This window comes from Caretta caretta, chromosome 2 (assembly GCF_965140235.1).
Source record: "Caretta caretta isolate rCarCar2 chromosome 2, rCarCar1.hap1, whole genome shotgun sequence".
NCBI classification, from domain to species: Eukaryota; Metazoa; Chordata; order Testudines; family Cheloniidae; genus Caretta; species Caretta caretta.
In genome coordinates this window covers 85,021,996-85,149,762 of record NC_134207.1, presented here as the reverse complement: position 1 = coordinate 85,149,762, position 127,767 = coordinate 85,021,996, and the positions used below count along the sequence as shown (strand labels likewise).

The following is a 127,767-nucleotide window of genomic DNA, read 5'->3' as shown; positions in this document are numbered from 1 at the left end:
GCTATATTACAAGAAAAAAACTTCAAATCCAGACTCCAGCAAGAAACTGTTGAATTGGAATTCATTTGCAAATTGGATACAATTAACTTAGGCTTGAATAGAGACTGGGAATGGCTAAGTCATTATGCAAGGTAACCTATTTCCCCTTGTTTTTTCCTTCCCCCCCTCCCCCCCGGACGTTCTTGTTAAACCCTGGATTTGTGCTGGAAATGGCCCACCTTGATTATCATAGACATTGTAAGGAGAGTGGTCACTTTAGATAAGCTATTACCAGCAGGAGAGTGGGGTGGGAGGAGGTATTTTTTCATGCTTTGTGTGTATATAAAAAGATCTTCTACACTTTCCGTAGTATGCATCCGATGAAGTGAGCTGTAGCTCACGAAAGCTTATGCTCAAATAAATTGGTTAGTCTCTAAGGTGCCACAAGTACTCCTTTTCTTTTTGCGAATACAGACTAACATGGCTGTTACTCTGAATACAGATAAATGTACACTTATACCCATTTTACTTTTCCAAGTAATTGCTGTAAATGACCAAAAGATGTTACATGATTTTGAATGGGAAAGAAGTTGGATCACAAAACCCTTTCATTTTTAAATGTTTGGGAAACACTCATCTACCTAGAACCACTATATTCCAGCAGTTTGGATTTGGCTCTTCTTCCCTCCAAGGGAGACAAAGGGAGAACCATGAAATTTACTAGATATGAATCCTTCAGATAGGGCCTTAAAACATGGCTGTCTGGATGTTAGATATCCCAGTGATGCTTTTTAAAAAAGTTTCTGCTTATTCACCTGCCCTTATATTGCCCCTACTAATTTTTGTGGTTTTACAACCACATTTTTAAAAAAATATTTTTAATTTGTGAGATACATTATGCATATGGAAAGTAAAAATCTATGTTTAATGTCAGTTCTTAAAAAGGAAGTGATAGTTCACCTGCAGAAAGAATGCACATATGAAATAATGGCTATACATACATAATTGGCGTAATTTTAAATTTTGGCCCATAAAAGGGGACAGTCAACTTGAAACTTACTCTACTCATAAAAAGTAGACCAGATTTCAGTCTAGTCCCAAAGACTCCCTGCTGGGTTTTTGGCCACACAAACAGGGGGAAATGACTGACAACATAGGGGAAAGAATAAAATTGTAAAGTGCTGTCAAACGCACAAAGTACATTGGGAAAAAATATTGTAATTTTTCAGTTCAGTAACCTGAGGTGTTACTTGTAACTATATTAGGTTACAAACTTTTAGACTGAAGTGTGATTTAAGTTAGGTGGACCTCTAATGCTTCAACTATAACAAGAGGTCAGGAAACCTAGTGAGAGAGATTTTCAAAAGCACCTAAAAGATTTAGGCACACAAGTCCTATTTAAGGTCAATTGGATGTGTGCATCTACACCCTTGTAGTGCTTTTAAACCTCCCCCCCAAAGTTTAAGGAAGGTCAGTTTATACTTTCCTGGATTATTATTATTTTTTCTGTCTTAAACAGCTTAAGAAATCTATCCATTTTTTGAAAATATTTTCACATTCAAAACGTGCATTTCCTAGAGACAAATACAGCTCCAAAACATAAGTCAGGGAATTCATTTAGTTTTTGTTGAAAGAGGCACTCCTTATCTACCAGAAAGTTTCTCCAGCCACACTCCAGTGTTATGTGCATTCTTTATGTGGTTTATCCCACCCTTCTCATAATAGAATCATTTAGGAAAATGAGGTATTTAACATTTTATTCAATATAAAATACCCCCAAAATCTATAAGGAACTTCTAAGCAATCACATTCTGTACAATAGCTATATCTGTGATAAACTAGTAGACCAGTATACTGTATCCAAACAAAAGCCAAAGAACCAATTACAAATTGCTACATACCGATAACCAGTAGCAGATACATTTGTTTCCAACTAAGACAATGTACTTTAGTAGCAAAATAGATTCAAAGTAGTAATGTTCTGTTGTCTTTGGTGCAGCAGTTTAAGAGCAACATTCCATTTCAAGAAGGCCTATTTCTCCTCTGGAATAACAGAAAGATTACCTATTAGATTACAAACTCATGTTGGGGAAGAAGCCTCATTCCGTGAGCAAGATTTTCAGAAATGACTAATTATGAGTGCTTCAATTTTTGAGTGCCCAACTCCAGACACCTTAAAGAAGCCGGGTTTTCAGAAAAAGACGAGGAGCACCCACACTCCAAAAAGTCTGGAAGTTTGAAGAAACTAGAAGGATTAGCTAAATTGCAACCTGTTTTACTAACTTCAGCTGGTAATCATTGTGGCATGGGTGTAGATAGCACATTACAGAGGGCCAAATCTTCTACTGGTGTAGAAGTCAGTGCAGCTCCATTAACTTAAAATATGTATATATATATAATTTACATGCTGTGATCTAGCCCAAAAATCATAGCCGATTAAATAATTTATTGCAAATAATATTTTCAAATGTAGAAATTTTTCCATTATTCAAGCAGCTTTAATATTTGAGCAGGAAATTTACAGAATACTCAAGAGCAAGACATTCTGGCCTGGATTCTCCAACTCCTCACCCATTACCCCTGTGAGTAGTCCCACTGAAATGAGATTTACTCGTGTAATCTTATTCCGATTTTATTCACTATAATCAGTAGACAACTCCTAAGAGTAAGACTGCAAGTTGTGCCCGAAATTAGACAAACACCTAGTGACAAGTTGGTTAGGGAAGCAGGGGAGGACAGAGACTTAAGCAATGAAAGAGAACATGGCCCTTGGGAGAGCTTTTTCAAAATCTAATAATAGCAGGTCATATGAGGAGCTTTGTTGTGTATATTTGTTTGTTACTTCCTTATAATTAGAGTAGGAGTATATGGCTCTGGCAAGCATATAAGTAGTAGAAAATGAACCAAAATAAATGCATTCTGAAAAGAAGAAAATTTGTCTGGCTCGCAGGAAGAGGGAGGCTGTTCAAGCAGAAGAGGACAGCTTAAAAATGGCAAGCGAGAGAGCGGAGAACAGAGAGCCTTGAGTAAGAGGAGAAATGGGAGTATTAGCTACTTGTAAACCTTTGTAACAGTCTGTATGGTCGGGATAACTTATTGGAGTGTAAAGTGGGAGAATGGATAATTAGGAACCTAATATTTAAAGCTACCATCCCAATGACAATGTTTGAAGCAGAATACCCATTTGTGAGCCAGAAGATCTCATACATACCACATTAATTCCAGGCTATTTTCTATAATCTGAAAGCACAATATAAGCCATATATAAGATATTAAAGAGACATCCAGCTCAGAGCTGTGCATAATCTTTGTTGAGAGATGATTTGAGCTCAGGTTTTGTTTTATTGTGTGGGTCTGTGTTTCAAACACTACCTAGCTGCAGGTAGATTTACACATTGGACTGTGTTTTGTCATCTGCCTTCTAGAGACTTGATGAAAGCATAAGCAGCAACTCTAAAACACAATGGGGTAATTAGTTTTTATTATAGATACTTATTCATTAGCATCAATGATTTATTATTTATTACTATACACAGTTGATACATCAAAAAATCCAAATATTGACTGAAGTATTTTCTGTTAGCTAGCTGGGAGATACTGTGGTACATTTAATTACTAAGGGCAATAAATGTTGATTTTAAAAAAAGTCCATGTCTGCTGTACAAAGTAGGAAACAAAAAAGAGAAACAAGACTGATTTAAAAGATAGCTACCCACGTTCTCCTGTTTATTAGGCTTGAGCCTCTCTTATAGACACTAATTTTAACCCCTCTAAGGAAGACAGGATGAAGAGGTGCTAAAGTAAGCTATAAAAAGAGCCTTTGCTTAACAACCCAATAGCTTTCTGTAAAAATAATAGTATATCTAACAGTAGCTTCCATGTTGCCAGAGAGATAACATGCCTTGCCTACATCTGTCTCTGGTTCAGACATATCTGGGTAGCAAGATAAGGTTGTTTTATGGGAATGTGGACCACTTAAAGGGATACAACGTGACTTTTTAATAGACTAAGCTCACTTTTTCTATACTACTTAACAAGGTTCAATATTGTCCTTAATTCCCCCCCCAAAAACCTTCTTTAAAAATTGTTAAGGATTTTTCTACTCTGCTTTATGTTGAGAAGGGTCTTTGGGCAGGTGTGACAGTTCTTGGGGTACCCAGATTGGAGTTATTTCGCTATCCCGAGGTAGCTGGGTGTTAGCTCTGTAACACCACCGACCAGCCAGCGACTCCAGCACTCTACTCTGGGCTATTTCATCCCTGTCTTTACCTTGCAGATTAACAAGTGCCCAAGTCCTCTTGAATCGTTCCCCTGTGATATCCAGCCCCTTATCTTGGCTACTCACAGAAATCCCAGATTCTCTGCTCTTAAGCGTATCCAAGTTTACCAGTTTTACTTTGAATCATCGCACCTATAATAACTAAGACCCTACCAAGTTCACAGACTGTGAAACAAGTCCTTCCCCGTGAAATCCAATCCTCCAGTAGGAGGCTCCTCACTGCTAGTCCCAGCCAGGCTGGGGAAGCACAGGACTTGTTCTTCCCCAGCAGTCGCTTTCAGTGGGGAGATCAGAGCAACTTTCAGAGGCAAAGCAGAAGTGAGGGCAGTACACCCTCACTTCTGCACTACAGGAGCCCCGGAACTTCCTGCAGCCAAGGAAGGTACTTGGACATAGGTCTGATCTCCCCACGAGACTAGCCGTGCAGGGGAAGAGCAAGTTCTGTCACTCCCTAGCCCAGCCAGGAGTCAGGCTTGGAGCTTCCTCCCCTGCGGCATCTTCCAGGGCTCAGGCACCAATTTCTCCAGGGTGCCCCCAAATTGGCTGGGAGTCCTGGGCACGAGCCCTGTGGGCCCACGCAATAATTTGCCACTGGCTGGGACTAGCAGTTAGAAGACCCCAGCTGGGGTGCTCCCAGCAGCACCGGGGAGATCAGACTCACCTCTACCTCCGGAAGCTTCCTTCAGCTACAGGAAGCTCTGTGGTTGCTGCCTTCAGAGCCTAGCTCTGTGGGCAGCATGGAAGTGAGGGTGGCAACAGCCCACAACAGCTCTGCAACCCCCCCACGACCCGCTTTTGGGTTGGGACGCCCACTGTGAAATTTCTGCTGTAAATGTGCAATTGGCTAATTTTTCATATCCTATGGTCATGAAATTGACCAGAATGGAACTTGAATTTGGTAGGGCCCAATATGTAACAGACAGCACTTATAATAAAACAAAAAGGTTTTCTTTAAGCAAGAATGGATAGTTAATGAGAAACAAGAGTCATAGAAACAAATGGTTACACTATAAAACAAAATAATAAAACACGAACTAGGACCTACACTTAATAGATATCCTTCCTATTTAATGAAGTAGTCCCCCTAAAAAGGTCAGTCTGATAGGGAGCTGGCTGGTTTTCCAGGAATCAGTCTTTTATGAAATACCTCCACTCAACAAGATGTCTCCTCAGTGAATGGATGCAGAGTGTCTTTCTCCACCCTGTGACATACTGAATCAGTCTTTTGTCTTTATAACAGACCGGAGATCGCCATTTCTGTGAATAACGTTCCCTTTTTATCTCCATATGGTTTTGAATGTTTGCAATGGACTTTGATGGTTTTGACTGTTAAGAGATGGGGCCACGGTAGATTATTGAGCCTGGCATTATATCACCAGCTAACCAGGGTGCGATGACAACTCTTTCCTGATTGAACAGGCCATCACTGAGACAGATGATTCCCTAGTGACTAATTTCCAATTCAAGACCATCAGGCATAATTTTCAATATAATTACATTATTCCTTAATTATTACCTGTGCACACATTTCACAATGATTATGAGTATTGATAAATTACAGGCTTTCAGTAGAGACCTTATATGCTACCCTTTATGAATAAATACCATGAAAGAGGGGTACTGGTGTAATCAGTTTGTCAGGTCTGAGACAGGAGTTGCTTGTAAAGTACAGTGAAGCCTTTGCCAGGTGGTTTCCTCTGAGTGTCAGCAGGTCTATGAGCAATACCAAACATGCTCAAGCACAGTCCTCCTCCCCTGTCTACTGCCTGTTCTCTTTTGGTGCTGCTGCTGCCACTGGTTAAAAAACCAAAACACTGTCTCTTGCAGGGCATGGGGAAGGATGTGCACCATCAATAGAAACAGTTAAATTTGCTATATACTGTCAAATGCACAGTAAACACAAAAATGGGAAAAAAAACCCTTTCATCTCAGTTATTAGTAATCTTATAGGTTTATTGCAACATTAGTCAATACAAAGTTTTCAGATGGCAGATTTTCAAGTTGGCAATGTCCCTTTTAGCAGTGGGACTTGATGTCCCATCTATAAATCCATTCCAGGTCATTTTTCAGAATGGTAGCGCTGTATCTTAAACCCATTAAATATTTCTAGGAGGAGCACAAGTAACGTGAACACCTCCTACTAGTTACAGAGGGATTAAAATTAAATTTGTTCTCTGGGTTGTGTCTTGCCATAGTTGCATAAATGGATAACAAAGAAAGTAAAAACAAATCCATTACTTTATTTGCAAATAATTTGATTAACCTCTTAATTTGTTTTATAGAATGATGCACATACTAAAAACTAAAAGGAAGCTATGTACATTTGTAAAAGAGTCTATGAAACATAACAGCAATTCAGCTAACAAGGAAATCTCTGACAGGTGATGCCTACATTGAAGGACGGATGCCTCTAGAGCTCTGCAAATTCAAAATTTTTATCTTCTTCATCCTTTTTGAGAATTACACTGCATCAGCCTTCTTTTTATAGTTGTCTAGGATCTCTCTTAAGTTTGCCAATAAATCTTCTGACATGAATTCTTCAAAGTCTCTATCAACCTTTACATTCTGCTCACCCAGGTATTTCTGAAAGAGAGTTACAGCAAACTAGTTAAACTATTGCTTTCTCTAATAATGTTGAACGATGGTTTCTTCTTAAGTATTTGGGATTTGCGAGCTGCATGTGTTTTGAGTAATCTCAACTTCTAAATGTGAAATATTTTAAATCATTCTATTCTGAGGGAGACACAGGAGGAGGAGGGAGGAAGATTAAAATGGACAAGGAAGGACTACTAAATTTCAGCTGCCATTCCTGACTTCTACTGAACAAAGGATTAAACTCATCAACTTTATTATCAGAAGCTCCAAGCTCTTTTTAACAGGACTATAGATGCTATGATTGGTATTTTATTCAAAGGAGCAAACTCTTTAATACAAATGCAGTTATCCTTCGGAAAGTCCCACGTTCAGAAGGATTTCATTTTAGACAGCAACAAGTTTGACTTACCTCTACTGATACTACATGAGTAGCAATCACTTCCAACAGTCGGTTCAAATTATCACCCACTTTCCTACTCTCTTCTGTTGTCATCTGCATAACAACCTGGTATCTAAAGAATAAAAAACCCTTTCCTTAATTATACAAGTTGAACAACAGTGGAAACAGAATCACTTTACTCTGGCTGATGGTTCATCAGAGTAATACAACTTTTTATGGGATAATTTATTTGAATTAGATCAGACTTGTTTTCTTAAACGTAACTTTGAAAAACAAGGATAATTTTTATGCTGGTCAATAAAAAGTAAAGGATCACAAGGAAAAGAAGAACAACAGAGAAAATCCTGTCTATCAAAATACAGCTTTCCTGGATTTTTCTGGATGAATTACTGCACTCAAGTATGTCTTTACTGAACTCTGATGGATTTACACTCTCACTATAACCAAATACATCATATGAAGGTACACTGGAAGACAACTGAACACAACTATGGGGCAAACTGGTTAAATATCCTGGCAAAGCACATTTACTGTGGAGGGAAAATATTTTATAGCTCTAAGCTTGCAGAAGGAGGGTAATGATATTGAGTCTCATGAAAAATAACTGAAATGGGTACTTACTCACTTAAGGAACTATAAAAATATCATCATATAATGCTAGACAGGTTAAAACTTAACACTCAGTGACCTGTGCAATATATGTCAAAAACCAATCCCTAGCTGTTGTTGGACTTACTGCCGCTGAACATCATGCAACTCGTTCATAGCTTCACTGAAGCCTTCATTGATTCCACTCTCAAGTAAGTGTTTATGCTTCTCCAATAATTCCAGCTCAGTTGCACATTTTCTCTCTTTCTCTTCTGCTTCCTGTAATGGTAACACGTAAGTTAGTATTTCTATTTTTTATTTTTAAGAGACAAATTGTTCTCTCTCAATTTCCTACCAATACTCATATTAGAATTAGTAAATCAACACACTTGTAATGCTATGCTGCAGCTTATTTGGAAACCAAATGAGAGAGTTCAAGGGGGTCCCTTTGTACTACTCTGGAGTACAACTCCCACTCCACCCTTCAACGCTTGGGTTGCTCCAGCCTTCCCTTCCAAGTCTAACAGCCAGCCAGCCAGCCCGCCCCCCCCCCCAAGTTATTTGAAGAATTAAGATAGGCAATAGTATTCACCTCTCTCACAGTGGGAGTACTCTGGGATCCTGATTACTCCTGCACATTTTTGTGATTTTACAAGAATATCCATTTTTAAGTTTTTCTTTCCCCTGTTCCTCTGTGAAAGGCTCAAACAAAACAGGCGAAAGACTGACTATATGCAGGGAAAGAGTGAAGTTGGCAATACACATAGTGCTATCAAATGCACAAAACCAACAAAAAGAATTCCCGCACTCCAGAGCTTTCAGTTCTAGTAAACTTAAATGTTACTCATAATAGCAGATAAGTCATACTTCTGCTCAAAAATTGTTGATAGTCTTTCTAATGTTTGTATAGTGTTTTGAAAGTTATATAAATAAGTATTATTACCAATATCACAGCTGTTAAATATTTTGTTGCCTGGGGGTATGTCTACACTACCCGCCGGATTGGCGGGCAGCGATCAATCCAGCAGGGGTCGATTTATCTGGCACAATAAATTGACCCCTGAGCGCTCTCCCATCGACTCCTGTATTTCACCGCCGCGAGAGGTGCAGGCAGAGTTGATGGGGGAGCAGCAGCAGTCGACTCAACGTGGTGAAGACACCACGGTAAGTCGATCTAAGTCAGTCGACTTCAGCTACGTTATTCACAAACGTGAATAACGTAGCTGAAGTTGCTTAACTTAGATCGATTCCCCCCCACCCCAGTGTAGACCAGGGCTTACTCTAATAGCATAGTATCAATAGCCGAGTTTAGGTGTGTTGTGAGGCAAGAGTGTGATGGTCAGCTGCCTTCAACTCCTAATTAGTGCATCAGTAGCCAAGTAATGCAGACCCTTTTTGTGGTTTACAGCTCTACTAACTCTTTCAAATCTACACCTCTAACATTAACACTAGCTTATTTTGAAGTAGCATTTTTTCCTGTGCATCACTCTTTCTCAGAAATATAGTTCTCAGGGCAAGAACAAACATAAGAGAAGGGGTTGCTATACAAGGTGACAGGTGCCAAAGCAGTAATGGGGATGTTAAGGGGACCACTCAGTCAACAGGAGGGCTCTTTTTTGTTACCAAACATGTTCTACTGGATGTTAGATCAAGACTTTCTTCAGCGCTGAAGTCTCAATTATGTAGAGTTTGTTTATGACTGTGACAGCACCAATAAGACTCAAATGGCCAGTCAGAACACAACTTTCGATTCTCACTATCCAAATCCCCCATTGAATTTGTCTCAGTTTATAAATAGTGCCTACCTTAAGCTTCTGGTGGTAAAGGTCATCCAGCTTCTGGGCCTCTTCCTTAAGCATTTTAACACTGCTTTTCTTTTCTAATACCATTGTGTTCACCTGAAAGTACACAGTTGGTTAAAAAAGTCCAGCAGTAGTCCTTCAAAAATTCCAACCTGCAATTTTGAGTACTTTCCACCTTCACAGAAAATATATACATAGAAGCCACATCCCCCCATAATTCTTATTTCAACTCCCAAAGATGAATACTTAGATCAACTCCTATTATGTACCAGTGTAAGGAATAATTGTTAGTGACACAAACTATGTATACAGAGAGAATTGTACCCTTTGCCTTCAGTATTACCTCTGATTAAGTGGGGATGGAGGTTGGGGGAAGAGGTGAAAATAAGCTACTTCAAAAACAGGTCTTAATATTCTTAATATGAATAACTATTAGAAAACTAATATAAACTTTGACAAGCCATATTTTCTGTGTACAAAACATTTCCTGAACAAGAGAATTTTGTAATAGGTGTCCTATTAAAAGTGCTTCTTAAAGTGGCAGCAAACTTAGCAGCATGTTATTTCATCAGAAATTTCAAGAACAATTCTTCTATCTGATGCAGTACCAGTTTTGAATGCTCATTTATTGGCTCCTCCTCCAGACAGGTCTACACTTTTTTTTTAAATGCTGCTCCTGTTAGCTAATACATATATATTATGTGTAGTATACACCACATTAATGGATATTATGCCTTCAGTATTCATATACATTATATATATATGTGTTGGGAAGTTATAGTAACTGAATGTATTATACTATTCTTTCCACAATTCTGTTCACGCATGTCAAGTATCCCATAACACTTTGCAAAGCTGAGTTCAGAAACTCATTAGAAAATAGGAAGCCTGTCAAAGTCAAGATACATTTGTTCTAGGTCCCAATAGAGGTACTTTCACAGGCAACTGTCTTGGAATATAGTATCCAAAACAAAGATAAGGAAAGGTATAGGACAAGAAGTTAAGGAACTGGTGAGTTGGATCTTAGGTGATGTATAAAGTAAAGTACTTTTTAACTGGTAAACAGCCATGATATAAATGTAAGTGGTCTTGGGGCTGTATCTTTGAAGCACACCTATTGTGTGATAATCATGCTGAGAGAAAAAAAAGAGTTGTTCTCAGGAGGTGTATGTATGTCTTCCTTTTGTATTGTAGCAAACTGTTTTGTATATAGACAAATTGGCTGAGCTTTGTTATTTGGGTTCTTGAGCATTTTTAATATCCAACTGCAAATATAGTCAAAATCAATTGGCTATCATATTAATCAACAACCTCTAAACATGGAATACCTTCCCCAAACTAATCCATCTTCAGGTACCTGCTAGGCCCAGTTCTACTCTGAAACCTACAAGATATCAGTCAGTTAGTGATGGCTAGGTTGGGCAGAAGTCTGAGAAAGCTCATTTTACTTATTTATTTGTCTAAAAAGAAAAAGCTTTCCAATATTTCTGCAAACTTATGTGACTGCATCTTATTTTTGTTACCCTTGACCACCCAACTTTCTCTTCTGTTAATCACTTTTGCATCTTTGAGGCATGGACCATAGGTACCTTTGTTTCGTACTGTGCCTAGTACAATATGGGGTGGGGGATGGACTGACCCTGGCAAAGGCCTTTGGGCACTACCAGAATAAAAAAAAATAAAAATAAAATGTTTTTATAATATGTAAGTGGTCAAGTGTTGGTAATGGTCTAGCAAAGCTTAATATCGAGACACCATAAGCATGTGTAGCTCACCTGTTCCAATGTATCCTCTAAACCCATTTTCTTGTGGGTAGCTTTTCTAATTTCTTCTTCTGTCCTATTTATGAGCTCCATAAGGGGAGCCTGAAATGCACATACAAAAGAAATAGCCATTTAAGAAGCGGTGCGTGTTGCAATAAGGAAATTGTCCCAGAAACCTCCAGAATTTACAATAATTTAGAATTGAACAAAACCATTATTGCTCAGTGAAAAGCCCCACCACAATTTAAAACTTCAAAGGATGGGCATCTGGAACCTCTTCAGCAAGACTCAAGCTTTCAACCAAGCCACTTTATAAGCAAAAAAGATGACTTGGGGTGGTGTGAGAGACAAAAAGAAAAAAAAAACACCCTGAAAGTGATGTTAGTTTCTCCCCTCCCTCCCAAAATGACTTACCACTCCCACCACCCCTTATACACCTTTTTTTTTTTTTTTTTTTTTTACTTAGACCATCTATACTTTACCATTTATTTCCTTTTGCCATTCCCGTCAGTACATCTCAAAGCACTGTACTGACGTTACATAAAGGGTAGTTTAAAACTTCCTAACAAAGTTGCTTATAAATGAAGTACTAACTCTGTTCCTAGGAGTGAAGCAGCAATAAAATTATCAGTCTTTTAAACACAATGGTGTCCACTTACATGAATATGAGTTCTGTATTTGACTAGACAGTTTGGTCCTGCTTCAGGATTAAATTTAATCTCAAAGTCATGGCCTTTAGAATTCTCTGCACTTATTGGGATTAGTTTCAGTTTTCGAGCCAGCTTGTGATACTCTGCCAGTTGTGTTTCGATCTGTTCGGTTGCGGGGGGAGAGAGGAGAGGGAAAAGCCAAAAATTAACAGAAATTCCAAGCATGCATCCAACTCCAAAGCCTTGCAGCAAGCTCATTGTTCTTACTATGAGTAAAAGAGTGCCCAATTGCTCCATGAGCGCACACACTTCTTGGAAATGCAAGAGTTCTAGGTTTTGTTAACTTACCAATTAGCGTTTTTGGTTTAACCACTGCGAGTCTTGTAGATTGGCTCTCAGAAGTTTCATAATGTATACAAGTGAGATTGAACAGTTTCCTTATTTGACTTATTGTATTTTCTCATCATGAAGTATAACTACTCTCCAGTTTTCACTTGGGTACTGACTCTCAAAGCTAGGAGATGGATACTTATGAGTAGTTTGTAAGGCTCCAAAAAAAGGCAAACATCTGTCATAACTGCAATGCTTCTAACGTAGGGAGCAAGAGTTATGGACACTGCACATACACAATTGTATGGCCTAGCAAGTTATTTTAATGATTACTTACCTAGAGAGTTTCAAAATTGGCCTGTTTCCTGATCCTGAATACTTAGCAACAGTGCAACATCTATTTTGTTTTTATTTCGCATTAGCTCTGAATTTTACAGCTATAAGCAAGTGCCATGTAAAGTTATACAGTGTTTGAGCAGAATTATTTTTTTTTGGTGTGCTTTGCCCAACAAGCAGCAACTTTAAAAAACTGCCATTTTAAATTAGAATACTAAGGGCCAAACTCATACTTTCAGCAGGGCTGAATTCAGTGGAATTGAGGGATGAGTTTGGTCTTAAAAGCTCAGAGAAATATTGATGCAAATTAAAGTGCTAAAATGGCATAAATTACATTAGGGATATTTAATTCCAAGAAAGTGAGTTAGACAGCCAGCAACTTTGAAAACTGCCTTTCTGCATCAACATCAGTGGTTGACAGCGGTGCATACCTGCTATCCCATAGATGATGCACAAATCATTATGCATCACAAAGACATTTCCACTCCACTTGAAAGGAGAGGTGGGCAAGAACAAAAGTGTTTGTTCAAGATAAGAATAAATACAGACACTTTTAACAGATTAAAAATGATAAGACACATTACTGCTATTGTTAAATTAATTTAGGAAACTAATTGGCAGTAGTGTCTTAAATTTCAGTTTTTGACTAATCTTGAATTAAGTTTTAAGGATGCAAACTGACAATTGCCTCTCTCAGATAGTAGTGCTTTCACATACCGCCTCTTTTCCTTTAGCATATTTCATCTCTTCATTCCATAATTGGTGTTCTTCTGCCTCCAGTTCCTTGGTCAGCTTGTTGATGGTTTGCTGCAGTTCATCCCTTTCATGATTTATTCTCTCAATGTCTGCAACTGAGTACTTCTGGTTATCAAAGATGTGCTGGAGGCGTGCATTCTCCTGCTTCATCGCTTCAACTTCCATTTCTGAATTTACAAAATGTTTTTTTAGATCTATTAGAAACTCAGACTAGTTAATGGCTGTGTAAGCATTATAACTACTCCATATTAGTTCATACTTTGCTTTCTTAAAAGTTTCCTAATTTAATACCTGATGTATCTTTCTGAGCCCTGGAGCTAACATCTCTAATGTGACCTAATTCAGCAATACTATAACTTTTAGCAAAAGAAAAGGTGATTGTTTCAGAAGTTTGGGCAATTTCTAGTTAAAACAAGTTAGAATCAGATGTTTTGCCAATTAAATATTAATATGGAAAGGAAATCACTAAATATACACTAAAATTAATAATAGAATCTTACATTTAGAAGGATTATTTTTGTATAAAAAGGATCCCCAAATGCTTTACAAACAACATAGGGATGCTTTCACTCAGTTTTGAAGTAAACCTAACTCTAGACCAGTGTTCTCAAGCTTTTTGTACTGGTGTCTCCTTTCACACAACAAACCTCTGAGTGCAGCTATCCTTACAAATTAAAAGCGTGTAATAACTTCATGACCACCAATTTGAGAACCTGTGTTCTAGATGTTGAAATAAATAAATAAAAAAATCAGGATCAACTAATAGGTTCTTAATTATCAGCCTATGCATTTTTTAAAAGTGATGCATACATTGGTCTGGGAAATAATCACTCACTTGCCATTTCCTCACCACACCCTCTTCAGAGCCTATAGAGTGGCTACAAATCTAATAAAATCTGTTTTGTTAGGAATCTATGTAGGAAAGTTTCTCTGTAGGATCATGATATGCACAATAAATATTTCACACTCTTAAAGCTGAACTAAGTTGTTTTTAGCATGGTCGACCATTTGTGAACAGTGCTTCTTCCTCACCTGCTGTTTCAAGTTCCCCATTAATTCCTTTCACTTTCTGGTCAAGGATGGTTGCATGAGACTCCAGATTAACCATGTAAGCCTGATATTTCTGAACATCTGCTTGCAAAGAAGATTTCAGTTTTTTCAATGACACTAAACGATCCTTTTGTGGCGAGGAGAAGGGAGGGGGAAAAAAAAAACACCAACCTCTCACTTAGAGAATTTGTAGAAATAAAATCATTTTTACTTTCTACGCAGGACTGTGCCGTGACGACAAGAAGCTTTGTTAGGCTGATGAAGTTTTCCTTTATACTCGCTCCCTCTTTTTAGCAGTTGACTTAACTTGCCCAAAGCCTTAGGCATTCCCAACAGCTTTATTAACCTCAAACATTTCAATCCAAAAGCCTCTGATACTTTTGTTTGTATCACAACAACACTTAGAAGCCTGTATCAAGGATAAGGGCCCAGTAGTGCTAGGCACTGAACAACAAGCAATAAGCTAGTTCCACCTCAGAGAACTTGCAATTTAGGGTTATGACAAGACACAACAGATGGTGGAAACAGGGGAGAGGGGACAACAGTAAAACAAGCACATTTTGAACAGGAGAAGTACAGAAACTCCTCACTTAAAGTCCTCCCGGTTAATGTTGTTTCCTTATTACCTTGCTGATCAATTAGGGAACATGCTCATTTAAAGTTGCGCAATGCTCCCTTATAACGTTGTTTGGCAGCCACCTGCTTTGTCCACTGCTTGCAGAAAGAGTAGCCCATTGGAGCTAGCCGCGGGAGGGTGGGGTGGGGGGGGAGGGGGGCAGGGGCTTGGAACCAGGGTGGATCGGCAACCCCCCTAAATTCCCAGTGTAGCAGCCACCCAGCAGGCTATCAGTTGCCAGGCAGTTCAACTGTCCCTCCCCCCACTGCCATGTGCTGCTCCTGCCCTCTGCCTTGGAGCTGCTCCCAGGAGCCTACTGCTTGCTGTGAGGGGAGGTGAGGGGGTGTGCTAATGTCAGGGGGTAAAGGAGCAGGGAGGAGGGGGATACCATTGGGCCATTCACACAGAGCGTGCGGTGGGGGGGGGTGAAGGGATGGGACATGGCAGGACAGGGGTCAGGGAGCTTGCTGGCAGCAGCTGCTGTCTCAACTTGCTGATCTACTTAAAAAGGCAGTGTACTTAGAGTGGAGTCAGCATACTTAAAGGGGCAATACACGTCTCTCTCTCTCTCATACATGGTGTGTGTCTCTGTCTGCCATGCTGTCACCCCTCCCTCCATTTGTGCTGCCTTGTAGCCTCACGCTCTACATTAACAACGTGTTAACCCTTGAGGGCTCAGCTTAGTGCTAGTTCATCATTTAGCAGTAAGGCGTTCCCTGGGAAATATTCCTCTTCTACCCTTTGACTCCACCACCTCAATCAAGCTTCACAATCATCATTGCTGTGTTCTGTATTAAATTGTTTAAAAAAAAAAAACTTATATTGTGTGTGTGTATATATATATAAAAAAATATAAAATATAGTCTTTTGTCTGGCGAAAAAAATTTCCCTGGAACCTATTTACAATAATTCTTATGGGGAAATTGCATTCGCTTAACATTGTTTCGCTTAAAGTAGCATTTTTCAGGAACATAATTACAACGTTAAAGCGGCAAAGAGTCCTCTGGCACCTTATAGACTAACAGACGTATGGGAGCATAAGCTTTCGTGAGTGAATACCCACTTCGTCAGATGTATGTCGTGGAAATTTCCAGAGGCAGGTATAAATATGCAAGCAAGAATCAGGCTAGGGATAATGAGGTTAGCTCAATCAGGGAGGATGAAGCCCTCTTCTAGCAGTTGAAGTGTGAACACCAAGGGAGGAGAAACTGCTTTTGTAGTTGGCTAGCCATTGACAGTCTTTGTTTAATCCTGAGCTGATTGTGTCAAATTTGCAAATGAACTGAAGCTCAGCAGTTTTTTATTGAAGTCTGGTCCTGAAGTTTTTTTGCTGCAGGATGGCTACCTTTAAATCTGCTATTGTGTGTCCAGGGAGATTGAAACGTTCTGCTATAGGTTTTTATACACTGCCATTCCTAATCTCTGATTTGTGTCCATTTATCCTCTTACGTAGGGACTGCCCAGTTTGGCCAATGTACATAGCAGAGGGGCATGGCTGGCACATGATGGCGTAGACTATGTTGGTGGACGTGCAGGTGAATGAACCGGTGATGGTGTGGCTGATCTGGTCCTCATCCTCCCTGATTGAACCAACTTCGTTATCCCTAGCCTGATTCTTGCTTGCATATTTATACCTGCCTCTGAAAATTTCCACTACATGCATCCAACAAAGTGGGTATTCACCCACGAAAGCTTATGCTCCAATATGTCTGTTAGTCTATAAGGTGCCACAGGACTCTTTGCCGCTTTTACAGATCCAGACTAACACGGCTATCCCTCTGATACAACATTAAGTGAGGAGTTACTGTAGTCTCAGTTTCCCAGTTTCCTAGCTACTGAGCCAATTTATATTTCAGTATATTATATATATTTAAAATACTTAAACTGACTTTTCAAATACGCAATGCTTTCTTACAAAACAAACATTTTGATAAGTTGCTGCCACTTGTCCCATACTCTTCTCCCCCCAAAACCCTCTGGATATTAAGTCCTTGGAGAGAAATCCTGTTGGATAAACAGTGCTTAGAATTACATTGGCTAAACTGTGAACATTGCAGAGTCTTCCATTATTTGAAAGTATCTACAATACCCAACTGTGACTCAAGCCTTCCCAATAAAATGTTTTATATTGCATTGATATAGAGCAAATGATATCCAGGGCCAGCGTGAGTCACTTGGAACATCTGAAGGAATATTTACATTTTATTCTAGCATGAAATAGCCACATCAGTTTGCCCGTCTTACTGTTGTGTTATCAATGCTTTGCTATGGAAAATTATTTCCAAGGAATGTGAGCGGGGACCCGGAATATCAATATAAATCAAGTTAAAAAACAGCTCCCCTTCACTTATTTGGGTATATTTACTAACCGGCTCACTTTCCCTTTCTTTTTCTAGTCTTGCAATCTCTTCTTGCAACCTTTTATTTTCTGCTGCTAGAGCCTCCACCTGGAATTCATCTACATTAAACAAATCCTCTGCAAGGAAACAAAAAAAGGTTAGACTGCTCTCGTAAAACATCAACATCCATACTGCATAATACCAATGCAGTTGCTTTTATTATAGCACACCAGACACCCAGGCTTTGAATAGACACACTTATCAAAAGGTTATAATTTTTATTTAATTCTTATCACACAATCTAGAACATAGACAAAAAAAATAAATATAAAATTAATCCAAGTCAGTTCTTGCCTATGTCAGATATATGCAGAAGCTCTACCATGTGGCGAGTTCCAGTAAACAGGGATTCTCAAACTTTTTGAAATGATTACTACACATAATTGTAGTAGAATGTTCACCTAATGAACCAAGTCTCTCAAAACTTCCCAAGTATAGCCCCATTTGTGACTGTGCAATATGTTACTTATGTAAAAACTGTGATAAATGTGGGGGGAAATGGTCACTTACTCACTCTGCTCCTCTAACAATGATTCTCTTCTTTTCCTCCCAGGTGCCTCCCAACAATTTGATTTGTCCCTTCCCTTGCTCCTTGCACATGCTGGACAGCTGCCTGGTTCTCTTTCCTTTTGAACTTTCCCCTCTCACTGATAACTCATGTCTCCTCTCCTACTAATGGCTCCATTAGCAGGCAACTCCAGTCCTATTGGTGGCTCTAGTCTGAGAGTGGCTCCTATGTAAACAGCAGCCACTGAGGGACTGAGTGAGGTTGTCTCCTTGTTTTCAGCGGTTTCGACAGGCTCTCTGTTGGATGCCTGTAGAAGCAGGTGAAAACAGGGAGCTGCACCATACAACTTGCCAACACTCTGCAGACCATCAGCAAGTACTTCACAGGTCAGTTTGAGAAGCTCTGCAATACAGTGTGGAACCATACAGGCCCTGAAAAGAGACTGCAGAAGTGGAACCTTCTTACTCATCTGATCTGCTGTCTATATGTATTCAGTCACATCTGCATCTTTTAGTGAGAAAAGGAACTTTGTATTGCCTTTTATTTGTCAGCCCTGCTGAGCCAGAGGTAAGAATGAGCAGCAAATGCTATTTCATCTGTGCATCAACAGCATTGCATAATGCATTCCAATAACTTACACCCATACAACACCACTGATAACACAGGATTGCACGAGTATTGCTGAGGGCATAGGGTGACCAGCCTGTATTACTGGGGATGATACATAAGATGAAGACAACCTCATCTGACTCTCAGAGCCCAGGCTGAGTTTGCATGGTTGGCAGTTTGGAGGGGGGAAAAAATCCATCCTTTTATTTTCATATCTAATTTGCAAACAAGAGAGAAATATGGAATCAACCTTTTAGTTACAACTAGGCACTTTACAGAGAAGAATTTCACTTTTAATTGAAACAATTTATGGCCAAATATAGACTAACTCCTCCCCCCCCCCGACACACACACACAAAACTTACTTAGCTTTGACTGCACTTCTGCATCAAACGCCTCAAAAGTGTCTCCACCCTTCATGAAGTGCTCATAGCACTTTACAGTGTAGTCCATAAAGAGCTGAAAATACAATTTAAAAAACTTGCATAAAGGAAAGCCAAAAGCTTCTAAGCATCTGGATATCCAGTTCCATCCCGCAAGTGGAATTAAACTGAACATTTTAATCAAAAAGATTTGTTATCAGTTTATTTACTAAGCACTGTCCATGTGCTCAACTCTTTACAATACAGACAGATGGGGTCTGGCCCAAGGGATTTACATTCTAAATTAAAAAACAGAATACAGTTCATACTTACTATACACCAACTGATCAGATGACCATTAACTCTTAGAACTGTTTGTTTTAATCCTGTTAGGATATTTTTAAATAGTTTGAATGAAGATAGCATAACTATATGGTGCATAGGAAAGAAACTATTCTAAGTATAAAAAAGAAGGTACAAAGATGAGAATGCAGAAGAATACAAAAAGCATGGTAAGAGGCAATGGAGTGAAAACAAGAACAGGATGAAAATAAAGTGATGTAAGCCAGAGCAGAGTTCAGAAGTTTGAAGGCAAGGTCCAAAAACTTGACTTTCAGATAGCAAATGAAAGGATTTAAATAGGGACTTATATGGTACATCAGAGGCATGAGGGGAAATTTTTTTGAAGCAGCATTCTGCATGGCCTGGAGGAGAGCAAAGAGAGAAACCAGCAAGGTGTACAGTAAATGAGGCAGAATGGATGAGGATTCAATGGTACATAATGGGGAAGAGGAAAAATTAGAGGCAAAAGGATGAGTTCAGTTTGAGCTGAAGAGGGAGAGGAGCAGGAGTAATAGTCATCAACCAAAATGCTCAAGAAATTTGGGAAAAAACAAGAAGTGAGCATGGAGAGCAAAGCATGAAGAGAAAACCCATATAAGAGTGAATCCAAGTGGGAGGAGTAATCAACCACATTAACAAAAGAGGAGTCTAGGCAAGCAGCTTTTTGGTGTGGCTATGAGGTCTTTGGTGACCTTGATAAGACATTTAAATGGTGCAGCAGAACTGGATTTAAGGGAATTAAAGACAGAAAGAATAGATTGTGTATTCAATTGAATTTAGATGCAAAGGAGAAGGGAGGAAGCTGACGTGGTATTTGCAGAGGTAAGTGCGGACAAAAAAGTCTATTTTTTGGTGGTTTTGTCTGTTTTAAAAATAAGATGTATGAGGGATGATGTAGCCTGTATTGTTGGGGAGGGTGTCCATGTAATCCAGGAATCCCCAAAGATTGTAATCGGTTAGCAATTTTAAACTGCAGTTCTCTCAAGAGCAACTGAAAGTGGTATTGTGTGTCTTTTGTTTGTACGTTAACTCCAGCTCATATTTGTTCAGTTTACAGAGGTTTTATATTTTAAACAGTTTTTTCCATTGCAACTGCCAGCCCTGCAACCTCACCCCAGGATCCAAAATTCATCCAAGGTTCTTTCTTGCTTGTACATCACTGCTAATAACAATTCTATAGGACCAATTATGCCCTCTGTCAAACTGTGCAACCCCACTGAAAAGTACTGCATAGCTTTAACTCAGAGCAGAACTTTTATTACTGATGATAAGAGGAGGAAAGAATGAAGCTTGGTTTTTAGATCTGGGGTTAGGTTGTAGGGCTAGCAGCTAGAAAAAAGTTTTACTCAGTTTTAATGTAAAAATGAAGATCTGAACTGGCAACATTTGTGACTAAAGGACCTCTTGATGCCAACTGGCAGAGGGCCCGGGATAAAGGGATCCCCTGGGTTCACCAAAAGAATTTCATGGAAGGTCTCTAATGAAAGCCAGTCCACTGGTCATCATAATCATTGACAGATGTACATACAGGAAATATGTGAGGAATTATGAATATATGCTGAAAATTATGTTGTATAGGTCTGGTAGTTAAAGGCAGATCACTCAAGGATACAGTGCCTGGAGACAAACTTCTCCAGATAGAAGATGGGAGACACTTATCTCCCTGGTGGACCATTCAGTATCCAGTATCTCACAATAGAAGTCTATTAGCATACTGATTCAAATGCTAATGAAGAACTTATGGAGACTTTAGAAGAGAATTAACAGGAAGAGGTAAATGAGGATTAGGGTTGCCAATTTTGATTGGATGTATTCCGGGAGGTTTCATCACATGACAATCTTTAATTAAAGATTAATCTTTAATTCCTGAAGTCTCTAGGACAACTCTGAAGGGTTGGCAACCCTAATGGGGATGGACAGTTGTGGGGAGTGGAAGGGAATGGAGAAGCAGGGTGGATGAGGAACCCTGTTTTCAGGTGAAAAAAAATCAAAGGTTTGGTCTGGTATATTTGGGGATGCAGAGACACACCCTGTCATCTTTTAATCTGTGAAGTCAAGCTGCCAGTGGGCTTGATTTTATAAAAGGGAGATCTCAGCCATCCTGGCTGAAAATTCTTAAAAAGGACTTAGGGTAAGCTCTCCCACAGCAGAAAGAGACCGTCCTGTGAATTAGGTTTAGGTCTAGAAAGACTGTTATGATTTTGTTTTGTGTGTAACCATATTTCCAATATTCTTACTACCATTTGAATCTTTATGATCAGAGAACAAACTTATTCTGGTTTTTCCTATACATATATCTGAGTGCTGTGGGTTAAGTGGGAAGGCAGGTAATCCTGAATTAAAACTAGTAAAATGGTGTGTACTATTCCCTTGGGAGCAGTGAATCTCAGAGTTCTGTGAGTGTTCAGTGGAATAGGAGCTGGACACTCCAGAGGGATACTTGAAAGACTTGGGGGTTGGCATGTGCCTATTGCTAACCTATGCAAAGAAATTGAGGCCTAGGGAGGCCTGGAAGGCAGTGCTTGTGTTGCCAAAGGATGATGGAGTCAGGGAACCGATCTACATAAGGCACAGACAAGACTACTTCATGCTAAGGGCAGATGGTGGTGAGGTGCCGCACAATCCTGTGAAACGTCACCCCCATAAGAAAGAAACCCTACCTTTTTTAAATGGAGTTACTGTTCATAACAGTATTGCAATTTAATAAGAAAAGAATCAAGTTCCAAATAGAGGAAATCTTTTAGACTTTGCCAAGAGAGGAAAATGAAAAGCAGGATGACAATCCTCTCTTCTCTCCTCCCCACCCCTCCTGAGGAGCAGAAGCACTGTGTGACAGAATCATAAAAACAAAGGATTCCTATTTTAATTTAACAAACAGTTTCCATCCTGAAGTGGAACACTTAGACTATTAATCTGGTGTTAATCCACATTCAGGGAAGTAGTTTTAGCTGTAATTTACCAGTGCCCAGACAAAAGGAGGATGAGTGCCTTTCCTAAGAAATTTATTTTATTTTAAAAATTAATTTGGGTTGAGGTAAACAGTCCAGCCAATAATCGAGAAAATACAATAAAGCTTGTGCTGCAGACATAACGTAGTACAATCTTACAATTTTAAAAAAATAAGGAGACAGTAGTACAAACTGTTACTTTCTTAAGCTAATTTACATTGTATTTATGATTTTGTGAAAAATAGCATTAAAGATGTAAGACTGACCAAGAAAACTGAAAGCCGAATTAAACTAGCTTAAGTTATACACATTGTCTTATGACAGTATACTTCAGAATCTAGGTCAGAGGTCCCCAAACTGTGGGGCGTGCCCCCTTAGGGGTGGAAAAACATTCAAGGGGGGCGTAGTGGGGCCAGGGGGAAGAGAGGGAGCGCCACCCCGTCCAGCTCCACTCTAGCTCTGCTCTGGCCCTGCCCCCAGCCAGGATCCCGGCTTCCAGCCCCATCCCAAGCCTCGGCCCTCAACCGTAGTCCAGCTGCACCTCTGCACCCGGCCCCAGTCCTCACTCCTACCCCCAGCCTCAGTCCTGTTCCTGGCCCCAGACCTGCCTCCAGCCTCAGCCCCTTTTACCCTTGTTGCCCCCCCCCCCCCCCCGAACCACAGCCATGCCAGCCCTGGCTCGAGGGGGTAGTGGGTAGGGGAGACACGACCCTGAAAATTGTGGGGACCACTGCTCTAGATGATCAGTTACTATAGTCACTGGTAAATTATTTTGGTACCTTATGATGTACAATGCCATCTTCTGTTTCTCCTTCCCAGGTCTGTCCTTCATCAAAGGGTGTGTTTTCCCTCATGGCAGAATACAACTAGAAGGGGAATTAATGGCATATGAAGTTAATAGTACTCCAGAGAATGCAGTCTGTGAAGACCTCTACCAGTTGCTGGATTACAGTATCACATTAATTTTAAGAAAAAGTCCATGGATGCAGAATTAGCATCACTGGACCAGTATCTCCTTTTTTGGAGGTGGTTTCTAAATAGCAGCAGTGAAAATACCAAGTTTTGTTAGTTTAATTTTGCTGTTATGTTGCCAAGCTAAGTCTCGCAAGAGAGGCAAAAGAACTGTCTGGAGACTCCATATAACAAAATTGTATCATTTAACCTTCTGAATGTAAGCCAAATGTATCTTTGCAGCCATAAATACTGGAAGTTTTAGGGTTGGCTTTTCAAGAGTGCTCAAGACACAGGCATACACATCCCATTGTGGGACAGGTGTCCTGCATATTGAAAATCCCACCCTTACAGTTTAAATTTAATAAACTGAAGTAGATGGCCAAGGTCAACAGGAGCAAAAGGGAAGTTTCTCAGAAGCAAGTGGATTTTTCAAGCCCTATCTTACATACCCCCTTTGAACTGAGTCTAGACTTTTTTAAGTGTTCATATATTTCATTTTTACTTACATGTAGGTACCTTGTTTTAGTGTAGGTATTAATCAACATCACAAGTTAGCTTAACAAGAAGTGTAAATATAAAATTAAAATCAAGTCATATGATATAGCATTATAAAAATAAGGCTAAAGTCTAGCTCTTATGTTACATCATCACTAACAATGTCATCTGGCAATTTTTTTTTTTTGCTTTCTTATTGTAGTGTTTAGGCTACTTCAAAAGTCACTTAAGATACCTCTAACATTCTACCCTACAACAACACTCCATACATGAAAACAAAGTTATTCTGCTCAGTGAAGTCAGATAGTACCTTGACACAATCGATTAGCCAAACCAAAGCTGCTACAATCTGAGGCCAGGTGTGTGGAGCCCCCACTGTGTATATAGAGCTTTTTGACAATGCAAAGGGATACCTACAATGAAAAAGAATCAGAGCATTTTTCAAATAAAAGTTTTGTTCTGGTAAAAATACCCTGACTACACAAAATGGCATTCTTACATACACCTTGAGGTGAACCTTACCAATAAAAGCAAGGATGTGCTTCTACAGAGCAGCTACAGAAGAGCAAAATAGATTTTTTTTTTAATGCATGATGTAAAATAGAAACAGCTAAGTTCCAAAAGCAGAATATTTCAGCTGGTGATGACAGGAGTTTAATGTCTTCTTGGAGTGAGGAGGTGGCGGTTTGTTGCATAGACCAGGGTAGTGCTGGAGCCAGAAGGGATGTCTTCAGACTATTCCCACAACTCCCATTTGCTCACCAGATTGCAAGACACATCCCTCCCTTTTTCCCTCTTTTTAGTCTGGTGCTGGGGGCAACTCTTGATCTTGACTCTCCTCTGCTGCTCTGCCTCCCACCTGACATCTCCCCACTCGGAATGATTCTCCCCTTTCTCCTTTTTAGGCTATTTTGAGGAGAGAGACATGCACATCAGTGCTAGAAGGCAGGAGAGGGAGCTATTTAAATAGGTGCTAGGAAAGGAGACAGAGAGGCCTGGAAGGGAGGGTGATGAGGTGAGGAAGGAAAAAAGAATTCCAACATGTGAAGTACTGACCTATCTTCTCCCTCACTGTGGGATGTGGTAATGGTGCAGGCAGGTCTGAAGCCCATCCACTCCTAACCAAGTGGCCAAGAGAAACAGAGGAAGAGCACCCAAGTCCCCACTAAATGAAATTCTCACTTCTGGGGCTCTCTAAATGCAAGACTGGCTTTCAAAAGTGGTTGTGAACTTAAGATCATATTATGAGGCAGAAATAGCATAGTTTTCAGCTCCTAGGTTGAACTTACAGTGCTGGGAGCTAAATAAAACAACATCTGTAATCTGACCAAATTTGACATGCAAGTTACTGAGTAAGTTCATAAATATATAACACCTGGATGTTGCATTGCTAACTACAGACACAGTTTGGAAATCTTCTGAAATTCAATGTGTGGAAAAGTGCACAATTTCTTCTGATTTTGGATTGCAGTACGCAAAATTAGTTTAGATTTATAGGGCAATGAGCTAAAAACGTTTTGCTGGTAAAGTGTGCCAAAGTGTTTTAAATGCAAATGTTCTTTAAACACCCAGATTCAGTTTTTAAAAAAAATGAATTATTTAAATCCATCTTCCAGCTCTGGAGACAAGTTTCTCAAACAGTCTTTTCATTACAAGAATCGTTACCATGTTTTGACAGCTACCCAGGATTGTATTCTGGTTACCTGGTCTCTAGTAAAATAGTCAGTTTCTCAGTATCACAAAGAAAGGCCATTAGAGAGCACCCTTCTTTTCAAAATTTCCACTAGATAACAGAAACCAAAAACCTCGCGTATTTGACATGGTGAGCATGCTTGACTCAAAGATATCAATATGAACTGAGGGTAATCATCACCTTGCTACCAGCACAAGGCACCTCACAGGATGAGTTAAATGCAATTCACACTTCCTCATGAAGTTGGAAATTTGGAGACTACCAACATTTAAGATTTTTTGAAAATGTTGGACCTACTACTATTTCCAAGCAACACCTAAGATTACCATTACAACAGCTAATTGTCCAGCTTGAGTGAAACACACCCCAAAAAACCCTCTACATTCAACAAGCTACCTCCTAAACAAAACAAACAGGACCAACAACAATACTGGGGAGGGAGTTTAAACTACACAATTTTAAGTTTTACCATGCCCTTTTACATTAAGAAATTGACAAGAATGAATTCCTGATGCATACCCAAGCTCTTTAAAGATTCTGGGGATTTCCTCTTCAAACTTAGAATCAGGAAGCTCGTAAGGGCACAGGAAGCCATAGATAAAAGTGAAGATCTTTAGGAAGTCCTTAACAGATGGAGATTGGAGTGATTTCATGGAGACATTATGGGCATAACCATTCTCTACAAGAAACTGAGAAAAGACACATGCATATTACTAGTGTATGTAGGTAGATTCTAGACAAAAGCTAGGTTTGAGGCAAAGGAAAAAGGTAGATTTTGATTAACCCCATTTATGATTTAAACCAAACATTTAAAGAAAATAGCAAAATACCTCACAGAGCTGTCGGATACACTGCTGGATGAATGCCTTGTCATGAAGTGGCCTGGGATCCTTGATCTTTTCTGTACCAAACACACCATACTGACTGTTACGTGAACCTCCAGGACCACTAGTTCTAGAAACAAAAAGTTTAGATACCTGTAGACCATAACCGTAGTGTTCTTAAGCTTATTTACTTTTATTCACTTAATCACTTTTATTAAAGAATAATTACTCTGCTGTGTCATTTGTATTCTGGAACAGGTTATCCACACGGAGTTATTCTGAAATAGTTATTGCAGAATAAGTTATTCTGCATTATCTATGCTAGTCAATGTCTCCAGTTAGACAAAGCCTTAGTTTTAATACTAGTTGAATAACAACAGTTAATTGGACTAATAGCCAAAACAAACAGATATAAACCTTATCCTTAGATTTAAAATATAAATTCTCATCTTCCTTACCTTCATCCTATCACGGAAGTTTTTGGTGGTCCCCATCCTCTAGCTCAGGGGTCGGCAACCTATGGCATGCGTGCCAAAGACGGCACACGAGCAATTTTTAATGGCACTCTGCTGTCTGCCACGCACCTACTCTATGTGGACAGTTCCGGGACCCCAGACCGGCAGTGGGCTGAGCGGGGCTGGCAGCCGGGATCTTGGCTGGCAGGAGCTGGCGGACGGTACCCCAGACTGGCTGCGGGCTGAGCCGCTCAGCCTACTGCTGGTCTGGGGTCCTGGCCGCAGGCCCTACTCAGCCTGTTGCCGGCCTAGGTGAACGGAACCCCAGGCCGGCAGGGGGCTGAGCGGGCCAGCGGTGTAAGATCAGCATTTTACATTTAATTTTAAATGAAGCTTCTTAAACATTTTGAAAACCTTGTTTACATACGACAATAGTTTATAGTTATATAATATATAGACTTATAGAGAGAGACCTTCTAAAAAACGTTAAAATGTATTATTGGCATGCGAAACCTTAAATTAAAGTGAATAAATGAAGACTTGGCACACCACTTCTAAAAGGTTGCCAACCCCTGCTCTACCTTATTATCCCCAACTCAGGTCTAACTGAGAAAAAAATTCATGTGGGAGCAGAGCAGTACAGCCCACTAAAGACTTTTCCCATTGCCTCTCCCCTTGCTGTGGCTTCTGAGGGGAGGTCAGTGATCTGCACAGGTGCATGATCTCTGTATTGCTCGACCCTTGTGAGGAGAGATAGAGCTATGAAGCTGCTCCTGCTCCAAAGTGCCCCAAATCCATTCTTCCCCCACAGAAATCTTTCTAGGGAAAACATAAATTGCAGAAATCTTTAAAAAGTAATTGAACAGCTTTTTAAATTTACTGCACAGAGCCCTGTCATCAATACCTTTTACCAAAGAAGCTGACTTTTCTTTCTGAGGTACCAGATGCAGGTTTACTCATACTCAGCTTCCCAAAGGTTGTTCTGTCTTGCCTTAAAAAAAAGGTTTGTGTAAATTACTGATATTACAATAAGTTCACCTTTATGCTCACTTAAGAAAACTACAGCACATATTCATAGCAGAAGGCAAGTTAGACCAGGGTGTATGGATTTGTGTCACCGATTTAATCATGATTTAAAACAGCAAACCTCAGTTTAAATCATTGATTTTAATTGTGTTTTGCATTTGTACTTTTTAATTACTGTCCTAAAGAAAGGCTGATTTTCATTGATTGGTAACCATGAAAACATACTGATTTACAACTAAATATAACCTTTACAATAAATATGCTGCTGCTTTTTGTTACCAGGAGGATACAAAATGCCTATATACATTTATTTATGCAATTATATAGCTTTAGGTACATTTACTCAGATTCTTAAATTTGACATTTTTTATTATGTTAGAAATGGTGAATGATATTTATTAGATGAACTTTGTACTTGCAATATGTGTCAAGGTCTACTTGGGTGTAAATTCAAATTCAGTTTAAAATGCACAAAACCGGCATTCACTTTTTTATTAAATAAAACCACTTTAAATATGCTGGGTATACAAGAAAAAAAACACATCAAAAAATATTAACATGATTTGCGTTTAAAACTGACTTATTAAAAAAGGAAGTATTATCTGTAGTTAATGAATTGAATTGATTGTTTCTGGTCACTGTGTCCTGCAAGATTTTAGAACTAATAGAGATCCTCTCACGCCAAGCTTTTATTTTTAGATTGGGAAAGGAAGACAAGCTTTCTGGGTTCAGTGCCCATCTGGTTTCTTAATGCTGAACTAGTTGAATAAACTGAAATGAAGAAAACATTCTCTCTACAGTGCACCTGCAGAAAAGGCAACTGCTACTTCAACAAGCACTGGTTCCGGGTATTTACCCAGTGACAAACCACAGAACTGGTGGAACATTCTTTAAAAACTGGCAACAAACACATATTGCTTAGAATTATTTTTTGCATTTAATTTAAATGATTGTAATAGAGTATAATAAATTAAGGCATTAGCACAGATTGATAATTTAAAACTGATTTTTAAAAAATAAACCTGTACTTAAATTTTAAAAAATCAGATTTTTTTTTTTTTTAAAAAAGCACCAATTTTTATCCACCCTGAGCTAGACTAAGCATTTTAGAATTACAGCTTCTTGGTGCTGCTGACCAATTAAATATATTGTTTGGAGACTGCCACTTGTATAAAACCACTGCTGCCAGATGTTCTGTACTTGATAATGCAACAACAAAAAAAGTTAAAATATGACATTTTAGTCACATGAAAGCCAGGAAATTAAAGTTTTAGCTCCCAAAGTATCCTACATTGACCATATTTGCATGCACACATAAATTATGGCATTAAAGTTAACACCATCACACAACTTGTTGTTTATGGATCTGACCCTACAGAGACTTAGACATGCTTAACCCAATGGGATTAACAATTAACTTTGTGAAAATCCACTCTGAATGACTTGATCAGTGACACTTACGCCTGTGGTGTCTGAAGACCCATCTTGTTGGTATCCTGCACTCTCAGAGGCATCATGGATTGTCGACCACTGCTACCAGTGGTACTCGAGCTGCGCCGCATTGTGATTAAACTACAAGGCAAATTATGTTGGTATTAGAGGAAAGTCACAGTGTCAAGGAACATCATCCTTCTTGTAACATCACAGCCAATATGTGCAGAGGCTGGATTGAACTAGGGTGGGTTGGTATCTTGGACCAGCAATTATCTGATGGCCCTATCATTCCCGAAGAAATTGAAGTTTTGTATAATAAAAGAAATAGTAAGTAAGCCTCCCAAATGTATACTGTCTGAGAACTGCAGATAGAGACTGAAACAAAAGCTTTATGAAAGGGATGACCTGCCCGATTCACCTTAGTGATGCTCTAACTCTGAAGGCCACTAATAACAGCATTAAACATTTAAAGGAACTATTTCACCAGTGTTATATGCAGTGTTAGTTCCAGGATATTAGAGAGACAAGGTGGGTGAGGTAATATCTTTTATTAGACCAACTTCCGCTGGTGAAAGAGAAAAGTTTTTGATCTACCCAGAGCTCTTCTTCAGGTCAGGGAAAATTAATCTGAGTGTCACAGCAGAATATAAAGAGGAATAGATTGTTTAGCATGAAGAGTTAACACATGTTGCAAGAGACCATTTAAAATGAAGTGGACAGTTAACACTTCTGCAGCCATAAGTCAAAAGAGGTTTATTGGATTACGGAAGGTTGTAATGAAACATAAAACCAGTATCTAATGAATCTATGATTTTTTTGGTATCTAGCAGAGTTATGAATTTAAACTCCCAAGCTCATCTTTTCAAGGTGTTGTGCAGGTTTCCTCTGGGGATGAGGACTGAGAGATCAGATATGGATTGACTGCTTTGTGAAAAGTATTCACCTATGGGTGATAGGGTATTTTTCTCTTATTTTTCTGAGAGAGTTAATTTGAGAGTGTAGTGATTGCCTAGTTTCACCCATATTGTTGTTGTTGGGGCATTTGATGCACTGGATGAAGTACACCACATATTGTGATAGGCATCTGTAGGACATATTTCAGAGTAGCAGCCGTGTTAGTCTGTATTCGCAAAAAGAAAAGGAGGACTTGTGGCACCTTAGAGACTAACACATTTATTTGAGCATAAGCTTTCGTGAGCTACAGCTCACTTCATCGGATGCATTCGAAAAGTACTCCTTTTCTTTTTGTAGGACATATGGATCTTGAAAGATATGTTATGGGTGAGAATGGTGATTGATCATTGTAGTAGGGGAGTTATGTCTGCAAGTTTTTTATCTGTTATTCTGGCAGGGTCTGGGTTGCTTTGACTTGGTAGGTCCTAGTCTGTAGGGAGGTTGCTTCTCATGAGCATGGCAAGGTTGGGGGGAGTGTCTGAAGACCAGAAAAGGGAGTTCCAGAAAGAAATCGTTCAGGATGTGGTCCCCATCAAGTATGGGTTATAGTTGTTTGATGATGTTTCATAGAGGTTCCAGTATGGGGTGCTAGGTGACAACTAGGCATGTGCGGTCAGTGGGGTTATTATTTCTGAATTGAAGCAGGTTCTCTCAGGCTATTTGGGTGGCCCATTCCATGATGTGATCTACTTCTCTGGTGCAGTGTCTTTGTTTGGTGAAGGAGATTTTAAGTGGGTTAAGGTGTGTATCCCAGTTCCCTGCCCCCCCCAGCATATTCTTGCTTAGGTGTAGATACAAGATTTTTGACACGTCTGGGGTAGATACTGGATCTGTGAAGTTAAATCTGGTGATCCATGGATTTCTTATATATAGTTATCTGTAGGGTTCCATTGATGGAGATAACCATGATGTCCAGCAAGTTGATGCTGATATGTGAGTGTTGTAGAGAGAGAGTGATGTATGGAAAGTGGCTGTTGAAGTTGTGGTGGAAATCTATGAGGGAATTTAGGTTGTCTGTCTAGATGATGAAAACATCGATGCATCTCAGGTATACCATTGATTTCATGATGCATTTTTCCAGAAATTCTTCCTTGAGGTGGCCCATGAAGAGGGTGACATATTGGGGAGCCACTGTCTGTTCCCATGGTTTGGACAAAGTGTGTGTCATCGAATGTAATGTTGTTATGGAGAATGAAATGGATGAGTTTTGCGATGGGATGGATGTGTGTGTTTTGCCATCTGTCTTTTAGATATTTGAGGCAGGCAGAAATGCCGTCATGGTGAGGGATGTTGGTGTATAGGGAGGTGACATCCATGGTGGTAAATATAGTGTTCTGAGGGAAACTGTTAAAGTTGCAAAGTTCCCGGAGAAAGTCCATTGAATCTTGGAGGAAACTTGCCCTTTGTATGGTTTAAAGACAGGTTCTAGAAGTCCCGATATTGCTTCAGAAGGAATACCACACCCACATATGATATACAAGCAGGAAACCCAGGCAGATGCATCTTGGGAAGCATGTAGAAGTTCCCTGGGGTGGGTTTGTGAGGGGATGAGATTATAGACAGACATCAGCTCCACTGCAACACCAGCCTTTCAACAACTCAGGCACTCTTCTCAGGACTCTGGTAATCCTATCCTTACTTTAACATTAGGTGCACCCCAACCTTCAAGCCCCCCTCAAAGAGCATTCCCTTGCAATATCCAGACCCTGTCATTGGACACTTCCAGAAATTACCAAGTCCGCTATCGCCGAAGAGACAATGTATACACCAGCCTTTTGGCTCAGTGGAGGACGTGCACCCCACTTTAATATATTGCACTGAGATTAACCCTTTCCCCTGGGCGATCTCTTTGCTGCAGCCCGTGCGCTTTGGACGGAGACAGCTGCAAAATCCAGGCCAACCCAGGCACCTGTTGGTTTTACCCGCAACACCCTCCCCAGCCCCACAAGGCCTGCATAGCTAGTGCAGGGCAGGCCTGCCCTACTGGGGTGTGTGCGTGTGTATGGGGGGAGGTGGGAGGAGTACAGTGGTGCCTTCGGACTAGCTAGTTGGCAGTAAGGCCTGTCCGTGCCCCTGGCAGGCGGGGCAGGGGCTCCACGTGACACACGCCCCCACCTCCTTCTCTCACAGGCAGAGCGGTCCTGAGTAGGGTTGCCAACTCTGACTGAAGCTATTCTGGAGGTCCCCTCAACACGACGCAATGCTGTTTTCTTAAAATACCCACTTAAGTCTCCTGGCTTGCTTTCAATAGTCACCAGCAGTTCGATGCCAATTCCAGGAGACTCCAGGCCAATCCTGGAGGGTTGGCAACCCTAATCCTGAGGAACCGGGCCGCCCCTAGGGACTCTGCCCTGGCCCCGCCAGGGAGCGGGAGCTACCAGCAACGACGCCTGCAGAGCGGGAGAGAACTTGAGCGAGAGGCCCCGGCCAGACCGCCCCGCCATCCCTAAAGGCTCCCTGCCACCCGTTGGCCGGGGCCGCACGCGCCGGGGCCACCCACTCACTGTTGTCGTTACGGCCGCCGCAACTTTTTCTTCCTCCCGTCCCAATTTCAAATCCACCCGCCACCGGCGTCTCTCGGCCTCCTACCCAATGCGCGCAGCCGAGCGTCTTACGTCAGGCGAGGGGGGAGACTCTGCCAGTGGCACGGAGCGCCGTCTCACGGAGGTGACGTCACTTCCGTTCTCCTCCGGACGGTATTTGTTCTAATAGCTACGGCCGTTAAAAAAAAAAATCCCTCATTAGCATCGGGTTTACTAGCAGTCCTAGCTGTGGCGCTTCAGCGGAAGTTAGGGAACGCCCGCCTGACACAGCTGCTGTGTCCGTACAACAAGATGGCTGCGCTCAGTGGGGGCTCTAATCGCTCAGGTGAGCGGAGCTTCTCCTCGCACAACCGGACGTTCGCCTGTCAGTGTCCGCGAATGAGGGGCCAGTAGGAGGGGCTCGCGCAGGCAGGCCCTATGGGGCTTCTCTAGGACCTGAGCAGGGGTCCCGCTAGCTGCCCCGCTCTCACCCCAGAGGCGCTGCCAGCCCTGAGCTGCGCACGCCCTAGTCACGGTGCTGCCGTGAGGTGGCGCCGGGCGGGCTGCGAGCTACGGCCGGAAGCGCTGTCGCGGCGCCTTGCTTCGGTCACGGGCTGGCGAAACGGGCAGGTGCCGCCGGGCCTGGGGTGGCTGGAGGGCCGAGGCCCTAGCAAGACCTGGGGCAAAATCTGGGTGTGTGTCGAGCGGGCTGTGATTGGCGCTGCTGCCCAGGACCAGCCCTTCGAGGCGTGAGGTGACCCGACATCCTCTCTGGGGGCTGCAGGATCAGCCCCCTCCCCAGCCCGCGCAGCAAGTTGCAGAAGTCTGTCCAAGCTGTGTGTGTATTCGTGGCACGTTATTTTCAAAGGGAGCACTTGCGCATTCCTGTGTCGGGGGTTGTCTAGCCCAAGCTCTCATTTTACCTAAAACGGTCAGAGCTGCTGAGCTAAAGGGATAATCATGGAGTAGGGAATTGTGGCATGTTACAACAGGCAGTTAGTCTGTATTTTATAGAGACACTTGAGAAATGTACATACAGTTACAATACTATGGCCAGGGAGTTTAAAGGCTGGGGTTTCTGCAGAATTATTAACAGTGCATGGTGGAGGTCAGCAACAGACTGTATATTTGAAATGCCTAGCACACTTTAGGCATTGTTTTAATACACTTTAATAATTCTATTAAGTCTGCTTTTGTATTAATTATAGGAAACATCTAAAGTAGAAAGCGAGTGTGAATTTCAGTTCCGATTACTCAGAGACTGTCCTTGAAAAGGAGAAAATGTGATGTCTGTGGTGCATCAGCTGTCAGTTGGGTGGCTACTGGATCATCTTTCCTTCATCAACAAGGCTGGATACCAGCTTTGCCCCTCTCACCAATACCCTGCTCCCTCGGCTTCTCGTGTTGCTCCTGTTTCTTCCGCCCCCTCTACAGAGGATCTTGTTGCTCCTTCCACCATTGATATTACTTACTCTGCTGGAGCTGCAGTACAGAGAGCAGAAGCAACGCTAAAGAAAGAGAAAAAATATGTGTTTCGGGAAGAGTTCTTTCATGTTTTTAAGCCCCATATAGTTTCAGCTTCCCAACAGAAGCCCCAGCAAGGAAACTCTGATGCTGGCCCAAGGGAGGGGAAAGACAGTGGCAATGGAACAGAGCAGCACGAAGGAGCAAAGAACAGTGATGGGGATTCCTTTGCCAGTGCTAGGAAGGTATGGTCTATAGAAAAATCAAACAATTAATAAAATAATTATGCATTGAACAGTCTACCATAACAACTTCTTGCAAATTGTCTTGCTGCTTCCTGAAATAATTTAAAGCACAAGTTGTTAGGGGGCAGGAGGGAGATGTAGATCCACAGCAGGTTTCAAAATGTGAAAGAGGTCTGCACTTAAAAATTGTGTGAAACTGAAGCCTTTGCTAGATACTCACAGGGATTTACCTAGCTCCTTAACAAGATGTCAGGGCCTTGTAGCTCATGACCCCATTTTCAAGCCGTTGGTCCTGTATCATTTAGCATGCATATGCTAAACATTTACAGTCTGAATTTTCAGAAGTGGTGAGCTGACTTGAGTGTGAGTTGCTCAGTTCCTCTGAAAATCTGCTTAGCAGATGCCTACCCAGCAAGCTTAGAAATGAATGGCTTGTTTTTGATTTCTAATGTTTTCTAACTTCTTGAAGGAGAACTATCCACATACAAAGTTGGAATCCTAGAATATCGGGTTAGGAAGGGACCTCAGGAGGTCATCTAGTCCAACCCCCTGCTCAAAGCAGGACTGATCCCCAATTAAATCATCCCAGCCAGGGCTTTGTCAAGCCTGACCTTAAAAACTTCTAAGGAAGGAGATTCCACCACCTCCCTAGGTAACGCATTCCAGTGTTTCACCACCCTCCTAGTGAAAAAGTTTTTCCTAATATCCAACCTAAACCTCCCCCACTGCAACTTGAGACCATTACTCCTTGTCCTGTCATCTGCTACCACTGAGAACAGTCTAGATCCATCCTCTTTGGAACCCCCTTTCAGGTAGTTGAAAGCACCTATCAAATCCCCCCTCATTCTTCTCTTCTGCAGACTAAACAATCCCAGTTCCCTCAGCCTCTCCTCATAAGTCATGTGTTCCAGTTCCCTAACCATTTTTGTTGCCCTTCGCTGGACTCTCTCCAATTTTTCCACATCCTTCTTGTAGTGTGGGGCCCAAAACTGGACACAGTACTCCAGATGAGGCCTCACCAGTGTCGAATAGAGGGGAAAGATCACGTCCCTCGATCTGCTGGCAATGCCCCTACTTATACATCCCAAAATGCCATTGGCCTTCTTGGCAACAAGGGCACACTGTTGACTCATATCCAGCTTCTCGTCCACTGTAACCCCTAGGTCCTTTTCTGCAGAACTGCTGCCTAGCCATTTGGTCCCTAGTCTGTAGCGGTGCATTGGATTCTTCCGTCCTAAGTGCAGGACTCTGCACTTGTCCTTGTTGAACCACATCAGATTTCTTTTGGCCCGATCCTCCAATTTGTCGAGGTCCCTCTGTATCCTATCCCTACCCTCCAGCGTATCTACCACTCCTCCCAGTTTAGTGTCGTCTGCAAACTTGCTGAGGGTGCAATCCACACCATCCTCCAGATCATTTATGAAGATATTGAACAAAATCGGCTCCAGGACAGACCCTTGGGGCACTCCGCTTGATACTGGCTGCCAACTAGACATGGAGCCATTGATCACTACCCATGGAGCCCGACAATCTAGCCAACTTTCTATCCACCTTATAGTGCATTCATCCAGCCCATACTTCTTTAACTTACTGACAAGAATACTGTGGGAGACAGCGTCAAAAGCTTTGCTAAAGTCAAGGAACAACACATCCACTGCTTTCCCCTCATCCACAGAACCAGTTATCTCGTCATAGAAGGCAATTAGATTAGTCAGGCATGACTTGCCCTTGGTGAATCCTTGCTGACTGTTCCTAATCACTTTCCTCTAAGTGCTTCAGAATTGATTCCTTGCTCCATAATTTTTCCAGGGACTGAGGTGAGGCTGACTGGCCTGTAGTTCCCAGGATCTTCCTTCTTCCCTTTTTTGAAGATGGCCACTACATTAGACTTTTTCCAGTCGTCCGGGACTTCCCCCGATCACCATGAGTTTTCAAAGATAATGGACAATGGCTCCGCAATCACATCCGCCAACTCCTTTAGCACTCTCTGATGCAATGCATCCGGCCCCATGGACTTGTGTACTTCCAGCTTTTCTAAATAGTCCCGAACTACTGCTTTCTCCACAGAGGGCTGGTCACCTCTTCCCCATGCTGTGCTGCCCAGTGCAGTAGTCTGGGAGCTGACCTTGTTCATGAAGACAAAGGCAAAAAAAGCATTGAGTACATTAGCTTTTTCCACATCCTCTGTCACTAGGTTGCCTTCCTCATTCAGTAAGGGGCCCAAACTTTTCTTGACTTTCTTCTTGTTGCTAACATACCTGAAGAAACCCTTCTTGTTACTCTTAACATCTCTTGCTAGCTGCAACTCCAGATGTGATTTGGCCTTCCTGATTTCACTCCTGCATGCCCGAGCAATATTTTTATATTCCTCCCTAGTCATTTGTCCAGTCTTCCACTTCTTGGAAGCTTCTTTTTTGTGTTTAAGATCAGCAAGGATTTCACTGTTAAGCCAAGCTGGTCGCCTGCCATATTTACTATTCTTTCTACACATCGGGATGGTTTGTCCCTGTAACCTCAATAAGGATTCTTTAAAATACAGCCAGCTCTCCTGGACTCCTTTCCCCCTCATGCTATTCTCCCAGGGGATCTTGCCCATCAGTTCCCTGAGGGAGTCAAAGTTTGCTTTTCTGAAGTCCAGGGTCCGTATTCTGCTGCTTTCCTTTCCTCCTTGTGTTAGGATCCTGAACTCGACCATCTCATGGTCACTGCCTCCCAGGTTCCTATCTACTTTTGCTTCCCCTACTAATTCTTCCCGGTTTGTGAGCAGCAGGTCAAGAAGAGCTTGAATTTTTGTGTTCTGCTATTTTAAAATTATTTTAACTCTCCCCTCCCCCCCATAATTATTCCGTTCTAAAATAAATCTGTGGCGAGGTGTTTAGATGGTGTAAATTCACTGATTTCAGTGGAGCTCTGTTGATATCTGAGGATATGCTCATCTATTTTTTTTTCTCTTGTAAATAGCATTTCTAAAATGGCTGGGTAGTTTCTACTCAAACTTTTTAAAAAGAGTACCTTTGGCTGAAATCCATCGTCAGCCATTTCAGCCCAAAAGAGCAGTGTTAGGAAGGAAAGACTGAAAACAAAGATTTGTAGTGGAACTTCAGATGCTTAGATAACCTTACAGTAGTTATATTTTGTAAAAAGTAACTTTGAATGACTCCTTGGTCAAACTTGCTCAATTTATAAATAACTGGCATATCTATTTTTTTTAACAACTATTTTTTACAAACTCAGACTCAGATCTGAGATCAAGTTGTTGGGGTTTTGTTTGTTTGTGTTTTGGCTAACGCCTAACCATCAGTAACAAAGCTGCAAAAACTTCGCAATTTCGTTGATTTATATGTAAGACTGAAAAGAATGCAACTCACTACTGATTTTAAATTAATAACAACTCGTTAGTCAAAAAAAAGCTATATCTCTGAAAATGCTGTTGGTGCAGATATGTTGTTAAGAAAGCACCTTTCATTTGCACACTGTTTTCTGACCCTACTGCAACTTTTACAGCATTTGTTGGCATGTTTGCCTTTCTATATTGAAGCTGTTACTGCATATCCAGGCACACTCAGAAGAGTGTATGTCCATTGGAGTAACTGAATAGGTTTAGGGTGTATACAGTAGAATCTGAGTTATGAACACTAGAGTTATGAACTGACCAGTCAACTACACACCTCGCTTGGAACTAGAAGTGTGCAATCAGGCAGCAGCAGAGACCAAAAACAAAAGGCAAAAACAGTACCGTACTGTGTTAAACGTAAACTACTAAAAAAAAAAAGGGAAAGTTCTGTTTTTCATTTAAATTAAGATGGTTAAAACCAGAATTTTTTCCTGCATAGTAAAGTTTCAAAGCTGTATTAAGTCAATGTTCAGTTGTAAACTTTTGAAAGAACAACCTTTAACGTTTTGTTCAGAATTACAAACATTTCAGAGTTACGACCAACCTCCATTCCCGAGGTATTCGTAACTCTGAGGTTCTACTGTGTATATTAAATACTCTTCATGCTGTATTATTTAAAATTTAATGAAGATGGGCAAAATGATGGATCTCTGGATTTTGCCAATTGTTATTGCACTTCATTTATTGACCAAACAAAACCCAACTTTTTTTTTTCTTTTTGCTTTAATTGCAAATACTGTTTTACAACTGCAGGACTATACTTAAATTTTCTTTAAATACAGCCTTGCGACAAGGCATATATCATTTGCCAAGGATGATTAAGTCGTTTTGAGGGTTATTTTTTTTTAATTAACATGGTAAGGGTGGATAAATATATTTTGTGCATGGGCTTGAAGTTTTTTTTTTGACAGTTTTGTTGATGTGCTTCATGTAGTGTTCATTGAAATACAGAAATATGAGGTGTGTCTGTTCCCTTTAAATTTTGCGTATATGATGTCTGGGGTAAATCAATAATTGTAGCTTTCTGGAGTTAGGTGACACTTTCTTGTTGCCAATAGCCTGGGCTTGGCAACTAAACAAAGATTTCATAGCATTATCCCAAGGGAGACAGAAAAACTAAGCAGTGAAGATTGGAGTTAATATGAGCTGTCAGGTGGCATAGGTATAATTGAATAGCATTGGCAAACATGTGAGGTAAGATTATTTTATTACTTTATTTGTATCAGCCTAGATTTTAAAATTACTCTGGCACCAAGAGAAGATGACTTTGATAAAGGACTTAAGTTCATAATAAAGAAGGGTATGGCAAATTGTTACAAGCTCTGAAGGCATGTGTGTATTTCTCTTGCATATTTATGCCATGTAGTAGCACAGCTGACTCCCTCTTTTTTTTTTTTGTCATATTTTTTTCACTGCAGAAAAATAAAAGAAAGTGTAGTGTGTTCAATCAAGGTGAACTGGATGCTTTAGAATACCATACAAAGGTAAGCCTGAGCAGTAGTAACAATGACAAGTGTACGGTATGTATCTATAGGTAATTTATTGAATATAAACCCTCTGAAACTATTCCAAAATATATGGAGCATGAGTCTTGTAATTTCAGTTCGTTACAGCTAAAGCAATATTTGGTCTTGCCAGTCCCCAAGTGGAGGACTCAATACTGAGACTATTTTAAGTGTGTGTGTGTGTTTGTATAAAAATCAAACTGCTGCTGAGAAATTTCAAAGAGCTAGAAACTGGTTTCACATAACACCTTTGATATTCTAGGTCGCTGAACCTCCTGGAGCAAGCACTGACTTAGCTAGCTAGGTAATGTCAGCAAGAAAATGCTACAGATGCTGGTTTTGAGCCTGGGCAGTATAAACAGTTCTAATGATGTGTATATTGGATGCTGAACTGAGATTATTCCCCAACTCCGTACAAAGATGCTCTGATGTGTCACATTCACTGGAGAGGGGCAGAATTACCCATTCTTTAACATCTTATATAGTATCCTGTTTGGCCCATGATGTTTCCAAAATTTTCCTTGCTTTAGTTTTTGAAACTTTATAGTTTGTATTTAATTTTTTTAACATTTGTAAAATGATTTGAGCTTAAACATGTCAGTCAGGTAAATGGAAAATTATTATTGTAGAAATGTGAAGTTACTTAAATGTGGCTTTTTAAAAAAAAATTGTGCTCATCTTCGAAGGTGAGTTGACTTGGGAGGATGTGTGAGAGGAGTTTAATTTCTTTTTTGAGTAGGAATCTTTAGTCTTGACATTTCATTTATAAGAGTAGAAATGCACAGTAAAGTGATGATTTGTGTTCTATCCAACACTGAATCTAATTCATGGAAAAATTTGATTGTAAAAAGCAAGAAAATGTTATATAAATGGTAGTTTCCTCAGTTCTGTTTGATTGCAAACAAGATCTATATCACATATAGACTGTCAAAATTTATTACTAACAAAAAAAAATCAGTGTTGTAGAACATTAGTTTGTGTAGTTTTTAAAAGTAGATAAAATATATTGAAAGAATTATCAAACACAGTTTTGATGGGGTGAAGACATTAATATTTGGTGTCAGATGGATTCATTAACACCGTTGTGACATATTTCTTATACATGATCACGTTACTAGAAATACATGTTTTTTTAGATTATGTTTGTAACAAGTATACACTGATTCTGTGGTTAAACATTGGCGCTTTCATATGACATAATTAAAAAAAAATATATAAGCCAGATGCATAAAGCAATAGATTTTTAAGGCATCAATTCAGGAAAGCACTTATGCACATGCTTATGTGTTTCCTGAATAGTAATACTTTCCTCAATTGAGAGGTGTATTTGCATTCCTTTCTCCTGAAATTCGTGGTGATCACTATATTTTTTATTTTTCTCTTGAAATTGTATTTTAAAATATTAAGATACATAATTTTTATATTACATCACAATATTTGTATAGGATCCCCATTGTATACTCCAACCAAACTTTGTGATCTGTTTATGCAGGTAACATCACCTATCTACAGATCTCAAAATGCTTTAAACTTAAAATTATTTATAATATAATGTGATCCAGGGGTCTGAGTCAGATTAGGGGTTCAGTATGCTAGGTGCTATACAAATGCATTGCTCCAAATTGCTTACAGTTTAAGACCCTGATTCTGAAAAGACTTATGCACATACTTCATGAACTGAATCCAATGAGATCACTGTTTGTGAAGTTAAATGTGTGCTTAGCACTTTGCAAAATTGGGGCAAAATAAAAACAGTGCATGAGGGAGTGAGAAAGACGGACAAGTGATAAAATCTCTTGGTTGCAGATACTAGCTATGTGCACAACCTTGTTTTTTTTTTTAATGAAGGTGTAATCAAACAGTAGCCATTAATGAAACACTAGTCATCTCTACTAGCCTCTTTTTAAACCATTAGAAAATTAAACTTTGCATTTAGAGCAGTAAAAGCTAACCTCCCCAGGTTGTTCCTCTCCATAGGATAAGTAAGTTCAAATTGTTTTAACATTTATTCATAGCTGTTGTAGGAACAGAGCAACTGCATTTTTTTAAGGTGTTTTTTTTGTTTGGTTTTTTTTTTTTAGGAACCCCTTGTTCATTCATTGGTATTCCTGAATGTGTGTATGCTAAGACTATAATTATATTCCAATATTGCCAACCCCAAGTATTCAAAAATATTCAGATTGGCTTACTCGTGAGACTTTAAAAATAATAAATATGGGGTTCTTGTTATTTGCCTTCTCATGTTTGATCCTTTAAAAGTTCATTGTAACCATAAAGGCTAGAAATTTACTTAAAAGTTAAGATTCCCACACAATCTCATGATTCCAGGAGCTGGGGGCTTTAAAAACAATAATAAATATTGTAAGATTCATGATAGTTGGCAACACTGATAAATGGACAGTATTCTTTGGTTTATACCGTATATACTCGTTCAGAAGCCAAATATTTTTGGTAAAAATGTGACTCAAAGAGCGGGGGTCGGCTTATAAACGGTCTACACCAAAATTTGATGATTTTAAACTCTGTGAAATCGTTGAACTGAATATCTAATACGTTTTTGTTTTGTTTACCTGGAGCATCTGCAGGCATAGAGCACCTCAGTTCCCTGTGGCCGCGGTTTGCCGTTCCCAGCCAATGGGAGCGGTGAACAGCAGCCACAGGGAGCTGAGGGGCTCTGTGCCTGTGAACGCTCCAGGTAAACAAAACGTCCCGACCCACCAGTGGCTTACTCTGACAGGCTGGGCGCCAAAATTTGCCAACCCCTGAAATATAGGGTCGACTTATGAAAGAGTCATACAGTTTTTACTGTTTTTACCTATCCATCTTGGGTCGGCTGATAAACAAATGGGCTAATGAACGAGTATATACGGTAATTGAAAATATTGGGGTCTTGATGATGATTATGGATGCAGGTAGTAATTTGAGGCTCGGAATCGTCAATGAGAGGTGCATAACCAGATTCTCAATTAAAGTCACTGGGATTCTGTGCAAGTTCAAGGATCTGCCTGCATGAATGACTTCCAGGATCAGGGCCTAAGAGGGTGTTGTTTAGATGGTCACTAAAAACAAGTTATAATAATTTGACTCACTAACTTTTTTTTTTTAATCATTCTTAGTTTAATGCATAAAACCTGTTGTGTTTAAAGTGAGTTTAAGGTTCTGGAAAGATACCATATTAAAATTTCTGGATACTGACATCCTCAGTTTTCCTGATTGTAAATTTGTTTGTCTCAATACGGGTCCTGATGATGATCTGCAGATTTGCAGTGTAGCAAATATGTATGAAATTTCTGTTTAATTCTCCAGAGATATCAACCAGACATTTCAAAGATCCTTTCCCTCTGCTTTGTATCTCTTATTACTGTACAGATTAGGGGGCTGATATTGGAAGGAACCAGGTGTTTAATCGAAGAAGGACTCAAAAGTGGTTTTCTTCACCCCATTTCTGCAAAACAGAGTAGCATCAAGAATGTTGTTACAGGACATGTTGGCTGTGGGATGGCTGAATTATGTGAAATGGCAAAACATTTTCCTTCTCTGAATGAAAATGACCACAGATCTGCACAAATTATAGATGAGGAAACATCCATTCTAGAGCAGGATCTGCTTTCATGCGTTACAGAGAACGATACAGACTATGCAAAGATAATAAATTTAATGGGGCAGAAGTACCTGGTGCCGCCAAAAAGCAGTTTCCTTTTATCTGATATTTCCTGCATGCAACCACTTATGAATTGTAAGTATCTTTACTCATTAAAATTTTCTCTTTTTGTCAGTAGCCCATCAATCTGCTCACTGTTGGAATATGTTGTCTGTTAAGCCACAGAGCCACTTCTCAAGTAATCATCTTGACATTAGACTTCAATATGGATTGAAGCATTGGTAGTAGGGAACACATTAGCAAGCTGCTACCATTGGAAGTTTGAGAATGAGCTATTCTTCATGCAGATTGGCTGGGATTTTCAAAGATGCATATGGGAGTTAGTTGCCCAACTTTCTGAGAGGTTTCTAAATCCCTTAGGCTCCTTTGAAAATCTCATCTGCAGTGTATTGTGTGAAACTCAACAGACTAATGCTGCTTTAATTAGCTAAGCACTTTATTTCTGTGCTTCCCCCAATAATCCATTAAATGAATGTGCTGTTTACTCATTTGAATAATTTATAACTACAATATGACAAGGTATTTAAGAAGAGAGAGAATTTTTTCCCCCCAGCATTAATTCCTTCATGTGTATTACCAAAAGAATAAATTACTTAGGCTGTAACCAATAACCTGTGACTTGATAGTTACTTTTATTTCCCACTCTCTAATATTCCATCTTAAAATTAAAAAGAAATCACCCATATTTTGATAAAGACATGCAAGAACCCTTTGGCTGCCCCTACGTGTAGGAGCTGGAGTGGGGGGACATGTTGCTGCTTCTGGAAGTCATGGCGTGGAGAAAACTCCGGATCCCACTCCCCGGCTAGAGCATCGGAGTGGGGCAAGATCACTGGGAGCTCGAGGTCTGGACTGAAAGGTCTGAAAGCCCATACAAGGCTCACTGGCCATAGTTTGCCCATGCCTGGTCTAATCTGTTCTTAAAAACTTAGAATGTTGGGTTGTTGCATCATTCTTTACACATACTCTTCCACAGTGAATAATTAAAGTTTGTGCCTTTTAAATACACTGGGTATCTCATTCAGTATTTTTAACTGAATAAAATTGTAATCTAAGCCAAATTCTGTCAGAAAGAAATCTGAATTTAGATAAAGAATTTTAAGGGTTTTTTTCTCTTATGACCATTAAAGTGGTGGTTACAGTACTGGCAGGATAATAACTGAAACATTAATACATAAGTAGTCAACGTGACAAAACATAGCAGAATCTGAGTGTGGCCTAAAACCATAGCTCTAACTGATCAGCCATTTAAAAATCCTTAATAGCTGACCCAGTGACCCATCAAAACAGAAAAATATCTTAGTCTGACACAGTGTCCTCAAAATGATAATTATAGAGTAGTAAGTTAAAGTAGTTAGAAGCATTTTAGTTATTTTTGAAAGCAAAATAGAATATCGCCCCTCTTCTGCACAGTCTAGTCTTCTGGTCTTTGTAATTAGGTTGCTTAAACTTTGGGGAACAATTTTAGCTTTTGTTTTAAAACTAGTCTTTCAATTTTAATTTCTTTCCAGATAAGAATAAATATGATGTAATTGTGATAGATCCACCATGGCAGAACAAGTCTGTTAAAAGAAGTAACCGGTAACTTTTTTGTAAATTTATATATATATACTGTTTTTTTAAAAACAAAAAAAAACCCCACCAAACCCCACATTTGATTTTGTTCATGTGCTGTTGCAGTGTTCCTGCAAAGTTCTGATTATGTGTTTTATTTTTGGTTTTTTACCTCCACACAGATACAGTTGATTATATGGTAATACAATCCAACACACTGCAAGATCGGGGCCTAAGCTAGCAGTTATCAAACACTTTTTTTGGCATCTGCCTAACTTGAAGCATGTGAGTAATCTCGTGGATTTCATTGAGACTAGTCAAATGCTTCATGTGCCAAAGAGTTGACATTATTGGCACTTAAATTACTTTCCAGGAGAGCTTGAAGCCAATTTTATAGCAAAACCCCAATCCTGCAAATACTTACGCATGTGCTCAGTTTTATTACCCTGAGTACTACTGTTGATTTCAAAGTTAAGTGCATTACATAAGTGTTTGCGGGACTGGGGCCTAATTTAGAAACTTCAGAATTTTTTTGTTGTGGGTTTGATTTTCTGCTTGATTGGTAGAAGTAGAAAATTTAATAATACAGTACTGAAATTCTCAGGCATAATGAGGTCAGCTGCTGAGAACTCTAGTTTGCAAAGTCATTACATTAGAATTTATGGCCCTATTTCTTAAGTGAGCTACATACATTTTATTCCACCAGGACTCAGTTTGTTACATAGACTCACCACCATGTAGAAGTGGTGAAAATGGTGGAGAATTTGGACCTATAACTTTCCAAAGTGAATATTGATATAGTTTCTCTCCTGTAGTTCTGGAAGCTTGCAATTAAAAAAAAAAAATTCAGACTTCTAATGTCACAGGATTAGTCTGGTGTTTTTAATTTTGAACCCAGACCAAAAAAATTGCCAACTCAGGAAATACTTAACTTCAATTCTATCCTGTCTGCAATTTCTTTTTAAATAATTTGTTACTTAAAACATTAATATCCACACCCCATGCTTTGCCTCTTAATCATAAAATCCAAATAGAGTTCCAGTTGCCTCTTCTGAAATAAACTGCTTTAGCATTCAGCCACAGACAATACATACCAATGCAATCCTGAAAATCACACTCATATGCACAACATTAACTCTCTTCAAGTGTTCCTAAATGGTAATAACACATTACAGACTTTTAAAGTGAAGTATGTCTGTCAGTAAGACATGTTGGTGTAGTCAGTTAAGGTTGTGCGGCATTGGGAAATGGAGGGAAACAGGAGCTACTCTCTTTTTAAAAGAAAAAAAAATTGTATGTAATGTCACGTTGTCTGGAGTGGCTCACAACCATGAGTGCTAACCTCATGGCAGACGCCCCAAACTGGCAATATGTTCTATAATTAGATTTCACCAACCCAGTAACAAGTATGAACTCCTGGATTACTGTAACAGTCTTACTGTTGCGCTTGTAGGTTACTCCATTTGCTTTTCATTCAGATGGGAGATTTCTTATTCGAGAGTGAATGGTATTGACTTGAGTGGAAACTACAATATAAACAGAAACTATCGTGTCATCAAATAGTTTATTCTGGTGTACAAATGAGAGTATTGGATTAAAAGCAGTAATCTTTATCAAAATTAAGACTGGAACTCAGCCTTTTTCAAAAGTAGAATTCTTACAGAGCTGATCTATTTTGGGAATGGGAGAAATATTTAGATAAAAATTACAACCTATATATAAAATCCATATGTGTGGGGTTTTTTCAAAAGCATCCAACATATTTGGCCACTGGATGTCACTCTTGACTCGTATTTAAGTTTATTTAACTGTGGGGTTTTATTTATATTCAGGAAATGTTTCTTAAAGAAGAATGTCAGAGTTGGGGCTTTATATAGCGCCTTTCACTGTTGTTTTTTATACTAGTTTTGTATTTGCTAATACACTTTCTGAAATATACTGAGGTACAGATACAACCACTTGTCTTCCTGGCAAATCAAGCAAATTCCCATACCATCACTAGCTGCTCCAAATTGTCTTGTGGTCACATGGGTGACCAATAGACAGAAGCACCTGCGTTTTGTTAGGGATGAACTTTATCCTCATTGGTCTGTGAAGACTCTTGCTGAGTGGCACTGGGTGAAAGTAAGTTCTGAATCTGTTTGCTTTTGGTGGGTGGGGCATGCAACATGGTGCTTTTCTGCATATTTCTGTAATTTTTCTGTCCCTTAGTGTTTTTTGTATTTAAAGGTCATTACTTTTTCACTGGGAGGCAGAAATTTTATATCTTCATTTTGGGGAGGGGGGGAAAGAGATTAATAATTACTAATAGAAAAAAATATACCTGTTGTATACCAAGTCACATGCAAAATTTATTTCTCATTTCTTTTTGTCAGATTACCAGATCTGGAGAATTTGTATTTCCATTAGATTCTTCCCACAAGAAACCCTATGAAGTCCTTGTGTTGGGGAGAGTTCAAGGAATAATAGATTTTCCATTAAGGTAGGAGAGACTATTTTTAGTAAGTATTTTTCTAAGTGGTTGTTCTTTTTGCATTTGTCATTCTTATATAAGCTATATAATAAGCTTTCAGGGTTGTCACTATGTGTCACTCTGGAGCCTAGAATCTCTGTTTAGTCAGTGTGAAGCAATGGAAACAGCTATAAGCAAGGTTGAGAGCTCTTTTTTTGTTCAGAATATCACCAGGTGTAATCATCAGTGGGATTTGTGATGTGTTAAATCCAGTTTTTAAGTTTAGTCATTTTGACTCTACAAATTACACTTGTGATACTGTACCTGTACACTAAGGCATGTATCTATGCCATACCAGTCACTTTTTGCCCCTCACCTGGTGCATACTGCTCCTAAAGTTGGCACAGTCAACCTTGGGAGCATCATCTCAGTGAAAGGGGAATTCTCCAGTGGCACAGAGTGACCAAAGCAGCTCCTGTCTCTCCCAGCTGCCAGTGTATGGCGCATGGCTCTGGGAAAGGGGACATGGCTTCCCCTTGCTGGCACTTCTCAGCTGCAGTCCTACCTGCCTGGGGCTGTTGACTGCCATCAGAAGTTAGAGCAGTCCTTTGTCTGTTCTCTCTCTCACTGGGGGACCAGTCAAATGAACAGGTGGCCCCAATCGGGAGGAACAAGTGGGTGGGGTTGTGCTGTGCATTCCTCACCATAGCAGAGCGCCAGTGTGTATGTATTTGTGTATGCACATAATGTAGGGGTGTGGTTTGGGTTCTTTTGGTTAAAGTCAGTGATATTCTGCAGTTGAAAAGTGACAGAGCTATTGATTAGTTTGGATTTTTTCCCCCTCTTGTTTTATCCCTTTATTACCTATATTTTCTTCAAAGCCTCTGAAATGTCATAAACTGACCTTTAGCTTTCAGGAAAACAAATATACTCAACATTTAGATATTTAGCTTCCCCAAGGCTTGCGGTGAAGTCTGATAGTGAATGAGTATTCTGTATTTTTTATATCCCATTTGGGACAAAACCCCATGAAAACACGTACCTGTATCACAGTATTGATTGAGAAATCTCATTTATTTTCTTCTGATTTTATACAACAGGAAATCAGACGTGGAAGTACTTCCAATTCCAGACCACAAATTAATTGTCAGCGTACCCTGCACTCTTCATTCACACAAACCTCCTCTTACTGGTATGTTCTTTGAACACCTCTCTACAATATAGTGTTTGTATAGACCAAGATTTTTCAAACTTGAATGTCTGAAGTTAGGCACCTAAATCCATATATAGATGCCAAATAAGTGGCCTGATTTTCAGAGATGTCAAGCAAATGCGGTCAGTAGGAATGACAAGTGTTCAACATCTCTGAAAATCCTGCCACATTTAGTTCCTTAAATATGGGTGTTAGGCACCGAAGTTTGGGCATCTCTGTTTGAAATTTTTGGACAGAGGTCTTAAATTTAAAAAAAAATTTTTTTTGCATTTGTTTTCTAGTTTTATAACTACTTCAAAATTGCTCTGTTCCTGCATTCTGTATGAAATAGTTCCAGATGACCTGAGTTCTTTCCTTTGTGTGGTGAGCAGCATTTCCCTGGCTGGGAATACATAAAATAGACTGGTTATTGCTTACTTAATTAAAACTACCAGTCTTTTCTTTCTGGGACACCTAATTGTGGAAGAGATTTATTTATTTTTTCATACACAGAATATGCACATATAGCACAAAACCTTGGGTATGTTGTATATCTTTTTAAAACCACAGATTTAATTAAAATGACAGTAATTGACAGCAAGTAGACCATACCCATATTAATTACCAATAACCATTATACATTACAGGGGTTGATCTCCAGCCAATCAGTTAGACTATAGGTGCCTCCCATCCAAGCCCTTGCTCATGCTAGGTCTGAAGAATCTCTTGACCTGTACACAGTGCCATGAGGGTCTGCAAACTGGGGCTCTGGCGGATCAATGATGAATTTTCAAATCAAGATTGGATGTTTTCAAAAAGATATGCTCTAGGAATTTATTTTTTGGAAGTTCTGTGGCCTGTGTTATACAGGAGGTCAGACTAAGTGTTTTGGAAGTATTATTATTTATGCCGGGTAAAACTAAAGGCCAAATGCTATTTATAATTGCTCTAAACCTGCCTAAATAATAAGCAATTTAGTACATCCAAACAATAACAAAACACTTCTAAGCATTTGATCAAGATACTTATAAATAGGCTAAACTCCAGGAGTGCTTAGACCCATATTGGTTGGCTTCAACTTGGTCAGACAGGTATTAGCCATGAACGCTTTAAGAGTTGACTTTATTCTCTTTTTAACAAACAAGCAATAGCATTGCCAATTATCAGACCTCAGTTAAGGCCAGATGAAGCAGTTTCTTATATAGCAAATTACTTACTGCACTTGGTATCCAATTAACTGTGTTTTATTTCTCTTACTTCAGCCCATACTTTAAGATAACACTGATATTTTGAAGGGTCACTACAAGTTTAACACAACTCTTCTTTCACATGAACTCATTCTTTTTGGTCACATGCTTTGAGCCCATTGCTCATGCTAATATCCCAACTTAATTTAAAACTGTGGTTCACCCAAATCTAATGTTGACCTATATTACTACAGTAGGTGATCACAGTGGTCCTTCTGGCCTTGGAATCTATGAACTTATGGATTGTATCATTGAAATATGCTATACTTGAAGACTCTTCATGTTCCATCTGCAGAAGGTGCCAGTAACCACAGGGAACCTGTTAGACTTGTTCTCTGGCCACTGCACCGAATCCATATTAGGTTTTGGGTGTAAATCCAGTCACTGACTGATTTTTATAAAGCTCTAACTGGTTTGGGTCTTGGCTGTTGAAGAGACTGCGTCTCTCACCTTGAACTACCATAAATGAGATCAGTTTGAGTTAAATTACTGGATTTAAATGTGTGAGAGCTTGGTGACAGGGTGTGCAAAGTAGAAGTCTTTCAACTTTAATGTAGCCCACACTTCTCTCCATACGCACTTCTGACAAAATCCTAGTTTGATTACTCTTCTATATAGGTAATTATACTGACCTCATAACAGTAGTATCTGAGCGCCTTCCAGTGGTCCATTAAATGACATGACTAACATTTGTCATGTGTGGTTCGTTCTTCAGTTCATCCTCTCCCAAGGGGGGAAATTGTGTGTGCAGTGTAGTGTTGGTTATTGTAGGTTTAAAAATCATATGCATATAATGCTATGTATTTCTGGTGTAGAAGTCAGGTTGAAGAAGTGTGCCTTGCACTTGGAGTAGAAGGTGATGAGATTGGAGGTGATTCTTGGTTCCTGTGGGAATTTGTTCCACATTCTTGGTCCAACCCCCAAGAAGCTCTGTCTCCTGCACTGACAAGATTTACTCTCATGGTAGAAAGTTGCATTGTGTCTGAGGAGCAGAGTTGTCTGTGGATAGGGTACTAGTCTCAACTCCTTTTCACTCTTGTCTGAGAGGGAGTTTTTGAAGTGTTTATTTTTGGGGTTTTTTTGTTTTGTTAGTAGTGGGTATTAATATACATGTGTCTGGAGACAAGTAATTGGGCACAATTTAGTAATCTGAAATATAAGCAAGCTTGAATCCTTGACCATCTATCAGCAATGTCCTGCAATAAGCTGTAGAATTTAAATCTTTCTGGTTGATTAACGGGAGTGCCTGGACTGATCTATATGATTGCAAGATTCGTGGTCACTGAGGCAGCTGGGGCTCAGACCTCTTAAGACTTCACTGGCCAAGCTTGGAAAGGCTTTACAGACAAACAGAAATGCAGTCGAGTTGAGTGTATGTAATGTGATAACTTTTGAATGGTGCATTAGATCAATTCCAAAATTTCAGGAAGTGATCTAGTTATCAGTGGGCAGAATCCTATTGATCAGGGGGTAAATGGGGAATATATGGAGTTGCTGTCATCTGTTCAGTGTAGCCACAGTTTCATGTACCTCTGCACTTTGTCTGCAGTTCAAACAACTTGTTGATGGGTTTCAGAGTAACAGCCGTGTTAGTCTGTATTCGCAAAAAGAAAAGGAGTACTTGTGGCACCTTAGAGACTAACCAATTTATTTGAGCATCCGATGAAGTGAGCTGTAGCTCACGAAAACTTATGGTCAAATAAATTGATTAGTCTCTAAGGTGCCACAAGTACTCCTTTTCTTTTTGCAACTTGTTGATGGTACCCTTAATGCCTTCCAGCATAACCCCTGCTCATCCTCCCAATAGAATTTAATGTGGTTGACACCCTGACTGATTTATCTTCCAGACAGAAGAGAAATAATTTCTCTTCCTGATGAAAGCTGTGTTATAGATGCTCAGCCAGTAGGGGCAGACAGAGGGAGAGAAGAAGGCTTCATTTCTCCCTTCTAGTGTCCTGCCTCCACAACTCCTGCTCTGTGGTGGGGAGGGAGGCAGAAGTGCTCCCCTCCCTTTCAATCCTGGGGGAAAAAGGTACTTTGGACATAGTCCAGAGGAGAGTGACAAAAATAGCAAATCGTATAGAAAAGCTGGCCAAAGATGAAAGGTTAAAAAAGTCTTCTTCAAATATGTTAGGGGCTGGTATAAAGAAGATGGTGATCAATTGATCTCCATGTCCATCGAAGGTCAGACAAGAAGTAATGGACTTAATCTGAAGTAGAGGAGATTTAGGTTAGATTTTTAGGAACTATTTTCTAACTCTAAGAGTAGTTAAACTCTGGAATAGGTATCCAAGGGAGGTTGGAGGTTAAGAACAGGATGGACAAAAACCTGTCAGGGATGGTCTAGATTTACTTGCTCCTGCCTCAGTGCAGGGGGCTGGACTTGGCCTCTCGAGGTCCCTTCCAGCCTGACATTGTTATGATTCTGTGAGTATGATTTGTGGGAGGGGAGTCACATAGCCTGTGGCATAGGAGGAATGGGTTGGAACAGGACCCATATAGTGGGGGAAGAGAGGAATAGGGGAACAGAGCCCCTGGCCTTGTGCTGAGAATGGGAGATCCTGCTTGGAGGGGTGGGGGATGGAGGGAAGACAGACAGTGCTGAAGGGGAAATGGGGGGCAGAGACCCTGGCATGGGAAAATGGATGCACAAAGCCCCTAGTATTGTGGAGGGAGAGTGGGCAATCTTGAAATGGGTGATGTGGGAATCAGGGGAGCAGACAGAACCCCCAAGGGAACAGCTGCAACCCCCACCACTACCAGACCCTCCAGAGGCTTCTCCCTACCTATCAGTTTCTTATTTGGATTGAACTTCAGCCAACTATCTCGCATCCGTGTTGGACGTTGGTCAGGTACTAGGGAGACTGCCATCCAATTCTGACAGAAGTGACTTAGGTCACTGGTGATCTTGCATCTCAAAATGTCTGATTTCCCTTAGTGCAGGAGTTCTCAGACTGGGGGTTGTGACCCCTCAGGGAGGTCGTGAGGTTATTACATGGGGGGTTGTGAGCTCTCAGCCTCCACCCCCAAATTCTACTTTATCTCCAGCGTTTATAATAGTTTTTAATATAAAAATTTGTGTTGTTTTGTTTAATTAATAAGGGAAGGGGGCCGCACTCAAGAAGCTTGCTGTGTGAAAGGGCTCACCAGTACAAAAGTTTGAGAACCACTGCATTAGTGCCTTATATCCACACTGCGCAGAATGGTGACACTATTATGTATAGATTAGTACAGGAATCCTGTACTAGAGTAGTTCCTTCATACTGTATGTGTCTGATACAAACTATAGAAATGACACTAGTGAATTCGTGTATATGAATTCAGGTCTGAAACTGGCTTAAAAACAAAATATTGTACTTTGTGGATTAGCAAAAGTATTTAAAGCCAGGGATTTGGCAAAATTAATTATAGTCAAGTAAATATGATTAGAATTCATCTTTCATTTGTGTGCTTCTTGCTTGTCACTCAAATATCTGGTACTAACGCCATTGTAGGCGAGTGGTAGGCACCACGATTTGGTAGACTTAATGTACCCTCACTATGTGCGTGCACACATACGTCATTTTGAAAGCTTATTATGTCTACTTTAAGATGAGAGATGATGTAGAGCTGTCAAGTGGAATAGAAACAGGAATAAATAGTGACACTATCAACACACTAAAATGACCACTTTGAAATATTTGCCTTTGTTTGTTAGTGTAATTGCTCTATGTATTATTTCAAGACACAAAATTGGATTTCTTTGTGACTTTAAAGCATCACGACAACAATCTAAAGTGTAAAACAAAATCTAATACATTTTGTACTGGTATCATTGAAACATGACTGGTGACATTTCTAGTCAACATAATTATCATCATCTTCCTGATCTCTATTGAGAGTGTGCGTTACCACGGTCTTCCTTGCCTTGGCATGTACGCAGTTCTATGAAGTAAAGATTGTTCTGACTATAGACGCAGTTAACTGTAGAGCAATGCCTACTGGTACAGGCACAAAAAAGGTCTTGCAGGAGCTGAGATGCCATTGGTCCCGTGAAGAATATAGGAAGTAGATCATACACATTTTTCCATATATGTTGCAATGGTGATCCAATATCTGGTTTACCTATATGCAAAGACATCCAAATCTTTGTTTGGCAAGATTCTCTTTTGACATGCTATTCAAAACTGTCCTCGTGTGAGGGGAATTTGGCCAGTGACTTGTCTTTTTTGATGAATAGATTGAGGTGCAAACAGTTCAGGTCTCTGTGGGTTTTCTTTTTTTGCTCTGGTCATAGAGTACTGCTTTGCTCCAGAAATTGAAGCTTGTCTGTCAGACTCTCCCAATTTGGCAAGATCTCTGAAGTGGTAAGCTCCCTTTGTTTTGACAACATTAAACACAGATTTTTTCCCCCCAGTATCAAATAGGGATGAGACCGTTATATCTCTTAATGCATGTATAGCAAGAGGTATGTTGCAGAAGTCAGGAGTGAGTGTGCCACAAATTGTTTTCACAAGTATGAAACAATGCTTGTTAGTTGTGCTTGTAGTGGTGCCTGTTCTAGGCCACATGTTATCTGCATATTCCATTTTTGGAAAGTAGTGAACAGCACATCCAAATCATGTGTGTCAGATGACCTAATTGTTATAGTTCCTTTGACACACAAGAAACCCAGAAGCCACTCTGGCACATACAGTGTGCAGAAGCATCTTTGTGTCCACTTCCTTTTGAGTACTGTTCAAGTGTTGGGGCTTGTCTTCACTTACCAGTGGATTGATACTGCGGCTATCGATCCAATAAGGGTCAGTTTAGTGAAGACCCGCTAAGTTGACTGTAGATCGCTCTCCTGTCAACTCTGGTACTCCACTGGAACGAGAAGAATAAGGGGAGTCGACGGGAGAACATCTCCCGTCGACAATGCGTAGCGTTGACCCCACTGTAAGTAAATGTAAACTATATTGACTTGAGTTATGCTACAAATGTAGCTCAAATTGTGTAGCTTAGATCGACTTTCTCCCGTAGTGTAGACCTGCCATTGGACTTCAACACACTTAGTGGTGATGGACTTTGTTACTTCATTATTGAAAACGCATCGAGCAAGAAGGAGTGTTTGTGCTGGCGTGCTCCTACACACTCAGGTGCATTTTGAACTGTATATTCACAGAGAAATTTCACAAGTGACTGCTTCTTGGATGCCATGTTTAAAAACTCTTTCCATGGAAGCATGGAGTGTCCACCAGTCACCTGGTATTTCTTGCATCTAACCTTAGATCCTGTCTGATGCTGTCTTTCTGCAGTTTTCTGTCAAAGACTTCAGGTATAGAATTAGCTTTTAGGACCTGCCTGAAGTACTCAGGAGCCAGTTCATCAAATGTGTGGAATTTGTGTCCAGCCATTATTTGTATGACAGCCATGGCGTCTTTGCTATACACTGTCATTTCTTTGTTGCATGCTCTTAGCTCATGGATTCCTTCAGATTCCCTAATTCAGCTCTGTCTGTGCTTCTTATTGTTACATCAGCATGTAAGAGGGACATAGGCTCAGGTACCCATGGGAGACTAAGAATAGCTGGTATTGAAACATCCTCTCTGTATCTTGCTAAGGATTGGGCTCTGCAGAAAACAGTTTCAAGACAGATAGCTGCTGTGATTGTCCTTCCCTTGCCAGACTTAAATTTGGTCTTTTTCATCATGTCAGCATATATTTTGATGGCAAATTTCTTGACAGGGCTGAAGAAGCTACATGACCCATGAAAATCAAATGCACCTTACAGAGATCTTTCCATTTATACTTCAGCATCTGCTGTTTTCAGTCGAGACTCTTGTATGATGCTCTTTATCTGCAGTTTAGAGGCAAGGACTTGTTTGTGGACTTTGTCTTCACTATTTCATTAGGCCGCTGCTTTCTCTCATAGCTTTTGCATTTTCATAATATGAAGCTGTGTATTATGATCACTAACACTCACTTGTGCGTGTGTGCCACTGAATTAAAAAGCTAGTTTCTAGTGTATTTCAAAGGTTAGTACTGCATGAATAGGCAATTACAAATTAAAACAGTCTACCAGGCAGACTAGAGGCTACATTGTATGTACAAAAGCTGACAAATGGAGAAGTATTATGTTAAAAATTCATGTACATTTATATCTGCCCACTATGTAGTACAAACTATAGGCACACAATCTACTGTTACTAGTGCACAATCTTCAGTGTGAGACTGATCAGTTTAGCAAATTTCAACTGAAAATATAGAAAACTGTTATCACTCATGAGATACTTTGACAATGAAGAATGTGATGTGAAAACATTTCACGTTAGTACATTGCAAAATGTTGATATTTGCCATTTTTGCCAGGTGCGAAATAGCTTAATCGTTGCTGGAAAAAATATTTGCCCATGCAAAACCATTAAAAATATTTTAATACATTGATGTTTGGTAGTTTTGACCAATAAACACCACATTAAGGTGTTGACATTAACATGAACAGTAAAAACTATAGTCAGTCATATTGTAGTGTTTCCAGAACTGCAAAAAAAAGACACACTCATTTTGGATACCATTGCTTCACTGTGTCCTTCAGCCTTACTGCACCACTTGACAGCTCCACATCATATTCCTAAAATAAAATAAGCTTTCACATAATATCTGATGTAGATGTGTGTACATTACATGCCAAAATTCTTTTGGAGAATTGCTGCATGCCTGTTGTACTTTATTCATTTTTATTGCTGAAAGAAGAAATTTGCCACTGAGTACAGATCATCTGGCCAGTGATTTACACTTTTTTTTCTAATGTACATGTATATTTTCAATAAGTAAAGGTTACTCTTAGAACAGCAAAAATTAAAGAGTAAAGGTGTTGCTTCTGTCTAAAGATGTTGCAAATGCTCTTAGTAGTGGTATTACACAGGGTGGTGGTTGCGTTTTTTTTGTTTTTTGTTTTGTTTTTTCAAAGACAGTATTCTAGATTTGCCAGTAGAGAGCAGCTGATCCACATTCCTAGATTATTTAGAACAACATGAACAGAAGCTGAAGTTTGGGGATGGGGAGAAGGAAACTTGATGACTCACACACACATTCTTTGTGTTTTTGTTTAAGTAGCAACAAAGCCAAAAATATTAGTATTTATTGCTACTGTCTGGCACTTGATTTCTTGTTACTATTGTAAAGTTTTATGTTGGTACATATGTAGCCATTTAATGACTGATTATAACCATTTATTTCTCTGGGGGAAGAGGAAGATGCAAATTAAAGCAAGCCATCAAAAGCAGACATTCAGGTTCCTGCAGTGCATTTAACTATGAAATCATGACTGTAGGGGTTTCTGGTGATACATGTTCTGTGTTTAGTGCTCACGGCTTTAATATGTCATTATAAATGTACTTAAACTGCTTTATGCAAATACTTTAAAATGAAATTTTATCACTTATGATTTTGATTCAAATAACAGCAGGTTTTCCTTCTAGTCCAATTCATTGTTGCTGCTAGGATACGTAAAGGGTGGCTCTCTTACATGGAGGACACTGAGCAATATTGAATTTCAAATAATGTGATTTTTTTTTTAACTGTTCTGTACGGGTTCATATACTGGCTCTTGAGATTTCATATTTCTTCCTCAGTTTGTAAAGAAGCTATTAATTATGAAGAGACAGCCCACTTAAAAATCCTGGGCCTTATTCTTGGGTCTGCCCCAGCCACTTTACCCTGCTCTAGCAGAGCAAAACAGTTGGAAGCCCAGAGAAAACCTGCTTCCTGTAGCAGCTCTGTGCCCCTTGAGCCATGTTGTAGAGACATGTCTGAGAGGGAATTAAAGAAGGCATGTACAGGGAGTCCTTATGTCCCATGTGGTACCGTGCTGTGCAATAGTCTGTGGGGCTGTTGGCAGCCAGGCATAAATTGGAACTCAGCCAACTGGAGGCTTAGACAAAGGCTAGGTGGCATAATGCCACCTTTGCCCAACCTCCAACACTCCCTCGCCACCCTTTTCTGGTCCTGTGCTAAGCACAAATCAGTCTGCACAGATAATCTGGCCCACATGTTGTGAACAATATTCCTAATATATTACTAAACATGAGAAAATTTCAGTCATTTGATTTCCTTTCACTGTTTGTTTTATGTTTACATTTCAGACCATGAATCAATGAAGTTTTTTCACTAGCATTTATATAGACCATTTCCTATCTAGGTTCCTACTACTTCAGTATTTGAGTTTCAAACACTACAGGGGAATGGTTGCTTGTTTAAAAACCGACCCTTTCTTTGAATTCTTATTTAAAATAAATGTTGTTCTAAAATACACTTGGCCCAAAATGTGCAAGTTGATAGTGGCTTTTTAAGTTTAAAATAATATTGATTTTCAGTGACATTTGTGTTTATAGTGAATAGAACTGAAAAAGTAAAAGTATTTTTAATGTGTGGCTGTTAGAGAAAATAATATTTTTTATCTTTTGGTATCAAAGGCCTGACCCTTCAGTCCTTACTTAGTTGAAAAACTTAAAGTTTTGCTTAACGTCTGAAGATCAGTCCCCAAGTGTATGTTAACATATACTTGTGAAGGTAGGAAGGCCATAAGACCCTAACAAAGATACTATTATAACATTCTATTTTAAGCTATAAGTTAATGTTCAAGTAAACTGGCGGCATTAGATTTTATACCAACAAAATATGGCCATGTTATTGCCCTCTATATATGCTAATTTTCATTGCACTGAAGGTTACTTCCTGATGTGATTATGTAAATACCCAATCCAAGCTATGAAAAATTATATTGTGATAGCTTGAATTATTGTAAATATAATCTAGCTGCATCTGTGCACACAGTCATCATGTACTAGAGTGGGATCTTTAGGGGCTGTAGGGGAAGGGAAAGTGGGAGAGACTCCTAGGAACCCCTGGTTAAATTCTGTCACCAAAATTGAGGGAAAGGTTGGTGTCACGCCTCTAGTTACAGCTAAGTAATCCCTATCAGAAGTAATTTCTCCCTTCTGCTGTGTCAGATAGTAGGTATTTTAAAATTATTTTCAGAAGATGGAAGTTTTGATGCTCAATAATTAGTAATACTAGTGCCGCTGGACTTCCTGTTGCGGCAACAATATTCATTCATTCATTCACTCTCTCTCTCTCTCTCTCTCTCATTTTTACACACACACACACACACACACACACACAAAAAATACAAGTACTCCAAAATTTATATTTAATAAAACCTTGTTGGTCAAATGGTATTGTCTCCTTTATTTGGATTTTTTGGTTATGAAAAGTGGGTTTTATTTCTAAATGGGGAAAAGAAACTAAAGCGCTGATGTTTCAATAAGCGCTGCATGCGCTGGTCCCTGTTGAAGTCAAAAGAGCAGAATTCTTCCCAGGGCAAATTTATTGACAGCGTGGGGCTTTAGAGTTTCCCTCTTTTGGAAGGGCACATACCCTAGTAGATGGGCTTTCTTAGATTGGGGGAATAGATTTTTTGGGAGATGTTTGTTAAAATACTGGCAGCATATCCGTACACAAACAATCCTTAACTAAAGAAAGCATGGGAAAGAATGACAGGTTTTACTTTTTTTGTTTTTTGTTTTGTTAGATGATGGCTTTGCAAAATGGTACAGGCACATTTTTCAAGGAGTACTATCTAACTGTCTAATTAGGTGGAGGGAGGGAAATTCTTGTGAGATCAAAAAGCACTGTTCAGTGTAGCAGGCTTGGTGTCAGAATGCACATTCTGTTCTAAACCTGCCAGACGCTTATGCAAATGTTAGATTGGATTAGGTTTTCTAGCCTGCTTATTAAAAGGAATAGATTTTCCGATATGAGATTATTAGTAATAGCAGTATTATGTGGCAAAAAAACCCAATATGAATAAGAATTTTTACAGAAAATTTTTTTTACAAAAAAATAAGAATTTTTTTCTACAGAATTTTTGTTTTTTTGTTTTTAAAAGAGTTGGGGCAGGTTTACATGCCCTGTTCTTGTACCAAAATGTGAGAAGTATGGAAACTTTAACGGGGAAAAAAACTTTTAAAATACAATATTAGAATGAGTTTAAAGTGGGTTTCAGAGGAGGGAAAATGTTTGGGTAGAAAAAGCATGTGGGAAGATTGCCACACAGTAGATCTTTGGGAGAATATTCATCTTCCAGCAGCAGGAGCATTTCATGATGTGCGTTTGAACAGATGAGATAGAACAGTGTAATTCTTTGATGGGCAACTCTGACCTGAAAATCAAACAATGGATTCTAGCCATAAATGTTCCCACCCTTTCTCTGATGTATGCTGATTAGATGTGTTTCTGCTTTCTGAAATGATAGTGAGAGGGAGAGATCAGTTCAGGTAACAAAATGCCTGATATAATAATGAACTGTTTTCTATACCTCATGTTTCATGAGGAATAGTGAAAATTCTGAATGAGTTCTCGAGGAAAGTTGAGAAAGGGGGAGTTTTTTCAATTCTGTAGTTAGTCATAGTTAGAAGTAAAAATTACATTGCTGGGACATATTTTTGTTCTAGAGGTATTTTTCAGGCTTTCCCACTCCTACATACTGTGTCACTTTTTAAAACCTTTTACTTAGTAAGCTTTTTTTGTACTTTAAACCTTCTCCCTGAAACATAACAATTAAGAATCCCTTTGACCCAGCAGCAAGCTATATTGATCTGTCTGACAAGTACCCCATTCAAAAATGTAAGAAATATTTGAAATAATACCTTTCAGATAAAATCAATCAAGATACCTTACCTGCCCCCCCTTACCAAATATTCCTCATAATCAGTGAAGTAATAGATATTTTCTGTTAAAATACCAATTTATTTAGATTTAAACATTTAAAAAAATACTAAATTGTAGGAGAAATATGATTATATTTGTATCACTAAAGGAAAGAACACTTTAATAGATCTTTCTCCTAATGCTTCCAGGATAGAATGGTTCTAGTTTTATGAAGAAGTCTCTGTATTAACTACCTCCTAGATGCTTGAACTGGTGTTTCTCCTTCACCTTTTTATAGGATATCATCACAAATTGCTTTATCCTTTTTGTGTTGCGAAAGGTGGGGGGTACTGCAGCCCTAATAAATAATCAGAAGCAAGTGCTCTTTAAGAAGGAAAACTATATATATTTTTTTGAATGTCCATGTATTTAAAAAGAGAGTCAAGTCAGTACTCAGGAGATGTTACGATGACAATATTGAAAAATTGAAAAGTCACCAGTGTAGGCAGTGAAATCCTCATTCCCTGACTCCAAATGAAAACCAATAAATCAGGGCTATTGAAGGCTTTGACAGTATTGTTCAAAATCTCAAGGGCACTTATTTCAAATGACTTTCTGACTATAAATAGTCAAGCTGGTTGATGAAATCCTTGAAATTAATTTGCTGTCCTTTTTTTTTTTTTTAATGCAACATTCCTTTTTTCATCTCTCAACAGCTCAGAGGAAATTGATTTTTTTTCTCTCCTTTTTCATCATCATCTGTTTCTTTTTTTTTTCTTTTGCACAGAGATTCTGACAGAATATATCAAACCTGATGCGGAATGTTTGGAGTTGTTTGCTCGCTGCCTGCAACCTGGTTGGACCAGTTGGGGAAATGAGGTTCTTAAATTCCAACACATTGATTATTTCATTGCTCTGCACAACGAAAATGAAGTAGGATCTTTTAGCTTAACTTGAAAACTGCCCCACTCCCCATAGTTCTAGAACACGATTTTATTATGAGGGGTGCACTCAGAAGGCAATGTAAATGAAACAGACACTTAAATTGCAATCCTCATAGTGCTTAGCCTTCTGATTAGATTATGGTGGTGTCTTCGGTTTCACAAGGAGTTCCTGTATTTTGATTCCCCTTGAGAAGCAGGGCAGATCACTTGAAATACATGCTTTTGAATCAGATTGATTTTCTGAAAGAAAATACTACTTTGGATCTGTGACAAATCAGAAAACAAGGGAAACTGAAGTAAATAAGTATAAATACAGCATATCTTACCACATAGTCATGTGCCCTTCTATCCGCTGAGAAGAAGGTACGTTGACTGGTACATAGTCTATATTTCTAAAAATTACACTTTTAAAAGAGTCAACAATTCCATCTTTTTTTAAATGCTGTTAATACTTTGAGTATGGTCTCAATATCTTACAAATTCTGCATATTAAGGCATATATATATTGCAAAAGTTTAGCAGAATATAAATATTTTCTAAACTGTTTCCTCATTCTTGAAAACATTTTAAAAACTAAGCTATGCTTCATGTTTCAATTTATACCTGACTTACTTTTTTTAGCTCCTCTTTCTTGTAATGTTCTTGAAAAATATTTATTTAAAGTTTTATATCTTTTCTTTTGAACTGATAACTGTTTCTGCAATAATTAAATTATTTTTAGAATGATATACTGCATATGTCCTTTGCTTCCCCTTAGGTTTTACTATGAAAAAGATAACTGTTTAATGAAACATTGTTATTTGTATGCAACATTAGAGGCAAAGAGATCCTTCAGAAGATACATTGCCATTATTGATAACAAGAAGCAAAATAAATCATACACCTCAAATTAAATAAACTTTTGATTGTTTTTAACCAAAGCCTGATGTTTACAAATTCTCTCTTTTGTAACTTTAACACAATTTTTTAAAATTTAATTTGTTTTGTCAGTGTATTATGCACGGGTTTTCAATTTCTCTGTTATAGTTTATATTGTGGTTCAGTTTCACTTTTTTTTTTCTTTATTTGGGCAGTAGAATTAGCAAAGCTGAAATAATGGTTGTTTTTATGCTAGATAGGTCATTTTCAAAACAAAAAATGTATACAAATATTTCAACAATGAAGTGCAAGCTGTTATAATCCTACCAGTGGGCAAAAACCTCCTGTTGGCTATAGTATTAAATAACAGTTATGGGTTTTTGAATTGTCCAAAGTGTAAGGGGGGAAAAGCTAAGTATGTACTACATATATATATAATTAGCTTTTAATATGTCTGGGTGTATATATTACATTTTCCCTGGGTTTGTTTAGGCTTCCCTTAGGAAGCTAAACTTGTAGTTAAAAAACTAACACAGAACAATCATAAAGGGGAAAAATGTTTATGCAAAACTTTTATTGATATCATGGAAGCTTTGCTTACAGAGTAAGTGTAGAATATGGTTTTAAGATAGTTGAATGTCAAGGACTGCAAGAGGAAAATAAATACCATATAAAACTCAGAACGTCTAGAGCAGCTCCCAAACTGAGGATCTCACTACACTTTTTTATAAACATGTAATTACATAAGCTTCACAATGCCAGGACTGTGTGACTTATTCTGGGCTTTGTTTAACACTTCTTGTGCAGCTCTAAAAAGCCTCTACTGCAAGTGCCAGCAAGGGGTGTGGTGCCATGGAGTTAGCAGGGAGAAGGGTGTGTTGGGGGAAGGGCTACAGCACTTAGTATTTTGGGGATTTGAGGTGCTGCTACCACCCATAGGCAGCTGGCAACTGGTTGCTATAACTTAGGCTGTCTTCTAGGGCTGTATGACTTATTCTGGGTGCCATAGCAGTCCAGAATATGGAGAAGTCAGAAGTAGCGTAAAGCCACCATAGGTCCCACAGAGGTTGAGTTTTGTGCTGCACCTCTTGTAGACACAGCACATTTTTCACCCATAGAGATTACAGTCTGAGGGCCTAATCCTCCTATTGGCTCCAGGCAGGCAGAGCTCTGGGCCAGCAGGGACACTACTGAAACCTGTGGAGTCCACATGGGTGCCACAGTCCACCTGCATAGAGTTGGCACCTTCATTTTTAAAATGTCAACTAGTTTTAGGTGTCTCAGTTTCAGGGTTCCATCTGAAGAGAGTTGGGACCTGATCTTTAGAAGATGAGGATCCAGAGTTCCTGTTAAACTCAGCAGATGCACCATGAACTCATCTTTGAAAACCAGGTCTGCCAAAAGTTGAAAGATTAGGCTTAAGTGACTTATCCATGATCAGGTCTTATGTGGCAGAGTCAAAAATTTATTTAAAAAACTACTACATTCCTGGTCCTTATGGCTGTGGAGAAATACTTCCAAACATGAAGCTATGTAAACAGATGTATTGTCCTCTGAGTCTGCAGCCAATCTAAAACAATGGCATTAACAAGGTATGAGTTGCCCTCATTTTTTCAATGAACAGTTAACTCTGAAACCTAATGACACTGATATTGTCAGTGATTATTTTAGCAGAAATAGCCAGCTATTATGCCTGTCCCATAATCCCAAACTGTTTCCAACACTTTCATGGCTGCAAAAAGTTTCCATCTGTCTCTTACCAGCTGCCAAATCTTTCTATAATGCCATTTGTGTTGTCCATACAAATATCTGATGCACATTGAAAATTCAGGGCAGAGTAAAATCAAATGAATTTAAGTGGACCCCTGTCCGCCTGAAATCTAGTTAATCTCTTAAAAAAAAAAATTACAGGTACTTACTATGTATTGTGGTCATAGCGAAAGGAACCCCGGCCTATTGTGCCAGGGCCTGTACAAACATGGAATAAAAAGACAATCCCTGGCCCAAAGACCTTGCAACCTAGGCATAAAATGACAGAACAGTTGGAAATACATAAAGGAGCACAAGATAATATGAGTTTAATTCAGATCAGTGTGATACACAGCAGCTGCCTATGTATTATGTGTGCCCCTTAGTTTTCCTGACAAATTCTGTTTTGTCATCTTTTTCCTATTTTTAAAAGGTTTTCCTCTTTCTTGTTGTTTGTGTGGGGTCTCTTAACGCAGCAACAAGGAACATTGACTTTATGCAGAGTGCTCTTTAATGAACAAAACATAGAAAAATATTCTTCAGTGTTTCTAATTTTCACTTTTTGCAATATTAGGTCTTTAGAAGTCCGGTAGGTCATTTTCAGACACAAGTGAGATTTTTAAATTGGCATATTCTTTTATCAAAATATGAAGGTTTATTGGACGAAGAATTGCATAAGCTCAATGCTTAAGATCCTTAGAGAATTATATAATTACATTAAAATATTAGCTCATAAAGGCAATATTAAGTCATTTAAAGCTATCTTCATATTTAGAATTTATCAAGCTGAAGGGTTGAGTATGATTTGGAAATGTCAAATTATCATATGACCTTTACTTATTTTTAAAATCTAATAAATAAAAATATTTTATACTGTTAGGATACTTTCTGGAATAGTTATATTTCTACGTGTTGATTGTGATATGAGCTCCTTTTGAAATTATCCACTAACACTACAAAGCTTCTGTTATGAGAAGATAAAACATTAGAAGTGAAGTAGCAGTCTAATGTGCTTTTCTCTTTCCATAAGTTTTCAGTCTATGTAAATGGCAAGGACAGTAAAGAACAAGCTATGAAAAATTGCTTCCAAGACATTGTGATGATTCAGGAGATACAAGGATGACAGCTGCAAATATGCTCTTGGTATTGTGTTCATCAACCTTAACACATCATTTAAGACTACTTACTATTTTACACCTGAATTTAAATATAAATTGATAGAGGTGGGCAAGATCTGAGATCATATTTATCCAAACTGTTATAAGAGTCATGATGACTCAATTGGCAGATCCTTATTGAGTGGCAGAGCCTTGCTTGACTCTCTGTAAGACCTTGTGTCAGGAGGTTACATCTGGGCCCTGATTACTAAAATTTCCCAAATTAAGCGACTTTTATATCTTTCCATGTACATCAACTCCACTGCAAGTGGGTGTGTATGGGATATGGAGCTGCTCTGCATTAATCTGTGAGTACTATTAGGACTGTCAAGCAATTTAAAAAATTATTTTTGATCACATTGTTAAACAATAGAATACCATTTATTTAAATATTTTTGGATGTTTTCTACATTTTCAAATATATTTTTCAATTACAACACAATAAAAAGTGTACAGTGCTCACTTTATATTTTTGATTACAAGTATTTGCCCTGTAAAAAAAACAAAAGAAATAGTATTTTTCAATTCACCTAATACAAGTACTGTAGTGCAATCTCTATCATGAAAATTGAACTTACAAATGTAGAATTATGTACAAAATAGCTGTATTCAAAAATAAAACAATGTAAAATTTTAGAGCCTGCAAGTCCACCTAGTCCTACTTCTTATTCAGCCAATCACTAGGACAAACCAGTTTGTTTACATTTTCAGGAGCTAATGCTGCCTGCTTCTTGTTTACAATGTCACCTGAAAGTGAGAACAGGTGTTCACATAGCACTGTTGTAGCCAGCGTCACAAAATATTGATGTGCTAGATGCGCTAAAGATTCATGTCCCTTCATGCTTCAACCTCCATTCCAGTGGACATGCATCCATGCTGATGACTGGTTCTGCTCCATAACAATCCAAAGCAGTGCAGACCAATGCATGTTCATTTTAATCATCTGAGTCAGATCCCACCAGCAGAAGATTATTTTTTTCTTTTTTGGTGGTTTGGGTTCTGTAATTGCATCTGAGTGTTGCTCTTTTAAGACTTCTGAAAGCATGCTCCACACCTCGTCCCTCTCAGATTTTGGAAGGCACTTCAGATTCTTAAACCTTGGGTCGGTTAGAAATCTCACCAATCTCAAATTGGTACCTTCTTTGCATTTTGTGAAATCTACAGTGAAAGTGTTCTTAAAATGAGCATGTGCTGGGTTATCCTCCGAGACTGCTATAACATGAAATATATGGCAGAATGCAGGTAAAACAGAGCAGGGGACATACAATTCTCCCCCAAGGAGTTCAGTCACAAATTTAATTAACACTTTTTTTTTTTTTTTTTTAAACGAGTGTCCTCAGCATGGAAGACTGTCCTATGGAATGGTGGCCAAAGCATGAAGGGCCATATGATTGTTCAGCATATCTGGCACGTAAATACCTTGCAGTGCCAACTACAAAAATGCCATGCAAATGCCCGTTCTCACTTTCTGTTGACACTGTAAATAAGAGGGCAGCATTATCTCCTGTAAATGTAAACAAACTTTTTTGTCTTAGTAATTGGCAGAATAAGAAGTAGGACTGAGTGGACTTGTAGGCTCTGAAGTTTTACATTGTTTTGTTTTTGAGTACAGTTATGTAACAAAAATCTGCATTTGTAAATTGTACTTTCACAACAAAGAGATTGCACTACAGTACTCGTATGAGGTGAATTGAAAAATACTATTCTATCATTTTTACAGTACAAATATTTGTAATAAAAATAATATACACTTGTAATTGAAATCAATGTATATGAAAATGTAGAAAAACATCTCAACTATTTAATAAATTTCAATTCGTATTCTATTGTTTAACAGTGCAATTAAAACTGATTAATGGCGATTAATTTTTTTGAGTTAATTGTGTGAGTTAACTGCAATTAATCGATAGCCCTAAGTACTATATATTTTCTGTGATGGTCCAGTTGGGGGTAGGGGAAGTAGCTATATTGGCGGAGTGGAAACTAGATACTTAGGTTAGTTCACTTAAAGAGCAGAGGGTTAGAAAAAACAACCAAGAATGCCAGACAATGGGTGCAGCTAAACTACTTCTCCAACAAACAAGGCTGAGCAATTAACTGTAAATGGCCCACTTACAGTTACCCCTATGTCCTGCCAAGGCTGGAACCTAAAGATCAAATGGACACTAAACAGTTAAAAAGTGACCTGCTAGAGAGACAGATCTTGTGGGTGGATCTGGCTAACTTGGCCTTCATGGCTGCTATGGAGGATTGTGGAGAGAGGGAGAGAAGGAGAGCAAGACTAAGCTAGATGTGTGTATGTACTGCACAGTACATAAAACTCCACTCTTGTGCAAAACTGTTCCTACTATTGATCAGTAAGCAATACTTGTTTTGGAGAAGGCTGCCTGGGCACTGCATGTTAACAGCTGGTCATAGTCCCAAAGGAGAAACCAGGAGTCAGGCCTGCTGAGTAATCACAGGAAATAAGCAGGAGGCTGCAGCCTGGGAATCCTGTACAAGAGTGGGCGAATTGTGAGATTCCACCCTGAGGGAGGCAAAGGCAGGGGCCCTGTCATCTGGAGGGGTGCACTTGGAGGATCCAGAGAAGGATCCTGGCTAGCCCTGTATCTATGACAGTGTACAACCCCTGCTTTGCGCATACAGAGAATTATTTGTGCATGAAAATCTGGGTTTAGAGAGGAACATTATAGTTCAGTTTACATTGTTTAAATCAGGTGCAGCCAAAAGTGCTTGTGCACTATTTAAAATTGTATCCTTTTGAAGGTGTTTTTTCCAGTGTTTTTAATGTTAACATTTGAATGGAAACAAGCATTTATTTGATTAGCTGTATCCTGAAAGCAAACCTAGTCTATATTCTTGACTAGACTATAAGATATGGGTATAACGTTTCACATAGTACTTTTTTAAACCAATGGTAACATACGAATGGCCATACTCGGTCAGACGAGAGGTCCATCTAGCCCAGGATACTGTCTTTCGACAGTGGCCGATGCCAGGTGCCCCAGAGGTGAGACTGTGTTTTACTCACGGGTATTTTTAGTAAAAGTCATGGACAGGTCATGGACAGTAAACAAAAATTCATGGGCCATGACTTGTCCATGACTTGTATTATATATGCCTAACTAAAACTTGGTCTGGGGGGCTATACGTGCTCTGGGGCGGCGCTCTGGGGCGGCACTCGGGGCACTGTGGGTGTTGGGGGGTGGCCCGGGACCTCCGCTGGTGCTGAGAGGAGGGGCCAGGTGGCTGTGCGTGGCCGGGGACCCCCACTGGTGCTCGGGGGATGGGGTGGGGTGGCCCGGGTCCCTTGCTGGTGCTGGGGGGGGGGGGGAGGGGATGTGGGAGGAGTGGTGGGGCTGGCGGATTCCCTACCCAGCTCCTCATGTCCCTGTAGCTCCTAGGGGGACGGAAGGCCAAGGGGGCTCTGCGCACTGCCCCTGCCACAAGATCTGGCTCCACAACTCCCATTGGCCGTGAACTATAGCCAATGGGAGCTGTGGGGGTGGCACCTGTGGGCAGAGGCAGCGCTCAAAGCCCTTTGGCCCCCCTGCAGGGTCATGCCTGCTGCTTCTGGGGAGACCCAGGGGAGCTGTGGGGTGGCACCTGTGAGCTGCAGAGTCATGCCTGCCACTTCTGGGGAGACCACACCCCAACCCTCTGCCCCAGCCCTGTGTCCCCTTCCACACGCAAACTTCCCCAGCAGCGGCTGGTGCGGCTGGCCCCGGGGCTGCCTGATCTGCTTGAGCAGCCCCGGAGCTAGCCGCACTGGCTGCTGCAGAAGTCACGGAGGTCGCAGAAAGTCATGGACTCCGTGACCTCCATGACAGACACGCAGCCTTACCCAGGAATGAACAGAACAGGTAATCATCAAGTGATCCGTTCCCTGTCTCCCATTCCCAGCTTCTGGCAAACAGAGGCTAGGGATACCATCCCTGCCCATCCTGGCTAATAGCCATTGATGGACCTATCCTCCATGAATTTATCTAGGTCTTTTCAGAACCCTGTTATAGTCTTGGCCTTCACCACATTTTCTGGCAAAGAGTTCCACAGGTTGTGCGAAGAAATACTTCCTTTTGCTTGTTTTAAACTTGCTGCCTATTAATTTAATTTGGTGACCCCTAGTTCTTGTTTTATGAGGAGTAAATAACTCTTCCTTATTTACTTTCTCCACGCCAGTCATGATTTTATAGACCTCTATCATATCCCCCATAGTCATCTCTTTTCCAAGCAGAAAATTCCCAGTCTTATTAATCTGTCTGGTATTGATATTTTGTAATGTAAAGAGCAACACAGACATCATCATTGCATTGTGGTTCCTTCATGTGGCCTTGTCCCCATCGTCCCCTTGTCCCATGGGAGAGCAGGTGGTATATAAGTAACTAGGCAACCAGGTGGTTTCCTTCTAATCCCATCAAGGGAATACTGCCCTAATGATCCCATTAGGGCAGATTTAAATCCCCTTTGCACCACTGGAGTAGTGCAAAAAGGACTTGATCTGGAAATAAATTATAGCTTTCTATAAGCATTGTCCTCCATTCCTTCCTCCTCCTTAACCAGATGAATACCTTCCCCCTGCAGTTTTTCTCACTCAACTTTTATCTGTGTAATAGAAAATAATTTTAAAGGTATTCAGAACCACTGAGTTATACATATTGTTAACTTCACAGTTGGGGTACAGTCCTGGCCCCAAGGGGTTACTGAGGGAGTGTAAGGACTGTAAGAGTTTATCTGGGGGAGATTTTCAAAGGCTCCAAGGACAGATAGGTACCCAACTTTCTTTGAAAGTAAAAATCTCTCCTGTAGAGGACAAACTGTTATTAAGGCATGGATCCTGAAAATATCCACATTAATTTTATTACCATTTCAATTGTAGTGGTAGTAAAGGGCTGTCTCTTTCTGTGCTATACAGTGCCAAAACACAGTGGGACTCGTCTCAATTCTGGGCTTCTAAATACTACCACAATGCTTAATAATACTTCAGCCATATGTTTCTTCTGCCTTTGAATTTTTGCTATGTATTACCATCTCCATGTGAGTGAAATAATAGAAATTGAAAAGTACCACCAGTAATTAAGACATGAGTAGAAGAACTTCAATGGAAATAGGACATGAATGCATGCAATGAGGTGGAATTAATTTATGAAATATCAGGAGCAATGCTCTGAAATAACAGAAGAACAAAGCAAGGTATCATCCAGGGACCACAAGGAATATGATGAGCAAGACACTGCAAACAGATCATTTATTTCAAATCATCTAAGAACATGATCTTCATGTTTAACTTGCTATTGTTACTCAGACCCATGGTGAGAGGTAGATATTTTTAGTGACATTTTTCTTTGTGCAACTCATCTTATAGTTGTGCATAAAAAAACAACCAACCAATATAATACTAATAATAATCCCTCTACACCACTGGTAAAAATATAATTCATCTTTGCTTCAGCTCTTTTTCATGAGAAGAGAGAGAATTTTCAGATGAGGGAGGGAAAGACAAGTTATTTTGTTCTGTAATCAATTTCTCTTTTGCACCACAATGAAGCTGGTGGAAATGGCAAATTCTGTAATCACACTGGACTGATGGGCTATTCCGACCATTTATGAGACAGTGTCATACATTCAAAAAGAATCTCCTTTGGATCGGATCACTCACCACAGATACTGCCTATTGGTCAGGCAAGGTCGGAGCCTTTCCTGGTACCCATGTTCATAGCTACTTGCACCCTTCAGTGGTCTGCCCTTCGGTGACTCATTCATCTGACATATTTATGTCCACCCCTTTTGGGGAAATATAAGGAGCCCAGCAATGCGCTTAGGCTTCTGGGTTAAGCAAGGAGTTCTAGGTTGCCAGTGGATCAAGAGCTCATGATCTTGATGCTTCTTCCTGCAGCATCTTGTCTCAACTGGATTCCCCATAGCAGGGGCAGGCTACTATCTTCAGCACTGCCTAGGGGTTGGTAAATGAACCTGGCCCACCCTCTTCTCCACTTTCCAATCCAGGGTCCAGTAGAAAACAGCTAAATCCCTCGCCCCAAAGTGCAATATTGCTGCCTCCTGGATCACTTCCTGCTAGTATCCTCTTTTTCCCAGTGGCTAAAGTAAAGACTATAAATAACTGAAATCAAAGGTAAAATCTCAGACTTGAGAGTCTCAAGTCCCTTCTCTGTGAGTTTGACCAAGCTGTCACAGCCAGGCAGTAGGTGCTCGTGCTGTGCTGTGCTGTGCTTCTTCCCAGAAACTCAGAGCATAGGTCAACTCATCTCCACTTTCTGCCTATTACTGGGTTACTCAGCTCCCTTTTAAGCTCCTCCTGCATGCTCTGCAGGTGTGGCAGCATGAGAGCTGCCAGGGACCAACATAGCTCTTTAACTCTTCCCTTTCCAGTGCATGATTTGTACATGCCATCACACTCGAACCTCCGCCCCATCCAACTGCCCCCTGTCCCCTGACTGCCCCCTGGGACCTCCTGCTCCTTATCCAACCCCTCCTCCCCCTACCATGCCACTTAGAGCAGCAGGACAGGCTTACTGGAAAGCCTGGGAGGTGGGTGGGTGCAAGACATGCTTCCTGCATGGCTATGGGGGAGGGGGGACAGCAGGGGAAGGACTGGGGGCAAGCCTCCCCGGCCAGGAGCTTAGGGGCTGGGCAGAATGGTCCCAGGGGCTGTAGTTTGCCCACCTCTGGCCTAGGGAGTTCTTCCATTAAAGTGAATATAGAAGAAAAGGAGAATATACAGCAGGAAACAAAAGGTGAAGCTGGAAGCAAAGGTCCAGCATGCTGAGGAATAACAAAGGTTACAATTCAGAATACAGGAAGTGCTTCTGCAACCTATTTACTGAGTGTGGCTCTCCAGCCCCCACTAATGGCTGCACCACATGCAGGGTTGAGTCATTACAGACTTCAGAGGCTTGTCTTTTAACAAAAGCTTCTGTTTTTAGATCCACGGATCCTAAGTTCAGTCACTGCTGCCAACAACCCACCCCAGCACATTGTGATATTCTGCCAATTCAAGGGACACCCTCAATTTGAAAATCTAGTCAAAAAAGATTTAGGTACAAATTGACCTCTGAGTACCCCTGCCAATTTGTGTGGTTTTTCAATCATATTCCACCCACCTCCTTTTTTAAAAAAAACATATTTGATTGAGTGAAAGGCCCGCATAAAAGAAAGGCCTCGATCTGCAAACACTAATGTGTGTGAGTAATGTTATTCATGTGAACTGCATAGTGATTGTAGGATTGTGGCCAAAACAGGAAACTGACAAACTACTCTCAAATGTAGAGGAAATAAATGACAACAAAATCATGAAGTGTTTTGTCTCAAATCTCTTTCGGGTATAGTCATGTTAAGTGTTGTTTATAACGATCATTGGTTAAAAAAAAAATCAGCCAGACATATGGATCATAATTTTCAAAATTTGGTGTCTAAAGGTAGCCACTTAAGTCTTTATTTAAGCATCTAAGAATTGGCTTATTTTCAGAGATGCTGAATAGATACATAGTAAATATTTATACTAGGGTAAATAATTACTATTGTTGCAAGAGGTAGTTCATTGAAAATAACATTATGACAATGCTAAGCCCCTCAAAGTATTACATGTATCATTTTACCTATGTAACTTTGTATCCTTTGTTATTCTGTACACACTTTCTCAAACTTTTGTATTGGTGACCCTTTCACACAGCAAGCCTCTGAGTGCGATCTCCTCGCCCCCTTATAAATGAAAAACACATTTTAAAATATTTAACACTATTATAAATGCTGGAGGTGAAGCAGGGTTTGGGGGTGGAGGCTGAGAGCTTACAACCCCCAGGTAATAACCTCACGACACCCAGTTTGAGAACCCCTGCTTTACACTACAATACTCCTGATGTTAGGCCAAATTCAGAAAGAAAGTAGCTGTTTTTTTATAGTTCATAACTCATCTACTGATTCCTTTCACTTCAAAGAGACAATTCTGCAATAAAAAATGATACTTTCCCACATCAAAGTGACCAGCTCTAGCTTTCTATCCCAAAAGCTGTGAGGCCTATAGCCAAACTCATTAAAGACAAATAAATTGGATTGGATTAGATTAGAAAGGGCAATTTTGCCAACTGATGAGCAAAGTTACAAGGACGTCTGGATTTTGATAAGGACAAAGAGAGGAAGAACAGAACACCAATCTAAATACAGCTATAAATTGCATTGCATGGTGAACCTTTATTATATTTCTTCTCTAGGCAAACAACAAAAACCAAAACAACTAAGAGAGGGTAGAATCAACAAGTTAAAGAAAAAAGGTCAATGGAGCAACCTTTCAATTCTTGCAGTGCTGCAGGGCCCATATGAACAGTAACATTTACCATGAGAGAACAGCATTACCACATAATTTGATGTCGTCTGTAAACATATTACAGAACTATGTTATAGCACTGTAAAGACTAGGGTTGTATCATCATTCCATAGCATAGTTATTACATAATAATAATACTTAGCTCTTACATAACACTTTTTGTCTATGGATTTCAAAGTACTTTACAAAGGAAGATGCAAACCATTATCCCCATGTGGGGGGAAATGAGGCATAGAAATGAGAAGTGATGTGTCCAAGGTCACACAGCTATTTTGAGGCCTAAAGTGGATCGTAAGTGCACAGACTTTGTGTTGGCCCTGGGGGAAGAAGAGGAAGGGCATTTCATTCCATATTAAAGGAAAAGTTGCCAATGCTGAGATGAGCTGATTGCTGAGATGAGCCAATGGGATCAACTTTTTCTTTAAATGAACAAATTTCCCATTGGCATCACATGTGTAGGTGTAAGACAAGGCGTGTTTTAACTGGGTTAGGGTGCGCAATGTAAGTATTTAGATTTTTCTTCTTTTCACCATGGTTTGATTTTTATACTGTGAACCAACAGAGATGTGTGTATGCTAAAGAGTGAATGAGATCCATCCAGATCCACAAATTTGGAGAGAGAAAGATGGGAGGTGAGAAGCAGAGATGATGGAGTTGGGTTCAGTCTGTGGAGGTTGTTTCATTTTCATTAAAGCAGGGCCTTGTGTAGTAACAGACACAATTTGCAAAGGTTGCAACAGTAACAGGAGTTGGTGAATCAGTTAAAATGTAGAAATTGCCTCTTTCTGAGTCTTTAAAAGTTAATCTTAAGTGTTTACTGGAAATATAAATAGCTGTCTGAATATTTTAAAGGCTGTTTATTATACAAAATCTTTTTGCATGATAGTAATAAGAAGAGCAAGTGAAAATAAATCCATGAGTTCTGGTGCTGTTTAGACTTCCTTTGCAGTCATCTGATGATATCTGTTGTTGTCTTGATAATTTTTACTGTCTAGTCATTTATGAAATGCTTACCCAGTGAAGATAGAATTGTTTTCATTTAAAATCTTGGTACAAGCTATTTAGTCTGAGACCAGCTGTGACACTTAAGTATTTCCTGCTTTGATGAACCAGACAATCAAATAATCTAATTAGTCTCCTCATGAGAAGCAGTCAGAACTATGATAGCTTTCCTATTTAAGAATCAATAAAATGGCAAGATGGTAAAATCTGTCAGGGCATCTGTAACATAAATGCTTTATTATGAAAAAATAGAAACCTCATACAGATCTGATTAGAGAAGATTACTTATCTTCATTTGCAATAGTCAGGGATTAGCAAACAGAGCTTATCATTTTGCGTACTTTGTGTGTGTGAGACTGATGGATATTGGTAGTTATTTTCCTCTCTCTCAGTAGCTACTGTATGTAGAGACTACACTTTTGTGACACCCTTAGTCTTTCTGGGTTTAATGTAGTAACAGTTCTTGGGGCTAGATCCTGAGTTTGTTTAAATCAAGGGATCTCCATTTAAGTTAATAATGCTATGCTGGTTTGCACCAGTTGAGGATGTGGCCCCCAATTTTGTGCATGCTAATGTTTCCCTTTTCCATGTGCTTCTATGGCCTTCTGAGCTGTTCAGGCTGTAGAAGGCTATGGAAAGCTCCTTAGCAGGCCAGTCTATTCTTGAGAAAGGCTAAAGAACCCAGCGTCGCAGGCCTGTGAATTGCAGCATAGACTGGGCATGTCCACCTGTCTCTCACTGCAGCTGTATGGCCTATGAACGGTTTCCACTTAATTTTATCTCATCTGTCTTAATGTGATTTATTCACATTTAATTTATGTATGCCTAGTTTTCAAGGATGAGCATAGTTTTTAGAAATCCATATAAATAAAAGTGTCTTACCTATCTATCTGAAACACAAGTTTATTGTGGTTGCAGATATTTCATATCTAGCTTAGGTGTTTCTAGGAAAGCCATTAGTATAATACTCTAAGTATCATATTAATTTACCTTTGCACAGAGGTGTTAACAGAGGACTCAGTAGTTGACTCTTTCCTTTTTGCCTCTCCCTGGTTTGGTATCTTTATTATTTTAGTGTTGTTGGTTTTTCACATTTACTGTTGTTGCTGTCTGCTCTGGGAGGTTGTCCTCTATAGTATTAGAATGCCTTATCTCTTTGTGAAGGGCACTGTTAACTTCAGTATCCAAGAGAAGCACAGCTTTTTCACTGGGTCATTAATGGAGAGATTGTAGACAGCTGTACTTGACTACCCCCGCAAGTCCCTTATGAGCTGCATATTTCATGTAGATGCAATGGAAGAAGTCTTTTGGAAAACTTTGTAGGACAGGGTATTTGCCCTACAGATAGGTCCAGGAAGAGCATTCTAACCATAAGGCGTAGCATGCAGACAGGTAGGTTTAGGAAGAGCAGATGAGGAATCAAAGAAGGCATCAGTCACAGAACAAAGGTGTGGGGGATGCTGTGTGACAAGACATATAAAGAGGGGCAGACTTGCGTAGGGCTTCAAGGTGTGGACAAGAATCCTGAATTTAATGGTAGTTGAATAACTGGAAGTTTGACTGTAACACAATAGATATAGACTTTCCCCAACTCGTTTAATTGCTGACCTTAGTCAACCTTTCATACATTTCTGGAAAAGGTTCACTTCTAATGAAAATTTTACCCTAACTTATACAATTTTTAATTCATTTGTAGATGAATGTCTCACCAGCTTAAGTGGGCAGCGTGCTCAATCATGTGTGGTAGAACATGCTCAACCATGTGTGATGGAAGATGTCAGAAAGGTAACTCAGGGCTCCAGCTGACATTTTTAAAGTAATTCCTCCTACATTATCAGAACCAATTAGCTGGATTATAATCAGATATGCTGAGCAACTCATATGATTTACCTGCTCCATCCTTGCTGGAGATGCTTTTAATGGGAGAATGAAAATAGAGCATTCAAGTCAGATGTCAATTAAAATATCCTGTGACCCTAAGTTTAATGCTGGTGAGCATGAGGATGACAAAAAGCATGGATGATTGTACCTAGATGCTACAATGATGGATACCCTAAAAGTAACTGAAAGAGATTACATTAGATATTAATGAAACATTCCGAAAACATGCAACATGCTGCACTGGGCATAGCAGCTGATCTCATTACCACTTCATGCTAGAGATCAAATCACTGAGACTGGGATTTTCAAAGGAGCATAAAGGATTTAAGTGTCTAAATCCCATTCAATTTCAATAGGATTTGGGCATCTAATTCCTTCAAACTCCTTTGAAAATGCAGCCTGTGTTAATAAGAATACTTTACTTATTTTATTTCTTTATATTTAAACAATAAAAATACCAGAACAAAAAAGATCTAGGGACCCTCACAATTAATATAACAGAACAACTATTATTTTGCTTGAATGTGCTATCTTTTCTAGCATGCAACAAGCTACCTAGGCTATCATACATTGACAACTTGCTGTCAGCCTAAGTTTGTAGTTGCAACTGGCATATATTTTGCTTCATGTCTGAGTGATATTTCATCTCACCAGCCACGCTCTGATGCAAGTGCCAAACATAATGAAAGAGAGAGAAGGAAGAATCACAAAGGAGAAAATTATCCACAGCTATATTGAAGGGAGACACACTGGTCATAAAACAAACCTAAACTCGATTGGTATTTTACTGCCTCTTCTTCGACTATTGGTGCTTGAGATGTGCATCGCTGGGCTACTGTCCTTGTAAAAAACAGCATTATGGCAATGCTCACTGCCAACCTAAGAAAAGTAGCAAATATTGAAAACTACTGATGGTGGCACAGCAGGCCCTTCATCCTCATCCCCTGGAAATTAACAAACAGCCTCAAAAATAACTTTTGTTGGGCCATCAAGAACTAGTGACAGAGCAGATGGTAACACCTAATTTCAGCCCAGACTAGTTACCAGCAAGTTGTGGCAAAAGTTAAAGAATCTGATACTGAGGAATGAGAAGAGAGTAGAAAGGGAATTGAGAAAAGTGTCTCAAGCTCACTCCTCAGCCTGCTTTAAGTTATTATTATAATTAGTGACTTTGGACAGGGCCAGTACTTTCTCCTTCATAAACAAACTGGGTGATTTTGACACCCCTTTCCTGTTCCCTCCACCCAACACTGTCAACTGGTTAGCTGAAAACTACAATCTTGAACATGTATGGCATGTACAAGAAACAGGGACCTTGTATTTCATGTATGAACCGCTGATCCAGCCTCCAAAAATATCATGTGTTTTTTGACACAAGGATTATCAGGAGGAAGAAAGAAAATGCACATTTCTCTTTTTCATCTCCTCTCTCTGTTTCACTCTTTCCCTCCTTTGATGCTAGTGACTGTAAATTAGAACAATAAAAATATGGTACTACACCACCAAATTTGTATGCTGCATATTAAACCTGCAGTTTTCCAGGGACAAGCTAGATGAAGTTACCTTGTTACCCACTGTAGTAGTGGGTTGATCACCTGCTCCTGCCTTAAAATGGTTAAAACAGCCCAGGGAGAGGGCTGTGGCAGGGAAGGAAAAGCAGGGCTGACTGGGAGAAGCAGCCTCAGCTGGGGGCCATGCCCCAATCAGGTTGTGGCTGGCTTAATCAGGGCTCATCTGGCCCTTATAAGAGGGCAGTGGGCCAAGAGCACACAGAGTCTCCTCTAGTGGTGGAGGGAGATGGGCTTGGGTGCTGGGGAGGGTACCTGAGGTGAAGCAGGGCTGGGGAAGGCTAGAGGCGCTGGGAGGCTCTGGGCTGGAAAAGCCCCAGGCTGCAGGCCTGGCAGATGGCCTAAGACGGGGTAGTGGGGTTGCAACAGGGCAGCCCAAGGGTAGGCAGAGGCAGCAGGTCCAAACCCCCCTTGCCTATGATGTCTGGCTTATACAGACTGCAGTCAGCCCCAGTGAAAGATGGTGACTGGCAGTAGCCCATAGGCTGAGGCAAGGTGGGGATAGAGGGTGGGGGGTTCCCTGGGGAGGGGAGACCCAGATCTGTGGGGTATTGTCTGGAGGGGCAGCACCCCAGGTAAAAGGGCACTGGGGTCCGGGAGGGACACAGGGGTCAGCAACAGCAAGACACTGGCAGAGGGTGCTCCAGAGCTGGTAAAAAGAGCTAATTCCCAGCCAGCCAGCAGGAGGCGCCACTGGGTGAGTCTGCGGCCCGTTACATCCGCCTACATTTTTCAAATAGCCCCAGTGAGCCAGACGAGTCATATAATTCAATACAGACCTATCTCTTGAAAGTATTCATACACACACTACATTGGAAGAAACAGTATTGATGTAATCCATTAAAAGTAAGCAACACATAGTGAAAAACAAGCTATATCTTCTTCAAATCCTAGATACCAGATGGCATTGGCTAAATGGCTTATGGCTAGGCCTATATCATGGACCACATGCTCTTGCAGGGCCATAAGAACATACCAGATGAGCTACTCAGACCTCGGCTCTAGGCACTCTGGATAGTGGGCCCTACATGCCTATTTACTAACTCCGGAGCAAGTGGGTGAGGGAATGTACAGAGCTGTGGTCCTGCTTCCAAACCACTGTGCCAATGCAGCTGAGCTGGCACAGGGGATGTCCTTCTTTGTTGATGAGACAGGAAACAAGTAGGAAGCAGGTTCAGAGGGTAGAGTGACAATGGAGCCTACTGTAACCCAGTGGCTGGGGTAGCCTATGACACCCCTTACAGGTCTGTCCTGTAGGGAGAATCAGGGGAGGACTGGAGGAATCTTCTTATCAGCAGATCCTCTGGCCCCACCCAGACCTTTTGCTGGGCTTGGTTCTCCTAGCCCCTTGCAGAAAGATCTCCTGCAGAGCAGGGCTCCACACAGTGCAAGGAGTACAATAATTTGCACGCCTACTCACTAAACCTAAACCTTTCCCTTTTGCTGCAGAATCACACTGCTTTTCTAGGGGCATGGAAGTAATGGTAAGATTTGCCTCTATGTTGTGGAAATGTGTGATAAATTCCTGTTTCATTGTGAAGAATTCCCTTTCTTTCATGGGTTGGTGGACAACCTTAATGTTCCTTTTTTTATTTACCAAGATTGTCTGTCTAAACATACTCTTTCTAATGGGGTGTTACATATGAACTATTTTAGACTTCTCCTCCTTTATGGAGTCTTTGAATGACACATAACACAGGAAACAAAACACCTGAAATTGCACAAGTGAATATTAATGGGCTGAAGCACGAATTTCAATGTACTGATTAACAACTGCAAGTTTCCTCTATTTTGCTCCTGGTTTGAAGAGCCTGGAAGTGATTGGTTTTATGTTTATCATTTAACACATACCTCCTGGGAAGGTAGCACTGTTCTGAACACTCAGACTATTTGTCAAGAATAAAAACACATGAATGATCACACTTGGAGAATTATGCTAACTGAAATTTTGCATTGTTGATATTTTTAAATGTTCAGTTATCCTGATTAGAGCTGGATGGATAATTCATAATGAATAATTTGAGGAATTTTGCCTTTTTGTGCACAAACAAGTTGCAATCTTCTTAGATTTATTCATGTATTTCTTCAGTGAATAATTCTTGGCCCACAGAAGTTTGCAAACAGTTCACTGTGAATATTCAAAATCTGAAATTCATACTGTATTAGTTAATTACACAAAAGCCTGGGGTATTACTTCTAGTTCCATGACAGGATGATTTATCTAAAGACCAAGAATAGTAGCAGTTCTAAAATGCATATTCAAGAGTAAAATTTGAACTCTTCCCATTTAGTTATACAATCAGATATTTGCTTTCAGTGATTATTCAACCATTTAGATTTAAAATTCACTTTTTCTTAGTATTCACTTTTTCTTAGTATTAGAAGTGAAGTCTGTTCCTTAGAATATTTATGGAAAGTGAACACAAGAGGGGTACTGTCACAGGGCTTTAGGCTATGCTACTGCCTCAGTTTGCCTTCCATTTTACATTACCCAAACCACTACATTTAGGAGGGGGCTATCACTTGGAGAACACTAGGTCTGGTTTATTACCATAATAGAACACTCAGACCCTTCCAAACCTCTTCCCCTAGCACAGTCTGTTATAAATTGAAACAACTGCCTTCAGCATTCATATAGCTGTTCCCCTAGTTCAAAACACTGGTCAGTTCTTTACAAAGTCCTCCCCTTCATTATAGTCCTCCCTCCAGGTGCATGGTCCTTTAGAGCCCTTCTAGCTGTAGTTTCTCACCCTGCAGGCTATTCAGCTAAGGCTTATCACTCAACAGGCTTCCTTGCAAATCTGCTTGGCAGCTTTAAGGAGCTATCACCAAGCCCCTACCCTCAAACTATCTAGTGGAATGCAAGCCACACCTATAGTCTCCAGAAAGCCTGGATTCTAGTCACCTGCTACCATCACATGACCCTTGGTGCCATTCCCTTCACCTGGGGAGGCTGGCCAAACCTGTTACAGGTAAAGCTGAGTCCTAAACCTTAAAGGTTTCAGAGTAACAGCCGTGTTAGTCTGTATTTGCAAAAAGAAAAGGAGTACTTGTGGCACCTTAGAGACTAACCAATTTATCTGAGCATTAACCTTAAACCATAAACCTTAAAGGGACATCTTACCTGGTGACAAATACAAACAAAGATAAAGCAAATTGGGTTAAAAATTCAAATGAATAGTTGCAATTTTTGTTTGCAGTATTTGCTCTAGTTGTGGTGTTAATCTAATAGAAATTAGCAGATCTCTGTGACACTTGAGAAAATCCTGTGCAATAACAATTAAAACTATTTCACTTGATTATGAGTAGTCTCTCCATAGTTTTTCATGACAGTCTAACCATGGGACTCTTGTGAAGGGGAACTTTCCAACCGCCAAGTAGAAGTTCTGGCAACTAGGATCATCGGAGTAGTGTTACTGTGTCTACTCTACCACCTCATCCTGTTTCTAACTTTCCTGTATGCAGGTGCAGACAGCCTCTGCCCTGAGCGGTAGACCCAGGTGCTCAGGGACATGTGGAATCTTCCTATTGGGCTTCCTCATTCTATGGAACCTTGGTGATTCTGCTGCCTTTTAGGCATTCCACGTCCCTGCAAAGGGCAGTGAAGACAGGCTTTGGTGCTGTTAATCTGTTCTCAAGAATGAATCCTTAAGAAAAGGTCACCAAGACATCAATCATCTTAGAGACTTTTCATTTCACTCTGAAATTCAGACTGCACAGGGACAACTCCTCCACATTACTGCAAGCAACCATTGGAATGCTAACAGCAAAATGATTTTAATGTCTTTTGATTATTACACAGTGCATTAATGTGAATTCTGCACTGCTCACTGGTATGGTATGGAATGTATCATATCCTTAGGGTGGGTGGAGAATGGGGGAACTGATCGTGCATTGTTTTCTTTGCTTATTTTTCAAGTTGCAGAAGCAGCTGTGTGTGACTTTGAATTGTGCTTTGAATTTTATTTAAAAACCAAACAAACCCCAAACCTGATTCTCAGCTAAAGACTGTGCTGATTAATCTGAGACCAAACTGGCAGCTCTTTAGCCATTCTATGAATAGAATTTCTTTAACACCACTCCTTATTCAGGCTTTGCAAGCTGAAATAGAGACAACAACTTAAAGGTGAAATTCACCCCAATGTGCAGACCCTGTGCACCTCAAACCCTGGGCTCAATGTAACCCACAAATATGAAAGAAATGGGGTGTATCCTTTTTGGTCTCTGTGTGATACATGAGGAAGCACTAACCATTTTCCTATTATTAAAGAGTTCCCCCCATTCTTTTTATATAGAAAATCAGGTCTTATCTACCCTAAAAGACTCCATATTGATGACTGGAAACTGGTAGCATAATTACATTATGAGTACCAAGGAACTGAAACCTGAATAACTAAGAGGGCAAGTGGTTTTTATACAGAGTGTTAAGAATGCTTTGGCCAAGCTGTGCTACTTTTACTCACATTGGTGACAGCTACTCATGTAAGTAGTGTCATTGATATCATTAGGACTCCTTGCTTGCGTAAGTGCTCACCACCAGTGTGAATAAAGTTTTCCCAATTGGACCTTTTGCTTTTTGTTAACACCCATTTAATTTTAACATCTGAGAAACCCCGCGGAGAAAGACTCACTTTGTTTAAGATTCCGCACATCTTGAGACCTTAATTAAAGGGGATGGAAAGCTCACAATGGATATTTGTAAGGATGCAAGCAAAACCAAGGAAGACCCAACAGTTCTGATGTTTCCAAGGTAAAAGCAAACAGGAAAAAGCTTCAAAGTCCATTTGAACGTTTTTTGTCCATAGGCTTATGTGTCTCTGTCTGGCTATGACTGAACCTCCCTTGAATACTGAACACTGGTTTACTGCCCTTCCTCAGTGTCTCAAACTAAAATTTAACATTAAAAAACCCCAAGCTTCTCAGCTTTAAATGTGATGTTAAAAGTTAAAGTTAAAAGTAAATCTCCACAGTGTTCAGGGTCAGAGAGCTTGAAAATGTTGATGCAAAGAGGCAAGTGCCCTTCCTCAAAAGCACTTTAACTTCATGTATGCATTGGAACAATCAACAGCCTTGAATTCATTGAATGCAATGTGCGAAAGGAGCTTAAGGTACCATCAAGAGGCAATAGAAAATAGTCAAGCATTTGTCCACATGTAAATAGTTAACTGACTGTTGTCAGACATCATGATTCAAGGTTGTTCTATTAGGCTTAACACAAAGCTGTGCGATTACAGAATTATGCAAGTTGCAAAATACATTCAAGATGACAAGGTAGTCTTAACCATGGCATTGTAATGACAATGAGTGATTTTTTTTTCTAAACTTATTTTAGCCTACACAGCACAGGTAGGGCATCAGATACTCAGTATTGTCCTCATTTTATTCCATTTTTCTGCTGGGATGAATGAGGCAAAAGGAAGTCAAGTGTCTTGTCCAAGTGCATACATTCATGCCAAAAATGTGCAACATTTATAGGCCTGATTTTCAAAATTGCCAAACCCAACCATTCAAAAAATCATAAGTCAGGCCCCCACAACATCATGAAATATTTTTAAAAATAATACAATTTGTATTTTTTTTTCTTTCTGGATTTTGAAGCTTTAGGATGCATTTGGGTTATGTTCTTAAACTTTTCTCCACAACTATGTGGGCTAGACACTTTTGAAATGAAAGCTGAGAGTCTTAGGCCATGTCTACACTACGAAATTACTCCAGTTTTACAGAAGTCAATTTTTGGGAACAGATTGTATAAAGTCAAGTGCAGGTGTCCACATTAAGCACATTAATTCGGTGTGTGTCCACAGTACCGTGGCAAGCGTCAACATTCCAAGCCGTGCACTGTGGGTAGCTATCCTGCTATGCTGCCCATTGGCTGAGCTCCCAATGCCTGATGGGGCCAAAAATTTGTCTTGGGTGGTTATGGGTAAATGTCGTCAGTCAGCCCTCCCTCCCTCCGTGAAAGCAACAGGAGACAATCATTTTGCGCCCTTTTCCCTGGATTGCCCAAGCAGACGCCATAGCATGGCAAGCATGGAGCCCATTCAGCTCACCGCAGCAGTTATGACCGTTGTAAACGCCTCTCGCATTATTGTGCAGTTTATGAAGAACCAGCACCTGAAAAACCCGGCAAGGAGGCGACGGCAGCGCTGTGATGAGGACATGAGTACAGATTTCTCTAAAACCGCGGTCCCCAGCAATTTGGAGATCATGGTGTTACTGGGGCAGGCTCATGCTGTGGAACGCCGATTCTGGGCCCGGGAAACAAACACACAGAGTGGTGGGACTGCATAGTGTTGCAGGTTTGGGATGATTCCCAGTGGCTCCAAAACTTTCGCATGCATAAGGGCACTTTCATGGAACTTTGTGACTTGTTTTCCCCTGCCCTGAAGCGCATGAATACCAAGATGAGAGCAGCCCTCACAGTTCACAAGTGAGTGGCAATAGCCCTGTGGAAGCTTGCAATGCCAGACAGCTTCCAGTCAGTCGGTAATCAATTTGGAGTGGGCAAATCTACTGTGGGGGTTGCTGTGATGCAAGTAGCCAGTGCAATCATTGAGTCTGGGAAATGTGCAGGTCATAGTGGATGGCTTTGCTGCCATGGGATTCCCTAACTGTGGTGGGGCTATAGACGGAATGCATATCCCTATCTTGGGACCAGACCACCAGGGCAGCCAGTACATAAACCGCAAGGGTTACTTTTCAATGGTGCTGCAAGCACTGGTGGATCACAAGGGATGTTTCACCAACATCAGCATGGGATGGCCAGGAAAGGTTCATGACTTTCGCATCTTCAGGAACTCTGTTCTGTTTAAACAGCTGCAGGAAGGGATTTACTTCCCAGAGCAGAAAATAACTGTTGGGGATGTTGAAATGCCTATAGTTATCCTTGGGGACACAGCCTACCCCTTAATGCCCTGGCTCATGAAGCCGTACACAGGCACCCTGGACAGTAGTAAGGCGCTGTTCAACTATAGGCTGAGCAAGTGCAGAATGGTGGTAGAGTGTGCATTTGGACATTTAAAGGGTCGCTGGTGCAGTTTACTGACTGACTCAGACCTCAGCGAAACCAATATTCCCATTGTTATTGCTGCTTGCTGTGTGTGCCACAATCTCTGTGAGAGTAAGGGGGAGATGTGTATGGCTGGGTGGGAGGCTGAGGCAAATTGCCTGGCCACTGAATATGTGCAGCCAGACACAAGGGCAGTTAGAAGAGCACAGCAGAAAGTGCTGCACATCAGAAAAGTTTTTAAAACCAGTTTCATGACTGGCCAGGGTACTGTGTGACACTGTTTGTTTCTCTTGATGAAAACCCGCCCCCTTGGTTGACTCTAAATTCCCTGTAAGCCACCAGCCCTCCCCCCTCGATCACAGCTTGCTTGCAAAGGAAATAAAGTCACTATCATTTTAAAAAATGTATTCTTTATTAATTGATTATAAAAATAGGTAGATAACTCACAAGGTAGCCTGGGTGGGGTGTGGGAGGAGGGGAGGAGGGAAGGAAAGGCCACTTTAAAACTTATTGAATGACAGCCTTCTGTTGCTTGGGCTGTCCACTGGGGTAGAGTGGTTGGGTGCCCGGAGCCTCCCCTGCCCTGTGTTCTTGGGTGTCTGGGTGAGGAGCCTATGGAACTTGGGGAGGAGGGAGGGCGGTTAAACAGGGGCTGCAGTGGCAGTCTGTGAGCTTGCTGCTGTTCATGAACCTCCATCAGATGCTGGAGCATGTCCATTTGATCCCGCAGTAGCCTCAGCATTGCCTCATGCATCCTCTGATCCTCCTGCCAGCACTTCTCCTCACGTTCATCAGCCACTTTCCTGTACTCTGCTGTTGTGTCCCTCCACACTTTCTGCTGAGCTCTGTCAGTGCTGGACGACTGCATGAGCTCAGAGAACATTTCATTGCGCGTGCGTTTTTTTCCCCCCGCCTTATCTGAGATAGCCTTTGGAATGGAGGAGGGAGGCTTGAAACATTTGCAGCTGCAGGAGGAAAAAAAACATTTTACAGAACAATGGCTGTACTCTTTCACGGTGAACAACACTTCACATTACATAGCACATGTGATTTTGGTACAAGGTCGCATTTTGTATCTTATATTGAGTGCCTGTGGCTTTGGTGTTAAGAGATCACACACGCAGTGCCGGGCAACAGAATTCGGCTTGCAGGTGGCCATGGTAAGCCATAGTCTTTTGGCTTCTGCAGCCTTCATAACAGCAGCGCCCTCCTCTTGCATACCAAGCAAAGCATGTTGAGTTGGCCATTTAGTGCTGTGGTTTTCCTGTTAACGTGCAGCAGCAGAAACCAGTGATTGCTTTACACCTCACCCCACCATGTGGCTAGTATCAGGGAAGATTCCTGCTAGCCAAACGCGAACAGCTCAGTGCCAATGCCTCCCCCCCCGGCGCATGCCTAACTGCGGGGAGGATTTCTTTTGAGCCACAGGTAAACAGCCCAGTAGGAACGGCCACCTCTGAATGTCCCCTTAATTAAATTCCCGTATTTCAACCAGGTTACCATGAACGATATCACTCTCCTGAGGATAACACAGAGAGATAAAGAACGGATGTTGCTTGAATGCCGGCAAACATTGGGACCATACGCTGCCAGGCTTTATCATGCAATGATACCAGATTACTTGCTACTAGCATGGCGTGGTAAGGTGTCTTACCATGGAGGATGGAATAAGGCTGCTCTCCCCAGAAACCTTCTGCAAAGGCTTTTAGAGTACCTCCAGGAGAGCTTCATGGAGATGTCCCTGGAGGATTTCCGCTCCGTCCCCAGATATGTTAACAGACTTTTCCAGTAGCTGTGCTGGCCACGAATGCATCCCAAGTCCTCAGGGCTACTTAATCATTAATGACACTTACTTTTATAACATGTATTATATTTAAAAAGGTACACTCACCAGAGGTCCCTTCTCCGGCTTCTTTGGATTGGGAGGGTATTTCAGTCAGGGTGATAAAAAGATCCTGGCTGTCGGGGAGAACAGTGTGCTGTGCGCTCTCTTGAAGCTCATCCTCCTCCTCATCTTCCCCGTCCGCAAAATCCTCAGGCATGGCGGAGAGTACCCCATCACCGGAGTCCATGGACAGAGGTGGGGTAGTGGTGGCAGCCCCCCCCCCAGAATTGCATGCAGCTCAGTGTAGAAGCGGCATGTCTAGGGCTCTGTCCTGGAGCATCCATTTGATTTTTTGGTTTTCTGGTACGCTTGTCTGAGCTCCTTAAGCTTCATGCTGCACTGTGTTGCGTCCCTGCTATAGCCTCTGTCCCTCATGGCCTCAGAGATTTTTTGAAATGTTTTGGCATTTCGTCTTTTGGAAAGTAGTTCTGATAGCACGGATTCCTCTCCCCATACAGCGATCAGATCCAGTACCTCCCGTTCGGTCCATGCTGGAGCTCTTTTTCGATTCTGGGACTGCATGGTCACCTGTGCTGATGAGCTCGCCTGGCAAAACAGGAAATGAGATTCAAAAGTTCCTGGGGCTTTTCCTGTACACCTGGCCAGCGCATCCGAGTTCAGAGTGCTGTCCAGAGTGGTCATAATGGTGCACTGTGGGATAACTCCTGGAAGCCAATACCTTTGAATTGGATCCACACTAACCCTAATTCGAAATGGCTATGTCGATTTCAGCACTAATCCCCTCATTGGGGAGGAGTACAGAAATCAGTTTTAAGAGCCCTTTATGTCGAAAAAACCGGCTTCGTTGTGTGGACGGGTGCAGGATTAATTCGATTTAACCCTACTAAATCCGACAAATTCGTAGTGTAGACCAGGCCTTATGAAGTAATATGATTCCAGGAGCTGAGGAAAGACTAAATATAACCAGAGTTGCCAACACTGGGGATGCCTTACAATTGTGTAGCCTTTTTTACACCTGTGCAAAGTGAGTGTGAGGAGGGTATAGAAAGCTGCAACTAATTTCCTAGCATTTTACACAGGTGTAAAAGAATACACATGGCTGGAGAACCACACCCTGTCTTGTTAAAACACTTTGCAATCTTTGGACCTGATTCTCTACTTTAATAGACCAGTTTTACATTAGCGCATCTTCTGATCAGTGAAAGGTAGGATGAGGGAATGGACAGGAGGCTGTGAATGCAACAGATAAGTGGGATACAGGGAGGGAGGAATTCACTGGTGGTCACTTTGCACCAGCAAGCATCAATTCAGCTGGTGCAGTAACGGCAAAGGGGCCAGATGGCCTAGTCTGGCTCCCTAAGAGGTGCAGGTGAAGCTCCACCAACTCTGAGCTGTTTCTACAGCAGCACAGCAGTGTTCTGTGTTGGGGGTGGAAGCATGGTCAGGGAAAACCTTTACCCATTAATGTCCTATAGGGTCTCTTGCAGCCCTCTATATAGTAACCTGTACCTCCTCCATCCCTGTGCAGGGATGCATCTTGCCTGGAGCCTCCAAGGTCAAGGGAAAAGAGTGTATGGTTTTAAATATAAGTGAATTAAAATTATTGGTATTAGTAGGCACATGAAAATAACAAATTTTTTTTTTCAGTAAATTGTTGTATTTGTCAACTAACATAACAGTGCTAGTTCTAAAAGGTAGCAATCAGCGATTTTTATGGAAACTGGGATACTGTGTCTTTCTGAAACAGTTGATCTGAGAGGAAAACTTGCTAGCAGACTAATATTAGAGGGCTAAAGAAGAGATTAATTTATTTTGTTTGTTGAGAAACAACAATTACTGTAAATCGTGGGCAGCTTTGGGAAAAGAATTTCCAAGTGGAAATGTTACCCTATTTGTCTCTGACAGAATTAATGTGTGCTCTGTACCCCTACAGCTGTGGTATTTATGTCAGCCAGCCTCCCTGAGTGTGTCAATGCCAGGGATTCATTTAAATTATGAAGAAGAGAGATTGCAGATTTTTTGAATTTGATAGCTACAATTATAAAAGTATCGAGTTATAACAGAGCCTCATAGCAGTGTGAGTAAACCTAAGAAACAGATGATTCCTAATAAAGAGGGAGGAAAAGATGCAAAGAAAAATGGAGGCATTCAAATACGACAACAAAGGGAGATAAAATGCTAACTCCCTATGCAGGGTGGTGATGGGAAGCAATCAATATGCTCTGCCACAGGAGCTACAGGGAATAAAGTAACTGCAACAGGAAAACATTATTAAGGGGCAGGGGGAGACAGGGAATTACCAAACCCCAACAACAACAAAACAAACCTTGGCAGATAGAAGAGACCAATCAAGAAAAGAAATCTAGTTTTAAAAATATGACACACCAAACATTGTGCTCAATATAACAGCAATGACAGAACAGAGGTATATTTAGAACCTGAAATAATCAAAACAGGCTATTGAGAAGTTTCCAGATGTCAGTCAAGGAGTTTTGGTGCAGGAAAATTATCATCCAGATTAAAAAGAAATTTACTTATTGACTGTTTTCCTAAGACGTCTGTTACCATGCAGTGATCCTTCTTGCACAGGGGGAAAAACACCACACAGTTTTGGGTTGAAATTTTTCAGGGTTATTTAATTCTGTACTGATTTTGACATTGCCACTTCCAGTAATTGTTTAAGTTGGCTATTCACTAACTACTTACTGAACTTCATTTCCATGACAACTTCTTGTATTACAATGTCTGATAATCTCAATAGAACATAGCTATTAATTTAAAACACCTAAAAGATGCTCAAAGGTTCATCTCTGGTTTCCTAGGCAATGTCTTCCATGTCATCCCAGGATATCCCAATACATTCAAGAGGCATTCCATCAACTTTTAATAATTGTACACTGACCTACAGTATGCACAATATACAAAACTTAAAATATTAGATGACAAAAATCTTTACTGATTGTATTCAGAAATGTTGCTTCTTAGCTAGAATCCAATTAGTTTGCCCAAATGCATATCTTTTCTCCATTAGGCCTGCAAAAACAATGCTCTAAGAAGACATATGTAAGCATCCAAACCAATCAGAGGATTAAAAATAACTTTGCATACCAAAAGAAATATTTTTTATAGTATTAGTGACAATTTCTTACCACCTCAAAGTAAAATACATGTATAAAAATAGATAAAACATTGCCATCTGTGTGAAGAGCATCTGGAGAAAACCAAAGGATGTATTGCAATGCATGTACTCTTTCAGCTAGATTATTGTGTAATGGTTAAAAAAAGACCTTAACAGGAAACCCACCCCAATATCTTTTGAAAGATACTGAGGCCCACAAAATGAGCAAACCTAATTCTGCACCATATCTGGGGCTGTTCTAAATTGTGCTGGCTTTTTAGAGCCCACCATAGCACATTATGCTGGTGCAGAATAGCTGGAGCGTGCTGCTAGCTGACCACACTTCCTCAAGGATACCGGAACCTTTGTAGATGTGGGGCGGGGAGGGCCAAGGCCAAAGTGGATTCCTGTGCCCCTTCTCCCCTAACCCCTGCACTCCTGTGCCCCTTCTCCCCAGTGTCGTTCGACCACCTCCAAGCTACACTCATGTTAAAATATGGGGGGGCATGGTCCCTTGGTCCCCCCCAGTTCTGGTTCCAGCTTGTCCTGACAGGCTCTTAAAATTGGGAGGGTGGTGGATGTTGAGCTATTATGCTATCTCCCCACTGGCTAGAGAGCCTCCTTTAGAGAGGCATATTCTGTGGTGGCAGTATAAACGTTGCTACATCATGAAGTAGAATTGAGACTGGGATCTGTAGAAAGAGTCTGAAAAGTAAAGTAGAAAGCAGTTCAGATCCCGAATATACATTATTGTATAAGACCACAGTATATCAAATCCAAGATGTCCACACTTAATTAATTTATCTACCTACCTCATTTAATCCTACCTTCTTGTGGGTTTTTTTTTTTTCCAACATTACTCAGTTCCCTGTTAACCCAGAAACTAATATGGGGGCTGGTCCACAGTAGATAGTGTTGGCCTTTCAGCGATTGGTTCCGGTGCCTGGAATCAGTCTAGGAACTTATATAGCCCTCATCACCATAGCAATTCTGAGTTGGTGACATTTTACACTAACTTTGCACAGGTGCCAATGACAACACTTGGGAGAAAGCAGCAGAAAATAAGACCTTGGTTGGAAATTATTACTTGGTCAAGCCTTGGGTGACTGTAACACAGAGGCCCATTGATAGTTCACTATTCTGTGTCAGCAACTTCTGTCAGGCCTGACAAACTCACTACATCTGACACACTGTTGTCATGATATATACCCAAAATGTGGCATGTAATATATTATTAGAAAACTAATAACTCACTGATCATTAATATTCTTGCATGATGTATATATGAGTAATGTACAAAGAATTATAAACATGTGCTGAAATTATGTTCTTGATGTGTTTGGCAAACAACGCATAAAGACACTCTGCCCTAGCTAAAGGAATATGTATTTGCTTTTCTGAGCAGCCTGGTCTTCAGGTGGAGACAACGAAGGTCACTTTACATATCATATAAACAAAGAAAGAAGCTTTGGGCTTGTTTTTCAAAGAATACATTTCTAAGTTTTACAGGGAGAGAACTCCACAATTATTCTTCACCTGAGGAGACAAAGGACCTGAGCACTTTGAGCTCTGTGAAGGGTCCTGGCCAGAGTGCCTGGCCAGCCATGCTGGAAAAGAGACTTGGTGAGAAACTCTCCTTTGAACAAAAGACTCTGGTTTCTTAAATCAGCGTTTGATAGAATGTGACTCTTTATTAAATAAAGTTGTTCTTCTTTTACTGTAAACCAATTAAGTGCTTTGAAAGAAACTGAGTGTTAACTCCAGTTAAGGTAATAAGCTGCTGGGTACTGTCTTTTAAGGGGAGCAGCAAACTTTATAACTTGTGTAAGTGTTCAGCGAGAAGGCAGGCAGTTTGGGGGAAACTTGGGACAGGGAGTGTTGGGGTTTCCCTACATAAAGTAACTGGGCAGTGGAAGGCAGGATGTGATCTGCACACTTGTTTGCTGTTGGTGTCAAGGCTATAAACCACAGCAGCAGAGCATACTTGATTTCAGTCAAGATGACTTTTTTTTTTTAGGTTTGAGCAAATGTGGATCAGACATTTTGAAATCTGAAGAAAAAAACAAACAGACAAAACCACTTTTGTTATTAAAAAAAAATTGCCTCTTTAGTTTAAGATAGTTGTAGCACCTCAGCAATTTTTCACATATTCCCAGGCCAGAAGGGACTGATCATCTCGTCTAATAATTTCCTGTATAACACATTTGCTTGATGACGATGATTCCAAGCTTGCATTTACATTTTGAGACCTATCAGTTACTCCGCTTGTGTGCCATATTAAATTAATATCATTCCAGTTTTTTAATCAAACTTCAGGGCAGTACAAGCTCAAATGCCTTACAGAAGTCTAAGTATAGCACATCAACACTATCACTGTGATCAAATGAACTTGTAATCTCATTTAAAAAACTAAGTTAGTTTGACAGGGTTTATTTTCCATAAACACGTCAGTTGGCATTATATCGTACCTTCCTTTCATTCTTTATTCATCGAGTCCCCTATCAGCCACTCCCTCATTTTGCCTGGGATCAATATCACATTGACAGGCCTATAGTTACCCGGATCATCCCATTTATCCTTTTAAACTATTGGCACAAAATTAGCTTTCTTCCGGTTTTCCAAAGACTTTCTGAAAATCAACATTCGTGGTCCAGAATGATAATTGTATTATTTCCATGTGGTAATAGACCAGTACCATTGTCAGGATTCTTTTTGTTCCTAATTAGTTAACAAAAATCCCTTATTGTCCTTAACACTGTTGGCCATAGATTTCTCCTTTTGTCCCTTTGCTTCCCTCATTAATTTTCTACAATTCCTAGCTTCCAATTTATATTCATTACTATCAAATTCCCCTTTCTTTCATTTGTTATATATATATTATTTTTTACAGGTGCCGTCACTACCCTTCTAAACCAGGTCAGTTTTTTAACCAATATGTCCTTCTTCAATTGCTGCTTTTTGGACACCCAGTAAAGTGTTAAACAATTTATAATTATCATTCACATTTTTCTGATTAAATTCTTCCTTCTAGTTCATAATTGTTTTCAGCATTGTGAAATTGGCCTTTTTAAAGCAAGTAAATATACTACTGGGTTGGAGTTTATTCTGTTTGCACATAACAAGTGTGATCAGGTCACATCGTTTTGGTAATTAAATATTCATGATAAATAGGCCCAATGGCCTGTGATGGGATATTAAGTGGGGTGGGATCTGAGTTACCCAGGAAAGAATTTTCTGTAGTATCTGGATGGTGAATCTTGCCCATATGCTCAGGGTTTAGCTGATCGCCATATTTGGGGTCGGGAAGGAATTTTCCTCCAGGGCAGATTGGAAGAGGCCCTGGAGGTTTTTCGCCTTCCTCTGTAGCATGGGGCACGGGTCACTTGCTGGAGGATTCTCTGCTCCTTGAAGTCTTTAAACCACGATTTGAGGACTTCAATAGCTCAGACATAGCTGAGAGGTTTTTTGCAGGAGTGGTGGGTGAAATTCTGTGGCCTGCGTTGTGCAGGAGGTCAGACTAGATGATCATAATGGTCCCTTCTGACCTAAATATCTATGAATCTCTGAATCACTTGTACCTAAGCTACCATTACATTTTAGTTCTGTGATCAGTTCCTCTTTATCTGTCAAGAATAGAATTCCCCCATGTTGGATGCAACACTTTCTAAGTTAGGAAATTGTCATTTACAACATTTAGAAATTCCAAGGATGTTTTAGTATGGCAGCAGGAGACCTTCAGCATATGTCACTCTGATTGAAGTCCCCCATGATCACATAGCTTTTTTCCCCTACACATTACAGATAGGGGCTTAAGGAGTCGGTCATCCTGTTCCTTAGTGTGATCTGGTGGTCTGTAGCACAGACCAAAGAATAATACCCTATCTTGTGCTTTACCTGTTAGCACATTGATTCATAAGCATTTAAGACTATATTTTTGTGAGTTAACAGTGACTCAGAAATAGTAATACCATTTTTGGCAGAGTGGCACTCCTGCTCCTCTTTTGCCCACTTTTTCCTTCCTAAATACAGTAGGTTATAACTATTGATTTTAACATTACAGTCATGCTGCTCATCCAACCAGGTTTCAGTAATACCAACTAGATTGAATTTATGCTCATAAATGAGCAATTCCAATTCCTCTTGTTTGTTACCCAGGCTCCCCAGCATTGGTGTAGAGGCAATTACAAAATTTCTTCTCTTCACCTTCTTTGCTTCTTTAATTTTTTTTTCTGAATATCTCGATTTTGTGCTAAATGTGTTCATATCAACCCCCTATAATAATAGCAACAATATAATAATCTAGCTGATTTTTCTTCTTTTAAACTAATGATCTGCCAGCATTCCTTGGGTTCTGAGCATATTAATTGAGTGGAATTTCATTTTCTGGGCCTGATCCAATACCAATTAAAATCAACGTGGGTCTTTCCACTGACTGTATCGGGTATCGAACTGACCCTTTAACATGTGACTATGATAAGGGAATGTATGTATAGTTGAGGCAGGGCTCCAGAAGATTCTGATGATCATCATCAAACTAACTATGCCATAATTTATTAACTTACCTGATTCTTCACTAAATCAGCAAGTGACTTCAAATCTATACAAAGAGAATGATATATTATAGGTATGCTAATGATACATAATAGGACCTACTTATATAATATAAAGGAATGTTATAATTGAATTTTAAGTATCTTTATTTTGCCAGTGAACTGTGCTTGCTAGACTGTTAATCACAAAAACAAACAGCAGCTAGGACAATGGTGGGTCTACTGTAAAACTCTAAATAGGGTAAAAATCATCTGAAAAAATACTGTTAGTGAGATTATTTTCCTAGAGAACTACTGCTGAAACCTGGCTAGTATCTGTTTGCATTCTTGTGGATCAGCTGCAGGAAAATTATGGTTTTATTACAGCTATCCATTATATTTATTGCAAGCCTGCAATGTTGCATCTATTTCACAAACCAGCAGAAGCTATAGATTTAACATGCATCTTTAATTGTCTTTCAGTTAAGACTTCTTTTAATGTTTCATTTGTCTGAGGCAGCTTTGGATGTGTAACTAATATCATTGAAATATATGAATGCATTTTCATAATTAGTGTCTTATGAGACTAAGCATGGATTTAATGGGACTCAGTTCTTAAGTGTTTTGCAATATACTGATTAATACTATCCTCTCAAGCAGAACTTAGTCTAACAGCCACCTGGTAGGGACCTCCTTTCTAGAAAATCCACAGATGAAATAACCTAATGTTAACATCTGAAAACTAAACAAGGGTAGATGAATACGTTGCAATTAAACCATCCTTGCAAAATGAGCAACAGCTTTGGGGCTTTGGATAGTAAACATTTTGAAATAATTCTGCATATTTTTATGCAGGATGTACATTGTAGTTAGAATATGCCCCGAAGGTAACCTTTTATACACTAATGAAATTATTTCAAAGTACTAAAGTTGAATTATTAACCATCTTAAGGGCACAATATTTACCAGCAAGAATTAAACATAACTTGAGACAATTATGATTTATTTTCTTGCTAACTTTACTTCATTCAGTAATCAAAAAGTAAAGTTCTAAGAAAAGGGATTCAGGATGCGTGTTATGTTAGTGGGGATTTTTCTTGTACTGGTTCATTTTAAATGCTGTATTTTTTTTTTAAATTATGGTTATAATCTGCACTAGCCCTTATACTAAACACAGAATGAGCCACATTCAGAGTATACCATTGACTTCCACATGATTGCCCCTGCTTACACTTTGTTTCTGATAATGTGTTTGGCGTCAGTAAATAGACTGATAGCACACCATTTCTAGCTCTCAAGTGGAATTTAAATAGGAGTCTGAACAGAGGCTTAGCAAGCTAGAAAACCGGTGTGTGAAACCTAATGAATTTAAATAGTCATAATTTGAGCTCCACTACTACAAAATCACATGTTTTTATATTATTAGTCTAACCTATCTGTCTAGGTTCTTACTCACTGTAGTCCCTGAGTTCCTTGGTTTACTACTGGATGAAAGACTTTTCTTTTACCTATAACTCAACAGGTAAGAAAAATTAAGAAAAAATAAAGAGAGACTCCACTCCCAAACTAGCATCCAGTTGATTTATTGATCAGAACTTCAAGGGCGCCATGCCATAGGAAGCCCTCTGATGTGAATTCACAGATGAGGAACTGGAACAACTTCTGCTGGCTGCAGGTAGAAAACAAAGTTACCTGCTTCCTCTAATGAGGTGCCTGCTCCACAAAATACCTATGAAAAGAAATGTAGATGACATTTTTGAAACCTGCATTATTCAGTCTAAAATGACTGGCCAGAGCTGGACTATGTATGAATGATTAGAATTTAATAATGTGATCAGGGATGAAATCGTTAATACAAAGCAGGAATCTGAGAATGAAATGATTAAAAACACACCAGTGGCCAGGGTATTTTAGAATCGAAGTTGTAGGGTCTCTTGTTTTGAACTACTGGCCTCAACAAGCAGCATGAAGAGGCTAGCATGTGGTGTGTACAGGATCTGTAGCAGCGTGTGTGCATGCGGCGCTTGATTTGGTGTTGTGATTCTTACCCAGCTGCAGGCAGTTTTATTTTCCTTTTTAAGAGTTGCAAAGAGAGCATGAGTGTACAGTTAATCTCTTCTTCTGTTACTGGAGGGGGCATGCCTCCCACTCCCCTTCCCACCACGACCCTGAGTCTGAGTCACGATGGGATGTGATTCTTGTCTCTGTCACTTGGTAGGGAATTTGTTTGGGCTTAAATGAATTGGTCACAGTAACTCTCACTGTCTGGTCACTCTTTTGCTCTGGTTATTTCCAAAAGTTTTTGTTTTTGAAGGTGGATAAAGTGGGGAGGGAAGAGGGAGAGCAGCAATGGTGAATTATGGAAGTGCAAGTGCTCTGGTCCATGAATCTGAATGGAAACCCAGGAACGTATAGTGAGCATAAGGATGTTGTTAGGCTGCTTGGGTCTGCAAAGGGGAGGGGGCAAACTCCCAGCAAAGAACTATGGGCAGTCAGAACACTCAGCTGCTTGGGGGAAAATGGTGGGATGGAGAGAAAAGATGGCAAGGAAGAAAAGCTAAATCTGTTGGAGGTTTTGAATCCCAAGCGTAGGGATTTCCACATGTCCTCAGCAGCTCCAACTCTTGTTTGTATTTAATTCTTTCACCCTCTTCAGTCCCTCCCTTGGCCTACTGCTGGCTGAAGCCTGAGGCAGTCCTCAAATGGTCACATCTCTCCCATTGGGACAGTCACTTCACATTGGCAAATACCTGCTGTCTTTTCCACCATCAGCCTACTCTTCCCACAGTGTTAAGTCATGATCTTGTTCCATGACTTCTTTGCACTCTCCCCAGCAGTGGAGCTCACAAAGTAAATCAGAGTGAGGCTCAGTCTCCTGGCTCCACATTTGTCACTGTGCCACCATGCCTGTGTGCACAGTGAATCTTTCATTAGGTGTGCATTTACAACCACAGAGATATTGAATTACTCACTGAAGGTGACACAGAAAATCCATGTAAGAGTGAAGAATAGAACCCAAATCTGCCAGCTCCCAGTCCTGTGCCTTAGCCACAAGAACATCCTGTCATGTGACAACGATCAGTAATCACAAGAAGAGTCAGAGTTTAAGGCAACGAAGGGACCCCTTCCTCCTCAGATCATCTAGTCTGACCTCCTGTATATTGCAGGACATCAGCAGCACCCAGGACCTGCACACTAACCCAACCACTGAAATGAGACCAAAGTATTACAGCCCACAGGAGAGTAGACTATGATGTGTCTCAGGTAGAGAAAAGGAGGGACCGACATGCACCAGTGCTTGAGGGTCCTGCAATGGCAGAAAAATAATTTAGTCAGATACACCCAGATAATTGTGGCAAGTGACCCACATCCACATGCTGCAGAAGGCAAAAAATCCCCAAGGTCACTGCTAATCTGACCTATGGGAAAATTCCTTCATGGCCCCACATATGGAGATCAGTTAGACCCTGAACATGTGAGCAAGAACCAGCCAGCCAAGTACCTAAGAGAGAGCGCATGCTCAGTGCCACCTCACCGTGCTGGCACCCCTCCCAATATCCCATCTCCAGCTGTGGCCATCCCTGAGGCTTCAGAGCAAAGAGATTTTTAAAAACTTCTCCCAGAATACACTGGGGGAAAAAATCCCTTCCTGAATTCTGCTGTTGGTCGGCTGAACCCTGAAGCATGAACTTTAAGAACATCAGACATAAATTAGAAGGGAGTCCCAGGGCAGTTGAGCCCTGTCCCCCTTCCATCACAAGCAGCCCTGTCAGACAACTGCACTCATAAATTTGTCCTTCATAAAGTTGCTTCCTTCTAGCGCTGAACAAGGAATGTTATGAGAACAACAACGTTATCTCTAAAGCTAATCTAGATCTTTCTGATTCTTTATGGAATTTTGGCGCAGAACCTCTTCCAGTCCAACTCTTTTCTGACCTCCAGCTATAAACGTAAAGAAACAGTACACAAACTCACTCAACCTTCCTCAGGAAAATATATGTTCTATAGTAACTGGAACATTTATCAATTAGAAATGTTAAACTTCTTTATATAAGAAATTTTCTTACTCTGTTTATATATGATCAACTAACAGAGTTATGTCCATAGGAAAATGAATAGACTTGTCAGGGAAGCTCATTAATTTAATCAATTATGATTAAATAAAATGAATGTTCACTTCTCTGTTTTATCAAGAATTATAACAAAGGTTTTAAAATGGCCAGGAGGAATGTTCGAACTGGTGATTTAGTCTGTAAGACAGAAAGCACGTTTTGTATTGGAAAACAAATTTAAATATGCGACTACAATACGCCTGTGTGTAAATCTGAAATACATTTGCATAAAGATCTGGACGCTTACATCAAAGAGCTCTCGAGGGAGTTCTTTTTGGGTGAACACCACTATTTTTTTCTTTAATTAGCACTGACTTTAAGACATAACATTTACAGTACAAGGGAAGGAAGCCGTTTATATTTTGAGAGTTTTTTGAAGTCTGGATTGTGTGTGTGTGTATTTTCCCCCTTTATGACTGAAAACATTTCCAGCAACAACAAACAAGTGGCTTTATAGACCTATCCCGGGGTTATAAACAGAACAGGTCAGTACTCTATAATGATTGGTTATAGTACCAGTAACACAGGACATGTATTCTGGCAATTATTCATGAGAGAAGCAGTCTGTTTATTAGTAGCTAAATTAGAATCTTTCTTGCCACTTTTTCTTTGTGTCCTTGTATTCCATAAACACCCATGACGGAATCACTCCCTCTCTGACCACTTCCAACTCTTCCTTTCTGACCATGTCTCCACATTCCATTCTTTGTTTCTCCCTTCCTTTCTTATCCCCTCTCTCTTGTTAGGAGCACTGCACAGGAAGTTACCACATAACCAGCTCTGTTCCATTTCTTGCTCTGCCTGGAAACATGCAGTCAAATCAATGAATGGAGTGTGGTTCACAGGATTACTCTAATGCCTGAAGCAGGGCAGGGAACACTCTTCTAGTTGGTGTCCTTCTACAAGCCCATGTGCTTCATGTAGAGTAACATAGACAACACAGGAATTATCAAAATGGATCAGACTGATAGTTCTTCTAGTCCAGTTCTTATCTCCAACAGTAGCCAACATCAGACACTTCAGAAGAAGTGCAAGAAACCCCACAGTAAGCGGATGCAGGAAATCTGCTCCCCATGAAGGTCTCAACCTAATCCTTAATCGCTAGTTATGGTCTTAAACCCTGAAGCATAAGGTCTTATGTCGCTTCCAAAATATTTGCATTCTGGATATTCTTGTTATTCATATAAATGTCCAGTCCCACTCAGAATCTTGCTAAATTCTTCACCTTGTAGTAGACTCCAGGTATGGCCTTTGCATATGCAGTAGAAGTACGAATATCTGTATGCAGCGGCAGAATACCTGAGGCATTTCAGGTGAAGTAGGAACAGATTTCTGGACCATTCCATCTCAATCAATCAATAAAATAAATAAATGGGACCTCTGCTGAAGGCTGAACAGTGTAATGGATTGTAATCAACATTCCTTATAATTAAAAAATGAGTTTGGACACCTACCTAAGAATGATTATATAAGCAGAAATATGGCCACTCTCTAAAGCAAAACAAAACAAGCCACCCAAAATCAGAAGCTTCATTTTGGAGAATGAAACATGGAAACGTACTTTATGTTTATACAAACCATTTCCACCTCTAAATCTCAGAGCACTTTTCATAAGAAGGGGAAAGTGGAGCACAAAAAAATTAAGTGACTTGCCCAAAGTTACAAACAAAGTTCCTTTCTGCAGTCAGCCAGGTGGTCATCTTAAAGACTGAAAAGAAGCTAGGTGCTAAAGCAATATCTCTATTGCAAGAAGAAGTGGGTTACAAATAGAGCCAATGGACATTGGACACCATGGCCATGCAAAGACAGAGAGAAAAAATGGTAGCTCTGTTGGGACCTACATTGTAGCAGTGTTTCAGGACTGGGATGTGTGGCAACATTATAGTAAGGCTTTTGTCATATAAAGCCAGACTGCATTCCTCTTGCTCCCACTTGTGTGCAGTTCTCAGAGAAGTAGTCCCCTCAACTTCAGTGGGTCCCTGTGTGGGTGCAGAGACCTGCCCATCTGGATCCAGTTTGTAGTTAGGGTCACTATCTGGGATTTGTGTTGAGTGTTACTCAAATGATGAGTGGAACTAGCCATTTGTTACTTTTTGCTAAACCTCAGCAAAATGATGAAAATGAAGTGAATGTACATTGCATACACTCAGATCTCCCATTTAGCTTAAAGGAGTTCTCTATTCTTTGAGGTTATTTTTGGTATAATTGTTAAATTGTCCAGGGGTAAAAAGAAAGATCATTAAAATATTTGCTAATATTAATTAATTAATATTAAAATTAAAATATTTGCTAAAATATGTAGACTGTAGATTCATTTTTTAAAAGTAATGATTATAAAAGAGGGGCAGGGGGAATTTAAGTTCACATGGGGATACAATTTACCAGAAAACAGAGTTGGTAGTGTATGAGATACTTTAAGATGTGTGTGTGCTTGCATCTTATTTGTTAAGGGTACAGTATCTCAGACAGTTTGGCATGTGATGTGGCAGTTGTTATGGCAACAATACACTTTTTAAATGGTGTTAAATGGTGGAGTAACACCATATATATTAGCAAGGATTAAAGTTGCTTCTGCTCTGTTTTATCTTTCTTTCACACATTTAAAAATGTTTCTGAACTGTTTCTGTAAGTGTGTATACAGTTCTTTTTGCATGCTTTGCTTAAATAAATAAAAAGAGCAGACTTTAAAAGGCAGAAATTAAAGCAATACTACCTTCAATGACACTTCACTACTAATGATACATTTTCCATCTCAATGGTAATAATGTTTTCAGTATTGTTTAAAGTGAAGTGTGTGACTTTCATTGTGTCTGTTCCATGTTGTCAAAGATCAATGTGGTCAAAATGCTGGTAGCATTGTTACATGTTGGCAAAAGGAATATTCTGCTACATGAGAGCTTAATCATACCATAAGGGACTGATCTGCATTTGGGATGATATGGAACTATTCAGGAGGCAATGTACAACAATGGCTCCTTAAACTGCCAGGTGCCCAGGGGAAGCATGCCCGCTGGAGAAGTGTTACTTTAAGGAGGTGCAAGGTAAGTTCCTTTCTGCAGCCAGGCAGTATTGAGAGGGTGCAGAATCATGTGCTTCCTTGAGATAATTAATACCACTAGAGGCCGTCTCTAAGAGTATTCCTTGTGCTCAAGGGGATACAAGGACTAAAATTGTAAACTGCTGCCATGTGGAGACTCTTAGGGGAAGTTGTTCATTGGTAACTGTGTAGCTGCACAACACAACATGGCCTGACCATTTACATTAACAAAAAAACCAGAAATTACATTATCTATCTTTTAAGAATTCTCTGCAAAATAATAACAAATAATAATAAAATGGTCCTGATGACAAGTAAGCACCCAGACATCTTGTGATGGCATGCAGGCCTGTATCCACACTCTACACGCTATTGTAGTAATCTGTGTACAGAACATGCCCTGTGAGGTATCGTTTGAAAACTAATAACTTGCTGGTCAACAATATCATGGTGAAATGTATATAACAGCATTGTATGTAAAGTTATGAATTCCCATCGGAATGATGTTGGGCACATGTTCAAACTCACGTAGCCCTGATTAGGCAGGACTGGTCAAACAGCTCTTAAACAAAGGAATGTGTGTTTACCTCAATTTACATATAAGTTGTAAGCAGGGTCCTTGGACAGTGAGAGGGGGAAGACAGGAGACAAGGAAAATCTGCATTCAGCAAACAGAGGTGAGAAGAAACAGTGTGCCATCTTTTTCACAACCAGACCCCATGTCTGCGTACTCACAGCTGGAAAGAACTCTGTCTGGGGGTAACCTTCAGGGAAAGGGAAAGGCATATAACAGTGAGGAGCAAAAACACCCTAAGTTATCTCTCCCCTTTCCACCTAAAATGACAAAAGAAACAGCCTATAGACTTTGGGAGAAGATCCTGACCCAAAATTTGGTCAGCCCTGTTGCTGGGACCATGTGGGAAGAATCAAGTCTTGAACCAAGTCTAGTTTGTTAAGTTTAGAAAGTGTTTTATCTTTATTTCTCTAGTAGCAGTTTCTGACTTTAATGCCACCTTATCCCTTGGACTCACCTAAGATCTATCTCCTAGTACTTAAATAAACTTATTTTATTCTTTAATGAAAACTAATCCAGTGTCGTGAACAGTGTGGGTAACTCCATTTAGGACAGCAGACTCTTGCATATTGTTCCCTTTAGAGGGACAATGGACCTAAAATATCTGGACAGTCCAAGAGAGGGCTGGACAATGCAGAACACCCTTTTTTGGGAAAATCTGGGACTGGGAGAGTGTTGGGGTCACCCTGCAAGTAGTAACCATGGTTGCTGGAAGCCAGAGTGTGGGTGGTGTTTGCTAACAGGCTATTGGGGTCAGAGTTGCTGGACCAGGGCTGTGATTTTACACAGACACGCAGGTGTAACCTACAGGCTCTTTGGCTGTCTGTGAGGAGCCCAGGTCAAGACCTAAAGCTGCAAAGCATTGTGAGGCACCACAGCTTGCAGGGCAGGGGTAACAGCCCATCACTGATCTGGATTGCACCCCAGAATGTCATACATCTATTGGAAATTTACAGGGATTAGTTCCTAGGATTTGTATTTACTTTCGGGTACTCTCAATGGATCCAATTCACCAATATGCATAGGACTACCCAAAGGCCCTTAACCTATCATATCACTCTCTGGCTATTGTCAAACCATCCTACTAGGGATGACTTTTATACTTAGCTGATAGAGATACTCCTTAAAAGCTCTCTCTCTCTTTTTTGCCTTTGGAATGAATCTGATTGCATGAAATGGCAGGTAGTTTCACAACAATTTCCCATGGGAAGTATCCCTGGAGTCTACTATAAGGACTTTATCATCCTTTCTGAAAATTACTCAGTTCAAACCTAGATTGTATGTGTGCTTGTGAGGCCATTTTCCATTGAAAGGAGAGGGCAGAGGCCCTCTTCTTGGACAGCATGGAACAAATATTTCAGCTATGTGTTTCTTCTTTCCTTTGATGTTATTAATAAGAAAGAAAAATGAATTGTAAAGGGGTCAAACAAACATGATTTGCCTGTTACATAATGAAGAAAAGACAGAAATGCGGCCCCAGCAAGAATTTGTTCAACCCACATTGAAAGAAAGGCTGCACAATTAAATCAAATCGAAGTACAGTGGAAGTTCTGCTTTCTAAAAATTTGCTGTGTGTGCAATAGTAACTTTTTTTATTCCTGGAAGTGCATAAGGTATTGCTCCATCTCCATCTCAGACTATGTCAGTCTTATTATTTACTTTCTAACTGAGAACTGCCTGAGGCCATTTGCTGACAAACCACCGAATATCAATACCACTAAACATCTAGAGATCATTTTGGATGCTGATATATCTTCCCCTTCTGCCCCCCCAGAATATCTTTCACTCAAACAAAGGCAGTTCCATATGGAATTAAAAAAAGTTTGCTTTGGATAAGCAGCCAAAACCAGTGAGCATTTTTTGGTTCAACACTGATCATCAGTCTGCATTGTTCAAAATTCAGAAGTGAGTCAGCTGCAGCCCTTTTGCACATCTTTGAGATTAAAGGAAAGGGTTTTCCCCAAATGCCTGGGAAATGCCAAAATAGAGCTACATTTGAGAGGATTCTTACCTCTTGAGAAAACAAGCTTATTTGAATAAACAAAAGGTCTATAATATATTTCTATTATTTAAGATCCCCCCCCCCCCCGTGCTTTCAAAAAACTGCCCCACCACCAGGTATATTGCTCGGAACTCTGCTTTCTCACCACTATTCAGAGACTTGTATGGCTGAAAAAAATCAACAAGAAGACTGCTTTCTTACTGTGCAGTTTGGTGGGCTGAACAAAATTTAGTTATTATTAACCAGTTATGTTTTTCAGATTTATTCTGAGAATGCAGATTGAGCCAGTAAGTGGTTTTATGGCATGTCTGAACTTTTGGAAGACTCAGAACTATCAGTTTATATATATAGTCAGCTCTCCATTTCATCTGTTTTTCACTTGAGTTTCTAGAAGAAGCACTTGTGGTCAGAGAATATGGTTTCTGAGAGAGGGGAGAAGTGGTTTTGAGAGGGCACTTGGCAGATTAGGAAGAACTAAAGACTGCTGTCTCTATTCAGGGCCCAAGGCTGGAGTTCCAAAGTTCAAGGTGGGTTGGAGCTCCCTTCTTTTCAAAGCACTATGGGCGTGAAAGGATTAATATGTATTTCCCAGGGCAGCTAGGAACTATAGTTTAGAGTCTGGCAAGGCATGATGGGAATGGGAAAGGGTATGAAAAGTGCTCCTTATCCTGAGAAGTGAAAAGAATTTCAGGAATCCACAAAGGGAGAGACTTATCTCCTAGAAGAAGGGGGCATAACCTGGTTTGTTTGGTATACTTGTCTAATGTACACATTTTTGTTTAGAGGAGGAGAACTATGTAGCCAATCCATGCAACAATCTAGAAGGGCTGAAAAGGAAAATCTTTGACAGAGAGATTTGTTTTATCTTTTGAGGAGGACTCCATGTGTAGGGCTCATTTGTTTTGGCCTTCTGTACAGTGCCACCCACTATGAGTACAAAGCTGGGAAATGTTTTAGAATTGTTTTATTTGCCTCCCCCTAGAAACAACCAGGACACCATGAAGCCAGATTCAAAATATTGTGCAAATGAGCCTGTGTACAAAACAATGTTTTCATAAATGACAATGAGTAGAATTCTATTCTCAGTTAAATGACACTGGGATAATGGGGTTACTTACACCAGTCCACCTGGGGATTTATCCTCCATGGGCCTGAATCTCAATGACACTAAGAGCTTCCTTAAGGACCCTTTACACTTCAAGAACAGTATAGTGTGGGTGCAAGTCCCAGTTTCCAATCTCTCTCTCTTTATTTTATCTATAGTGCCTGTTGGATAGGACCCGATTGTGAACCCCTTATTTGCTTTAGCCCCAGTCACTCCTGTTGTATTCTCTGGGCAAGTAACTCTTCACCACAGGGAGTATAGGGCTCACAATCTGGTCCTACAGTATCTAAGGGCCAGATTCTGATACCCTGACTCAGAGGGACTAGCACCCTATTTCACAAGCATTCCTACTGAAATCAATGGAATTACTTGTGAAGCAAGGTGAATCTCAACAAGAGTGAGTGTGGTAAAATCTGACTGTAGGTGCTGATTTTTCCTTATCTCTCTTGTCTTATTTCCTCTTCCCTCTCTCTACAATGTCTTGAGGTATTTTTCCCCAGTTTTCTTCAGTGTCTCTATTTTCCCACAGTCTAATTTTTCTCATTCATTTCACTCCTTTCCCTACAAACCTTTCCATTCAAAGTCACTTTTCTTTTTCTGCCCTTTCTTCTTATGTCTATTTTTACTTGTCATGTTTTCTCCCCCCGTCTCCTTTTTACTGTTGTCTGTCCCAGTCTTTCCCACTATTATCCAGGGTGCTATGGATCATTGGTCTATTCTGGTATGCCGATGCCGGTGATCCTAAGTAGACTTTAAAATATTATTCATTTTTTCATTTCATTTAAATAAATGAAAAATATCCAGTTTTTATATATAGCATTATCTGTCTCTGTCTTAATGAGGATGTAGCATGGCTTATATCTGAAAGAAGGATGCTACTGGAATTCTAGTATCTTATATTAACTGACTATTTAAAGTCAAGTGTACAGATCTGTTCTTCTCCAGCTGAAGAGAAAATCCAGCCTACAGTGTAGCCTGCTAGACAGGCTGAATACATAGATTTATTTCTATCTAAAGGATGTGTGGACAGAAGTCCGAGTGGTGCATTAGTCATTTTGAAGTGTCTGATATTCAGTAACATCTGTCTTTATTTTAAAAGCATGTGTAGAAGAAGTTAGAATGATGATCTCTCAGCGTCTTCTTTCTCTAATAAAATAAAGATGCCATTTTGGAGAAACATTTTTCAAAGGTCTCCAATCTAATATTTTCTATAATTTAATTTTTTTCAGAAGACTTAGACTATTTCTAAAAGCCCTGATGCTAATCATGCTTCTGAAGTGCTTTTATTTTACACAGCGCTACTATCCAAGAGAACCCCTGAAATACTGAATCAACTCACCCATAGTTAACTGCACTTCAAATATCTACAGCAAAATGCCCTTCCTTAAAAAGTAACCAATAGTTTTCCAGATTTCATACTATTTTAGCCTTTTTTTTGTAGCCTACAGGCAAATGGTGCCTCAAATAATCTTTGATGAAATATTCCAACTGACTACTACAGCCTATGCCCTTCTGCAATTTCCCATTTGTACTACACTTCCTTTGTATGGTCTGTATTTCCTCTGACACCGGCTGTACCTGTTTAGCTAATGTGTTACGGGAACTTTTTTTCTTCAAAAGCTCCTGTCCCTTATTGCCTCAGTGTGCAAGTGGATTGTTCATATAGAGTTTTGGTCACTGCCATTCCCAGAAATCTATGCAGGGTCTAAAGATAGGTGCAATAGACCCTCACCTTTCCTGCATTGGCAGCTATTTTATTTCAGTACATTTCTAGCATCACCCAGTACTCCCTCAGTTTTTTCCATGGTTTTCTTCTGACTCTGGGTCAGATCAGGATCCCATGCCCTTCCAAGTCAAATGCTTTACAGAAATCTAAGTATATTACATCAACACTATTTACTTTATCAACTGGTTCATAATTGTTTTCAGCTATGTGAAATTGGCCCTTTTAAAGTACCAAGTATATATATATATTACTGGGTGAGACTTATTCCGTTTGCACTTAACAAATGAGATTAAGTCATAAAATACCATCAACAGGGGATGGATCCCTTGATTCCCTGTTCTTTTCATTCTTTCTGATGCACCTGGCATTGGCCACTGTTGGAAGACAGGATACTGGGCTAGATGGACTTTTGGTCTGACACAGTATGGCCACTTTTATGTTCTTAACCAAATTTGTAATCTTATCAAAAAAAGATAAAGATATTTTACAATCTATTTTCAATAAACCCATGTTGATTAGCATTAATTATATTACTGTCCTTTAATTCTTTAGTGATCTAGTCCTATATCAGCCACTCTATTATCTTGCCCGGGATTAACATCAGATTGACAGGCCTATAATTTCCTGAGTCATGCTGTTTACCCTTTTTAAATACTGGCACATTAGCGTTCTTCCAGTCTTCTAGAACAGTGTACAAAGACGTATTAAAAATCAGCGTAATGATCCAGGTTACTCCTCAGCCAGCTCTTTTAAACTCTTGGATGCAAGTTACCTGGACCTGCTGACTTAAAAAGGTAACTTTAGTAGCTGCTGTTTAACATTCTCCTGAGATACTAGTGGAATGGAAGGGAAAGCAAAGGCAGCTATGAAAATAGGAAAGGAAGAAATTGTCATCTACAACATTTAGAAATTCCAAGGATGTTTTAGTTTTGGCAGTATGAGACCTCCAGTATATGCCACTCAACCTGAAGGCCCCCCATGATCACACAATGTATTTTTCCTACACATTATACATAGGTGTGTAAGAAGGCAGTCATATCCTTCTCCCTAGTGTAATTTGGTTTTCTGTAGAACAGACCAATAAATAATACCCCATCTTGTGCTTTATCTGTTAGGACACTGATCTATAAGCATTTGAGACCATTTTCTTCTGAGATATCAGTGACCAGTTTCCGTTATCCATTGGTATGACAGCAGTTTATAAAATAGGTCAGGTTACAATCCATTAATCTCCAATTGACAATGATTGATTTGAACAAAAGACATTTCTTTCTTAATTTTCAGTTAGTTTGCTCATCACCTGACAGGAAGTGACATGATATGCAATGTCAAATGAAGCTTCACGTTATATGACCACATGAAATGCCACATCATTGATTTCCTCAGGCAATGCTGTGTCTTTTTGAAGTGATGGAAAAAAGGGAGGAATATAGTATTAACTTATGCACAGTCTTTTTGACTGTTGGCATTTAACTCATTGACTGTAGTTATTTTTGCCATATAAGAAGTTTGCATCATTACTACATTGACTCACTTGAGAAACGATTTGTGGATTCTTTCGTCACACAGCCAGGTTTCATCTTCAAATTCCTATGTCAAGGGTTCTATTGTTTTTCCATATGAACAGATAATTTGCACAGCTCCTGTCTTATCTAGCAGAGAGCATAACCCAGACACAGCATTGGGAAAGAGTGCACTCACGGCAGGTATGCCCCCTCATAGCTAGGCATGGTGTAGCAGCTCTTTTGTCACCTAGTGCCCCCTACTAACCACTGCGCTAGCCTTTCGGTGATCTCTCTTCATATCGCTTGGCCCTCCAGCCAAGTCATATTTAAGTCCATCCCTTCTAGGGTAAGAAAAAGTCCAACAAATAACAGTCTAATGTCCTTGGGCCTGACTCTGGGACAGTGAGCCTTACGCCCCTCTCTTCAGACTCTGAATTGTCCTTCTACGCCTTTGTCAGGGGGCTTCTTGTAGGGTTGCCAACTTTCTACTCGCACAAAACTGAACACCCTTGCCCCACCTGCTGCCCTGCCCCTCTTCTGAGGCCCTGCCCCCATCCCACCCCTTCTCCAAGGCCCCGCCCCGGCTCACTCCATCCCACCCTCCCTCTGTCACTCGCTCTCCCCATCCTAACTCACTCGCTCATTTTCACCGGGCTGGCTCAGGGGGTTGGGATGCAGGAGGGAGTGAAGGCTCCAGCTGGGGGTTCAGGCCAAATCCGGGGTGAGGCCAGAAATGAAGAGTTCAGAGTGCGGGAGGGGGCTCTGGGCTGGGGGATGGTTGAGGGGTTTGGAGTATGGGCTCTGGGCTGTGGCAGGGGGTTAGGGGGTGTGAGTGTGGGGTGTGTGAGGCTCCAGCTGGGAGTGCAGATTCTGGGGTGGGGCAGGGGATGAGGAATTTGGGGTGCAGGAGGGGGCTCCAGGCTGGGACTGAGGGGTTCATAGGGTGGGAGGGGGATGAGGGCTGGGGCAGGGGGTTGGGGCATGGAAGGAGGGTGAGGGGTGCAGGCTCCAGGTGGCACTTACCTCAAGCAGCTCTTAGAAGCAGTGGCATGTACCCCTCCAACTCCTATGCAGAAGTGTGCTCTGCACACTGCCCCGTCCATAGGTGCCACCCCCACAACTCCCTTTGGCCGTGGTTTCCGGCCAATGGGAGCTGTGGAGCTGGAGCTTGGGGTGGTGGTAGTTTGCAGACCCTCCTTGCTGCCCTTATGTGTAGGAGCCAGAGTGGGGGACAAGCCGCTGCTCCAGGAGTAGTGCGGAGCCACGGCAGGCTGGAAGCCTGCCTTAGCCCTGCTGCGCCGCCAACTGGACTTCTAATGACCCAGTCCGTAGTGCTGACCGGAGCCGCCAGGGTCCCTTATCTACTAGGTGTTCCGGTCGAAAACTGGACACCTGGCAACCCTAGCTTCTTGCCACCTTCTCTGGTAGGGGAACCTAAGCCCATCCTCTACACTGGGTTCCAGTCCAGGGACTCTGGGATGAGCAGCCAAGGTGTGCTCTGCCAGATACCTTGCCACTGCTACCTCCTTGGACTCCTTCCTACCATAGTCTTTCCTCAGGCCTTTCCCCCAGCCCCTTCTTGGGCTCTTTGTAATGAGCAATACCAACCAGGGCTTCTCCCCAGAGGTCCATTTCCTAACTTTGTGTCAGGGTCAGCTATAGGAGGTGACTCCAGTCCAGTGTCTCCCAGGTATTGTCTATCCCTGGGCTCCTCCTTGTCCTGTGGGAGCCTTCCTGTTCCCCACAGGTTTCTCACTCTGTACTGAAAGCACCCCTGTATTCACACCCTACACACTATTGCAAAACTCTTTTCTCATGTGAGGTACCACTTAAAAACTAAATACCACAAGGGTCAGCAATATTCTTGTTTAATGTATGTACAAACTGCGTATTAAGAGTTATGAACATAAGCTGAAATTCTGACTAAAATGTGTTTACCAGACAAGTCTGCGGAGGGGGTAAACTGGTTTCTCAAAGACAAAGGACATGCTTACATCTTAGCCAGATATCATCAAAGTTGATTGTTAATCACCTATCAAGTGGCCATTCTTTGTCAACAAAGGGGGGCAGGAATAGATGGATCTGCATGTTAGTAAACAACAACATTGAACCTCTTTCACCATGAGACATCATGTCTCCATCCTCACAGTTGGAATGAACTTTATCTAGGGTAACCCTCAGGAAAATGTATTTCAAAGGGTGACTGGATTATAGAAGTGAGGGGCAAAAATACCCCAGGTTCTCTCTCTCTCTTTCACTTAAGAAGTCACAGGAAGCAGCCCTTTGATTTTGGGGGGAGATCCTGGCCTGAGGATTTGGTCAGCTGTGTTGCTGGGAACATGTGGTAAGGGAATCTTGAACCAAGTCTAGCTTGTTAAGTTTTAGCTACCTTATACCTGTATTCACTTAAAATATCTTTGTAGTTAAATAAATTTATTTTATTTTTAATCTAAACAAATCCAGTGTTGTGTGAACTATTTGGTAACTCCAGTTAAAGGGGCAAACCGTTGAATATTGACCCTTTACAGGGGCAATGGACATTTAATATCTGAACTGTCCAGGAGAGGGCTGGACAGTGTAGAACACACATTTTTGGGAATATTCAGGATCGGGAGTGTGTTGGGGTCACCTTGCAAGTAGTAAGCAAGGTTGGTGGAAGCCAGAGTGTGGCTGAAGTGTTGCTGGTTGGCTGCTGGGATCAGAGCTACTAGACCAGGGCTGCAGCTGTACACAGACACTCAGGGTATGACCTGCATGCTGGTAGGCTGTTTGTGAGCAGCCCAGGTTAGGAGTTACATCAGCAAAGCATTGTGAGGCACCCCGGGTTATGAGGCAGGCAGTGATACAACCTCTCACTGGTCTGGATTGTTCCCCAGAATGTGACAAGAGAGTGACTGCAGAATTCTTACCTATCTGCCTACCACCTCTTTCTGCTCCAAACTTCCTGTCTTTATAACCACTGCCCAGTTCCTCCCCATCTGGGCTTCATCTTTAATTAGTGCTGGGCTGGACCACTCTCCAGGTGCAGCCATATGGGCTACTTAAGTTCTCTGACTGCCATTAATCTCTTCATCACTTGTGAGGGGAACACACCCCATCACAAGCACATACATGCATCAAAATGGAACTTGCTTATAGAATATTTTGCAATCATCACCAGATTTTGATACCCTTACTCTATTAGGAGTTCCACTGACTTTCAAGGGCCTACTTGTACAGTCAGGTACTATTCAACATAAAAATATCAGAATCTGACCTTTATGTAGCACCTGTCCTCCGAGGATTGTAAAGTGTTTTACAAATATTATTAGAGTAGTAAGCCTAAACACTCTAGTGAGGCAAATATTATCATGCCAGTTTTGCCAATAGCATGGTAATTCCTCAGTTTACTGAGGTACAGAGAGATTAGTGATTTGGATAAGGCCACAGAATGAGTTAGTAGCAGAGGAAGGGATAGAACCCATAAATCCTGACTCTCAGTCACGTTCTTTAACCAGTGGATAGTGCTCCTTTCCAGCTCATGATAGCACTTTAACTACAAACCTCAAGAATCTCTTACTTTTGAACTTTAAGATAATTTTTCATTGTGGCCTATCACATTTGGTTCCAACTAGAGAGCTATGCTCTCTCCCGTGATTTATGCTTCAATACATTTGATAAGATGGTTTTGATTTAAGTTGCTTCTGCAAACAGACAAACAAAACACCTCTGTGTTTGAACACACAAAAATGTACTGTGCATTTAATTGCGCATGGCTGTGTCATGTGCATTTTTGCTTGCTTGTGTTTGAAAATTTAGCCTCTAAATGCCTGGTTTTTCTAGCCATGTTTGGTAAGATGATCAGTTCTTAGCAAGGCACCGGTGTTTAAATAAATATGTTAATTAAAAAGTTATGTTGATTTGGGAATTATGTCTTAAGACATTACCAGTGGAGCATTCCATGTACATTTTCAAAGTTATTAGATATAAACAATACTAATATGTGATTCATACAGATCCATGATGCATGGTATGTTATTGGTATGTTTGTTTTATTGGTACTTGTTTGAGATGACTGCATAAGGAAGGAATGGCGGAGCCATTCATGACTAAAGTGGCCATTCCAAACTCACAACAATAAAGCCTTTCTATCATACCCCACCCTGATGTATTCTTTCTGTCTCTCAGAAATATATACAACATCAGGTCTCGTTGCTATCTAGCAGGATTACCTTTTTGGAGTCTTAGATCTGTTGGTATGATGGGTTGGGGTACAGCTAACAACTGGTATACACAATGGCTCTCTTATCCATTGCCCCATGCCTACACTATAGTCTCTCTAGGTCAGTGGTTCTCCACCTATTTACCATTGTAGGCCACATATGCAGCTCTCTATGTGTTATGTGGGCTGCCTCCAAACAATAGAAATACTACGTTTATGGCCCTAAGGATGTCACATGCGCTGCATCTGTGTGCTGATCGGGCTGCAAGTGGCCCATGGACTATGAGTTGAGAACTACTGCCCTAGATAGACATATTATATTGTATCACTGACACAGCTGTTCAGATAGACCTAGATATCCAGTAGTGTTTAGTAAAAAGTTGATGGCCTGACATTCAAAAGTGCTAATCAGATGAGCGCCCCCAAAATCAGGCATTAATGAAGAACCAAAGGACCTGTCAGTTACCCCAGGAAATGTTGTCCCCCAGGAAATTGAAAATGTTATGTTGCGTCACACATGACACACTCCTTCAGATTCAATATTATATCCTTGTGCTGCAAACTAATAACAATTTGCTTAACTGTCACAGTGGAAACAAATTACTATCATAGAAGTGGACAACTTCTTATGATTTCTTTTTTTTTAAACAAGCTTGATTTTTATTTTTAATTCCAATCTTAAGCTTCCTAACCTGTTTCTCATGTTATCCAAAAGATACAGGCTTTCTTTTTGTCACAAGTTTTTCCTGCAAAACATAAAACTACTATAACAATCCAATAAATACTTGTAAGTATAAAGATTTACAGCATACGAATGGCAATGATTCCTTCCAGCAGAATTCTTTGAAGCAAACAAATATTTTAAAAAGCACTCCATCCTCTTAGAAGATTTTCAAAAAAGTTCAGAAAAGTGCTTAAAAGAAAAAAGAATGAAATGGCCATAAAGTCTGATGTTGTAAAGAGTAGAAGAAATCTGAAGAATTTTTTTTTCTTTTAACTTGGACTTTTTAAAGAAGAGCTCTCAACTAGAGAAAAATGAGTAGATACTTATAAACTAGTTACAAGTGACAGTTGATAACTAAAGATCAGTATCTATTTGTAATTCAAGCAGCAAAATCTAGGGCTGAATATATATCGGAATTTTGAACCTCTGACATTTTTGGTGTTAGCATTTGGAATAATGGCTGAAATCCATTTTTATTTCTAACCCTTTTTTGGTTGCACGGATGAGCTAATCCAAAGGGTTAACATTAAGTTATTACTATAAGTGTGTCGTTGAACTGTAGCTTCAAAAGGACATGAATTTCAAACATCTGATCACCTGCATTTGCTTATTTTATTCTCCTCTAAATTCATTTTTGCTCATTTGGGGTCTGATCCTGCAAGGTACTGAGAGACGCCTGGGTCTTTCAACTCTCAGTGACTTCAGCTCAGGACCTTGAAGTGACAAGCCCTTGAATAGGCAGAATATGAAAGTATCAAGATAAAAGGCCCTGCTACCACTTGCTTTTCTTGTCTCACTTCTGAAACAGTGTCAGATACCCAGGAAGCAGAATTTTAGCTAATTAAATAGACACAGATTAAAGACCATTAACAAGGAATATTTAAAAAGAATGTTAACGACATGCATTACATATTGTCATTATACATGTATCCTTTTTACTGTAGACTGTTAGATCTATTCCTACATGCAAGATATCATTTCAATGGCTGTCACTGTGACAGACTGACAATATTCTGTAATATCCCGAATGGACCTTATGGAATTAAGATAAACGTTATAGAATTAAGTTAAAACTTGTTGAATTAGGGTTAATACCTTTGGGATACACTGTATTAAAATGTAATTAGGTATGTGTTGTTGTGGCATTGTATGTACCTTCTCTAGTAGGGAGAGGGATGTTAATGTACTTTGTCCGTTATCAGCCCTTTGAAGCCATCCCCTGGAGAGGCGCACATATAGTAGTTCAAACTGGATTCTTCAGGGACCAACAGACCAAAAAAAAAAAAAAAAAGAAAGGGGTGGGGGGGCTGGATAAATAACCTGGTTGTGAACTGGCTCAGAGCCTTCTTCCTGGTCCAGCAAATGGAAAGGACTTCTGGTCTACTGAGGGCCCCAGTCCTTAGGGTAGAGTTGGAAGGACTTGGCCTACTGAGGCCCCATAACATTGGGTGCTTGTTCTGAGCTGAAGCTGTGATGAACTTGTAACCACAAGGAATTGCCTTGTGTGAAGGACTGCTCCTGCCAGAATCCATGTTAGGGTAAATGCTGGTAAGCTTATTAGCATGCGTGTAGGGTCTTTTTTGTTTAAATAAGTTTTCTCTGTAATGCTTGTTACCTTAAGAATATGCAAGCTTGCCAAAGAAGTGCTGTGTGGTTCCTTATAATGGTATCAATTACACTTGATAACCGTCTCTGTAGGTGTCCTGGGGTAACCTGTATGTGCTGGAAATGACACAGAGAAGGCAGGGAACTGTGCAGCCAGGAAACACCCCAGTCAGAAGGGAAAGAGGCATAGGTATCCAGCCAGAAAGGCAACACCTGGAAGCCTGAGAATTTTTGCCCTTGCTGGACCACTGAGGGGAAATACAGGTGCAATTGCCCTGAACTGTGAAAATCACGATCTTACTCTCTGACAGATGTTTGGTGGCTGATGTGAAATGAGTTGGTGGTTTCCATCTTGTTCCCATTAATATTTTCCCCCATCACATTCACCACCAACCAGATGGGCACCCCCATGGGCAGTCTTGGAGGAGGTATTGTCAACATAGAGGAGGATCAAAATATCATACAAGAAGATTTGAATGATCCTGAAAACTGGAATAATAGAAATGGGATGAAATTTAAAAGTGCAAGGTCATGCATTTAGGGACTAACAATAAGAAATTTTGCTATAAGCTGGGGATGCATCAGTTGGAAGCAACAGAGGCAGAAAAAGACCTGGTATATGGTCCATCTGTGTCTGCTATTAACAAATATCTCCAATTGCCGGAAATGAGACACTAAATAGGGAGGGCTCTGAGTTACTACAGAGAATTCTTTCCCAGGTGTCTGGCTGGTGGGTCTTGCCCACATGCTCCGGGTCTAACTGATCACCATATTTGGGATTGGGAATGAATTTCCTCCAGGTCAGATTGGCAGAGATGATGGATATTTTTTGCCTTCCTCTGTAGCATAGATCACGGGTCACTTGCTAGTTTGAACTAGAGTGAATAATAGATTTGAGGACTTCAGTAACTCTGCTAGTGGTTATGGGTTTAATACAGGAGAGGGTGGGTGAAGTTCTGTGGCCTGCAATGTGCAGGAGATCTGACTAGACGGTCCCTTCTGGCCTTAAAGTCTATGAGACTGAAGGGGTATGTAGAATGAATTCCTCTCACACCTCTGGAGGCTAAGGCACATTGGCAGGTCAGTGGGAGGCAAACAACTATGGGACATCTGTTTCTATTGCTGGAGGACTTCAGTTGCTAGTGTTATCAATGTGGTAGTTTTCCTGGGTATTAAAAACATCTATGACAGATTCCAGGAGATGTCTGGTTACGGCCCAATCTGAGGAAATAATGAGCACTTAATAAAGATTCTGAGCACCTTCATTTTATCTTGGCTTCATTGGGTGTTAAGGATACTCAACATCTCACAAAACTGAGCCCATAACCATTTATGTTGTAGAGTGAAATGCCATTCATTCTGCTTAATAGAGAGTTGTGCAATTTATAACTCACCTGTCTCAAAACAGAGTTGTTTGAAATATTTAACCAGTGGAAGGATGGGTAACCTGCCCTTTTCTTTTCCTCTTGTAATAAGAGGCCAGCACACCCAACATTAACTGCTTATTTCCCTAAATTATAACACCAGTCGCAGAATTCACAATGCTTTAGGTCAAATCATGCCCTGAGTTAAATGCACATCCATGAAAGTTAATGGCAGATTCGGGCCCAATGTCATACGGAGAGGTCTGTGTTATGATACTTTCTCTTTTTAATCTTGTGAAAAGCTGAAATAAGTGGAAATTCAGGGCTAATTCATCCTACTAATTTTTAATTAAGTAAAATGTAAAAAATGTGCAGAATTTATGGAATATATTTCAATGGAAACCAAAGAAAGTCTATCTGTTCCAATTCAATTGAAATATATTTAATGTATTTCTATTAATTTTAATACACAATCAAAGTTCAAAAGAGGTCATTGAACATTGTATCATTTGCTGTAATTAGGACATAAATATGGGAAGGAATAATGTCTTAGAGCCTGATTCACCTCCCATTTACAGTGATGTAAACCAGCAATGATTCCATTGAACTCAATGGAGCTACCCCAGTGAAAGACTGGTGTAAAGTTAGAAGAGAATCAGGCCCCATGTTCTTAGAATGCATTAGGGTCTCTGAGATTTAACAGTGTTATGCAGAGGTCTTTCAGTCTTTGCATATGGGTTTCCTCAGTTTCCCCAAAAAGGATAGCTTCAATTACGTGGCAAATCTTATGCTAATCTGTCTGATTTTTCTAACAAGTGTCACCTTTTAATTACACAGGCTCATTTTTGCAAATAGACCACATCAATTCTGAAGTCACTAGAATGCTATAGGGAAAACAATATTTATTATGGTAAAGTCTATTCTTATAACCCGAGGGACAATTTCTGCTTTCTCTACTGAAAACAGTGGCAGGGGCTGGTCCTGAGCACATATTTGAGTGGCTGAGTACCCTTGACTTCTATTGGCTTTGCCAGGAGTTAAAGATGCTTAGCACCTGAATGGAATGGATTTGTCAATTAAAACTAACAAAAAAAAAAAAAGAATGCCTTGTAGATAAATAGCTGTCTATTGCTTTTAGCCTGTAACCATTATTGTACTGATAATTCTAATTGGGCTATTTTTTTCCTAAATAAAACCTTTCTAAAAGCCAACATTTCCCCATTCATATTTCCCATTCAGATACCTCAGTAACATGGATATAGTTTGCTACCTAGTGTTAAGGGCATGTTTAAAGAAAACTGTTTTTCTAGAAGTAAATGTTGTGAAGTTAAGTAGTTAACAGCTTTAAGACTTATGATCATGTCTTTCAGCTGTGGGTTCTTATATCAAAAGGCTCCAGTAGCATTACATAGTAGCATTCCCTTTAGAATTTTGTAATAGCTTAAAATGTCATGCAAAAGATTTTGTCATTCATCATTATAATGCAATTTAACAAACAGTACCTTATGGGAATGAGGATGGAAAAGCTTTTATATGATTACATCACATGATGATAAATGCTAACAATTTGTGTTCGTTATGAGACCAGCATTCTCTTTGGAATGCTGTTATAAATTTTGCCCTGGCCCCCTTCCCTGACAATAATAGAATACTAGGTTAGAAATCAGCTAGTGAGCTCTGAGAACAATCTGGATAGAGCAACATTGGAATTTGTGAATGGGCACCTACATCTCATTTTGATTAAAAAGATTACCAATTAATAGAATAAAAGGAAAATAAGGGAGGGAAAACATGGTACAATTCCTTAAAATGAAGTCACATTGTCAATTTTGTCCTGACTTTCATGTGGGAGAATAGTAGAGCTGGGTGGAAAACAAAGGTTTCCATTTCATGAGGATTTTCAAGATTTCAAGCATTTTGTCCATCCTGAATCAGGCTGAGAAGTTGAAATCTCGAATATTTTCACAAACCAATAATTTGATTTTTTTCCGGATTGGGGTCAATCAAAATGTGTTGTTGTTTCAATGATTTCAAAACATTTCATTTTGATTTTGGCCTTTTAATAATTGGTTTACATAAATTAAAGTTATTTCAAATGTAAAAAACCAAAATGTTTTGTTTTGAAAATGTTGCAACTTTTGTTTTTTAAACATTTTTCAAATCAGGAGACTTGTCAAAACCAGTTACAAACAGTTTTGGTTTCAATGAATCAGCATTTTCTAAGGCAAAAATATGTTGTTGGAAAATTCCCTACCCAACTCTTTAAAATAGTGAGTTTCAGGGTTAATAATTACTTCACAGTTGTATAGTTTTTAAAAAGACAGTGGTTATTAACTACCCCTTTGCCCCCATGAACCCTTTCCACTCATGGGAGCAATGGTGGTTTCACAAAGTAACCCTGCTCCTGCAAATGTGAAGTAAGAAGAGCAGCACCATTGCTCCTTGAAGCTGATGGAGGCAAGGTGAAGGGCAGGATCAAACAATCTCACGTCCTACATCTTGTATCGGGGCTTGATCCAAAGCCCTTTGAAGTCTATGTAGTGCTTCCAGTGACTTTGGATCTGGCCCTTAAGGGAAGAAGTATAATAAGCATCATCAACCCTCCACCCCTCTAGAATTACCCGAGCAGGAAGAGACTTAGCCAGCAGTGAGATACCCAGCAAGATGGGAAGGAGCAGCTGTAGCCAGAGACATTTGCCTGGCCATAGAGATCATTCCTTGCCCAAATCTTCCCTTTTTTGTCATATTTTCTTCATTGTCATAATCATCCATTCAGTATCTCTTTACTGACAGACGTTTTATAGGATCAATTGTCTTTCTGGTACAGCACTGTATTTTAACAATGCCATCAGCATGCGTGGACTATACCCTTAGCAGGATATCATCTTTTCCTATGGAGACAGATCTGCCTCTGAATAGAAGTGTATTATTATAGAATCTCACAAGCTGTTTCTCACAGGAATACCCTTCAAAGGACTGTCTACACTGGTGGTGGTGGTGGTGGGGGGTGAACCCTTGTCACAACCAGCTCAGATGCCTGCTGCATTTTAAAAACATTTTGTGTTGACACACAAATGTGCTGCTGATGTTGCTCAAGTTTTGCCAGTATGGTTGTAATTGGGGCACTTCTGAAGAAGTCCTGTCTGTACCTCTGCTTGTAAACTTACTTTGCATCATTACAATGTTAGTGTGGATGGAAATTTCAGGTATTGCAGGCACACTGCAACATCCCATTTACATCCTACAATGCTCTTGCTCAGCCTTCAGTGTCCATAATAGGAAGGGTTGCCTGTGTCCTTTTTGCTACCTGCCCAGAGTATCTTGAGGGCAAGTGTACAGGAAGTCCCTCACCTGTACATAATGCACAGTACTACTCGGACAATTATCGTGTGCTTAGTTGTTAGTATTAATTTCTGTGCCAAAATCGTGTGCATACTTTCACCACTTTGCTCTCCTCCAATATATTCTTTGGAGTTACACAATTGCTGTGCCATTTGGCATGAACACTCTCATTAGTTCCTGGGAAGATAAAGCAGCCAGGCAGAGGCCAATTCCATGAGATGGAAAAACTCACTGCATACCAAATGCTCCCAAAGGCTGGCCATGGTTAACATTGAACATAGTCCCAAGTAGTGGTGGGACATAAGGGCTGGAAGATACACTACAACAATGGCCTGGACAACTAGACATCCAGGGGAAGAAAGCATTCTTGCTCCCTCTAGGATGGGCTCAAATAGATGTTCAGGTCAAAGGTATCCTTTGAGTCTTCCATGTTTTTGATCTCCAGCTGAGGACATGAAGGGAGTTATTCAGAGATGGCGGAGGGGAAGGGAGTACCACAAAGATAGAGAGAAAGATCAGGAGTTCATAGCCCCAGGCTCCTTGAACTTGCCACATGCACCCCGCTGCTTACAGTAAAGGAGCCAAGGACTCACTCGGCAGGCAAGGGATCTTCCAAACAAGGCATAGTACCATGTTCCTCTTTATTCAAAAGTGTAAACCACTGAATCAGCCTTGTGTATCATGAATCAGGGATGAGGGACAAAAATATGCTGATTTAAAGATAGGAGGTCATACAAAAGAGTAAGACCTGGAAATTTGGCAGGATATGGCAGTGTCACATAAAAGATGCTTTGCCAGGAGCAAATTTAGGGCAGATGGAAATAAATAATTGTTTTCACAAAAGGTGTGCCATTCTGATTTTGGAGAGAAGCACTGGCTGCTGGGAACTTCTGCTGCTTGATATGCACAGAACTACTGATGTCACCTTTTAAGATAGTTGGGGTTTTCCCTTCTGGCTTTAGCAATGAAGCCCATAATAACAGATTACAGTATATACAGTGTGGAAAAAATGGTATCAGATGGAGACACATTCTACTGGTGATGAAAATCTCCTCAGGCAAAGGCTAGGTCTACTAGTATAGTATCCTGGTAAAATGCTCCTACTATGGATGCAGTTGATACCAGCCAAGCTGCGCTTTCCCTGGCATAGTTTATTTTAGCTCACCTCACCCCTTCCCCGCCCCCGCAAATGAAACAAGTTATACAGACAGAAGTGAATTTTACTGGTATAACTGCATTTAGGGGCTTTTATTGTCCCAGCTATGATGATATCACGTCTTGTCGTATTCCTGAGCAGCATAACTATACTGACAAAAGTCTGTTGTGCAGACAGGGCCAAAGTTGGAAGAATCCACGTGTTAAGGATTTGTCTACATACAAAAGTTGTATTGATTTAGCTGTATAGAACAGTTAACCTTGTCCTACCTTGTCCTTTAGCCTTGTCCTACCACTTATAAAATTTCTGCTGGCATAGGCACAGTTTATACAAGCTAAAGGGTCCTTTTGCTAGTACAGTTTATACAAGTTGCCCAAGTGAAATAAGCTATATTGGTAAAAGCACTATTTTGCTTTTATAACTGTGTCTACATTGGAACTTTTACTATACTGTGTTGACAAAAACTCAACCCCCTAACTGCTGTAGCTATTCTGGCAAAACTTTTGAGTGTAGATCAGGTCTTAAAGTGGTACAATACCTTTAGTGTGGATGCAGAAAAACTATTTCAGTAGACAAATGACTTCCCTAACCAACATAGGAATACTGGTACAAAACCTGAGAGTAAATCAGGTCTCAGAGTCAGTGCACAACTCTACTATGGTCTGCATGATAACTGCCTAACTGTATGATTAATACTTGGACAGGTGACCTCTAGAAAAACAAGAGCTGGCAAAAAGCATCAGAGATGTGTTAGATTAACTTTTTGCTCAATATTTATTGTTTCAATTACTTTAAAATTGGGACCTTCAAGAGTTTTGTGAACTGGATAGAAAGGTATTTTTACTTCCACTGTAGTTCAAGTAAATAGCACTGTCTCCTTTGCTGAAATGAAGGGCTGGGGCTGGGAGAGTATGCATTCTCTTTCCAAATTTGGGATTGGAAGTGAAAGTGCATATTCCCTACTATAGCCTGGAAGGAAGAAGATAGAGTGAGTGGCCTTAAAGCATTGCAGATCCTGGTGCAAAGAATCCTGGAATGTGGAGTCATAGATGAGAAAAAGGACTGAATTTGGGGGTTATGGAAGAAAAGGAGTTGAGATCAACCAGAGGATCTGAGATAATCTGTTCAACCGTATGTCTTTCATAGAAAAGGAAAATTTGCATAAAAAAACTAAACAGGTTTGGAAGATGACAAACTAGAAAATAAAACAAATAGATTCCAGAAAGAACCACTAGCTGCAGCTTTCATTTTAATGATTTTAAAAACTGTGGAATTCTAAATTCACTGCACTTGTGATAGCAGAAGCAATTGCCATGACAAGGTTAGCTCCAGGGGAATGAAAGGATTTCTATAACGAGTGGAGATGAAGCTGGAAAAGCAATTAAGCATTCTAAAGCTCTTCACTATATAAATTGTCTTTCAGTATCAGGGAATTTCTTTTACTTTGCAACCCATCCTTTTCAGACTATGAGGGGATGAGTTTACAAGGCGCAGATACAATTAGAGTAGATGTTGTGAATTCTAATAGGATCCAAATCATTAAACACTTGACTTGGTAAGTGACAATAGATATTTTACACTATATTTGAATCTTCACCTTTGTGTAGATTGAAATTACCTACCTGACACAGACTTTATCAAGGGGCTACTTATATTATGCTGTAATATAATTGCTTTAATTTTATGCCAGATTTTTTATTTGTGGCCTATGAATTGACCAGGTTTGCCAATATACATATTACTAATGTGCTAAGCGTGCTTGCTCATTTCCACTCTCTACCAGTAATATATTACTTCTTAATCAAACATTTTATTAATATCCAAACATTCTCTGCTACTTTTCACCCAACAGACAACGGCGAGTTAAGCTTTTTTTTCTTTTTTTTCAGCTCAGCCAATAAGATCTACCTAAGTGGCACTCCAAACCTTTTCTGTGTTATTACAAGACAATATGTATGAGATATGATACCAGCATTTATTAAATCTTTCCCTGCTGAGCAGGTGACAAATTGGAACCATTGTTTATGATGTAAAACGTACTTGTTTTATGGTTATCTAATCCTCCCAATCCACACTTTTTTCTGTTTCTGCCACCTTTTGTATCTTGTCATAGAGTCTGAGCTCTTTGGGGGCAGGACCTGTATTTTTCACTTTTTTGTACAGTGTCTAGATCAATGGGATCCTGATCCTTGTTTGCTGCTCTATGTTCTACACTAATATTAGTACTACCGCCCCTGATGGTGAACCGGGGAAGTCCCGGATGACTGGAAAAAGGCTAATGTAGTGCCAATCTTTAAAAAAGGGAAGAAGGACGATCCTGGGAACTACAGGCCAGTCAGCCTCACTTCAGTCCCTGGAAAAATCATGGAGCAGGTCCTCAAAGAATCAATCCTGAAGCACTTGCATGAGAGGAAAGTGATCAGGAACAGCCAGCATGGATTCACCAAGGGAAGGTCATGCCTGACTAATCTAATCGCCTTTTATGATGAGATTACTGGTTCTGTGGATGAAGGGAAAGCAGTGGATGTATTGTTTCTTGACTTTAGCAAAGCTTTTGACACGGTCTCCCACAGTATTCTTGTCAGCAAGTTAAGGAAGTATGGGCTGGATGAATGCACTACAAGGTGGGTAGAAAGCTGGCTAGATTGTCGGGCTCAACGGGTAGTGATCAATGGCTCCATATCTAGTTGGCAGCCGGTATCAAGTGGAGTACCCCAAGGGTCGGTCCTGGGGCCGGTTTTGTTCAATATCTTCATAAATGATCTGGAGGATGGTGTGGATTGCACTCTCAGCAAATTTGCGGATGATACTAAACTGGGAGGAGTGGTAGATACGCTGGAGGGGAGGGATAGGATACAGAAAGACCTAGACAAATTGGAGGATTGGGCCAAAAGAAATCTGATGAGGTTCAATAAGGATAAGTGCAGGGTCCTGCACTTAGGACGGAAGAACCCAATGCACAGCTACAGACTAGGGACCGAAAGGCTAGGCAGCAGTTCTGCGGAAAAGGACCTAGGGGTGACAGTGGACGAGAAGCTGGATATGAGTCAGCAGTGTGCCCTTGTTGCCAAGAAGGCCAATGGCATTTTGGGATGTATAAGTAGGGGCATAGCGAGCAGATCGAGGGACGTGATCGTTCCCCTCTATTCGACATTGGTGAGGCCTCATCTGGAGTACTGTGTCCAGTTTTGGGCCCCACACTTCAAGAAGGATGTGGATAAATTGGAGAGAGTCCAGCGAAGGGCAACAAAAATGATTAGGGGACTGGAACACATGAGTTATGAGGAGAGGCTGAGGGAGCTGGGATTGTTTAGCCTGCAGAAGAGAAGAATGAGGGGGGATTTGATAGCTGCTTTCAACTACCTGAAAGGGGGTTCCAAAGAGGATGGCTCTAGACTGTTCTCAATGGTATCAGATGACAGAACGAGGAGTAATGGTCTCAAGCTGCAGTGGGGGAGGTTTAGATTGGATATTAGGAAAAACTTTTTCACTAGAAGGGTGGTGAAACACTGGAATGCGTTACCTAGGGAGGTGGTAGAATCTCCTTCCTTAGAGGTTTTTAAGGTCAGGCTTGACAAAGCCCTGGCTGGGATGATTTAACTGGGAATTGGTCCTGCTTTGAGCAGGGGGTTGGACTGGATGACCTTCTGGGGTCCCTTCCAACCCTTATAGTCTATGATTCTATGATTCTATGATGATGGATGTTTATTTTAGTAGAGATATCCAGCTAATGTATTGTCAGAGGGAAGACACTAGCCTTTTAAGAGGGAGCAGGGCCAGTGCTCCTGTGTCACATCAGTTGACCCAGATTAGGCTTTAAAAGAGGGCACCTGAGGCTGAGGAAAAGGGAGACCCCGTGAGTCAGAGCTAGGAAGCTGCAGAAAGCAGGCCTGCCAGAGTCTCTTTGGAGGGGAGGCAGTGAGAGACTGAGAAATAATGGGTATTGTAGCCGAGGGTGAGTTGAAGATCCATTTTTGAGAAAATGGATCTTCTCCTATGTTTGAGAAATAAAATTGCCTAAAAGAGACTGTGGGTGTGGCAGTAGGCCCTTTGAAACTGGGGAGAAGCCCTGCCTTGTTACACGTGGTGGAGAATGCAGGCAGTTGATCAGCTCCTGGATTTGAGGGGAAATTGAATCCTCCAAGCCTTGACTGATCACGTGTAGTTCCGTGATCAAGAAAGATGGAAGAGGTGATACACCCGTTGTTGATGTTGCTGCTGCAGCAGACACAGTGCAGGAGCAGCAGGTTTACAGGGGCAGCAGGAACAGACCTAGCAACGTGCAACTGGTGGAGAGCGTGCAGAAGCAACAAGAGGCATAATTTGCCACTCAACAGCGGTGGCAGGAGATCCACTTCCAGCAATAGGAGTGATTTCAGAACTTGCTGGGCCATTAAATGTTTCAGCTGATTCCAGCGGTTCACAGGCACTGCTTTCAGGTCAAACCATTCCTGTGTGGGGCAAAACCATGGCTAGTGGCTCAAAGATTACAGGACCTCATAGCTGAGACTAGTTGGAACAATTCTTGAAGGTCCTTCCCTGGGAGCCCAGAGCTGGGTAAGGAAGTGGGTGAGGCAGTCAAATGGGCAGAAACCTTCTTTGAGGACAAAGGAGACAAGCAGCCTGAATGACATTGCAGACTAAGACTGGCCCATTGGGAGAGAATGGAACAGGTGGAGATGCAGGGAAGTTCCCAGTTGGAGAGGATCCTGAATAGCCCAAAACAGGGGTGTGCACAGGATCTACCTGGGCCTCAGGCAGTGCCACAGTCCAGCAGAAGCACTTCTGAGGGCAGCCAAGGAAGTCCCGGTGTGGTTTAGATGTGGCAAGCATGGGCAGATTAGATGAGAATATATGAAAATGAAATGTGATTACCTGGGCTGTTATTACAGCCAGGCTTGTTGCCTGGGGACCATTCTGAATGGCACTGGGGCTCAGCTGTACATGGTACCAGTCAGGATGGGGGGAAGGTCATTAGGAGGTCTCATGGACTCAGGTTGTGGGTGCACCTGTGTCGGGGAAGATGAGGTGTTGGCAAAGAAGTGGTGTATATGTTGTGTATATACATGGTGAGACATGTCTATCCCACAGCAGAGGTTAAGCTGGATACCCAGGGTCAAAGAAGTCAGCTACATGTCAGGGTAGTCAAGAATCTTCCATGGCCATTGATCCTGGGGAGAGACTGGTCCTAATGTGGGGAAAAGTAGAGTAACAACTGAAGATGGAGAAGACCATTGGTTGATCGAAAAAAGAGGGGTAAGAACAGAAAGATCGAATAGAGATGGCAGAGTGCGACTGAGAAGAAGCTCTCAACAACCTTCAGAGCCTACAGGATCAGCTAAAAAAGTATCAACAAGAGCTAGAGGATATAAGCACCTACTGGCACAATATTATTGCTCAGTCAATAGGACGGGAACAAGAATTAGTATGGTTTAGGGTGGAAGCAGTGAGTGAGAAACAGTCTGCTCAATGCTGGGCAGGAAATGGCCAGGCTCCAGATAGAGAAGGGTGCCAGGGAGTGGAAGCTCATGGCAGAGACTGATCAGTGTATACTGGGGACTCAGACAGAACTTGAGGCTGATCAGTGTATAGTGTGGACCCAAGCAGGGCCTCAGACTGAACAGGATGCTGTGGAGACCCAGACAAAACTTCATAAAGCAGGCTGGGGCCCAAATAAGAGGCCAGAGGTGAATCATAGAATCATAGAATATCAGGGTTGGAAGGGACCTCAGGAGGTCATCTAGTCCAACCCCATGCTCAAAGCAGGACCAATCCCCAATTAAATCATCCCAGCCAGGGCTTTGTCAAACCTGACCTTAAAAACTTCTAAGGAAGGAGATTCTACCACCTCCCTAGGTAACGCATTCCAGTGTTTCACCACCCTCCTAGTGAAAAAGTTTTTCCTAATATCCAACCTAAACCTCCCATACTGCAACTTGAGACCATTACTCCTTGTCCTGTCCTTTTCTACCACTGAGAATAGTCTAGAACCATCCTCTCTGGAACCACCTCTCAGGTAGTTGAAAGCAGCTATCAAATCCCCCCTCATTCTTCTCTTCTGCAGACTAAACAATCCCAGTTCCCTTAGCCTCTCCTCATAACTCATGTGTTCCAGACCCCTAATCATTTTTGTTGCCCTTCGCTGGCCCTGTGTGGCATCCGTTTTATGGCTTCCTAGTGTAAACTTGGAGAACTTCCAGAATGACTGGAGGCCTCAGAATGCGAGCTACAGATGATCCTGTAAGTAAAAGAGAAGCTGGCTGAGGAACATCAGGCCATTCACGAAGAGTGAGGTCACCTGAACCTGATGGTCAATGAGCTTAAGGGAAAATTAAAGCCTTTGCATACAGAAACCTTAAAGCCTTGGAGAAGTTGAGGCTATACAGACAGTACCTTTCGGGATGGGGTAAGGTGTATAAGGATGGTAAGGCTTGTCTTAGTGGTGGGCAAGGCTTTATGGGGGAAAGAAGGTCCGAAGATGACACTGGCCCTATAAGAGGGAACAGAGCCAGTGCTTCTGTGCCACATCAGATGACCTAGAAAAGAGGGAACCTGGACTAAGGGAAAAGGGAGACCTTGTGAGTCAGAGCTAGCAAGCAGGAACAGCAGGACTGCCTGAGTCCACTAGGAAAGGAGGCAATGAGAAGTTAGTGGGATTGTAGCCCAGGGCAAGTTGAAGAACTGTTTTTGTTTGTTTCGCCTATGTCTGAGAAATAAAACTGCCTAAAAGAGCCATGCTGTGGCAGTGGATCCTTTGTAACCTGGGGAGAAGCCTGGCCTTGTCAAAGCCATTGCTCCACAATCCTTAACTGTCTCCCCAGGCCTCTCCAGGTGCCAAACCTCTGACTTGAGCCTAACCAGCTGTTAAAAGCTCCAGTTCCATAGTTAGACGAGGTAGAGTATCACTACTATCTCTACTCCCCAGCACTTTAACCTCTTCCCGAAGGCTCCAGAAAAATGGCAAGGCAGAGGAATAGAGAATCGACAGTGACGAATCCCCTCAGTTAATGCTGCTGTTTGAAGACTGAAAGTTTGGCAGCTACTTTTTACTTCACTTCTTACCCTGAGGTCACTGATGTCTATAGTTTAATTTAAGGCATTAGAAAAAACAGTCAGTCTGGCCTAGGCTTAAAACACGGCAGAATAGGCCAACTTTGAAGTTGAACTCTCTAAAGTGTTCTCATTATTTTTGATTAATCCTGACTCTTCATGATGCTGAACAGTTACTTTTCGTCCTCGTTACAAGGTATTGGTGAGGCTC

At 40.5% G+C, this 127,767-nt stretch overlaps 2 protein-coding genes and 1 long non-coding RNA gene across 9 annotated transcripts; 2 read left to right on the top strand and 1 right to left on the bottom strand.

Moving 5' to 3' along the window:
- Positions 1–6,190: 6,190 nt before the first annotated feature.
- NDC80 (NDC80 kinetochore complex component) lies at positions 6,191–32,850 on the bottom strand. 4 transcript variants are annotated; one of them, XM_075125295.1, is made up of 17 exons: positions 32,763–32,850; positions 29,221–29,331; positions 27,638–27,724; positions 26,285–26,408; positions 25,974–26,143; positions 24,072–24,174; positions 23,092–23,178; positions 19,026–19,119; positions 17,514–17,620; positions 14,511–14,655; positions 13,440–13,645; positions 12,066–12,218; positions 11,419–11,508; positions 9,647–9,739; positions 7,990–8,120; positions 7,263–7,365; positions 6,191–6,841 (listed from the first exon to the last, which is right to left on the bottom strand). In XM_075125295.1, exons 2-17 carry the CDS (start codon positions 29,319–29,321, stop codon positions 6,719–6,721), a joined length of 1,917 nt encoding a protein of 638 aa, XP_074981396.1. In that variant the 5' UTR covers positions 29,322–29,331; positions 32,763–32,850; the 3' UTR covers positions 6,191–6,718. The 4 variants fall into 4 exon arrangements, with proteins under 4 accessions (XP_074981396.1, XP_048696355.2, XP_048696353.2 ...); XM_048840398.2 differs by having other exon boundaries at positions 32,737–32,839; XM_048840396.2 differs by lacking the exon at positions 32,763–32,850 and adding an exon at positions 32,652–32,762.
- A 42-nt stretch (positions 32,851–32,892) lies between these two features.
- Positions 32,893–61,918, top strand: METTL4 (methyltransferase 4, N6-adenosine). 4 transcript variants are annotated; one of them, XM_048840400.2, is made up of 9 exons: positions 32,893–33,015; positions 33,878–34,378; positions 39,191–39,256; positions 42,647–43,013; positions 44,450–44,519; positions 46,442–46,616; positions 46,868–46,974; positions 48,045–48,136; positions 60,842–61,918. In XM_048840400.2, exons 2-9 carry the CDS (start codon positions 33,956–33,958, stop codon positions 61,009–61,011), a joined length of 1,470 nt encoding a protein of 489 aa, XP_048696357.1. In that variant the 5' UTR covers positions 32,893–33,015; positions 33,878–33,955; the 3' UTR covers positions 61,012–61,918. The 4 variants fall into 4 exon arrangements, with proteins under 4 accessions (XP_048696357.1, XP_048696359.1, XP_048696358.1 ...); XM_048840402.2 differs by lacking the exon at positions 32,893–33,015 and adding an exon at positions 33,161–33,362; XM_048840401.2 differs by lacking the exon at positions 32,893–33,015 and adding an exon at positions 33,161–33,505.
- A 2,649-nt stretch (positions 61,919–64,567) lies between these two features.
- Positions 64,568–82,837, top strand: LOC125632350 (uncharacterized). Its single transcript, XR_007355270.2, has 3 exons — positions 64,568–64,748; positions 75,799–75,887; positions 81,017–82,837. It is a non-coding gene; the product is annotated as an uncharacterized LOC125632350 (long non-coding RNA).
- Positions 82,838–127,767: the final 44,930 nt, after the last annotated feature.

Bases quoted from the DNA above. Each gene is read 5' to 3' on its own strand.
- NDC80 (XM_075125295.1), bottom strand. From the start codon at position 29,321: ATGCGGCGCAGCTCGAGTACCACTGGTAGCAGTGGTCGACAATCCATG. The intron at 24,175-25,973 runs GTATGCATCAGG...TTTTCATTGTAG, and splicing joins AGAATCTTTAAAGAGCTTGG to GTATCCCTTTGCATTGTCAA. The intron at 7,366-7,989 runs GTAAGTCCAACA...TTTATTCTTTAG, and splicing joins TTGCATGATGTTCAGCGGCA to ATACCAGGTTGTTATGCAGA.
- METTL4 (XM_048840400.2), top strand. From the start codon at position 33,956: ATGTCTGTGGTGCATCAGCTGTCAGTTGGGTGGCTACTGGATCATCTT. The intron at 39,257-42,646 runs GTAAGCCTGAGC...ATTACTGTACAG, and splicing joins CTTTAGAATACCATACAAAG to ATTAGGGGGCTGATATTGGA. The intron at 48,137-60,841 runs GTATGTTCTTTG...TCTTTTGCACAG, and splicing joins ACACAAACCTCCTCTTACTG to AGATTCTGACAGAATATATC.